Source organism: Macrobrachium rosenbergii, chromosome 56 (genome assembly GCF_040412425.1).
Source record: "Macrobrachium rosenbergii isolate ZJJX-2024 chromosome 56, ASM4041242v1, whole genome shotgun sequence".
NCBI lineage: Eukaryota > Metazoa > Arthropoda > Malacostraca > Decapoda > Palaemonidae > Macrobrachium > Macrobrachium rosenbergii.
In genome coordinates this window covers 21,835,422-21,979,600 of record NC_089796.1, presented here as the reverse complement: position 1 = coordinate 21,979,600, position 144,179 = coordinate 21,835,422, and the positions used below count along the sequence as shown (strand labels likewise).

The window sequence follows — 144,179 nt, the reverse complement described above, 5'->3', positions numbered from 1 at the left end:
CGATTCTCCGTCTCATACCAACTCGATCTTGAAGGAACGACGAGGCTGGAGGAAGACAGAAGACGCTTCTTTCCACTTCTTTCTTCCTCGCCAGCCAAGCATCCATCTTCTTAAGGCCTCTCTTGGAGAGACGGGACAGGACAAGTTTGGTAAAAGCCAAGAAGAAACAGAAGCCTTGTCCTCTTGTACTGGGACCCAGGGGGAGGAGGAGCAAGAGGCTAAACGAATCAGGGAAACCTCAACAAAGAACTTTCAAGAGCTTTTGAAAGAAGAGAGTTAGCGGAGACCTTCTCCTCCTTCACTGCTCCTCTAAGCCAGAGGAGTTCACAGAAACTGGGGATAAGTCCAGCTGGACAACGATTCATCCAAGTCTCCAACTGAGACTTGAGTTACCTTGGCGGGGCTGGAAGGCTAGTGACATTCTTGTCTTGTGTCGAAGGAGCCCTGTTGAGAGTTACGTCTGGAGGGCGCCAAAAGGAGGCGCCTGGTTGATACAGCAACCAAGGTGGTGCCTAAAGGCGAGGCGCCGTTTGGGTCCACAACGACAGGTGGCGTCCAACCTTAAGGTCGCAAGAGAACGGCGCTACCGAGCTGTGAAAGAGTAGTTCCTCAGGCTGGCGCTGAAATGATTGAGGTTTCAAAGGAGGCGCACATTTTCAGCGTTCGGTGGCGCCAACGAGGCGCAAAGCGAGGCGCCATCGCGACAGAACAAGAGTTTCCTGAGGTGGGCGCCCAGCCATCGTGGGAGGAGCTCTGAAGAAACTTATCTGCAGACTGAAAGACTTGCATCAGGAAAATCGTTGCAGTCCAAACGGGCGCTGATCTGCAATCACAAGTTGTTGAGGTCCATCAATGCTGGAGCAGGCGCCACAGAACAGGGAGTCACAGGAGTCGCGGCGTTGGAAATGAGCAGTTTCAGATGCAATCGGTCTTAGGAGGCATCAGCCGATAACGAATGAGACCGAGTCGACAAGAAAGCCTGCTTTTCACTGGAAACAATTGTCGACAGGAGGGTCTGGGCTGCTCAGAAGAGCCTTCTTCTTAGGAATCTGTCAAATGGACCGAAGGAAGTTTGACCTCTTCAAAGGTCTCGATAAAGTCGCCAGCGCCAACCTCTAGGCGGAAGGAACTCCAACTGGATCCACTGAAAACACTTTCCTCACCTTTCCTATGGTGAGGGCCAGCAACCTGGGAAGCGGCCAGGACTGCGCTCGGGGGGCAACTACTCGGGGCAGGTCCTCGCCTCCCCTTGATCTTTCGACATTCCTTCTCACAGGGTTGGTGAGCTTGAAGAGGCCTAGGACTGGAGCGTGAATGGACGAGGAAGCTACCCTCCACAACACTTACACAAGGCTCAACACTTGCATTATCACTGTCTGACTTAAACGCTGCAAATTGTCCCCATTTCTGCATGGAAGACATAAACGTCAAGGGATCACACACTCATCAGGATTTGGGAGAAACGGTGTCCGGGCAGGTAAAAACTTCTGGAACTCACCACAGGGGGAGCAGGGATAATAGGGTTTTACGAAACCCTGACTATCTCCTCCTGACCTCAAGACCTAGAAGAGGCCTTCTAATCCTATCTCTTTCTAGCTTCTTCATGTACTTCCCCAAAGCACTCCAGTCAGACAAAAAACAGTTCACACTCTACAAGTCAAATCAGCAGAACATTTTTTTGCCTCTGCATTTTAAAAAGCACGAGTGGGGATCTAACTAACTTAACAAGCTCTGGTTTCTGCAGCCTTTGTTGCAAAACCGATATCACTAGAACCAGAATCAGACATAATAGTCTAACTAAAATAACGCCAAGAAAAATCCAGCACCAGCAAAAATGTAACAAACCGAAAGTACAACAATAAGAAACAAATCCCGTTGGTGAAAATCCCAGCAGCAGAACCAAAAAGCGGCCGGCACGGCAAAATCTAATGACGTGTACTTCATTTTGTTCCCGCTCTGAGGCAGGGGTAAATACCAAATTCGGCCCAAGCGACAAATTTGAATACCGCCGACGCTAAAGACGGTTATAAGGCTACCAGGTAAGATGTGAAGTGAAAATGTGGAATGGTTCAACTACCCAGTAGTTAGGCTGATTCCCACACCAGTGGTGGACATAGATAGAACTATACTACAGTTGTGTTAATGATTTGAAATGTTGTAAGTTCTTACCTGTTAGGAGATCCATACTGATTCAGCCTCTAAATATGGAGCTAAACGTGTGGGTATCAACACTAGCCTCACCAAAAATTAAATTTAAAAACTAATGACTGAGAGGTACTCTAAACAAGACAGCACCATGTACGCCCAGACTTCCCAAAACTCCTCAAAACCTGAGTCAAGGAGGTGGACACTCAAGGAAGATGCACTTCCTTATCACCTTCACCTAATACTAGTTCACTGCAAAGGACCTGGGTGACAATTATCAATTTTTCTCTCCTATATCTCAGAGATACGTGGGAGGCTTCAAACTGACCTACCCTCCAAAAAGGTTGCTTGTATAACAAAGAAAGAGACAAATTGTTTCTGAAGGCCAGAGAGGCCATAAGTGCTCATTTCATGCGTTTAACTTTCAGTGTGCACTACCATCCAAATTGTCAAGAGCTCCACTAATAAATGAAAGTCCCGTTGCTAGGGGGTCAAGGTTCTTAATAGCGTAAAAATAAATCTAATAGACTTTGAACCAGCCCTTGAGAGCTCTTTAATCAGGGCATCAGTGGTCTCTTTCTGTCACTAGATATGCGTAAATTTTTCTTTCACCCAATACTGTGCCAGCCACAAAAGGACCTAGGGTACTTGGCAGTATAAACCCATATTTAAGTCTCCATATCTAGCAGAAATCTACTTTTTAATGAAGGCATGCACTTACTCCTCCAAAAGTTGTTGTTGTGTACAATGGTTCCCCAGACTCTGTTATGCCACAAAGCCTGCATCTGAGATGGACACCACGCTTACTGGTTGACCATAACTGTGTGTGGTAGTATGTTGTTATGAACATATGCTAAAAATCTACTAAGAGATCTGCATCATCCAGAAAACTTGGCAGAGTGACATATGTCTGTTTCTGAGAGTCTATGGGTGAGTAGGATTCTTGATAGATGCACCAGAGATGGTCGAGTTACCTCCAATCTTGAGAGCTGTGTGCTTGAATATAGAACTGGGGAGTGCTCTAACATTTTGTTGTTAAAGGTCTCTCCTCTTGTCTGCAACTAGATGCAGTTTGTGTGATGTTTGTGGATGGTCGAATTCAAGATATTTGTATAGTGCCTGGATGGTGTATTTCATTCTTGGGTCGTAAAGTTGAGGTGGTCGTAAAGGAATAGAATGGCGTTTTCATTTTATGACCGATGCCAAGAATTTTTATTTAAGGCCTTGCCTGATGGTGACCCTCTGGTTGCTGTGGCAGCTAAGGCTACTAAAATAGCATCTTTCGTCACCTCCCTTCAAGACGCTGTACTGAGAGGTTCAATCTATCACCCTAAATCCACTTCAGAACCACGTCCAAGCTCAGCTTATTAATCTTGGTCCGTCCGTCCTCTCCTTATCAAAAGACTTAATTAAATCTGACAAATCTTTGTCACCAGACAAATCTAACCACGGTGTCAAACACCAAGCCCAACATAGCCCTGTACCCATTAATGGTAGAGGTAGATAATAGTCTTCTTCATGTACAAAGAAAAATTGGCCAATTTGCGCTAAAGATGTCTTAGAAGAAGACTCTCTCTCCTGCAACAGTCTCTAAAAACGCTCCACTTGGCCTGGTATACTTCCGAAGATCTCCTTCTGCATTCCACGACAGCCTCTGAAGCTTGCTGAAAACCCATGTGTCTCTGAGGAGATGGTTGATAGTCTGAATGCAGTTAGCGCGAGATCTGACAGACCCTCATGGAACTTTCTTACATGAGCTGCCTGATTAGATCCTCTTCCTTTGAGGTAGAAGCCTTGGATAATCTGTCAGAGGTTCACCAGATCCAGGAATCATTCTCTCATTATGGCCAAAAATGGATATGAGAGTCATTCTGACCTTCTTGTATGTCCTGAGTTTGTTCAACACTTCCCCTGACTATCTTGAATGGCGGGAAGGTGTAACATCCAGATTCTCCTACCTGAACCCTGGCATCCGTAGCCCAAGCCTGATGGTCCGAATTGGAAACAAATTGAAGTCTGTTGTTCTTGGCTGTGGCAAAACAGGTCTACCAAAGAGTCCCCAAACACTTCCATATCTGCCGACACACCAAGGGTGGCAAAGCCCATTCAGTCGGATCACCGCTTTGCTTCGCGCGATTAAGTAAGTCTGCCCTTACATTTAGTTTCCCTTAAACAAACCTTGTCAATACTGGTGCTCCGATTTTGTTTCAGCCACAATAGCAGAATTCTCATCACCTGCCAAAGGGAGAAACGCAGTGAGTGCCTCTGTTTCGAATATATGACAGTTGCTTATTGTCCAAATGGACTACTACTACCACCTTCCTCTGATCTGTTCTGCAAATTCTGGGTCAACCCTAGATGAACCTTCTGAATTACTTTCATGTTGATATGCCCTTCTGTTGGCTTTTGCTCCAAACTCTGACGTCTCTCTGTCCCTAGAACCGCACCCATCCCTGGTCAGATGCATCTGAAAAGAACGTTAGGTCAGTTTAACAGAGTGACTAGAGATCTTCTTCCGCAATCTTTCTCTTGACAGCCACCAAACAAATCCTTCTTGATTTTCCTCAGAAATCTCAAAACAAAAGGAATCGGAAATTCCTTCCTCCCGCCACTTCACATAGATAAAATTGTAATGGCCTCATGTGGGCGCCCAGATCCACGAACATCTCTAGGATGACAACGTCCCCCAAGGCTCATCCATTTTGTTCGCAGAGCAAGTTCTGAGAGCAAGACATTTTAAACTTTTTTTAAAGGCAAAAGAACTGACCTCAGGCCAGTGGAGAAGCCCGAAAATTCATTGCATCTATCTGAATTCCCAAATACACTGTCTTCGAGAAGGGATCAGACATGACTTCTGATGGTTGATTAGAAGACCCAACTCCCCTACTAATCTTAATGTCACTTGAAGATCCTCTGCACTTCACTAGAGTTCCCAACCAAAGAAGCCAGTCAAGAGATAAGAATACATCCTGATCCCCTGTTGATGGAGCCACTTCAAAATATGGGGCTAGAATCCTGGTAAAAACTTGAGGTGCTGTCAAAAACGAAACAGAGAGCGAAACTGGAAAAACTTGGTTCCCGAATACAAAAGAGATACTTCGACTTCTTGATGTATCAGGACATGGAAATATGCATTCCACTGCATATCCACCGTTACCATCAATCTCCCTGTCTGATGGATGATAGAACCATGTTGTTGGTCTCCATTCAGAATTTTGTCCATTATACAAACTTGTTTAAAGTGCTGACTATCAACATGGGTCTCAACCCCCCAAGCTGCAGCTTTGTAGCCCTCGAGAGCCTGGACTACTGCTTCTGTAAAATCTAGGCTGACACCTGTAAGTTTCTTGAATCATCTGGCTCTGATCTTCCCTCTCAGAGTCTCACAACCCAGCTCTCTCTTTTCTAAAACTGTAGGAAGACTGTTCCTGCACCAGTGCACAGATCTTGTTGGCAGACTGGGACTTTTCTTCATTGATCGCCCTTTGTTCTTCCTCTAAGTAATCTGTCTATAACCTCCTCTACCTCAAAAGGGCATTCCACGCGATGAAGGGTTGAACCACAAAAAGAATTGAGAGTAACCCTTCTCAGAGTCTCCACAACAGCTCTCCAAGTTCATTACCCTCTGATCTCTGACCACCAACAACCTCTCAGTGTAAAAAAACAAAGTCTTGCTCCCACTGGTTTGGCACAGAGGATGGTGCTTCTACTTCTCTTGTTAAATTCACTAATGGCAACTTTTATAGACATGGGAGAACTTTTCAGTAATGCTGATCAAGGGGGACTACTGTTCTTCCCTCTAGAAATCTCATTTGTAAATTCTGTTGTTTTTTGCTAGAACCTCCTGTACCTCGAAAAAATTTGCAAAGAAATCTTAGAAAAAGTATGTAAAAGTAAAAAAAGATGAAGACGCTTATTGAATATTTTACAATAAGATTTGATACTGTTTTATTTCGGATCTTCTGCTTTGAACTGAGCGGCTAATAATTTTACAAAAGTCTTATTTATTAGAAAACTTGGTCTTTGGAGGATTGAGGCGGGTAAATCCTGCATAGAAGGTTTCTTCTGAATTTTTATTTAAACAGACCATTCACCCATTGATGTGATTATCTTCTTATTTTGGACACTAAAGAAAACATTATGCAATCAGTCGAAGGAAAATATGCAGTGTCAATAACTCCTGATCTAAAATGTTAAGATTTCCGATACATCCAAACGTCTCCTCATCCAAAGAAGAACATGCATAAGTCTTGTGGCCCCCATGCTCCAATGGGACTAGTCCAAAAACTGACCACTAAAAATACGAAAGATGTGCTTCAACAGGTGATTCAGTTCGAGTGTAGAAAACATAACCTTTGCTGAATTAAAAGCTGAACGCGTCCTCAAGCATCGATAAGCCCTGAGAAGTCTCCCAGGGAGGAGGCAGAAACTCCCAAAGAGAAGGCTTCCCGGTCTCGTAGCAGAGTTGTCTCCTCTAGACGTCAGTCTGAAGGAGAAAAACAGAAGATAGTCTTGCCCTGCCTCTCTTCTTAAGGAGCCAAGCATCGATCCTTTTAGTGCTTTCCGTAAAAAAGACAAAACAATTTCATAGTTGTTGCACTCACTTTCTTCCAATCCCTCTGAGAGAGAAGAGTCCGGAGAGGAAGGCGCTACATGAGAGAATGAATCCAGAAAAACCTCAACAAAGAATTTCAAAAGCTTATTGTAAATGGTGGAATTCTGACTCTCCCCATCTATTTCCTCATCATCTTCTTTCTGCCTGTTCCTCCAGAATGTTTAGGGGAAACCACTACCAGAGAACAAATCTTGTTCTGAGTGGGTTGCATAAACCCAAAATCTTATCCAACTTCTCACAATGAAAGGTCCTGAACTTCCTAATCAGAAACCATGTTGAGAACCTGAGCTGTTTGCAGACAAGAGGCGAAGCCAGCGCCAACGAATCCAGTCGAAGTTTCAGGAGCAAGAACAAGCGCTTTCCTGATACTGGCGCCACGCGCTACCTCTCTCTTCATCATCCAGTCGAACAACTGCTTTTGGCACCTCCACATCAAGTGAAAACTCATTCTCTTAGCAGAGGATAATCGGGTGCCTTGAGCCAGTCGTGCTCCCCACCGCCTCGGAAGGCAAACCTCTGAGCCTCCCCACCAACTATAACCAGGGGAGGGAGAAGCATGAACGAATAGTGTCGCATTTTTAGGCACTGCCTCAGGTGAAGACACCGCGAGATCTCTTGCCGGTGAGACTTGCCCAAGCAGACCATTGGCGTGGAAGGGTGAAGACTCTCCAAACTCAATAGGTTCTCGCAAACTCTTCTGAAACACCTTTCCAATGGTGCTCCCTAGTGGTCTGGGAGCTTCCACATCAGATCCACTCCGAGGGGGCAACTACCAGGAGCAGAGACCCTGCTCACCTCCCCTTTGGGCCTCCAGTATGCTTCTCCCAGGAGGGAAGTCTAGCAGGACCTTGCCTAGATACGAAGGGCCGAAAGAGCCACCTCCTCCACTTCACAAACACTAACATTCATCACTTTATCCTCCAAGGATTTTACAAAGGATCCCAACTTCTCTCAACAGCTGAAGCATTAACGCAAAATTTCACGCTCATACGGGCTTGAGGCTGGTCACAGCATCAGGTTCAGTGAACGAAACCAGGTGAAGGAACAGTTGATTAACAGAGAGTGTTAATGGGAGAAATGGGAAAATTCATGATCCTGATCATCTACTTCCAGAGTGAGGCTCTTAACTGCAGCTTTTTGCTTCCTATCAGAATCTAACTTTTTCATCCCACTTAATAAATCTTCCACTTCCCTTCATCCCAGAATCTCATCCTACATTCATCCACATGTCATCAATCTGGGGTTACAGTTCTGACCTCTCAAGCAAAGTGCAAACAGTATGTGCATCATAAATCTCTTTAGCTAACCTACTTTTTGCACCCTTTGCTGCAGACTCTAATTGCCCTGTTCTTACCTGAGCTCAAGTCTGACATACTGCAAAGAAAAGAGGGTAGCTAAAATAACACGAACTGGAACATTTCTTCTCGTCCTAGCCTAATCCATTGGAAACAAAACACTCAAATACACAAACTACCAATAACAGGAATATTCCTGAATCCTCCAGCAGCTGCTGCAAACAGGTGTGTACAGCAAAGCCAGCAGAAATGACTGGAAGTTTTGTGTTAAAGTAGTCACCTCACTCCTCCACCAGTGGCAGAGGGGCTATCTCCCAGCCGCCATATTGTTTTTTGTTTTGCTGGCACAAATTTTGGAATTTAGCCGCCATCTGCTAAATAGCATGTAACGCATTGTAAGTTACATACTTAAAATTTTCAAGTAATTTGTATTTTTCTTAACTATACAAACCTGGGGTCCTTTACAATAGGAATTACTTTCAGTGCAGCTGGAAATGGCCATTTAACTTTAAACAAGGTGATGGAGTACATAGTTAACTAACGACTATGGGTAAGAGTCCCGCCCACCCAGTCGGTATACACCCACTTTGCCTTTTGGCCCAGGAAGCTGAATGAGGGGCAGCTGAGGTGGGCATGTAACTTGTCAAGGACCTCAGGTTTGTATAGCTAGGAAAAATTACACTTTTGTAATAAAATAAAGTTTTATATATACTTACCAAGTACTGTAATTACATAGCTCTCAATTTCTAGTAACCGGGCAGCTAAAATTTGAAAATTTGCAGTAGCGATTCTTTTGTTTTGTTTTTGGTGCAAGTACCTAGCCTGCCCACTTTCAGGAAAGGAGAGGAACAACACAGCAGAGGCTCAATTTGTTTAAGCTGTAATGTTCATGTGAGGGGAGTAGGGAGGGCTCTACCCCAAAGTCTTTAAAAACACCACCACCCAACCATAAAAAACCTAGTGGGAATCCCAGTACAGAGTACCTCCAGACTCCCATAAGACTCGACACCAGTTTCCAAGGCAAAGAGTAAGGATGGATGGAATGCTTCCTATACTTCCTTCTCCAACACCACGCCAGCCACCAATAAAAGACCCAAGGTACTGCAATTGTTAAAAACTGTTTCAACATCACGTAAATGGTGCGACGAAAATACTGACTTACATTTCCAATATGTGGATTGGAGAATGGTAGAAAGAGAGAGATTATACTTGAATGCTAAAGACATCACCACGGCCCTAATCTCAGGAGCTCCCACTTTCAAAATGGGTTGAAGCTCTTCTACTTGGGAATGTGCCTCCTGAATGAATCTCTTAGAAAGAAAGGGAGGACATTCTTTGAAAGAGGTCACGATGGGTCCTTAACTGAATACCATAAGTTACTGGAAGGACCTCTTACATTGTCAGTCTTATGGAGGTAAAATTTGAGTGCCCTTACTGGACAAAGGAATCTCTCCTCATCTTCAGAACCTACTACTTATATTAGGTTCTTAATGCTAAAAGAATGAGGCCAAGGTTTCACCAGCTTCTCGTTCTTTGCGCAAAAACCGAGAGTTTAAGAACCTATCACATCTCTATTAGAGAAACCAATCCCTTTATCGACAGCACGAGTCTTGCTTACTCTCTTGGCTGTAGCTACGGCTACTAGGAAGATGGTCTTCTTGGTTACATCCCTTAAAGAAGCAGAGCCAAGAGGTTCAAAAGGTGGACTGGAAAGCCATTTAACAACCACGTCCAGGTTCCACAACATTTGTTCAATATCTTTCTGTTTCAAAGTATCGAACGATTTAATAAGATCAGATAAGTCTTGATTTGAAGAAAGATCCATGCCCCTATGTTTGAATACCGAGCTCAACATGGCTCTGTAGCCCTTAATCGCAGAATAGGATAAACCCCTAGAAGTTCTCAAAAACAACAAAATATGACATTTATTGGCAAGGGCGCCTACTGCCCAATCCAGGAAAGTGGCTACTTCAAAAACCTTTGAGGACATTCTTCAGCAAGTGGTCAAGTTCCACGGATGAAAACATATTCTTAGCTGCTGCAAAGACCAACCTGTGAGATGACTCAATGAGACCCAAGAAGTCCCCCTGGCCGGAGGCAGATACAGTACACCTAGGGAAGGAGCTTCTCCAGTAGCATAATAAGAGTATCTCCTTCGCAACAAACAAGAAGGAGGGTAGCAGAACGCAGCTTTCCCTGTTCTCTCCTGTCTGCTACCCATCACTCAACTTTGCTCACAGCCTTCCTAGCAGAAGTAGAGAGAACCAATTGAGGAAGCTTGGACGATTCCGACGGAAGACTACTCATCTGGAAGGCAGAAGCCAGAGAAGAAGGAGCCGCTGGTGAGAAGAAATCAGGAAAAGTTCGAAGCAGAAAACGCAAGAGAGCTGAATACGCCGCAGTAAGAGTTTCTTCCTCTGGATCCTGAGCTTCCTCTTCGGCCGATGAAACTGGAGACAAGGGCGCACCTACAGTGCTAGCGGGAGGAGGTTGAGGTTTCAAAAAACTCAAGATGTTGCCCAGTTGTTGTTGGATGGGAGCCAGAGCCAGATCTACAACAGCTGGCGCAACAATAGACAAAACTGTCGCCGAACAATGAAAAGAGGGAAGTTCTGGTGCCAATGGGCACTCGGGCGCCACTGGGAGCTCGGGTGCATCTGGGCGCTCAGAGCTTCTGGGCAATCGAAAGAAAAATAGCACTCTGGAGCACTGGGTACTTGGAAGCAACTGAAAGCTTGGATGCTACTGAATGATGTCCCAAAAGTTACATGTGGGTACAGCCTCCTTAACTCTCTTACAAGGCATCTGAGGGGTGCTAGACTCATTCACTGCAGACCTTTTCAATGGTCTGGATTCATCTTTAAAGTGCCATTGGTGCCTCCATTAGGACCTGACACTTCAGAACTGGAGGAAAGATGGTGAGCATCCAAAAAGACACCTTTCCAATGGCGTTCTGTCGTCACCTGGGATTCAGCTACAGGTGCGACTGAGGGACTGACTGCCTGTAGGCAAAACCCACCAACCTCCCTTGGGCCTCCGGTATGACTTCTCCCAGGTGCAGGGGAGTATGTCAGAGACCTTTACCTAGGAGACTTGGCAGGACAGACAACCAGCTCCTCCACTAACACTTCACTATGAGCACTTTTTTCACGGTCCATAAGCGCACGTACTGAATCACCTAACTGGACCATAGACTTCACCAACAATTCAAACTTACAATCAAATTTCGCTTCTAGGTGGCAAGGCATTAGGATCGAAGTATGAGACCTGGGTAGGGGAACAGGTGGAACAGCTGAAGGACTGGGAACTGGGGACATGGCAGAATAATAGGAACATCAGAGGAAGATTTCAAAGATTCCTGGCTAGCTAAAGACTTGTGACTCCTAGCAGTCACTTTCCTTTTCCTATCTCTTTCAAACTTGGAAAGGTGAGAAGTCAAAATTTTCCATTGTCTGGGGTCCTAGTCAACACATTCAGAACAGGTCAGATCTAAAGAGCACACTTGACCCTGCAACTCGTACACACTGAATGCAAACCATATTTAGCAAAAGTCAATCTCGTATTGCAGCCCTTGCTGCAATAACGAGTGCCAGACATACATGCGTTGGACATTGTCAAAAGCAAGTTGACTACGTCTCAAAAAGGGAAAATGAGTCAAAATTATGGAATTCATCTTAATTAAGTAATCCTGACTAAATAAATGCCAAAAGGCAACCAAGAGAATCCCAAATACTTCATCAATACTTCAGGAAAAACAACCAGTAAAGCCTATGAAAATCCAAAATTTAAGCTGCTTCTCACAACCTTTGTCAGGAGCCGGCAGAAATAAACTGAGCCTCTCTGCTGTGTTGTTCCTCTCCTTCCCTGAGAGTGGGTGGGCCATAGTTACACCACAAAAAAAAAAAAAAAAAAAAAAGAATCGCTACCACTTAATATGACATTTTATGATAAAATAAAGTTTTATATATACTTACCTACAATTACATAGGCTACTGGTTCCCTAACCTAAGGAAGTTTAGAAATCAAAATTTGTGCAGTGGCGCATTACATTAGTGTGTAGGTGACAAATGTCCCGCCACCATCTGGGACTCAAGGAAACAAACCAGCTGGACAGCCCAATTCGCTTTATGCCTTATGTTCATACAAGGGGAGGAGGGGTATGTCTGAACATGTAATTGTTTGGTAAGTATATATAAACTCTTATATCATAAAATGTAATTTTTATATATAACTTTACTAAGTAATTACATAGCTGATTCCACATTGTAAGGAGGTGGGAAGAGCATGGAGAGTTCTACCCAAAACATTAAGCTAATGATTTTGAACTAGAGGCTAGTCTTTAACATTGAATAAATGTTTGTTGTTTCCTTTACCTAAGTTGAGAGAGCTGTTGCAGGAAGATACTGCCTCTTGGTCGGTGCTTTCTCTCAACTTGTAGTGACGTATGGTATAGCCAAGGGTCGCTACTACATTAGTGGAAAACTTTGCAGTGAAGCCACCGATACTGACAAGTTTTTAAAAGATGCCCTTTGCTCTGGGCAAAGACCAGAATACAAAATGAAAACACTGTCACTCTACACCAGAATAACAAAACGAAAAAACTAACCATTATCAAAGATAAAGTACAACTGGTGGGTACTCCAGGTACACAGGTCCCAGGCTTCTAACGACTCAAAACCTTAAGTCAAGGCAGAGATAGCAAAGGAACAGATAGATTTCTCATGCTTTCTCCCAGCACCATGCCAGACATGGATAGAAGGTCCTAAAGTGCTACAATTTTCAAATACAGTTTCTATGTCTTGAAGTAGTGAGGTAAATATGGACTTGTGATCTCCAGAACGCCGACTGTAGGATTCAAGAAAGAGACAAGTTGTGTTTAAAAGCTGGTAAGTTGGCACGCCCCACTCTTGAGCCTTGAACCCAAGTGGAAAAGCTTCTTCCTGGATCTGAGAGTGGGCTTGATATTGATCTGCCAAAGAAAAGGATATGGCATTTTAAGTAAAGCAGGCGAACTGGGTTTACCAGAGCACCAGAGGCTGCCTCGTGTCCTTCTAATCTTTCTGGGCCCTCTGAAGATAGTACCTGAGGACCTCACTGCAGAGTGGAGTTCTTTCTTCCTAGGGTCTTGCATATCCATAAAGTTCTTGATGACGAAGGACTAGGCCAGGGTTTAGAAGGGTCCTCGTTTCTCTTGCAAGGAAAACTAAGAAAGAAAGAGAGCAGACTGAAGCCCTCCTTTGTGCAAAGCCTATTCTTCTTGACTATTGCTTTAAATCTCAATACGTTGGCAGAAGCAGAGCTGTTAAAAGAGTCTTTACAGATTCTGAGGAAAGAGAACGGTGAGCTTCGAATTATGACCCAAGAGCCACTTCATACAACATCTTGCTCAAGAGAGACGCCAAAGAACGCATTTTTCTGGACGTATTGAAGGATTTGATCAGGTCGGTGATATCTTGATTAGAAGACAGTTCCATTCCTCTGTGCTTAAAAACTGAGCTGAGCATCGACCTATACCCTTTGATGGTAGAGGTCGATAGCTTCCTGATGGAATATCAAAAAGTCAGCTATTTGGCTTCTAGATTTCTCAGAAGAGACGTTATGGCAGCTGCACCACCTTCTGAAGACTGTCCATCTTGATTGGTAGAACTTTGTAGAAGAAGCTCTTCTGCATTTCAAAATTGCCTCTGCAGCTTGTCTCGAAAACCCTTTTGCTCTGACAAGGTGCTTGACAGTCTGAAGCCTGTCAGGGCCAGAGCAGATAATCCTTGGTGGAATCTGAGAAAGTGGGGTTGTCTGAGCAGAGACCATTTTTGTGAAAGAAGTCTTGGTTAGTCTCCCAGGAGTCGAATCAAGTCTGGAAACCATTCCTTGTTCAGCCAAAATGGGTATACAAGGGTCATGGAGGTGTTCTGATACGTTGACAGCTTGTTGATTACTTCCCTGATCATTCCGAAAGGAGGGAAGGCGTACACATCTAAGTTTGTCCAATCCAAAAGCATGGCATACGTGCTCCATGCTCAAGGATCCAGGACTGGAAAGCAAAAGCGGGGCAGACTGTGGTTTCTCAATGTCACGAAAAGATCCAATGTGGGTTTGCCCCACAGTTTCCAAAGGTTGTCGCAGACTACAGGATTCAAGGTCCATTCGGTTGGAAGGACCTGTTTGAGGCGGCTTAATTCGTCCGCAATCATGTTCATCCTCCTTTGAATGAACCGGGTGACAAGAGAGACATGGTTCTCTTCCGCCCACAGAAGGAGATCCTCGCAGGGAGAAGGAATGAGTACCCCGTTTGCGAATATATGCAAGAGCTGTGGTTTTGTCCGCGTGTACTACAATCTTCTTGCCACGGACCAGATCCGAGAAGTATTGAAGGCCCAGGTGAATTGCTCTCAGCTCCTTTACACTGATTTGAGCATTCTGTTGTTCAGCAGTCCATGTTCCGGAGACTTCCCGACCTTCCAGAAGCGCACCCCAGCCTGGGTTGGAGGCATCTGAATAAAACTGAAGGTCTGGGTGCACTGGGAGAAGAGACTTCCCTTCCCGAAGTCTTTCTCTGCACAAGCCAGGTAAGCTACACAACTTGTTGATCAACCACCACAGGTCCCAAGGAAAAAGTGTCCAAGGACTTGTGGGCAATGTCCCAAAGGTAGAAAGGTGACAGTGGTCTGTTGAGACCACGCCCCGGCTTTCAATACCTGAGGAACCGACAGGTTCTTCCAGAATGCAAGGGTTGGACCAATGCCTCTGACTTCGTGAGCTCTGGGGCAGAAGGTGCAATGTCATCTTCGCCACCAGCAGAGTACGCTCTCCTGATTGTCTCACAAAGCAAGAAAGAAATCATGTTCTTGGACACTTCTTTCTTGGACAGCCAGTGCTAACAAAGAGTTATCAACACTCAGGCCAGAGATGACAAGGCCTCTTCAGATAGCGCTGCAGTTCTCTAACGGGACATAGTAGCTTCTTGTCTGTGTCATTATCTACGAAGTCCTCCAGGGAGGGGATCGTGAAGGACTCAAACCTAGTGTCAGGGTCCAATGTGCTCTAAGTCTTCACTACGAAATCCGGGACGAAATCAAGCGTAACTGATCCCCATCCCCTCGAGTGTTCAACATTGAAGGAAAGTCCATGCGGTTCTCCTACTCTCTTTGCCGATGCCAAGGCAAGCAGGAAGACAGTCTTGAGGGTCAGATCCCTGTCTGACAACTCTCGTAAAGGTTCGTACAGTACACGAGTCAGGCTCCTCAAAACAAGAGTCACATCCCTCGCAGGGAGCCCGAGGTCCCTAAGTGGGCAAGACCTTTCAAACTTCTCATCAGTAACGAAATCTCGAAGGAGGAAGAGATGTCTACTCTTTCCAGGCGCAAGACTAGACCGAGTGCGGCCCTACAGCCTTTTACAGCTGAAACAAAGAGAAGCTTCCCTCAGTGAAGAAAGACGAGGAAGTCTGCGACCTGCTGAATACAAGCTCCGACTGGCAAGAAACCCCATCTATGACACCAACCACAGAAGACGGCCCACTTTCTCTGGTATACCACTGCGGAGGACTGTCTGAGGTATCCAGCCATCCCTGTTGCTGCGTGGCGCGAAAAGTCTCTCGCTCACAAGAGATGCGGGATAACCGCCAGCCGTGAGGACACAGGGACTGCACTGCATGGTGGTACCACTCTACGTGAGGTTGACACAGAGGGTTGGGCCAAGGAGGAATCTCTCTCAGTGCCTCAGACAGCAGAGATAGCAGGTTGGGATAAAGGGAGCCACCAGAATCATCCTGAGATTCAGGGTGACCAACACTTGGCTGATCACCCTGCGAATCAGACAAAACGGAGGGAAGGTTTTAAACATCCAGGTTGTCCCACAAGTGCTGAAAGGCATCCTCCTCAGTGGCCCAGGGGTCTGGGACGACTGAACAGAAGACCTTAAGTTCTCTGTTGTGCTGGGTGGCAAACAGATCTCTGTTGTGCTGGGTGGCAAACAGATCTATGACTGGATGCCCCCACAGATCAAACCACCTTCTCTGTGATGTCCAAGTGAAGGGACCACTCTGTCCCTATCACATGATTCTGGCAGCAGAGCATGTCTGCCACTACATTCCTCTTGCCTGGAATGTATCTGGCTGACAGCTCTACCGACTGAGGTACTGCCCACTCGTGCACCTGCATCGTCAACTGGTAAAGCGGAAGGGATATGAAACCCCCTGCTTGTTGACATATGCCACTACCGTGGTATTGTCACTCATCAAAACCACAGAGTTCCCCATCACTCGATCCTGAAACTCTTGGAGAGCCAGGAAGGCCACTTTGAGTTCCAGGATGTTGATGTGAAGGTGCTTGTTGTCTCGGTTCCACACTCCCAAAGTCAGCAACTCCTCCAGGTGTGTGCCCCATCCCTCAGTCGATGCATCTGAGAACAGAGGCATGTCCAGAAGGAGAGTATGCAGGCATGTTCCTATGAAGGGGTTCCTGTCCTCCAATAGGTCTCGAGACTGGGACCAGTACTCCTTCAGTCTCCAATGAAGGGAACGAAGGTGAAGTCACCCATGAGGGACCAGCTTCTTTACCGACGACAGGTGACCAATGACGACTTGCCATTGCGGAGCTGGCTGCTCCCATTGAGACAAAAACAGCTGTGCTGCCTTCCTGAAACTGCTGATACAATAGTCTGAGGGCTCTTGCTGCCACCGTATCCATCAACATGCTCAGGTACTTTATCTCTGCTTGGGGGTGAGATCAGACTTCTCGAGATTTACCACAATCCCTAGATCATGGCAAAACTCGAGGAGTCAATCCCTGTCCCTGTCCAGGACAAGCCAATCGTCGAGATACCTCAACAGACATATCCCGTGCAAATGGGCCCAAGCTGACACCATGGTAAACACTCGTGCGAACACCCGAGGAGCGGTCGAGAGCCTGGGACAGAGAGCCCTGAAATGGAACACCGTCTCCCCAAGGATAAAGCGAAGGTACGGTACTTATGGGAGGATGGATGGATAGGTATTTGGAAATATGCATCCTTCAAGTCCACCATAAGCATGAAGTTGTTCTCCCTGATGGAGGCAAGCAAGGAGTGGGCCGTCTCCATCGTGAACTGTGTCTGGCGAACAAATCGGTTCAAGGGAGAGAGTTCTATGACCAGTCTCCAACCCCACAAAGCTTTCTCTACAAGAAAGACAAGGCTGTAAAAGCCTGGCGACCGATCCAACATGACTTCCACAGCACCCTTGCTCAGCATGGATTGCACTTCTTGCCTGAGTGCGAGATCCTTCAGCGAACTGGGAATGAAGGTAAGGAGATGGACCGGAGAGTTGTTGAGGGGTGGCCAAGACTCAAAGGGGAGTAAATATCTCTCCCAAAGGACATCCACTACCCAGGTCTCAGCTCTGTATCGCTGCCATGTTGCCCAATGGCTCGACAGGCACCCCCACTAATGGTAGCAGCTGGATGGGAACTCTGCCCCTAGTGTTTCCCCTTCTTCTTCTTCCCCTTGCCCCCTTCTCCGAACTGCAAAGCGGGCTGAAAGGGGCGCAATTGTGAGCCCTTTCCGGCAGAAGAAGAAGGCTGGGTGTTCCCATGGGCGCCATTCGAAGCCAGGGTCTTCTTAAGGGCTGAGGAAGTGCTAGCCAGACCCGAAGGTTGGGCTGCAGTGGCGTGTGAAGACCCGGAGGTCTTGGCCAATGCCTGATGGACAAGGCAGTCGCTGTCTTTGGCCTGACGCTTGTCCACTGCTGCAGCCACCAACTCCGTAGGGAAGAGAGAGGCAGAACCCAGCATCAGTGTGTTCCTTAGGGTCATTATCGACTTGGGACCAACAGACCTGGCGATCCTAGACAGGACAGCATCCCTTCTCTTCAGCACCAGGTTTGCCCACAGGTTTGCCGTCTGGTGGGCGAGGCAGGAAATGGCCATATCTTCAGACTGGCATAGTCTCCCAAAAGCGGAGTCCTCCCCAAGAACAATAGCACCTGAGCAGGCAGCCACCTTGGATACTGAGAACAACCACAGATCCAGCCAGGAGACTGCCTGGAGGGCTGCCAAGGCGTGAACCTCCAGGCTCACTGCCTCTTGCTGCGAAAGGGAGACCCCTTTCAAAACAAGGTGCTGCAGCGAGAGACCCAAACCTAGGCACACCATGTCCTGCAGGAGGAACAGAGGTTCGTGAGGATCAACCTCAACATAAGAGCGGAAGCTCCCACACCTATTGCCGCCAACCCCAGGGGACACCCGCTGGGGGATGACAGCCTTGCAAACAGGCTTGTCTGATTCGTGGGTTTGCATTATTTATAAATCACAAACAAAATATCCAACAAACAAACAAACACATATATCCAATAAACAAACAAACACATATATCCAACAAACAAAGATCCCACTGGGATAAAACAGCTCAACAACGGTCAGGGCAGAGAGTGAAGGAACACATGTCTGCACCACATGACGGACATAAGCAAATTGGAAAGTTTGCATCCGGGAAGGAGGGACTCCCGCCTACCGGACGGTAGTTAACTGCCTAACCACCTTGTTTGAAAGTTCACAGCTGTTTCCAGCTTCACTGAAGTAATTCATAACATAAAGGACCGATGGTTTGTGCAGTATATCGTATAGGAACAAACTTTAAATAAATTCTTAAGTAAATGGTCCATCTCCAAGGAAGAAAACATCACCTTAACAGAGGAGAAGACAGACCTGTGCGCCGAGTCAATGAGCCCGGAGAAGTCCCCTTGGGAGGAGGCAGCCATTCCCAAGGAAGGAGGTTCTCCCGTAGTGTATGACAGGTACCTTCTGCTTGAAAGACGAGAGGCGGAACTCTAAAGGAGGCCTTGCCCTACTGTCTTTTATCAGAAAACCAACCTTCCACTTCACACAAAGCCTTCTTCGAAGAGGACAATAAAACCATTTTCGGGGGTCTGGCTGAATCGGCTGGATGACTGGACACCATGAAGGATGAAGCCGGAGAAGCAGGAGCTGCTGGAGCGAAGAAATCAATAAAAGTTCAGCAACAAATACCTGAGTAAGGACGCATAGGCTGAAGGGACAGAGACTTGGCCTATATTTTCCTCACCCAAAGAGATTGGGGACAAGGAAGGGTCCATAGGGGTTTTAACTGACAACGAAGACTTCTGAAGGAGCCCCAAAATGCTGTCCAATTGACGATGGATAAGTGTTAATGAAGGGTCTAGCTCTCCTTAAGTTGGAAGATCCGTAACAGGACACAGACTAGGAGGAGCCAGGCCAGCTGGAGCTGGTGTCGGGCGCCTGGAAAAAGAAGTCAAACTAACAGGAACTGGCGCCAGGCAGTCAACTGCTGTTGGGTGCTCAACTGAAGAACTGAAGATGGGCACTTGGGTGCCAGAGGGGGTTTGGAGACTTCAAGGTGCTCAGATGCTAATAGGCGCTCGGGCACTACTGGGTGCTTGGCCGCTGCTGGGTGCTCGGACAAAGTCTGTGGGCACTCGCAAGAGGAAGGGCACTTGGAAGACGAAACAGAGCACTTAACCCTTTAACGCCGAAGCCCTATTTACAAAAATGTCTCCCGTTCGGTGAGTTAGCGCCGAAGCGGAAAAAAAGTTTTTTTCAAAAAATCACAGCACGCTTAGTTTTTAAGATTAAGAGTTCATTTTTGGCTCATTTTTTTTGTCATTGCCTGAAGTTTAGTATGCAACCATCAGAAATGGAAAAAAATATCATTATCATATATAAATATTGGAATATATGACAGCGAAAAAAAACTTGTATATAATTGTATACAAATCGCGCTGTAAGCAAAAACGTTAAAGCTAATGACTTAATTTTTTTAGTTGTATTGTACACTAAATTGCGATGATTTTGGTATATAACAAATTTTAAAACGATCAAAGCAACACAGAGAAAATATTATCACAAAATGATGCATGAATTTGTAATGCGCGGACGTAAAAAATTTTTTTTTTTTTCAAAAATTCACCATAAATCGAAATATTGTGCTAGAGACTTCCCGTGTGTTGAAAAATGAAGCTAATTGATTGAATATTACTAGACTGTAAGTGTTTTAGCTTACAATTGCAGTTTTAGACCATTTCGGTCGAGTTAAAGTTGACCGAAAGTCGAATTTTTTCTATTTATCGTGATTTATATGAAAATATTTCAAAACTGATAAAAGCTACAACCATGAGTTATTTTTTGTTGTATTGTAAATGAAATTGCTATAAAACTTTATGTAACGACTAATATAAAACGGTGCAAATATTACAACAACGAGACAAAAGAATTTCTGAGATGTTCGGCCGAGTTACCGAGCAGACGTAAGGAAAATGTTTTTTTAAAAAATTCACCATAAATCGAAATATTGTGCTAGAGACTTCCAATTTATTGCAAAATGAAGGTAAACAATTGAATATTACTAGAATGTAAGAGTTTTAGCTTACAACTGCGTTTTTTACCATTTCGGTCGAGTTAAAGTTGACTGAAGGTTGAAATTTTGGCAGTTATCGTGATTTATGTGAAAATATTTCAAAACTGATAAAAGCTACAACCATGAGCTAATTTCTGTTGTATTCTACATGAAATTGCACACATTTTCATATATAAAAGTTTATGTAACGACTAATGTAAAACGATGCAAACATTACGACAACATGTCGAAAGAATTTCTGAGATGTTCAGCCGAGTTACAGCGTGACGCATAAGCGTAAGGAAAAAATTTTTTTTCAGAAATTCACCATAAATCAAAATATTGTGCTAGAGACTTCCAGTTTGTTGCAAAATGAAGGTACATGATTGAATATTACTAGAATGTAAGAGTTTTAGCTTATAATTGCGTTTTTTACCATTTCGGTTGAGTTAAAGGTGACCAAAGCTTGAAATTTTGGCAGTTATCGTGATTTATATGAAAATATTTCAAAACTGATAAAAGCTACAACCATGAGTTATTTTCTGTTGTATTCTACATGAAATTGCGCACATTTCCATATATAAAACTTTATGTAACGACTAATATAAAACAGTGCAAACATTACGACAACGTGAAAAGAATTTCTGAGTTCAGGATGACGTAAGGAAAAAAGTTTTTTTCAAAAATTCACCATAAATCGAAATATTGTGCTAGAGACTTCCAATTGGTTGCAAAATGAAGGTAAATGATTGAATATTACTAGAATGTAAGAGTTTTAGCTTAAAATTGCATTTTTTTACCATTTCGGTCGAGTCAAAGTTGACCGAAGGTTGAAATTTTGGCAGTTATCGTGATTTATATGAAAATATTTCAAAACTGATAAAAGCTACAACCATGAGTTATTTTCTGTTGTATTGTACATGAAATTGCACACATTTTCATATATAAAACTTTATGTAACGGCTAATATAGAACAGTGCAAAAATTACGACAAAATCACAAAAGAATTTCTGAAATTTTGGCCGAGTTACTCGGGGCGTAAGAAAAAGTTTTTTTTCAAAAATTCACCATAAATCGAAATATTGTGCTAGAGACTTCCAATTTGTTGCAAAATGAAGGTACATGATTGAATATTACTAGAATGTAAGAGTTTTAGCTTACAATTGCGTTTTTCGACCATTTCAGTCGAATCAAAGTTGACCGAAGGTTGAAATTTTTTGTAGTCGACGATTGCTACGTCCACTCGGCATTCAACAGACAATTTTAGTCGACGCTTGCTACGTCCAACAGGCGTTTAAGGGTTAACAGATGAGTATGATGTCCTGGGAGCCAAATACTGGCACTCAGATGGAGTCGAGCATGCAGCTGGCTGGCAAGAGCTTGCGCTGTCCTCTGGACGCGCCCCAGTCTTCTTCTCGGGAAGACCGAGCAGGGGACCTCTTCTCTACCTCACCAGGTGTCCATACCCAAGGGACCGGCGCACCTTCCCGGGAACCTGGCTTGGCACTCGAACAAGTACCAGCAAGAAGAGTCGGGGCACCTGCATGCCCGGACTCTTTCTCCCGGCCTGTGCCCGAGCCCATACGGAGAGAGGTTTCTCCCGTACCGGACCAGGGTGCTCGGGTCTCCTTGGAGACCCGAGTACTCGGAGCGGCTCACGAACGAGGGTCCGACACGGTCCCGCTGGCCTTAGAAGCAGGCTTCTTCAACGCAGCAAGGGGAGTGCACACCATGGTTTGCATGCCCTCGGCTCCCAACATGACTGACCCAGGGGTCAACACATCGGTTCCCTGGTCTGTGGACCGGAAAGAGCCAACGAGAGATCCCACTGCCTTCCCTGTGGAGGGAGGCAGTCCCTTAGAAGTCTCGCTCACACTTCTGGGGGGGGGAGAAGCAGGCTGCTTCTGTGGCTGGCAAGCCTCGGAAGAAGAAGAGGTAGCAGATGGCGACGACGACACCTTGATCTCCTCTTTAACTTCATCATCTTCCTCAGGATGGCAGTCAGGTCCCCCATCCATGAAGGACCAGCAGAAGACACAGGGGGGGCCAGGGAAGCAGGCACAACCTAGGTAACAGAGACGGTGTTCAGGCCAGCAGCTACTGGGGCAAGTGCAGCATGGCGGGAGCCAGGAAAGCCAGTAGACGAAGCCAGGGTCGGGGGAATGGGTGGCGCATGGGAAGCCAGGCCAGGCCGAGAGTCAGGATACCCAGGATCCAGAACCATGGTCAGGAACAAGCGTGGGTCGGCAACAGGAGCAGGCATGGACATATATGGGACCGACGACATCACCATCTGTGAGGGGCCAGGCAGGGATAACGGGACCAGGAACTCAGGAGGAAGTGGCATGGAATGAAACGTGGCAAGCACAGCCAACACCTGGGTGTCCAGGTGTGAGGCCACCATCACAGGAAGCTTCCCAAATGATGACACGGTGACGGTCATGGTGGTGGATACGGTGGCTGCGTGGGTCGCCACTGGAGCTCCCGACAAATGGTGGGATACCAGGGCCTCCAGTGACGGAACACCAGGAAGATCCAGGTGCAGCCAGGCAGAGGCGAGATCAGGTACCTGGCTACCAACCGACACTTCCACACCCACGCCTAAGGACAAAGTTGGGATAAAGAGGGAAGCCTCTACTCGCTCCGGAAGAAAAAATTCTCCCCCAGAGCGAGGAGAGGCCCCAGAGAGGATGTCCTGAACGTCCGCTCCCCCGTGGCCTTCCACACCCGATGAAATGAATGAGGAAGGGGAAGGGGAGGCAGCAAGAAGGGGGAAGCTTACTGGGAAGGAGAAATGATCCAAACGGATCAGCTACCAAGGGAGTCGTCGGGGGCGCGTTGCCCTTGGACAACACCTTGGCGGCCTTCCTACGGTATCATCTCCTCCCCTCAAACTTCACCCACTGCTCGGCCGACCAGGAAAAACACTCCGAACAGGGAGAAGCGCGAGAACACACGTCCTCTGAAGGTGGGGCAGAGGGCGTGTGAGTTCAAATCAACACTAGATCTGAAAGTGTTACATTTCTTGCCTCCCACCCCAAGACACACACACACACACACTGGGGGAAGGAGGGCTTGAGTGATTTATCCACATTCATCATCAGTCAACAAAAAACAGAAAGATCCCACTGGGGAAAAAGCTCAAGGGCAGAGAGCGAGCAACACACGTCTGCAGCACACAACAGCCAAAAGCAAAAATGGAATGTTTACATCCAGGCAGGCGGTGCTCCCGCCTCCGGGACGGTAGTTAACTGCCTAACCACCTTGTTCGAAAGTTCAACGGCCGTTTCCAGCCTACGCTGAAAGTAATTTCTTAATGTAAAGGACCAATGGTTTGTATATTGTGCCGGAACAAATATATATTACGCTGTATGTAATATATATTAATATATAAAAAATAGGAAAACACAAATTTATAACCTTATTCTGGTGTTTACCTACCTAGTTATTTAAATGTTATCTAGCGCTCTGGCATCCCGAAAATTCGCTAGGGTTACCCGTCCAATCCCCAAAAACACCAGTGTTTACCAGTGATGACAAGGAAACGGTGTCAGAGTCTATGGGTACAAATATTTTGCAGATTTAACACAGGAAATGGGCAGTTTGTTTACACAAGTGACTCGGCAAATATCAAGATGGCGTCACTCATCCACTTTTAAAGTGTTTTAAGTTACAGTTTTGAGAGCGTCATAGCTGGTAAGTTAGCGCCGCACGTGGCTAAATCTTAACGAACCTCTGTTTAATCGGAAATATGCCATTACTTCGTAATTTGGGAGAAAACTGTTATTTTGATAGGAATGTAGAGGTCTCAGCGTGTTGTGTAGAGGGGGCACAAGTCTCACTGATGCTGATGGGGGCGCGTTTGAATGCATTTTCTGGAAGTGTCAAAACAGCGGAGGAATGTCGCAGTGTCTCACGGTCCGAGCATTTACCCTACTATAGGAATAATCAATTTCCAAAGTAATACCCCATGCGGAGCTATTGCTTAGCCTAGTTCTACCATTTTTGTATTAGCCTAGCCTGGGTACATTACGGCAGCACAGAAATTTGAATGCTGAGATGTGGTATGTGAAATAATACCCCAATGTAACCTATAATGAGTAAAGTACCAAGAGGAGAAAATGTAAGGAAATTTAACGGGGAGGAAGGGGGACTGGTGGTTCACCTTCAATCAGGTAACATGAATCTTGGAAGGGTTAGATTGGCTAGGATGTACCTTTGGGCCTAAAAGTATGCCCTTACCATCAATTTCATGGCTACCCTCCACATACCCTTGACACGAGACCATAGATTCGGATAAACCCAACCCACTTACCTCCAGTTACCAGGAAATAAGAGAGCAGTACAAAACTGAAGACGACCATAGGAGACGGCATCACTAGCCATGACGGCTTCTTTAATTTCAGTTTCGGCAACTCCAAAACAAAATACGGAAGACTGTAGAAAACGTCCAACATCTTGTAATGTTGAGGACCTCCAACGTTTGTTTAATAATGTTGAGCGTTCAATCTGAATTAATACTGGCACCCGGCAACAGACGACGAATTCATAACTCCAACCAGTACCGAATACCGATAGCGACAACACGATGACAGCTTCGATATGGCACCCTCTGTAATTCCTTGTACTCTGAATAATGAAGTGTTTCTCTTTTAATTTTGAAAAAAATATACAATGCTCCATTTATTATAACTGAAAGCAATGAAAATTACTATAGCTCTATTTTTATTCAAAATATGGAGAAAAATATTAAAATATTAAAAATATAGAAATATTCTTGAATTATTTTGAATTCATCTTCATATCCATCTATTAATAATAAAAATAAGTTCTTTTCGTATTGTAATAAAATAATTCTATACATAATATATAACCAGTGCAAAAGCTAACGACTTCCATCATTATGCGATCAGTAAATGTCGAAGAAACATTATTTCTTCCGACTCAACAAAGTTCTTATGGTGGTCTGAATACACAAAACTTGACAACAACAACACGTTACTAGGCATTCTATTGGTTACTATTCCGCCAATCAAGCAGCAAAACATGTGCAGCCTGAATATAGACACTCCTAGATTAAAAAGATTCTTTGAATTTACAGCAATTTAAAACACAAAAAAGACAAAATTTTAGTTTCAAGAATCATATATCGACTTTCTAAATAGACCCGTTATTTAGAACCGTGTAACACCTTTTCAAAATGCAAGTGTGAATCTTCTGAGATAAAAAAAAGTTTCCTTGCTGAAAATGAGTGGCAATCCTTAGGTGACTATTCCTATTTCCCCAAAATTTAATTGATGCGTCATCTTATCCTTTATAAAATAGGATGGCGCTTTCTGAGACAAGATTTTCCTTCTCACTTGATTCAATAGTTTATTTTTGGAAGACATCTGCCCTTTTCTATTTCATAGGTCGATCTCTTTTTGCTTGAGTGAAGTTTAGTGGTTTTCTGGGTGTTGTTCAGTCGTGTGTATGCATTTTTTCATTTTTCATCAATGAATGTGCCTGCAACCAATTATAGTCTTCTTAAGTGACAGATAATATCCAAGTAAATGGCGCGATAAGGGACTATTTTCTCCCAAATCAAATGCTGTTTTCACTTATCTACTAAGTCTTACAGTTTTGTTTTAATTACTTAATAGTAGATGAGATGGATAAATCTCCTTTGCTTTTCTTTTTTCAGCTGAATAACCAGTATGAATTGGTCATTTTTCGTAAATGTGTTTCGTCGGCATTGTAGCGTTTGTAAGAGCTGGTACAGTTATGCTTAAACCTGAAGCGACATGATTGTCTTTTTTTGTGTGTCGTACAAAATCTGACACAACGTAACGTTGCCAAGCAGTGTTAAACTTTTTTTTTCATTTCCAGTTTCATCCATGTCGACCAGTTTGTGAATTCACAGCTAGCACTATTTTCCCTATGGTTATATAAATACAATCCCTTTTATGCATTGTACTGTGAGAGGTGCTAAAGAAAGAGCAGGAAGACAAGTACTGCTGGTTGATTGATCAAGCGACCCGCTTATAAAGCGGCGTGCGAACATCTGCGTATACCAGAGACCGTCAGTACAAAATTTTACAGGTGACCCAAGGTCAAACTATTTCTCTACACAAAACAGGACAGGTACATATAGGAAACATGATGATTAGAAATAGCTGGTTGGACACAAAAATACTCTGACACATATACTTGGTACAAGGGCAAATGCACAGTAATAAATATGCAAATCACAATAATGATAATATTGTGTACGTACAACTCAGGTCGGCTGGGAAGGCACCGCAGAAAGCAGGATGTTCATCATACAGAACCCGTTAGGCAGGGACTTTACAATACTCCTCCCCCTCACCCAAGACGTGGTAACGTCTGACCAAAGCAGGTATCTGCTGGGGCGACGGAGGGGGCCCCGCCTTCTCGATGCCAGGTGGGGGGGGATGTTCAACTTCTTCAGTGCCCTGTGGATGGGTGTGTTGGGTTGCTCTTCTGCCCAGGTTTTCTTACGGATGGGGTGGGCTGAGGGGGTGCCACCGCCTGCAGGAGGCTTTGGGAAGTACCCCCGACGTCTTCCTCCAGGAATGCAGGCTTGAGGCGGTCTATCAATGCACCTGGCTTCCTTCCAGTGGATGGCCACCCGGAATGCCTTCTTGTTTCCTCAGACGGGAAAGGCCCCCGTAGGGCCTGGTTAAAAAGGTGGTTATACAGCATCGTTCTGACGAAGACATGGGTGGCGGAGGATAGACTGGGAGGCGAAGGGGGATTTTCTGTCAGTATATGTCCGCCAGCAGAGAAGAACTTCCAACCTGTCGTGGAGCCTCTGTGTTGTTGATAAATCGTCCCAGTCCTCTGTGATGAGTTTCCCCCCAGGACTACAGGTCTCCCAAAGACCTTTTCTGCTGCCGGACGGTCGCTGTTGGCTCTGGGAGTGGTCTTCCAGCCCGAGGAGGACCCAGGGCAGCTGGTGTAACAGTTCTCAGCAGTGCAAAGAGCCATGAGGGACGCCTTCAGGGACCTGGGGTGGAACTCTTTCCACCATTCACATTGGCTGCGGGGTTGTGGTGGTGGTGCTGTGGTGAGTGGTCCCCAGCAGCAGGCGTGCCAGGGCTTCCATAGCTCAGGAAGGCGGGGCCTGTTCGCCAGTTATATGGTCCGGGAAGCACTGAACCGGCTGATCCAGCTGGGAGAGGGAGGGCCTCTGCACACCCTTGCTGAGGTGGCTTTTCCTATGGCGTAGCTTTGGCCACCGGTGGAGCGGTCGATGACTGTCAGGAAGGTATCTGGCCCTCCCAGGTGTAAGAAGGACCCACTACGTCGACATGGATGCCAAAGACTCCCCCGGCTGAGGAAGTCGCCCACCCCCGATCTGGTGTACTGCCCCTACTCTGCTGGCCTGGCACTATATGCACTGCCTTGTCCAGGCCATTGCGTCCTCTGCATGTGCCAGATGAACTTCTTCGCCAGTAGCCTGGCCGTCATTCTACCAAACGACGGGAGGAGGTAAGCACCCAGTGGTGTGAGGTGGCCAGTGTATATCGCTCCAGCAGTGTTGGCCCTCCAGGGTGAGGCACGTCCTTCCCACTAGTGACGTGATGGCAGTGTGGTAGCTGGAATCTCTGGGGTCAGTGGCTTGTTCGTGGGCAAAGTCCCCGTAGTCGATCCTGAGCTGCACCGCGTCGATTTCCAATCCTCGAGAGGGCGTCGGCTACCGGGTCTTCCTGCTGGGGGAGATACTTGATGGCAGGTGAACTCCCGATGATGGTTGTGAGTGCCACTGCTGCCTGGAGGACCATGCACACTCCAGCTGTGAGAAGGAAGCTAGGACCAGCGGCTGGCTGTCTGTCCAACAGTGAAGGGCGCCCTCCAGGACAAACTTGAAGTGAGTGTACCACCTGGTACACCTGAAGGTTCCCTAATCGAAGCTGTGGCCGGACTCCAGTGGGGCTGAGCTTCCTGCTGAAGAGGTGATGATGCTGAGGCCTCCATTGACGACCTGTTCCAGGATGGCCCCACAGGCGACGTTGCTGGCGTCCATTGGTGGCAGGAGGCGCTGGGGTCCTGGCGGGCCAAAACTGTTGCCTTGGCGAGGGCAGCCTTCATCAAAGAGAAGGCCCGCTGCTGGTCGGGGCCCCACACTAAGGTCTTCGGATGGCCCTTGAGGATCTCCATCGGGGGGCCATGGTGTGTGCGACCCCTGGGATGAACCTCCTGTAGTAGTTGACCATCCAGAGGAATTCTTGCATAGCTTTGACAGAGGTAGGGGTGGGGAACCTGATGACAGCCTCGACTTTCGATGCAACTGGGCGGATGCCTCCCGGAATATCTCATGGCCCAAGAATTCCACCTTATCAACGCCGAAGGTGCACTTGTTGAATCTGACGACGAGGACATTCTCCTGCAGGTGCTTCAGAATCTTCCAGGTGTGCCGAAGATGTTCCTTGTGGGACCTGGAAAAAATTAGGATATCATCGACATACTGTCCATCAGTCTCTGAAAGGTCGCCCCTGCATTCTCAGGCCGAAGGTGGAGAAGACAAAGACTTGAAGAGCATGATGATGGTGGTTTTGGGGATGTCTTCGGGAACTACTGGTCACGATAAAACTCCCTCCTTTCTCGACAAAACGCCATCCTGGTTTCCAAGTGTGCATTTCCAAGTAAGATTACAGATGGGGAGACCAGGCGGACATAACCACGCATAAAGCTACCGGAGATGAGTTTTCAACAAAATCACCCCATGGTTGGACTCCACAGCTAGCAAAGTCAAGAACAGAGGCCCATACCATGATTGTCAGCAGATCATCCAAGGCCTATCTCATCAACATCTATGGGCGTGAGGACTGGGTTTCTGTCGACCGTAAACCAGCTTCCCCTATTAGATAAGCGGGAAACTTGGGAGGAAACCAGCAGTGGCCCCAAATTCCTCCACAAGCAAACGTGACCGTAGATGATCCTGTCGCCATCCCAAAAAAAATGTGGCAATGGGTTACAGTAACTGAAATAAAACGAGGTATCATTGCTTTCATTTGAATTCTACTTCTAGTGAGTTCTGACTTAAAAATTAGCAGGCTATTAGTGTGAAACCTGAGGTAAAACAAAACGGATTTGTCTTTTTGTATTCCTGCCCTGAATAGATGTAGATCTAACAAATGAGCTATAGACCAGTTTCATTATGGGATGACTTACATGGTGAATTATATGCAAAAGTAGAAACATTATGAATATCAAGAAAATGGAAGAGTTCAATGGAACCTTAGTCCCACCCAAGAACTGCTGTGAAGTGCGAGAAACCCTCCACAAAATAATAATAATAATAATGTAATAATAATAATAAAATTAATAAAATTATTGAGAATGATATGCAGTCAAAGGAACGATGACAAACTGCTCTCCATCATAGTTATTGCTGAAGCGTAGGATGGGTATTAGCCCTTTGTTGACCGAATCGATTGAGCTTCAGACTGTCACTCGATGGGCCAGAGTTCAATCCCGCGGCCGGCTGATGAAGAGTTAGAGGAATGTATTTCTGTGATAGAAATTCATTTCTCGCTATAATGGCTCGGATTCCACAAGCTGTAGGTTCCATTTGCTAAGTAACCAATTGGTTTCAGCCACGTAAAATAAGTCTAATCCTTCGGCCAGCCTAGGAGAGCTGTTAATCAGCTCAGTGGTCTGCAAAACCTAAAGTATACTTACTTTTTTTAGGATGGGTATTAATACCCAAGGCCAAGAGACGAGGTCTAACCAATTGGGTGGGTGCCAATGTGGTGATGACGTATCTTAGAGGTACCTGCTCATTACGGCAGTTCACCTGCTGGGGGCAATAAGAGGACAGTTCCACTTATATGGGGATTTAAGGGAAGTGAGAAGACCTTCCTTTCTCTTAACTTCCTAATATCAATTAGTAATATGTCGTCAGCAAGTAGGCAGAGTCACAGTGAAGAGACAAGTTTTCCCCATGGAAACTTCTCTTCACACCGTGGCCCTGAGCCATGACGTCATAAGTTAACATCTTCTTTGGTGTTTCAAAAACCTTACCTGCGATTTTGATGGCTCTGCATAGGAAACACTTTTACTCTGTTAAGTACAAAACTATTGAACTTAGGTACTAAATAAGCACTTTGCAAAGATTAGTAGGTTACAATATACACTACAACTTTCACTCATCCGATGCTTTGATAAAAGATATTGCCGAAAAACATGTTCATCATTCTGAATCTCCTAGTAGGTTATGATTTTCTGAAAATGTGTAAACTTTATATTACGACGTATCTTAAAAACAGGACTATTTTTTCGTACGTAACCAAATTCCTTAATACGAAAGGAATGCTCTTTCTGATATAGCCCCCATCCCCATTGCTTTGTCTGCACGAAAAAAGAAAATTAAGGTATTGATAGGAGTTTAAAATGACAGTACTTTACCGGTATATCGTGAAAAGATGGGATAAGCAATAATTGTCAATGATATTTGGTTCTTACACCTCGGAGTTGCGCCCATAAGTACAAATGCATATAACTTCCTGAAAATGCAAAAAAGAACTCCCATGCTACCACAGGGCCAGTTTAATCTCAGCATTCACCATCATTATCGTGCTAAATCAGTCCTGTATGGGTGTGGTCATAAATCGTCTTTATATTTTTACAAATACCCAGTACACATGAGGCTTAGAGGTTTAAATAGGCACTTATGCCTTGGGAGCCCCCTCAGTTGACAATCAATAGACTATCTGTATTTTTTTTTAAAGAAAATTCGGCTTATTCTTTGTTTGAGAGAATTTAATCTAATCGAATTAAGAGGTTCATTACCAAGGTTTGGTCAGCCTTACCTTGACGACATTGCAGATGTTAATTTGCTTTCTCAGGTACGATAAGCGTAAATATGCATGTAATCCTCTGCCTACGCGTACCGTTGCTATCTGTACACCTGTCACTTTCGGCAGGCAAACATATATAATTTCGGTACAGAGAGAAATGCATATGATAATGTCCAGTAGTGTTACAACGCCCTACTGGTTTCGATATGAATTACGTATGGCCATTTAACCACATTCAATACTCCAATAGGGTATTACACGCAACTTATCTACATACTACTAACGTAGCAGTGCTGCAGACCGATACTTTATATAATTAAATCATCAAGTAAAATGCCAAAGCAGACGTAGCCTACATTTCATATGGACATTTAAGGACAAAAACAAATGTACAGATTTAAGCAGGTATTCCAGCTTTGATAGTGCGAGTGTAGTGGAAATATCTGTTTCTGTTGCTCAGTTTTGCACAAATTTCAACAGGTCGCCATAATCTCTTGGAACGTACCTTGTTATCAAAACTCCATGGCTTGAGTTAGTTGAATAAATTTTCGTACGTTCAAGCGACAATCGATTTCATATGTTGGTATGAAACGTAATCTTGTTTTTAGTTTATAGTTATTTCTAATCGAGTCTATCGCTATTACTGATGCCACCGGGTGGATGCTGGTAAAAGGAAACAGGATAAAAAAAAAGGCACCTGTCAACTGACTTGAGGTCACCTACCGGTAGAAATGACAAGTAGTCTATGGCAAAATATCTCGTGAGTGTTTTTATTTTCAAATGAACAATATTACGCGAAAGGTCGTTAATTCGAATCCCTCCGTCGCTAGATAACTAGTTATTAACACAGCAACCAGTGAAAAAAAAATAACATCGTATATTGAGAGGACGATCCTTTTCACGTTCAGTCGAATCGTGCAGAGATAAAGTATTGCGCTTAAGAATAATGACAATAGTAGATTTCGCCTTTTACATTTTGTGATTCATTGTGACTAATAACTATATAGTGAGTCTGGCCAAGGGGAAAGCCTCATCAACGTGCCTGTGAGCGGGGGCTGTGACGTCACGATAATGCCCTTCGGTCCTCAAGGCAAACGTTATTTTATTATCCTAGAAACATTTTTATATGCATGATTTATTTTTCAGTTATTTGTTAAAGAATGTTATCTATAATTTCTCAAAATTTAATGGATATAGTTTCCAACGGACCTGAAAATTTACATAGTACGCTAGTATTTTTATTTGTGGTTAACACGAAGGCTCGCACGGAATACTGCTGAGTGACAATCTATTCTAGCAAAGTTTTTTGGTGATAATTTTGAATTGCCTGAATATCATCAGGCTGTAAGGAAATGTTACGTTTAAGTATTAAATAAGAAAATGCCATGATGCACAGTATTAACGTGAGTCCTTTATTTAAAAAAAGAAGCTTTGAGAATATCATGTACCAGAATTTTGTTACGGCAGTATTACGGAGTTCAGATGCGGATATGAAATTAATATACTCAGTTGAAAGTGAAAGACAGTGTAAATTATTCATATGAATGGATGAGAACAGGCGAATGGTGATCATTTAGGCGAGTCACTCGAGAGAACGACGATGTTGCCTCCATGAAACAAACAGCCTATGTAGAGAGGTCTACATGTTAGATAACAGATTCATGGCTATTAGAGTGACGGGGTTTCAAGGAAACTTCCTAAACTAAATTAATTCTCTCTCCTAATATATATGTATGTGTATTTGTAGAAAAAGAGAGAGAGAGAGCAGTGATAAGTCACAAAATTGCACCTGACATAGCCCAGATAACCACAGTAAAGGTGACAATTAAAGACTAGGCACCAAATGCTTTCGTTTACATCTTGGGGTGCAAAGATCAAAACCATTAATAACCAGAACATCATTACTATTTAAAAACAGTAGTTAAAAAATGTGTCATTACCATATAATAGTAAGATACTCTGCAAACACTTGACAGAATAGAACAGAATGCAGAATTTAGCTGCCCAAGGCCAAGCGCTTTAGCCTATGAGGTCATTCAGCTCTGCAATGTAAATTGTGAAAAGGATTGAAGGTGTACCCAGGAGGAAACCTCATGCAGCGTACACTATGAATCAAATGTTGAGGAGATGGGTGGAGAAGTGATGGAAGAAAGAGAATATGAACAGAGGGTACAGTAAAGGGTGAAAGGCCAGGTTGCACTAGGGGCCGAAGGACGCTGCGAAGAACCTTAATTAATGCCTACAATGCATCACATGAGGTGCACTGACGGCACTGCGGAGGCAAACACTTGAGCACTCTAACCGCAATTAGAGGAAAAATCGATAGCTAAAAGGTGACATAGCACCTCTGTAATTTTATAAACCATGTAACTACCTAGTTTAAAGAGACCAGAACTAAGATTCATAAGCTGATTATTAAATTTAGATTTTTTTTTTGAAAACAGATGCAATAATATTTCTTTGAATGGTATCATTATATAATATTAGCTCTCATGAGTTTTTTCATTCCATACAGTGGTTAAAAAAATTCCTGTACACACAACTATATATATATATATATATATATATATATATATATATATATATATATATATATATATATATATACTATCTTTGCACAAAGGGGAGGAAAGTTGATAGTGATGACTGAAAAAGTAAGACAGATTTACAGAAGAACAAGGATTGATAGAGAACAACGAGGCTGACATAGAGTATTGGACAGGGAAGAGGGTGGATGAATAGTGATTACTATGAAACAGTTATGTGAGAAGCTTTATAAAAGGGAACAAGAAATAGATTGTGATGAAAGTGATATTGATGCAATGTGGAGGGTGTTCATGATTTACGACGTAGAATATAATCTGCTGAGGGTTAAAAAATTCCTGATGAAAGTAAAGCTTGTGGAGGAATATGTGGACATGAGAGTGACTGGTTAGTTTTGAAAGTGAGTAATGTTTTTATGACCATTTATCATGTTTTCGGAGCCCTTTGTTGGACGAATCGCTTGAGCTTCAGACTGTCACTCGATGGGCCGGAGTTCAATTCCCGCGGCCGGCTGATGAAGAGTTAGAGGAATGTATTTCTGGTGATAGAAATTCATTTCTCGCTATAATGTGGTTCGGATTCCACAATAAGCTGTAGGTCCCGTTGCTAAGTAACCAATTGGTTCTTAGCCACGTAAAATAAGTCTAATCCTTCGGGCCAGCCCTAGGAGAGCTGTTAATCAGCTCAGTGGTCTGGTAAAACTAAGGTATACTTACATCATGTTTTCAGGGAGTGTGATGCACGAAGTGAGAGGAAGTACAACAGGTGAAGGTGCAACTTGGTAAAATAAGAGAATAGCCTGAAAATGGAGTGTAGAATGGGAGATGTATGTTTGCAGATGACACAGTATTGATTTAGAACAGGGAAAAAACCGGAGAAACTATCTAAAGAGAGAAGAAAGTTAAGAGTAAATGTTGGCAGGAGTAAATGGGGTAATAGAAAGCCATGAAAAAGAAGTAATGATTTTTTTATATATGTTTATAGAATGGTGTTGGAAGAATGTAAGTATATAGCTTTGAACTGGTAAACAGCTTCTTGGCAGACAAAGCAGGGGTGCTTCTTGATAGTTTGTTTGATCTGCTGAAAAACCTGAACTAAACATCAGACTGTCATCTTGATCCAAGTCATCACAACCAAGTAGCAACCACTTCAGTCAGAAAGAATGTCTTGTATCTGGAGTGCACCCTTGAGTACATTCTGTCAATGAGATAGGATCGGTTAATGAGGAGTATTTGCTTTCGCCTACCCCAAAGGCCTCTTGAAAATGCCCTTCCTTACAGGGTTCCGAAAAAAGACCTATCGGGTCTTGGCAGCATACCCCACGGTGTGAATTGGATCTTTTCCCGAAAGAAAGGCTGGCACACTAGTCTGCCTGGTGAATACTCTCAGAACGATGGAAACGAATGATCGGACCTAGCAGCACCAATTACTAAACCACAAGCAGAGGTTGGCTTTTGAACAGAACGAGCATGCTCTAATCTGTGGTCCACATTTCCTTGAACTTGCTTATGATTGGGCAAAACCCAACTAGAAAAGCCTAGACAAATGCTCATGCACTATACTGTGCTCATGCATGGCGGGAATCTTAGATGAACTGGGAACTCAAGCTCTAGGCGACAGTAGAAAGGTAGTGCTGGTTTAATAAGTGCAAAAGAAACGACCAGGATAAGGTTACTGCTACTTTATTCATGATCCAGGCAGTTTATATAGCGGCAGACTGGCATCGCGCCGCGGAATACAATGGAAACCTCAGTGACCTGAGGTCGATAATAAATAACAATAAATACAGCGAACCAGTACACTTTACAATGTAAGAACGCATAGAAATGGAATTGGATACAATCTTGATGCCTGTGAAAGAAGAAACATGTGATACATTTTGACAGCAGGTAAACAAAATATATACATATAGTTTAAATTAATGATTGAAGTTTGCGTGACCTGATGCATTAAGCGTGACTAATTGTAATCAAAGAAAATGGGACGTCACCACAGAAAACTTGCCCAGCAGAGACTTTACAATTAACACTTTTAGCAGAGACTTCACGAATGACTTTACAGATGACTTTACACTGGAAGTCTTAGATGTCTTATCTGTGGTCTTTGAAAGTCTATTTTTATTGGTAGGCGAGTCAACTCGGGTTTGCACACAGATCACTGACCTCTGCTTGTTGAACGAGTTCAAGTTGGAAGAAACTTGTTCTCTGTTGGAATCTGTCAGAGGGGGGCAACTACCGTACTTAATTTCGCAAGCTCTGAGGGATGTGCATTTTCAGATACCCATCCATCAGTCTCTCAGGAAGCACCTCTGCTGTTATATTTAAAGATAAAGTATAAGATATGCTGTATTCAGACTTTAGGAGTGAAACAGACTCAGTAGATAATTGTAATTAAGTGCGCCACTTGTTTGCAAAGCATATTTTGTCGGAACAATCAGTTTCTGCTTGGCCCTAATCAGTTTTGAGACTAAGGACATGTAACGATCCATGTCATATATTTTTAGGAAATGATGAGAAATGGTCTTCCCTCTCCTAACCTACGCTAAGTTAAAAAGTATACCTTAGTTTTACCAGACCACTGAGCTGATTAACAGCTCTCCTAGGGTTGGCCCGAAGGATTAGACTTATTTTACGTGGCTAAGAGCCAATTGGTTACTGAGCAATGGGACCTACAGCTTATTGTGGAATCTGAACCACATTATAGCGAGAAATGAATTTCTATCACCAGAAATAAATTCTCTAATTCTTCATTAGTCGGCCAGAGACTCGAACTTGGGCCTAGCGAGTGATAGCCCACGATTCTACAGACTTCCCCAATGAGGAACTGCTGTAAAGTCCTCGCTCAACGGGTTTTCTATGGTGAACCTCCCGTTTTCTATGGTGCCTTCACAGCTGACCCGAGGTTGCACCTACACAACCTTATTATCATTATTGTGATTTGTATATTTATTACCTGTTCATTTGTCCTTATACATAGTGTATGTGTCAGAGTATTTTTTGTGTCCAATCAGCTGTTGTTAAATATCATGTTGTCTGTATGTACCTGTCCTGTTTTGTGTAAAGAAATAGTTTGACCTCGGGTCACTTGTAAATTTTGTACTAAAATCTGCGTATACGCCGATGTCCGCATGCCGCTTTATAAGTGGGTCGCTTCATCAGTAAACTAGCAGTACTTGTCTTCCTGCTCTTTCTTTGCACCTCTCAAAGTGGTGACCCCAGAGTGATTCCAAGAGCCATTAACAGACCCAAACGGCAACTTAGTCTTGGCCCGATGAACCAACCCACGCCCCAACGGACCCCTTTCACGGCGCTCTAACAAAGCGTTGAGGCATTGACCATCGTCGCAAATCACCGGCGTCATGCCAAGACCAACACGCCTCCCAAGCGTGTATTGACGCAGTGTTCCCTCACACTCCAAGTGAGAGTGCGGAATGAGCATGGATGCAGACATTCCCAACCACATACAAATAACAGCCCGAACTTCGGAGGCAGATGTCTCCCACGCAGCCCTCTCCCGCCCTCCTCCACGCCCGAAACCCGCGCGCTCCTCCACCAGTAGCCACTCCCGCGCCATGCCCCTCCTGGACCAACCAGGCGGCCTCGGCATAAAGCTGCGCCGTTCACCCATCAGAACCTGGTGTCTTGGCTCTACAGGGTCGAGGGCAATTTAGGTGGCAGGCCTGACTGACGAGTTGAAGGCGACATCGCTACCAACACCCTACCGGAGAGAGATATACAGGAAGGTCGCCCCGTGGTGACGTCCAACCACGCGCGCTATACACCTTCCAGAAATTAAGGCCACTCTTCTTGAGACCTGCTCCCTGCCGGTCTCCGAGAGGGCTGCCCACGCCCTTGACCTCACCATCAACCCCCAGCAGGACATGAACCTCTTGGAGATGTGGAATGCCCTCCAGGACCTCCTCCTCCCCGAGACGGACAGCAGTGGCAGGCACAAAGAGATTAGCCTGTCGAGGGAGATCCTCCTGTGGCAGCTACTCCCAGAGGTCCGTGGACAGATTACGGAGCCCTACACCCTGCCGGTCGAGGACCTGATAAGGATGGCGCAGCAGCTGACTCACTCCACTAGGGCCGCGAAGCAGGCATCCACGTCCGCACACCCCATCAACTGCCTCCAGCCAGAGGAAGCCACAACAGAGTGCATCAACGTCGTCGCCAGGAGGCGGCCACCCCACCCCCAGAAGAAGGAAAGGCCAGGGCTTTGCTACTACCACCAGAGATTTGGTAAAGCTGCCCGGAATTGCGAAGCCCCCTGCCTTTTCGCCCATCCAAAAAATGGGGGATGTGGTGGCCACCCTCACAGGCCACCATGGCAGCAGCATCCAAAACACCCAGGAGCCCCACACCAGTAGGCTTCTACGTCCATGACACTGTCTCCGGCAGGATGATGCTGATCGACACAGGGGCAATGTGGTCAGTGTTCCTGCTTTCCAGAGAAGGCCGCAAGCACCCGCTGGACCTGGCTGCCTCCCTGACGGCCACCAACGGGAGGTACTTGATGGTGCAGGTGAACTCCACGATGGCTGCGAGGTGCCGCTGCTGCCTGGAGGACCTGCATCCCCAACTGTGCAGGGCGTGGACCAGCGGCTGTTGGTCCGTCCCAAACTGTGAAGGGCGCACCACTCCAGGAGGAACTCAAGTGGCGTACCCTGGTACACAACCAAGAGTTCCCATCGGGTGCTGTAGTGGGACTCGTGGGGCTGGAGCTTCCTGCTGAAGAAGCGATGGGCTGAGGGGCTCCGTTGATGACCTGTTCCAGGACGGCCCCACAGGCGACGTTGCTGGCACCCGTTGTTAGCTGGAGGGGGGTGCTGGGGTCCTGGTGGGCCAAAGCTGTTGCCTTGGCGAAGGAGGCCTTTGTCAGGGAGAAGGCCTGCTGCTGGTCGGGGCCCCACACTAAGGTCTTCGGAGAGCCCTTGAGGATCTCCATCAGGGGCTGCCATGGTGTGCTTGATCCCTGGGATGAACCTCCTATAGCAGTTGACCATCCTGAGGAATTCTTGTACGGCCTTGACGGAGGTAGGGGTGGGGAACCTTATGACGGCCTCGACTTTTGATGCAACTGGGCAGACGCCTCCTGGGGATATCTCGTGGCCCAGGAATTCCACCTTATCAACGCCGAAGGTGCGCTTGTCGAACCTGACGACGAGGCCATTCTCCTGCAGGCGCTGCAGGACTTTCTGGATGTGCCGAAGGTGCTCCTTGTGGGACCTGGAAAAAATTAGATATCATCAACATAGCAGACGCAGAAGTTCAGGTCCCCAGGATGCTGTCCATCAGTCTCTGAAAAGTCGCCCCTGTGATCCTCAGGCCGAAGTGGAGAAGGAGAAGGCAGGACCCAAGGAGCACCAATGATGGCAGTTTTGGGGATGTCTTCTAAACTACTGGTACCTGGAAATATGATTTTAAAGATCTGGTTTTGAGAATATTTTGGTCCCGTGGAAGGAGGTCGTTAGGTCTTGCATGTTTGGTAGAGGTAGTGGTCGGGTTCTTTAGTGAGGTTGGGCGCGTGTAGTCACACTTGGGAGTCTCAGGAGCCATCCATTTTCTGCACCATGTGAAGGGGGGAGGCCCATGGGCTGGGGGCCTTCCTGCATATGCCCATACACCCCATCTTGGCAAAGGCCTTCTTGGCCTCCTGAAAACGCTGTGGGGGAAGCCTCTGGAACTTTGCGTGTGTTGTGGGGCCCCGTGTCTTGATGTGATGATATATCCCATGTTTGGCAGGGGCCCCGGGCACCTGACGAAGCTCAGGTTTGAATACCTCCAGGAATTCCTTCAGGAGGGAGGCGTACTGGTGGGGAGCGACGGAACAGATTGTGGGCACTCTGGGGCCCAGCGACAGGGGCGGGGACTGGCAGGACTTGGTGTCCAGCAGGCGCTTGCGGCTGACGTTGACTGCTAGTCTGAAGTGGGCGAGGAAGTCTGCACCCAGGAGCGGGGTCCTAACGTCTGCGACGATGAAGTTCCACTTGTATCTCTGGCCCAGGATGGAGACCGACAGGAGCCTGGTGCCGTAGGGGAGGATGGGGGACCCGTTGGCGGCTGTCAGGGAGGCAGCCAGGTCCGGCGGGTGCCTGCGGTCCTCTCTGGAAGGCAGGAACACTGACCGCATGGCCCCAGTGTCGAACAGCATCATCCTGCCGGAGATAATGTCACGGACGAAAGCCTACCACGTGCGGGGCTCCTGGGTGTTTTTGATGCTGCTGCCATGGTGGCCTGTGAGGGTGGCCGCCGCCTCCCCGTGTTTTGGATGGGCAAAAGGCAGGGGCTTTGCAATTCCCTCAGTTTACCCAAATCTCTGGTGGTAGTAGCAAAGCCCGCCTTGCCTTCTTCTGGTGGTGGGGTGGCCGCCTCCTGTCGACGACGTTGATGCACTCCGTGGTGGGGTCCTCCTGCTGGAGGCAGTTGATGGGGTGTGAGGGCGTGGACGCCCATTCGCCACCCTAGTGGAGTCCGTCAGCTGCTGCACCACCCTTATCAAGTCCTCGACCGGCAGGGTGTATGGCTCCATGATCTGCCCACGGACCTCTGGGAGCAGCTGCCGCAGGAGGATCTCCCTCGACAGGCTAATCTCTTTGTGCCTGCTGCTGCTGTCAGTCTCGGGGAGGAGGAGGAGGTCCTGGAGGGCATGCCACGTTTCCAAGAGGTTTGTGTCCTGCTGGGGGTTGAAGGCGAGGTCGAGGGCGCGGGCAGTCCTCTCGGAGACCGGCAGGGAGCAGGTCTCGACGAGAGTGGCCTTTAATTCCTGGAAGGTGGCAGGGCTCATCGTTGACGTCACCCACGGGGCAACCTTCTTGTATATTCCTCAGGTAGGGCGTTGATGGCGATGTCCGCCTTCAACACTTCGTCGGTCAGGCCTGCCACCCTGAATTGCCCCTCGACCCTGTAGATCCAGGACGCTGGGTTCTGATGGGTGAACGGTGGCAGCTTTATGCTGAGGGCTGCCCTCGGTTGGTCTGTCAGGAGGGGCATCGCACGGGGAGCGGGCACCGACGTGGAGGAGCGCGTGGGTTTTGGGCGTGGAGGAGGGCGCGAAAGGAGGCTGCACAAGGGAGACATCTGCCTCCAAGAAGTTTGCGGTAATTTGTATGTGGTTGGGAATGTCTGCATCCATACTCCTTTCACACTCTCACTTGGAGTGTGAGGGAACACTCGCATCAATACACGCTTGGAAGCATGCTGTGTGGGTCTGCTAATGACGCCGGTGATTTGTCAACGAGGGTCGGTAACACCCGAACGCTTTGTTAGAGCGCCGTAGTTAGTCCGTTAGGGGCATGGGTTGGTTCATTGGGCCAAGACTGAGGTCAAACTATTTCTCTGCAAAACAGGACGGGTACATACAGAAAACATCATGATTAACAATAACTGGTTCAACATAAAAATACTCTGTCACACATACATGGCACAAGGGCGAATGAATACATAATAAATAAACAATTCACAATAATGATAATAAGGTTGCAACCGTTCGATCTTAGGTCGCATGTGAAGGCACTGTAGAAAACAGGATGTCTACCATAGAGAACCCGTTGAGCGGGGACTTTGCAATATTTCAAAATTTCATGCATCTACCCATCCAAATAGTACCATATGGTGGCGCTCTTCATCTAAGTACCAAAAGAAATACAGCACCTCCTTAGCCTAACCACCTTCATTAGCCCTGCATTTCGGTTGCCTAAAGGTTGTCAGCCGAGACCTAGCAGGCTGCATGGTGTAGAGTACTTCTTAACCTTCAGAGCCTGAAGTTCCACTTCCTATTGAGAGTTTGTTTGGGAAGCTTTTCATAATAAACAAAATGATTCTAAGGGTTATGAGTTTACAATAAAAACAAATTTTACTTTATGTATTGGAAAGTGTAAGGACTAAAGAAAAATAAGTCTTTTCATTAATAATGGATTACATTCTATTATGAATCTTAACACAGAGATAGAGGAGTAAAAAGTATATCACTAAAATGACAAATTTTTAAAGTAATTTGTATTTTTCATAACATACAAACCCTCAGTATTTACATGTGAGACTTCGCTTCTCATCCGGTCAGCGAAATTTAGCAACGACTGGGTCTGGTCAGTACTTGGATAGGTGGCCTTCTGGGAACATCGGATGCTGTTGACTTCTTGGAGACATCTTTCACATCCATGGTTAGAAACTACCTCCCGGGAACACTGGATGCTGTTGACGTCTTTTGCATCCATGGTTAGAAATGTTGGGACTAGTCAGTACTTGGATAAATGACCTAGGAACTTCAGGTGCTGTTGGTGTTGTAAAGACGTAGGACATCTGTTCGATTTTGCATCAATCACATCATGCATTGCATTTCTTAATATGTCAAGACTCTCATGTAAATATTCATGTGTACAAATTTCTGGCCTTTCCGCCAATATGTATTTCATCATTGTACATTTATTATGTCTCTCAAAATTGCCATTTGTTTGTCCGTCAACTAACAAATTGCTCAGAGTGTGGGTCACGGCGATCGGAGGTCGAGCACCACGTTTCTGTCCGCACTCTGCCATATATACCTGCGCTCAGGTAATAAATAAGTTAATACCCAGTTGACCATTCTTGTCCTCACAACTGGTGACCCGAGGAGTGATGGTAAACACAGCAGTTTTGGGTTCACCATTAACGGACTCACTACGGCCGCTTTACCTTCAGAGAGCCTTTAACGAAACCACACGGTGACAAAAGTCTAGGCCTCTGAAAGCTCCTTCCTCAGAGAACACCCACGCCACTAACGGACTAATTATGGCGTACCCCTTCAGGCACATTCTGGCGTGCTCAAACGGTTTGGCTCCATCATTTACGATTCATGTTGACCGTACTCAGAAGTCATTAACGGAACCACATGGCTACTTCTGATGAGCCCCAAACACCATTAATGGACTAAATATGGCACGTATTTTGCGTTTTGGTGTGAGGAAGAATATCAGACACTGAGGTAGAAAGTTATTCCGATGATGCACAGATCCTCTGCATCCCTTTCTCACCTTTGAAGGCAGCAATAAGCCAGGTGATAAAACTCCCTCCGTTCTCGTGGCAAAACACGCATCCTGGTTGCTGCCAGCAGATGTCCTATTTCCGGGTGGCAAAAATTACAGACGAGGAGACCTAGGCGGATGTACAAGACAACGCTACCGGAGGAGGTCTTCAACAAAATCACCCCATGGTTGGACTCGCAGCTAGGCAAAGTCAAGTACAGAGACCTGCGAGACAAGCTCATTGAAACATACTCCATGCCCATCCCAGAGAGACCCCAATGAGCCCTCAACCTGATGACCCAGCCCCTGGGCGACATATCACCCAGGGACGCCTGGGACAAACTCTGAGGTCTCCTGATGCTGCCGGGAGTCGAAGTGGACGGTCGGAGGAAGGAGATCAGCTTGTTACAAGAGATATTCCTGCAGTGACTTCCGCAGGAGGTGAGGGGGCAAATCACGGATGCGGATGCCCTTTCAATGGACGAATCGGTGAACGTCGCACACAAACTCCACGAGGCCACCAAAGCCTCCAAACACACTGCAACACCCGCAGCCTGTAACCTGGTAACAGAAAAAGACGAGGCAGAGGACATGAACGTGGTGTACAGGAGGAAGGCGCCGCCACAGCAGCAGAGGACATGGACAAGAGCCCCTGTTCTTTCACAAAAAAACGAGAAAAGCGGCCACAAGTAACAGCAGTGGCTACAAACCTTAAAGACTCCTGACCAGTAGGATTCTCCATCCACGATGCCATCTAAATGACAGATGCTGGTAGACACCGGGTATTAGGGATCTTTGGTTGTTTTATGGGCGGGTTGGTGGTTTGTTTATTTGATAATCCTCCCCTCCTCTTATTTTCACAGGAGTGTTTACGTTCTGGTGTTGGCGTGGCGCCAACCTTTAGTCAGGTTCAGGCAGTGTAACAGGTTGTCTGTTCTTGGGGAAGAGAACTTTGGAGTACCAGCAGCAGTTCGACTTTGAAGACGTTTCAAGGTCCGGTGTTTGGGGCCCAGGCTGGAGCAGCACCAATGAAGATGGTTATTTGTTGGTCGCAGGTGGAGACCCTGTCGGCAGTTTTGGCTTGGGTGCAGGGCCCCGTCCTTTGTATTTTACAGACGCAGCAGGACGTCGATATACGCCTGTTGTCGAAGTTGGTGGACTTCGCTGAGATGGCTTTTTTTGCATCGACTGCTGGTACTTCTTTGATATAAAGTAATATTGCTTTATTTTTTGTTTCGTGGGCCCGGACCTGGCTCATTTGTTATGGCTCTTTTTTTGTTTAAGATTTTTATTAACTTTAATATTAATAAATCTATTTTTATAGCAAACTCCTGTATTTTTGTTATTCCTCCTCCTTGTGTGTGAAGTTGTCGATTAGCCAGAGCAGCCCCAATAATATTTTCCATCTAGATCCTGTGTTTTTCTTATAATAAAACCTCGGGTTCGAACATTATGACTCACAGGATTGGCTCTGTTTGCTGTCGGAGTTTCACCTCATTGGAGGGGGAGGTTGTTGTTTTTGAAAAAAAAATTTGTAATTTTTTTTTTCTGTCGAGAGGGAAGGTATTAGACCTTTGGTTGTTTTATGGGCGGTCTGGTAGTTTGTTTATTTGGCTGATCCAAGTTAAAGTGCAACTTCAAGTACCTCTTGGACAAAGCACTCCTTATACCATCCTCACAGACCACAAGCCTTTAGTACATGCGTTCACAAAGGCGGTAGATGCATGGTCTGCGAGGCAGCAGCGGCACTTGGCCGCTATCTCCGAGTTCAGCTGCACCATTAGCTACGTCCCTGGTAGGAAGAACCCAGTAGCCAACGCCCTATCAAGGGTTGAGATAAATTCTGTCCACCTCGGCATAGACTACGAGGACCTGGCGAAGGAACTGGCCGCAGACCCGGAAACAGCAGCCTACTGCACATCACTCACCGCACTGAGATGGGAAGACGTGCCGATAGCAGGATCCAGTTCAACACTTTTCTGTGACACCAGCACTGGTCGCCCGCGCCCCCTGATCCCCGCTTCCAGGAGAAAGCAGATGTTCAATGTCATCCACGGCCTGTCCCATCCATCAGGACAAACAATGGTGCACCTGATGACAGAGAAGTTCGTGTGGCATGGTATCAGATAGGACATTTGGCAGTGGGCGAAGAACTGCATACCATGCCAAACAAGTAAAGTCACCCGGCACACGGAATCAAGCATCGGAGAATTCCCTCAACCACTTTGGCGCGCTCAGTGGTCACATCCATGTAGACGTCGTAGGTCCTTTGCCGCACTCGCCAGATACCTCCTGACAGTCATAGACCGTTCCACAAGGTGGCCAGAAGCATCAATGAAGCCTCGTGCAGAGGCCCTCCTGTTGAGTTGGATCGCCGCTTTGGTGTGCTCCGATACAAATTCATGGACAGGGGCCCCCATTTTGTCGGAAACTGGGTTCTGGCACGCCTGATGGGGACAACTTCACAGTAAGATGGCATATAGTCTACACCCAACAGCATGGTGGGAAAGGGGGCCACTGCTGGCACTTCTGATGGCATGCTATCGATTTACCAAAGACCAGCCCCAATCCTGTTAACTTGCAATCAGACTGAGGGCAGGCGGCGACGAATCTCCCACAGAGAAAGTCTACGGCGAAACACTAGCCATTCTGGGAGAGTTTTTCCCCACGGCGCCGGATGACACAGATACCTCCCTTCCAAGACTAAGGGAAGTGGCACAGAAGTTTGTAAGGATAGTATTGAGTGACATACTGGCTGGGTGTTGTCTAGTTTATTGGTGGTTCCTTACTGAGAGATGTACAGAATCTTCGAATTTGTTATTACGGAAAGTAGCTGCAAAGTAGTTTCTACACACAGACAGGGCAAACAGAGATTATGCCACATCTGTGCTTGTCGACAGACAAACAGATGGCGATTGTGAGAGATATAATAAACGTACAATGATAAAACATATATCAATGGAAAGGCCAGAAAATTCACATATGGACATTTGCATGAGATTCGAGACAGATTAATGAATACAATGCAGCATATGAAATGGCAAAGACATTTGACATCTCTCACAAACAGAAACATTCATACAGTTTGACACAGAAGATCTGAAACATTATGAGTACATGATTGGAATGTTTGCATGGCAATGCAAGTAGTGGTGATTGTACACAACGAGACAACAATGGTTAGAGAGAAACACAGAAATATATGGTAGAAGTTGCATTTCTTTGAGCAGTCCCCTCCAGGTGATGCACGGGAGGGAGAGAGAGAAAGCGGAATGCTTTGTCTTGCTTTCTCCAATGGATGATTCACACAAACACCTGCGCCTGTGGCGGTCTCTTACAGGTTCATGCCCTGCCGAAAGACTTTCACAGACAGGACCCACGTCTACAGCCCTGGGGGCCTGGATACCTGCACCCACATCTTCATCAGGATCGATGCCCACCCTTGACCAGACCATACAGGGATCCACACTGTGTCGTCAGCAGATCATCCAAGGCCTGTCTCATCAACATCCACGGGCTTGAAGACTGGGTTTCTGTCGACCGGCTGAAACCAGCTTTCCTGTTAGACAGCGAAACTCGTGAGGAAACTGGCAGGCACCCCAGAATTCCTCCACAAAAAGTGGCCGCAAATGATTCCGTCGCCATCCCGAAACGGGGTCGAGGACGTCCCAAGGGCTGCACTAAGGAAGTCATCCACTCGGCCAAGCTGCCGGGTGATTCAGCAGTCAAAGCCACCCCATGTCCACAAGTATCAAGAACTCAGGCCGGCCTCCTGCCCTGCCATTCCTGAGATTGATTTTTTCAGATGTCTTCCAATCATTACTTTTGTAAGTATTGTCTTGGGGGAGGGGAGTACTTGTAAAGACGTCAGACATCTGTTTGTTTTTGCATCAGTCACATCATGCATTGCATTTCTTAATATGCCAACTCTCAACGAACACAAATTGCTCAGAGTCACGGCAATCGGAGGTCGGGCACCACGTTTCTGTCCGCACTCTGCCATGTACAGTATACCTGCCCTCAGGTAATAAATAATTTAATGACCAGTTGACCTTTCTTGTCCTCTCAGTGTCTAGGAGACATCTTTTGCATCCATGATTCGTCTTGGGCTTACAACTTACTATCCTTCTGCCTCGTTCATTGCGAGATCAACTTTTTATGAGCATTCCGTTTCTAAGGACCCTATAAGCTACCAAGTGCCCGAAGGCCTTTTGCGTTACCACTTGGGACTTCACCTTCAAACTAAGAGCCAACAGCTTGTTTATGGTTCCGACACAGCCAAGAGTGGTGTCTAGGAGCTCCATTTCTTTTGACTTTATGTAGTTACACTTCCCCTGTGAGGAGTGGAAGATGTGGGCGTTTAAGTAGTGGCTGCTGCTGCTACTGCTGCTTCAATTACCTGCTGATCCACAACCCGAGAGGGAGAGAATGTTATGTGGATTATAAGTCAGTTTCAGGAGTCTCAGGGCTTGAATAGGAACTCCTTTGATAGCAACGGCATCAAGGTTACTCTACCCTCCTCCAGAGCTTTTTCATTCTTCAAAACATTGACCAGGCCAGCAGTCTCCTACACCTTTCTTGGTACTTAAGCACAGTTCTCTTTAGACTTTCAAGAGTACTACCAAGTAAGATTTGTTATTGACTGATTGATTATGAAATTTAGTTCTTGAAGACCAAGCGCCCGAACCCATCAAGATTATTCAGCGGCGTAGGTTTATTACAATTTATTACCTTTTCAACCAATCAAGGTAGGTTTCGGTGTGTTGTCACTCTTTTCGTCTGTTAATGGTGAGCACACCAATAAGGCTACCTTTTATTTCACAATTATCATTAAAGAAATTAGAACAATCCTTCTGCACTAAGAGGATATTTATGTGATTTTGCAATGGAAAGACCTGATCAATAAAACACTGGAACAGGTTGAATATTTATTTATCTATGAAAAATATAAGGCCAACGAAATAGGATACTTTTCTAACACAAAGAATAATAATCATAATAATTTTAAACTTACACTCTCAATATAAATTTCAAAAAACAAATAAAATTACTACAGTATTATCGCTTAAATGAATCTTGAAGTCAAATATATTGTGGTTTTCTACATTAAAAATATCTACCACTGTGTTATCAACAGTTCTGGTAACACAGAGACAAACTTCAAGGCTGGGACTAGCTGGAAAAGTTCCTTCAGAAGCTTGCACAGTACTTTCAAAGGAAAATGCCACATTTGCTCATGCTTTCGCATGCACAGGTATTGGACACTAAAACTTTGAAAATATACTGCAAAATGATTTTGTTGAGGCATCCCAGCCTTTATATACATATATATATACAAAATATGGTGAAAAAACAGAAATCCAAGAAATGAAGAGAGCAATATTATTTAAAGAAAATTTTAGTATTCACTGTGAATTGTCAGAAGAAAAAAGGACAAAGCTTAAAAACTCATGGACAGGTTCTGTTTGTCCGTAGACAGATAATAACAACTTGATTAAGGTAGACCTGAAGGTATAGTGTGGACTCCTAAGAGCAATTCTGCTAAAACAAAATGTGCCTTTAGAAAATTAGTCATAGTGATCATAAGTTCCATTGCCAAAAGTTAAGAGTAAAAAGTAAAATTCACTGGAAGAAACAGTTGTGTGGTGCTAATAACAGCTAATAACAGTACCTTCACCAGACCTCACACACAAAAATTCATGAGTTTTTAAAAAGGTCACAAGACAAAATACCAAGACCAAAATACAAATCTTATGAGTGCTAAAAGAAGTACTGGTGATGCAATCTAATTCAATAAAGTCAAGCAAACAAGGAAAATCCATTTCACTTTACTGAAGACCAGTTTAATAAAAATTACAAAACAAAAATCAAGACCTGTGTATATTTAACAAACTTGCACAACTGCTGCACTAACATAAATAATAATACAAAAAGAAACCATCATACATTTACTGTAGATTCACACACAATAAATAGCAAACTTTTAAGTCAACCAATCATGAAACCTAAAAAGGGTTAAAATCAGCTAAAACATTCAAAATATATATCACATAAAATAAAGACTGGTAAAGACAGACAAATAAGCACTAGTACTGATTGAAAAGGACACAATTGCATAATGTACTAATATGGAACTTCGTTGTGAAACTTGACGAAAGAAGTTCTGTCCATCACGAAACTTGCTAATAACTGGTTTAATGTCAATATTTCAATAAAATTAAAAAACACTAAAATACATTACGTAGTTATTACAGAATACAATAAAGCCAACAATTCCATATTTTTATGCAAACAAGAGTTAATATATATTGGGTTAGAATCAAAGCACTGAAATATCCAAACCATTACAAATAAAGTGCAGATATTGCATCACCCCTTGATATTAAAAATTGAAAATATACTACTGCATATGTAATGGCAGATATTTCTCTTATAATCTTATCAATGGTGTTCTAACATAAACTCCCACAACAGCAGTATGTCAACATCATTACTGACATAATTGTAAAACATCTCCAAAAAGGGTTCCATGATGAACCTTTACGTCACAGTAACAAAAGGAAACTGATTAAATGCTTATTGCACATAAAAAGGTTTTAAAAGTCGTTTTGTCACGCCATACTGACACCTGATAGGATACAAGATAATTACAATAGCTCACTGAGAAAAAAGCAGGAAAGCATATTGCTTTAAAAATGTTTCTACAGGATATCAAATCAACACTTCAGCAAAAGTATTCTGCAATAGATATATTACCTCCAAGCTCTAGCATTCTCTCCATTCTTTAGTTATCCCTCATTATTATTAACCTTTCTTTAAGGAGATGGGTCTAGTATTATTTTTCCCTTTCAAATTCTACATCATCTTTGGTCCTTGCAGGTGAAATTAGTTGTAACTCAAATGCTTACAGACTGCTCGAGAAAAGCAAATCTGCAAAACTTTTAAATCCTATTGTATTCTGAATATAGTATATTTGCGAAGTCACAAGATGTTTCAAGGTACAGAATCAGTCTTGTAATAGTTATGACCAATACCTCTAGCATTTGCAGCTGAATTGTAATGCCCTCATAAAGAGAAAAAATTAAAAGACCAAAGTGAGGTCAGATGACACTTTTCTGTGTCAGTCATAAAGACACAAGTTATCAGGTGTTACTAATTATAACTGAAGAGACTGAACTTTTCTGTCATCCTCTTTCTTTTTTAGTACACAGTACCATATTACCATATTCCACACTACAGTACTTTGCATGGCATTTGGTGGCTGCAAACTTGTTGTACACCAAAGAAACATGAAAATACATTTTTAATAGCACAATGGTTATACAGTACCTTAGTTATGGAAAGTAGAGAACTATAATATTAAGTACAGTATACTATAATATTAATAGGAGTATATAAACCTGGAAGAGAATGTTAGCTATAGAGATAATGAATAATAATACACATCAGTACTAAGCTTCTTTGTAAACTGTTCATTGTATTCTAAAAAATAAAAACTCCATTACTTGGCTATAACAGCTTCGAACAAAAAAAAAAAAATCCAAATATACCACACACTCAAAGAAAAAACAATTACCGGGTAGTCTAATTTTAAATATCAACACCACCAAAGTTTAAAATTTTGAAGTTCACCACAGATACCCTGGCTTCTCAGTGACAAATATTTATCTGTTAAAGCAAGATATGGTTGTCTGTGCAAAGACTGTATACAGAGAATATGTATGTGTATAAAAAAAATAAAGGCTTTTAAAATCTATCATGGGGTTACTTTTAAAGACAGGTGTTATCTCTATGAAGAAATATACACCATAAATAAGTTTCTTTTACTAGAAATGTACACCAAAATGACATTTTTCTTAGACAGAGTATCGTCATTCTTTTAAATGCTTTGTTTTGAAAAGGTCAGATGGAGGGGTAAAGCTTTAAGGCAATGTTCCTGTTTTTCCTGGCAGATAAAATAAATATTGTGGAGATCACTTGTGTAGCTTTATAGGATGTCCTTAAGACTTCCTAATGGATGTCTCATCACAAGTACCAGCACTCCAAAAAGTAAACTATTGACAAATTACACCAATCACAAAGTCTTACATAAAATACCTGTAACAATGATCAATAGTTTTCACACTATGTACAGTCGCTAATATTAATATTAATGATAATGATGACAATGGTGAAAACTCTTTTACATCTAATTGGCTTAAGCTTGATTTCAAACACTAAGGAATGAAACAAAAAGGCAATAAACAAAAGTGGCAATGAAACAACAAAGATGGCTATGAACACAAATAAAGCACAAACGAGAAAAATTACCCGTAAACCAACATTCACAAATTGTATTGAGCGTCAACATCTGCGCTAAAATGTGCAGACACGATATTAACATGATTGAAAATTTCTTAAAATTATAGTACTTAAAAAAAAAAAAAAAATAAAAAAAAAATAAAAAATTAATAGCAAGATACATGAGCTGACCAGAAGTTATGAATCTTTTACAACTCTTTCAAATATTTATCTAAGGCAAGAGGAAAACAGTTCTTGGAAAGACTTTAGTTTCACACTCAAGATGCCAGATACACTAGAGTATATCAACAATAAAAACTAAACACATAATAACACTCATGTAGTACTGTACTGCATAAACAACTTAAAGCTCAGTCATATCTGTATCCTTTAATATGCCACGGGAGTGTGCATCTGTGCAACAAAGCACATACTAAAGTCACCTTTAATAAGACTATGCTGCTGCTGATGTAACAAAAAAATAAGCATATACTTTTAGATGGACCAAATCAAAACTTCAGGTTACTTGCGCTCTTCCTTAGAATCAAAACTGAAGCAAAAAAAATGCGACAGCCACTCAATTTTCTCGAGTAATCCTTCTTTTCTGCATTTAGACAACTAAAGAGCAACAAGTTGTATGGAGTTCAGAAATAATCATTGGCGTATTAATTTGTGGAAACTAATCCAGCAGGCAGTCCAAATAACACTCCAAATATTTTTGTAGAAAGAATCTGCAATCCAAGAATTTAAATTCTGAAAAGTCTATTCATAAAATAAATGACAAAAATAAAATGTCTATGTAGCTTATACTTACTTAACCCCATGCAAAGTTTATCTTTTAACAGTACATTTAAAAAAAAAAATGTTAAAATCTGCGTAGCATAATAAAATATCAAAATTTCTTTGGTTTCCATTCATACCACACAGAAATATTTGAAATACTGTATAAATTATAACTAATAATCATCAAGATTTTCAGGAATTGTAGTGTGAAACTGTATGAATGGTATTGTAATATTGTACTTTGGGGTATCTTAATAATTGAACTGTAATAAAATGAAATTTAAAAATCTCATTAGAGCCTTATAAATGTCTTCACAATTTTCACAGGTGAAATGTAATTTTATAAACCACTGTACTGCCAAAATGCAATTCATTACCAATGAAGTAATGCCTGACTGTCTGAATTTGTGTTACCAGTTACCTGACTGCTATTTCCAGAGTACTTTAGAACTTACAAAACTATCTTTGTCTAAAAATCAATAATTTCACATAGCACACTTAAATACAACTATCCAATATGTGAAGATGACATATCAAGAGGAGATAGGTAACATAAAAGCAAAATTGTAGATATACCCTGTCACATTATACGTTTTTGTTGCACTTGTAAATAACCACTTGGTATTCACCAAATCCTGACTAAAAAGTGTTCTTAAAATTACACTATTGACCACTTACCTTCCGACTAGACAACCTAAAATATATAAATTCATGACAATTATAAAACTCTTGTACCTTTGGGGCAAATAAGAAGATAAATGGTGAACACAAAGAATAGCAGTATGGTTAACAATCAATCATGCCATCAAAATTGGCAAACTTAATGTATGTTCCCACCTCACTTTTAACCCATAAACTCATAAGAAAAAATAATAGAAATAAAAGAGGCTATTCTTTCCATATAAACCCAACTCCCAACACGATTTCTTTAGCAGGAGTGAGAATCAGTGGAAAATTTTGTATACTAATGACACAACATTTGTTAACTATTTCCCTGAGGTTTCCAGATAAATATTTATGATTGGATGATTACAATTATTCAACAATTCATCATAATTACTGAACCAAGCAGCAAAATTATAATTATGATACATAATGAAACATATCTGGGACAATACAAAAGCAAAGCATCACCAAAAAACACAAATTTTAAATATTTACCACTAAGCTAATGTTAAAGCAAGTACGTATGGTAAACATGCTTGGGTTTATGAGATCAAAATCAACTGACTAAAATCTGCTTTGAGTGAGTTGTTGTTGAAAGTTCATATAGTTTGTTAACTGGGAACAAGTACTGTATTCCAGTTACCCAAAAGAAAGACAAAGACTTGCAACTAAAGTATTTCCTGAACTGTTTTCCATGACATATGCACCCATGCACACACATACACCATCAAAATTTCAAGTCACAAAAAATCAATAGCTATCTTCTTCGGTATCCAACACATTAGCTAGACACTCCAAAATCGTTGTAACTCATATCTCCAATGATGATTTTCTGTCAAGCAAACTCCAGATCTCTTGCCACTGAATGGACAGCTTTGGAGTAGCTTATAAACAAACGCAAAGATCAAATTCACTTGAGGTCTATTTCCACTTCAAAAGACTTGTCTGTCAACCGCTACCTTGATCCAGCATATGAAAACTTGTTTCATCAGGTAGGCAACAATCGTTCATTCAAATTGTTGACAGAACTGTCTTCACAGTACTATCCACATACAAGTCTATCCATTGACATGCAGAAAGAAGATATACTTCTAATTACAATCAATATCATTCATGTTTTCAAAAGCACTGAATGGAAACTTACTTTTAGACTACATTGTCAATGCTGACAGTCACTAAAAGTTTTCCAATCAGTTCTAGCCAGGGATGCCTAGTGACATCCAACACACAAACAAATTATTCTATAATCAACAAAAATAGTAAAGAATCATCAATTGTTAATGACGATGTTAAAAAAGATAACTTAACTTTATAAGGTTCTACGTGGCTTTCAGTGTTTAAAACTAGCTGTTCCGTCCCTCAGCAATAGTTCTAGTAAGGAGAGAGAAAAAAGGGAATGAGGGTAGTAACAGCACCAATGCATATGATGGTGCAGAGGAGTCTGGCCAGTAGTTGCTCTCAGGAGAAAGTACCTTGGCCCAATGTAAAGTGAAGACACTGCAAGGCTAAGCTCATCTCAAGAAGTATTTTAAAATTTGCAAAACAAAACAGGAACACAGTACAGTAGACTACTACTTATGTTTAGTTTAAATCTTCATTTGTTAAAACTAGCTAAGGAAATGTGAATTTTTCAGATATTTATAATTGAAAGAAATCTAGAGAGAGATGGAGAAGAGCAATTCCTGAGAGCATAACTACACTTATAATCACAATGATATCCCAACAATGAACTGGGGATCTAAACGGGAAAAGTCAACTACTTAATAAAAGGTGACCTTTAAGTCTATATATAATCTATATAATGTGCTACCAGGAAATGCAAGTTTTTCCAACCACTGGAGAAGGAAACAATACACAAATTAACAACTAATGTGCCCACTAATTCGCATCATAACAACATTACTTCACATTATAAACATTAAAATAACCTAGTAAATATGTTGTTGGCGGTGAGCAACACATGCACTCCATGCCAGGCACAGCATCGTCAGCCCAGAGGTGCACTGGGTAAAGAAGGAACTGTGTCTAGCATTGTACTGGCTGAACCCACACGGCACAACCCTAGGGATGTGTCAATGTTATTTGGCAAAAAAGATTAGTTATTACAAAAGACAGTCCTCATGTAATGGACCGTATGGATTCAACCCGAATGAATTATCACTCGCCACATGTTCAGTATTGTACTACATAAAATTCCTGAGATAATTGGTAACCATGTCGGTACGAAGCTGCATTTGTACATACAGTGTTTTGACTTAATGGATAAAATCCTGAGCTAAATTACATTGGAAAAACTGCATACATTATGAACATTCATTTTTCCTGAGATGTATAACAAAATAATCCTGAGCAAAGTGGTAACATCCAAGTTGTACAATGTTTACATCTGAGGTAGATTAAAAATAGATTCTAAAATGACCAAAAAGATAGCAACCCCAAGGTATTCCAAGCAGGTTTTTCCATGAATGCTGCAATTACTCCACATTGAGACGAACTGTGAATCTAATTGAAAACTGTCTTGAGAGACAACCTGCAACTTAGAAATACCAAGACTGCATTCTTTCATCTAATAAAACAAAAATGATTCATAACAGGACAATGCAATAAAACCATATAAATAATGAAACAAGGGGACAACCACTAGACATGAGTTATAACTGGTGATATATATTTTTTCTATTAGTTTTGCCAGCAGCCACGACCAAAGTCCTTCCACAGGGCAATGTCTCTCCTCTATCATTTTTGTATTTTCAGCAGTCAATAAAACATCTCCCTATACCATTAACCTATGATTATATAGGGCAACAGCTATCTTAATCATTTCACCTACTCTTACATCATGCACACACTTCCTCAAACTCAAACCAACTCCTACAAATACCATAACATCAATAACCAGAGTCACGTCATAATGACAAAAAGACTCCTAAGCAGTTGATAATATACAGCTACAGCATCCTCCTCTCTAAAGCAAACCAAAATCCAACCACGATCAAGTGCTCTTTCTAATCTCTTCATGATACGTAAAAGCTAATCTCTAAGTCCGGGAGTGATTCAGAGCCCATCTACAAGCCCATACCATGCCTCTGTACACAATATTTCTCAGCTCAATGCTTAAAATTTCAAGTAATTTTTATGCCTGTTTACATCAAGTTCTGATAAAGGTATGCAAAACATGTAAACAACTTTCGACATAGTCATCTTAAGAATTAAACATGTACGTACATAATTTCAGAAACAGTAAACTTTGTGGAGGAAAAAAAGCCACACAGCACTGCTTGCAATACTGGAAATATATGACTACTCAAGTTACTCATATTCCTGTTAGTATCTAAACCCTATTCACACTTAGCCAATTAAAATGGGAGTAAGTGATTGCTTATCCCATTCACACCTAATTAACAAAGTGGAAGTCACATTCTAAATTTGGCATCACTGTAAATGAAGCTCGTTAGCATCTGTACCACTCCTAAAGGTACCTTCTCCACTATTTTGTAAATTCTCTAACGTATGATGCTGCTTGTGACAATTAGTAAATTCTAACAGAAGCATCAAACTACAGAACAATGGTTCTGCTACTGCCTTCCTTCTGATAAGGTAATTTTTATGAAAACTACTTTTAAGAAGCAAAGATTATGCCAATTTCTGTGCAATACAGAAGTCTGACAGATGTAAAGTACCCACCATACTTTAAATCCTCTAAATAATCCTAATTTTAAAGAGTTAAAAGATACCGTACAGTGAAGTAAACCACAATCTGTATTCCAGTATCCACCATAATCCTTTCATATGACTTCTGTCAAGAGAAAATCTTCATAGTCACCATGTACTATCTATAAATATTTCAGCCTTAAAAACTGCTAAAAGAACCACAGAACTCCATTTTTGGTAATCACTTTTCATTCACTCCCATTACCTGACAAAAGTGGAAGAAGAATCTCACACATAGGTGCAGACTGACAATGCATATATTTGGGTCACTCCCATGTTACCCGATTCTCTAATCCTGATAATGTAACCACAACAAGATATCAGATACAAACACAATGTTAGCATGTTTAAAATAAATTGGATATACTGTCTGTCTTTGGTGTTATAAAAATAATTTCCTTTCAGTGGCTAACACACTGGATACTAATACTGTATACCATATTTAGGAAGGAGACCCCTCTTTGACGCATGTCCTTTAAATGCTAAAGTTACATGAGCACTATTGATTTTATATGGAATATCCTGTATATGGTTCGTAATTTTTTTCTTTCCACCAGGAAGATGGTAATTTGTGGCATCCTTTAAGAATTTTCTCTAGCTCCTGCCTGCCACAGAGAAACAAATATAGATTCTACGTATAATATATGTACCAAGGGTTCAGTCATGGCAAAAATTGTTGCTGCAGCTACAGATCTTAAAAAGCATTCTGATGCTTGAGAAAACTACACAAACCAAAATGAGTTGCAAACTTGCTAAACCTGCAATACTCACATTCTTGCATCAGTTTACTCGGGGACAACAAAGGCAAAGACTTAAAATCCTTCCACTTGCCCAATTTCACCATTTACAATGCCATGTAAGGGATTTTTTAATAAAATAATGTACAGGCAGTCCCCAGTTAACGGCGGGCTCGGTTAATGGAGATCCGGTTTTATGGGGCTTGTCTAGCGACGAAAATCGGCAATTTTCGGCGCTGAAAATTGCTGATTTCTGCTTATCGGCACTGATACATACCTAACAGCAGCACCGATAACCGAAAATTGGCGCTTTTCGGCACCGATAAGTCTCGAAAATCGCTGAAAAAGCGCCGGAAATCACCGATTTTCAGTTATCATCATGTGCCCAGAACGGAACCCCCACCGACAACCAAGGACTGCCGGTAATGGTTTGTGATCTACTCTGCTTAGTTTTGAGGCCTGTTTAGCTCAGTAAGTAAAAAACATGAATCCTGCTTATTTAATGAACTAACTAGGTCTTCATCTATAAGACTGATTTTAAACTATTCTAATATGCATTACAATTTCCCACTATAAACTGGAAAAGAAAGTGCCCGATGGAAGACATAATTTTAAATGCAGTTTATGTAGTTGTAACTATTGAATTTCAAGGTTTGATACCAGCCTTATTTAGATATATAAAAAAACTGTTAAACTTACAACTATATCTCTTTAAAATTAGTCAGCTAGTTGTTCACAACTGACATGACTGCTAAATTTCTTGATTATTTTTCATATTTCCATCCATTCTCCTTTGCTCTATACTAAGTATTCCTATGGTGACACTAAAAAAAAGCTTAATGTGTACCACAGATTTGACTCATTAACACAATTACCTGTGTCTACAAGAAAGATATACTTTGGTATCACAAACACTTTTTTTTTTTTTTTTTACAAAGGGGAAGACATTGATTTTTTGACAACCTCAGATAGAGGCTTTTATCTATCTGGTGAAGCGTCATAAGTGTTACGTGAACTGTACGGTTATCAGTGTCATGATGAGGCCAGTCTAAGAGAGATGACAAACTGTATTGAGTGATCTGGTAAACTATATACCTGTGTTACCAGTTTCATATAGCAATCATTATTTGTAACAGAGCCTGCACTTTCTACATCTGAAAAACTATTCCTAATATTGTACTTCCAAAGTATGCAATATGTATATTCATCCTTCAAAAAATCAAAGGGCTGTTCCAAATGTCGCCTGTAACGATTTCCTAGACTTGATTAAGTGATGTAAATTACTTTTAATAATACTCACTGCTCCATTTACATCTTCCATTTTCAATCAAAGAAAATAAGCCATCCATAGCTTTAACCATTAACAAAATACATGAAAGCCTGATAAAATTAAGCAGCTGGAATGATTATCCTGAAGTCAGTGCCAATGTTACTGAAATACCCATCCACTTTTGTCATCACACACCGATAATTTCAAGTGCAAAACACCGGTATTTAAAACTCTTGGAGTTATCATCTGAAAACAATAATGAGCTCTATGGAAATAAAACCTTCAGTCACTCAAAATAATTTTTTCTCTAAATAAAGAAATTAATTTTTAAAACCAACTATAAATTGACTATTTAACAACTGTTCAATAAAACTCTCCCAGTCTGTCAAGATCACACAAACTTGATATACACTACTGAATACTACTTGGATGGAGCAAACTGAAATTAGAAAGCAGTCTGTAAAATATGAAGGTAAACATGCATCTACTCAACAAAAAAGTTTTATACTAACTGAAATTTATCCCAAAAAAGTTTTATACTAACTGAATGTTATCATTTAAGATATACTGTACCTAGTTTATAGCTAATTTTCTGTGATAAATGAGACAGTTCTACATTTACATATTAGTGCAATTACTTGCCAATAACTGAATATTTCATATGCACAAGCTTAATAACTGGTGACCTTGAAAATGATGAAAGTGGATTACCTCCCTGGGCTCAAATAAATGGCAAATGGTTTTAAAACAACAGCAAGTATTTCTAGTAAGTGTGACCCTTGACTTGGGTGATGCTCACTACTCTAAATATACATTTAAATTTAAAATTCACCACTTTCAACCCTTATGGACTGATAAATTACTTTTTTACAAAAAATAAAAAAAAAATCTGTTTATAACAGACCACTGCCAAAGCACAAATAAATCTCATATACTTTATAAGGAATGAAAAATAAAATGTTTTGCTTAAAGGTTTAAAACACTGCAATGTAGCTGAAGAAATAAATTTTTCAAAAACTGAATTAAATACTGCAGTGCAAGGTATAAATATGCAGTAATATACAGGAATTATAACAAATGAACCAACCATTTGTTTTGCACTTTTTATGACAATCTTCATGCAATAAACTCAGCAAATATTCACTTTCATTTATAATTTTGTGAAACTTTTTGTCACTACTATAAAAAACCTTTAAACAGATAACATGGTTGACTTCTTCAGATATCCCTAATTTCATGACTGCACTTGACTGATCCATCCACCTACCTAGCCAACTGATAAAACCTACACTTGCCAAACATCTATCCCAACCAACCAGCACCCATGTCTACAAAATGAGTAAGCAACAATTCTCATACCTGGGTCCTTACACTGACAAAAACAAAAATCCAAGTTCACTAAAAGGAATCTGAAAACATGATGTTTACCTAATGGCACATAGGCCTGCTTTCAATCTCCTATACCTTAATTTTAACCCTCAATAACAACACATTATGGCTAATAGTTAGGATAAAGGACAAACAAGATGATCCATTTTTGGATATTAAAAACTAATTTCACTACATTCATAAAGGAGGTTGGATACTTGCATGAGGCTGCTGGTGCTGGGAGGGAGGGGGACCTACCATCGACATCCCTGGGACTTGGGGCTGAGGCTGCTGTTGGTGTGGATTGTGATGATGATGATGATGGGCATGACTATGAGAATGAGGGTGATGAGGTGGGGGTTGGTGATGATGGGGTGGAGGTTGCTGTTGTGGCTGAGGCTGCTGCTGTTGCTGAGGATCCTGCTCAACTGGTTTACCCGTATGGTCATGAATGTCAGCTTCAGCTAAGAGCATTGGTCGAGGTGTGAAAGTGTCCCCATACATGTTTTCCCTTTTGTGCATGCGTCTCACATGTGAACGCAAATTGTCACGTCTGGCAGCTCGATATGGACAGAAAGGACATAAGTGGGGTTTCTCCCCTGTATGCATTCTTCTGTGCTGTATTAACTAGAAAAAAAGAAAAGAAGTTATTCAGGAAGCAAAGCAGAAAGACTCTGGTTATATACATGATAGAAGAAAATATAAATTGTAATTTCTTCACAAAATCAAAATGTCAAAATTCTCGAATTATACCTTTGCGAAGCTCGAGAAATTATAATTCTTTTAAACCTTCATGTTTCCCCAGTAACCTGGAAATTCTGAGGTTTTAAAAAGTGAAGTTAAATGTTTCACATCAACCCATCAATCATATAAAGCCTACATCTATGGTCACAAATATCCCTGGACTTATGGTCTTGTGTCTTCTAAGCAGAGGTGCAACTACTCGTTCCTGCACCACCTGGATCCACACATAAGAACCAACACCTCTTCACTGTTTGTTTGGGTTGAATGAAACATCAAAAAATCAAAGGAGCTGGGAGGTCAGAAATCAGTATATAAAAAATCTAATTTCACCACAATCCATCAATTATGCTGTGCCTGAAACACAGTTTTGGTGGAAGGTTCACAAGCTGACAGCCAAAATGACATATTTATTAATCAATTTGTATTTTTCATCTAACAAACCTGCAGTCTTAACTTATGGATAAGCACTAACACATACACAGCAGTCTATTACCCATTTCCCAGGGCCAACAGGCCGCGAGAAGTTGAAACTTGAAAAATTCCAAGGGCACTGATTGGGGCAGAACATAGATTAATATATCTGCATTTACACAACACTAACCGGCTTACGTGCCGAGTATTATGTAGAGGCACTATTATTGCATTGCCTTATATGAGAGGTATAATCACCAAGAACGAAAAACCCTTCTTTTTTGGTAAAAAACACAAGAGAGACCTCCAACACGTCCGCCCCAGACACACAAAATTATAAAAAAAAATCATCAGGAGAACGAGAAGAATGTCCAGGCCAGACGACAGGGCTCCTGGAATGCCGAATCTCAGAACATGAGAGCCAGACATCCTTAGGAGAACGTGGATTTTAAGGGTGATGTGGTGAAGGGGGGCGAAGGGGATACAGTCGTGTACCAGAAGAGCTCTCTTCATGGATGGAAACAGCAGGACGAGACTTCTTAACGGGAGCAAAATCATCCTTTCTTCAAACTTAGACACAGAGAGGAACAACTGTGAACTTTGGCAGTGGGAGGAACAACTGAAGACTTCTTCTTCAAACTGCGTAAATCCTCGACATCAGAAACACGGAGGTCAGGCGAGGGAGGAGCAACGGCTGTGGTCCTTCCTACGAACTTTGGCAGAGGGAGGAACAACCGCAGACTTCTTCAATTTGCATAAATCCTCAACATCAGAAACACAGACGTCAGGAGGGGGAGAAGCATGGCCGTGTTCCGAAGCAAACAAAGAAATGATAGGCCTAAGATGCTTCCTACTAGGGGAAGAGATGAAGTCTCAAATTTGCCACTGCTTGACGGGAACAGGGGAAGATGAAAAAGGAGTTGGTGTCCTACGACTTTTCACTTGTACAAAACCTCCATAACTCTTGCAAATTTGATCAACCACCACCTGAACCAATGAGTCGGAGGGGGGGGGGGGGCAGAGGTCGGAGCAGGATGAGGCGGGATGAGAGCAGAGAAGCCAGCTAGGAAGACAAAACAGCTGATGAACTGGACACAGGAGGTAAGGGAGCCACTGGGATGGGGGACTGATAAGGCAGCTAACCCAGGCCTGCGTGAATTCCAGTAGTCGGACAAAAGGCCATCAAAGGTTGGTAACCCTGATAGGCCTAGAGAAGCCCACAGACCAGCCATCTTCTATGCATCAGAATCTGAAAAGGTAGAACAAGATGAAGGCGCATCTGCTCGCAAGGGGGAAGATGATGTACCCCACCAAACAAAAAAGCAGAGGAAGCATTAATATGACCCCTCTCCCAAAACTTCCATAGACAAAGCTATAGAAGAGTGGAAAGGGGTCAAATATTCCACAGAAGATGTAGCAACTGGAAGATATGGCAAAGAGAGACAGAACAGGGAGGGGCATGTGACACACCCATTGAAGGAGGGAACCCCCTCCAAGATGGAGCCTCTGACTTCCTCCTATGCTGCCTCTTCTTGGCAAAAAACCTCCATTACAATCATTAGCTGTACACTGGCTATGCAAAAAATGTGGATCAGTTTCAGCAGATGCCAAAAAGCGAGAGCAAGGGTAACCAGCGATGCCAGGACACATTCTCTGATGCTTGGAAAGTCTGGCAGAAACTGGAGGCTGGGATGATTCTTGCAGATGCATGATCACACAAAAGCACACACACACGAAAACACAGAATCACCCACGCAAGCAACACAATCACAACAAATTCAGCAAAAAACACGGGCTTCGGAGAGACGAGCGAAAGCATGTCTTCCTAAGAGGGCAGTAAAGAAGAAACTGAGGCGTCATTTCCTTCCCTTACATGTGCAAAGGAAATTGACTGTTGCCAGCTAGGCCTATCTGCCTACCTCATTGCCACCAATTCCTTCTTGGTTATTTTTACTGGTTTCCAGCTGGCGCTAGAAGAATTATCCATAAGTTAAGACCCAGGTTTGTTCCACATATGAACAAGATTATTTTCAAGTGCCTAATGGATGGATGTAGGCACTTGGGGACTTGTATGAGTCAGGAAGTAAGGCTCAGGCAACTCCAAGGATTACTTTAAGTATCAGAAAACCCAAGAGAGTAGACCAAGGAATTTGTGCTGTTAAGATAACATATCTGGGAGCATGAACTCCCCATTCATATGAGCAGCAGATGCTTACAACACTAGCACACTACACTTGACTACATGAATAAAGGATGGAGATGAATTAAGAGAAAATGGAAGATAAGGATTAACTCAATCTCCAACCAAGGCTGCATATAGGACATACACATGCTACTCATAGATACTTAATGCAAAGTGGAGAAGGGAGACAAGCCCCAATCAGCAGTTCCTGTTGAGAAGTTTTAATGGTAAAATATTTTCTAACTGAATGCCCGCCTTTTACCCAAGAATGAAGAGCTACCTCATTATATGGTAGGTCCAAGAGTGAGGTACTTGATAATACTGTTGCTTTTATAGAAAACTTTTATTTTTGAGCTTAACTCTTTTTTTTTTACTAGATTTTACATACTTGTATTTTATTAAAGACCATTATGTATGTTTTTAAATTTTTTTCTATTTATAGTTTTGCATGAATTTTAGATAAATGTACTGTACAATATTAGATTCTAAGCACTGAATGCCTTAGTTGCCCCAGTTCTTGGCATGCATGCCTAAGATCTATAAATCATTCAACCAATCTCCAACCTCAAGGAAAATTTGGCCCACCACAACCATATGTCTCAACAACCACAAACTTATTCATTTACTATTTGTATCAGCCCTCAAATAAAAATTGGCAAATGTTGAACAACACCACCAAGTACCTGCATTTACAGCTTTAGTAATATCCATATTGTATTTAAAAACCAAAGAACTAGAAATGGCTGTAATCTTGTAAACTCTCCCTCTTACCTGTCCTCCAATACTTTATGTCAGCTAAAAGGGTGACCTGTCTCAATCGTGACTTGCTTCTTCAGTTGCAGATGGAGGGGAAAAGGCTGTAGTTATAGCCTCCTAAGATTGTTAGTCTCCCCCAAAGTAGTGATGAATACCTATCACACAACATTGGAGATCATCGTCAATTCTTATAGCCAATGAGAAGGCAGGACAGTAAGGCAGTTGTATGGTCTTGTCTACCAGTCAGCTGATTTTTCACCACCTCTGGCATGTGTAACTCTTGCTTAACCCTTAAGGGACAGGCTTATTACAGTAAACACCCCGTATTCGTGGGGGATGCATACCACACACACCCCAGCGAATAGCTAAAACCTGCAAATACTTAGATCCGTTCTAAAAACACTTAGAACTGCCTATTTTGATAGTTCAACCACAAAAAAAAAAAAAAAAAAAACTAAAAAGGCTTATACAGGTATTGACCTACTTACGATGGGGTTAGGTTCCAAAAAAACCCATCGTTGTTGAAAACGTATCTGAATATAGCTACAGCCTACACTAGGGTATTTGGTGCCATGTATATATATGGTAGCCTAGCCTGCACTATAAAGTATACTCTATACATACATGGTACAGTAATTACTAATATCAGCTAATTCTGGAGGTTCATGCAGAGTGACTTATGATAATTCAACACAAAGAGAAATTGAATAACAAACAAGAATTAGCTTAGCCTACACTATGGTATATTGTATACAAATACAGTAGCCTAGCCTACATTATACTGTACTCACATATCGTATTATATAAACATCAACTTAATGAATATGCATCTTTTTCATGGATCTTTTAAAATGTTACGTCTTAATTCACAGTATCCAATAATATTGTATATATTCTTACATTGGTTTTGCATTATAAATTGCGATCATAGCGATCAATGTTTTGGTTTGGAAATTGATTACACAGTAAGTTTATTTCGCTTTATTTAACTCAGTTCAGAGCACTTTTCTTGCTTCTAGTTAGCATATATGAATCTTTAGATACTTTATTTATATGGGGGAAGGTTATTTTTCGTTATACAAAGTGTTTTTAAGTCGAAATATAACTTAAATACGTCTCGTTGTGAAATTAACTTAGCTATTTTTTTTTTGTTAATAGATGACATTGGCCGTTTGGGGGAGTTTGTTGTGCAAAAAAATCAAGATTCCGTTCTCTATTTTCACTTGATTTCATTGTAATACAATCTTTATGTATTTATAATTTATCGGCATAAAAATAGCAGTAATGTGTTCTTTCATGCCCAGTACTTTTGATTAAATTACTTTCTCTCCAATTTTAATTATGGTCGAGTTTCATCCATGTTGCCAATGCACAATAATTTATAGTCATTAGCAGCTTGAACGTTGTTTTCTCAGCTTCAGCTACAACTTGCAGCTTAAATTTAGCAGTATATTCCCTTGCTGATCTTTTATCCATAACAAATAAGGGTATAATGTAAAAATCTATTCTACTCAACTTCATTTGTACTGTAACTATGGTAATTGTGTATTACTGTACGATGGTTGAAATACATGCAAAATGGCTGTTGTTATCCAATTCGGTGAGAAGCAAAGCAACAGTTCCTCGGTCGGTTGTTTATGGCTGCACACACTTACACAAGATTATAACATTACTAAGAATACTTTTATCATTCTCTTTTACTTTTTTAACTAGAAGATGGGATAAAGAGATGGAGGAAAAGAAGCTGGTCTACTGTAATTTGGTCTCTCTTGCTGCCTGATTGTACGCTGCTGCCTGCGCCCGCGCGAAATTTAAAAATATTTTATAAATGTTGTATTGGTATTAATTGCTTACCCCACTGCAAAGTCGAATTATCTTAAGGCGAATTATCATAACTCGAGCACTACCTGAGTACTTTAATTATTTTATCACAAAAAGTGCATTTAGTCATGAAAATAAGATGAAAATATAGTAATTAGTGAATATTTCTCAGTGAAAAATACATGAATAGGCAAATTTTCAGCGAATAGTGTGTATACATGTTCCATAGAGAAATCCACGAATAGGTATGTCCATGAATACAGGAGGTTTACTGTATATATAATGCACACTCCCAGACTGGGCAAACTTTAAGGTTGTCCAATTTAAGAAAAAACACATCAATGGAAAGAGGAGGATATGTATATACACATGGTGCAAGAAAAAATTTCTAAAACATTTTCCCTACCTTCCACGGGAAGTTGAAAGTGACTATTTACAACCCTGTGTGGGGCCCCTTTTAGAAAACACTCGTAAATTTTACCCAGTTTTACGTTTTTTTCTAATAATTTATTTTATTTTGTAAAATTATAATTACAGCTCACACAATGTCATAACAGATAAGAACTACAATCGGTAACAAATTCTGATCATATTTGTTGTAAAATATTTAAATAAATTTACCGAGATTGGGAACTGTAGTAACTTTTTTTCGATTTATACGTTTTTTTCTAATATTTCTTTGCAAAATTACAACTATAACTGACATTATATCATAAAAGATAAGAACTAAAACCAACAGTAATCCCTGGGTATATTTATGAGCAAATAAATAAAAAGACATCATAGCAGAGAGAGGAACAAGACAATACCCCTTCCAAGTCAAGAACAATAATGAAGTTCCCAAGATGCCCATGATCGAGCTGAGCTGAATTCTTTAGTTGCCACAATTCATTTATGGGCCTCTGAAGTACTGGAAACTCTTTCCCGCTCGGAACAGACTAATCATATGGTGCGTAATATTAATCCTCCTGAGAGAGGATCCATCCACCACCCAAAACCTGTTTTAGATCCTCTATTGAGGGGATCCATCCATTAAGGATTGATACTGCGACCAGAGAAGATGCAGGGACTATGAAAGGTCAAATAAAGGATGGAAGAGATTACTCCAGAATTTTCTTCTGAGTATGTGAAAATCAAAACCATGAACAGTGAGCATAGAAGTCAGGAACCATCACTACTAAAGCCAAAAATCAGTGGAGAAATAAGAATTATCAGTCTCATGGATACCTGGAACCTCCAGATCTGTCAACAATGCCTGAACTGGAAAATTTGCAAGACTCCTAGGCCATCCCCATACTAAAGTGCAACAACAGCAGCCCAAGCAGTTAAGAATAGCTACACAGAACAGAAACATGCAGACAAGATCAGCTAGGGTCTCCTTACTCATGCCTCAAGACTGCACACCTCTGAAGGAAGGAACTGGCAATAGAAAGATGCAGGATGAACCAAGGTATTAGTTCACATCTAATATTACACTGCAAGCAAGGAACTCAGTCATCAACAGGTAGAGATATCTGCTCTTACCCTTTCCTATTCATTACATCAAAAGTAGAGCAGTCATGCTTTTGACATTGACGGAATCACCAAGAACATGAGAAGCTTGGAAATGTCTGGGATCAAGAACTTACTTCAGCAGCTTACTTGGAATTACTATCTATAACAATCTAGAAGGCCACTGAGAGGAATCATGAGGACCTCAAAGAGGGAGCAACCACAAAGGTGATGGTGAAGTACTAGAAACCAAAGAGTACAGGAGTATCATAAACCTTCCCAACCCATGCAGAGCAAACCTCTAAAGGATGTTGAAGGCAACAGGCCCATTCCTCTGAAAGATGGGCCAACACTGGAGATGGAATCAGCACTAACACAGAAGGGGACGGGTTTAACTTCACCAACTAGCACTGTACCTAGCCAGGGATACAAAAAACAGTGAAAACCTCTTCAAAAGCCCCACAGAATGAAGCCAGTGAGTGACTAGTGAAATGCTGAGGGTAGCATGCAGACTATGGTAATGGGCACTGAACTGGAAACCACGGGCTCAGCAATGGATGAAACCCCATTAGGAGCTGGGCGATTGGGGCAAGCAAGCATGGATCTCAGAGGCCCAATGAAGTGAGGAAACCATACACCCTGATCCTCCTGATGACTGAAGAAACTCCAGTATGCCTCAGTGAACACCATCAGCAGCAAGACAAGGTAGAGATGAAACCTTCCCAAGAACTGGAGGACTGACCCATGCATCTCTAAATCCAAAAAAACAAGGTGGCCATGTACATCCATTTCCAGAACTCCAATCCAGCATCAAGAGTCATGTTCTCCAGAAAGGAAAGAAAAGAAGGTACTCTGTCATGACAAAGGGTGGGAACCTGCACTGAGAAACAGGATGAAGGCTATTGCAAGGAAACAAAAAGCCAAGACCCAATGTACCAAAAGACTAAAAGACATCTTAAATCCTCCAAACACAAAGCATGACTGGCATTAGAGAGGCTGAAAGGGACAGCAGGGAGAAAACTTCTCTGTGACTTCCACCTCCACATGATGAAAAAGACTGAACCTACAGACACAGTTGGGAGAATCCTACGAAGCTAGGGGAGCAGAAGAGGAAGACAACAGCAAGGCACCCAAGGGAGAAAGGGCAAAGCCATCAAGGAAACGCCAAATGAATGCAGATCTAGACAAGGGACTGTGAACAGGCAGCGGGATTAGCTTTACCCCAGATCTCGACCTTCCCAACCGCATGCACTCACCACACCTTGTCAGCTTTTTACACACTGAAAGCTACGGTCACACAACAAAATAAATTTTAAAAGTAGTTGTATTTTTTCTAGGCATACAAATCGGAGGCTGTTTGATAAAGAGTGCTGTATTCCTCAGCACAATCTGAGATGGTTGTTGTGCTTCATTTAAATGATGACTATAGGGGTGAGTAAGGGAATTCAGGTTGGAAAGCAGCTAAATCTGGCTAATACCAAGTAATGGGTCCAGAACATAGTTCTACCCATGCCACCATCCCCTTGTTAAATGGGAGAGTGGAGGAAAATGCATCTTAAAAACTATGCAAAGATTGGGTACTTGAAGTGAAGATACCTGTATCCAGCCTGACACCTCCAGCTGATACCTTGACCTAGAGGCTGCTCCAGAAGCCCAGAGTTATACTACATGCAAGTACTAAGGTGAGATACTTGTATGTCCAAACAGCGCTGGGTACCTACACAACTTGTTGAGCAACCACTGCAGGTCCCATGAAGGTATCTAGGGGCCTGTGGGAGATGTCCCTCAGGTGGAATGGGAAAAGGGATGTCCACTAACAATAAGAACTTGTCCTGATTGCCCAGAAAAACCAAAAAGTTCCTCTTAAAAGGCCCTGATTGCCCAGAAAAACCAAAAAGTTCCTCTTAAATGGCTAAGGATGGTCCTATGCACTAACCTCACAGGTTCTCTCACAAGTAAGGTGAGTGAGTCCACCTCATGAAGCCAGCAACTCTGGACTTCTTGAGAGAGAGAGAGAGAGAGAGAGAGAGAGAGAGAGAGAGAGAGAAGAGAGAGAGAGAGAGAGAGAGAGAGAGAGTCTTACAACTCATCTGGATAACCTACAAACAAAGAGAGCAGCTGGATCGCAAGAACTCTTATATCCATCAGAACTGAAAGTCCTGCAAAGGTCAGCTTGACACCAGAGAGAAACAAGTTACCATATGATCTCAGCAGAGCAAAACAAGTCCTCCTGTTGGGTTGCTCCATCCATCACTATGCCTTGTCAGATGGGTAATGGAGAAGCAGTACTGCTTCCATATGCTCCCTCTGGCCACACCAGAAATGGTATACAGGCCTACTATCCAAGGTAGCAGTTCCAAGAGTCTCCTCTCCTGAAAGGCCTACTATCCAAGGTGGCAACAGTTCCAAGAGTCGCCTCCCCAGAAAGAAGTTTCTCAAGCAGCTGTACTTCAACAAATCTCAAAGCAATCTGGACACTGTCCTAATAACTGAAGATTATCCAGAAGAGTAGATAACCTGCAGAATTTTAGCTAGCAGCCTCTGTCAAGCCAAGCAGTCTGTAGGTGATTTAGTAGGAGGGGCATTTACCTTCACTAAATCCTTAATTGCTAACTTTCTCCCCCTCTTAAGAAAAGTTAGTAGGTTGTCCATATCTGCCATCAACAGATATAAATTAGCCTTCTTCCAGTGGAGTTGAAGCTGCTTACATTTGCCTTTAGGTGCCTTATAAATTATCACAACTCTTCAGTTTCTTTACTTGACCTCACTCTGAAAATGGTCTTTCTACATACATTTACAGCTTGGAAATGAATCAGCAAGGTTCTCAAACTGTCTGAGGTTACACTTCCCCTAAGTTGCCTGTCCATGGATTGTCATTTGCTTCAACTTTACAGCAAAGACCCAGATGACTAGTTACCAAGGTTATTCCACAGTAACCCGTGTCATTCCTTCCTTGGCCTCCACCATCAATAATGATGAGGACCTCTTATTCTAACAAGTGAGGGCTTTCAGGCTTGAACTGTATAGGACCAGGCACTTCAGGTGAAACCCCAAGACTGGTCCTCCCCAATGAGAGAAAAGAAGCACTCTTACTGGATAAAGCAAGAGCTCTACAGTAATATGATGACTATCTAAGCTGAACAAACATGAGTGAATGTCCAATAATTCACAGAGCTCTCTTTTTAGGCATTCACAATATGCCATGTTACCTGTGGAGGAAGAGGTTGCAGACTCATCTCTCATTCACAAAACTGTTCAGACATAGATAACCTGCTGAGGATCTAAAATACGCTTCTCGATGCTACAGACATGCAAAAACACACTGGTTCATTAAACTTTGCCTGCCTGCTAAAAGCATTTCAGACATGTACTTAATGTACTTTCCATATAAACCCACTGACCATAATGAATGCCTACCCCGCAGCCCCTCATATATTGTTGAAACACAAAGTGTTTACACATACATCTGAGGCTGAGGTAGTAATTGGCTGGGCCATACTTGAGGATCCACATGGCTCAAGTGCAGTGACACTTCTTCATCTGTGACACAAACAAAAGGCTGGTGAACCCAGGAAGACTGAGGATATCAATATAGGCATAGACAAGATTTACAGGTTTGTATGAAGAACTTCCATAGTGTCATAAAAATACAGTGTTGTGGCTGGTGTAACTGATCAAAAATCAATTTCTTGTCTCAGAGAGGAGTGTTTGACACCATAAAGACTGAATTTTATTTAAAAGTTTCCCTTACCCTTTTACAAATTCAGATTCCATGACATTTAATAAACTATGTCTAACATGAACTTTGCTTGTATCCCTGTAGGAATAAATGTGCAATTGAATCCTTATTTCCAACTACAATTTATTTGATAGGTTACATCTAATCTCTATAACAAACTATTTTATCCATATACAATATTCCCATTACTAGTTCCATTAGCAACTGAGTTTTTCTATACAACATATTCATTATATGAATACTCGCTATCTGCACTAAATTGTATGCTGTCTTGGGATAAATGTATAATCCATCATATATAGCTTTAAAATTTTTCATTAATGTTTTTATATTAAATTTTTCCTTCATGCATTTTCTGATTTAATTCCCATCTGGCTTATAAGTCTTTATCTATGCCACTTCTCCATGAATTAGAAGGACTTCCTACTAATCACTGTCCTGCTAATTTCTTATCTAATACTCTTCTGACAAACCGCTTCTCTCCCATTCCCTTTCAATGTACATAAAATATCAATCTTTGATACCTCAGTCTATTTTCCAGCTTCTGGATGCCATATCTCTGAGCAAAATTCTCATTCATAATTTGATTTTACCAATGTACTCCAGGTTTTCATAATTACTGAAAATACTCATATACAGTACAAATTCCCCAAGTAATTTACTTCATATATACAATTTTCAGATTTTCTAATTACACTCACACCAAACTATGTGGGTAGAGGTCTGGTTAAACAAATCATTTATAACTAAGTTTATAAGTTAAAAGTTCATTCTTTGTTTGTTTTACACCAGCCTTGTGCTGGCATGGGTACTTCCTCCTGGCCAGCCCCAATCTGTTAAAGACATTGGACAGTACCCAGCAATATACTGTACAGTAAATTACATGGTGATCTCAATATGCATGCTAAATAGTTAATAGATCCTTTATATCAGTTCACTATAGATAGTCCTTTTTTTTATTATGCAATCCTTTGATTATCTGGATACTAGGAGCAAAATGCATTGGATAATAGTGAAATCCAGATAAAGGTGAGTGAGTAAAAAATCTATGGGTGTTCAAGGGCAACTCTGTGCCCTTCCTCACATAACCTTGTCAATTCCACATAACTGTAAACACTCAATATGCATAAGAACAACAACCATCACAATCTGATCTGAAAACTTTATGCAAAAGGCAATTATCTACCTTTTATCCCAATATTTGTAACAAATTACTAATTTTGAATGTTGCTTGAATCTAAATTTTACTTTATTCTTTTTACCTTTCCAATATCAAAAGTAATTCCTTATAATACTGAATGATTTAAAATAATACATACTAAAAATAGAAAATCGGTATTCATCACAGACTGAGTTAAATCGGGAAGAAAGAAATAAATAGGAATATTTCACGAGTATGAACAAATTTTCCCGTGATTGTAAATACATGGCATTCAATCTAAGAATACTTTGGGATAATTAGAGGCAAAGAATAGGTTCTTTCTTCCTAATGTTATTCTGTTCTTTCCAAACATTCTTACTGGCAGAATAGGCACCCAGAGCAAAATCTGAATGTACACATCAACAAAAATTATGCTCTACAAGTTAAAAAGCAACTTATGAACGAATCAAGATACGAACGGCCGTAGGGGTAGTGTCTGTATACCCTTTGCACATGATTGCATTTATCTTTTTGGTTGTAAAAATAAAGAGAGAAAATTTAGTAAAAGTGTAAATGAGAAGAGCGTAAATCTCCTCTTCTTCCTTTTTTTTTGCTTTGTTATAGTACAGTACTGTATACAGTACAATACAGGCAGTCCCCGGTTTACGACGGGTCCAGCTTACGACGCTTTTCAAATATATTCATCAGAAATTATTCGATTTCGATGTTCCGAGGTTCTGGCATCGTACATGATCCGACGGAAGAAATATAGCTCCAAAGCGGCAGAATAATAAAAATTTAGAGTTTTTATGAAAACTCACAAAATGAGCTTACATCGTTTCCAGGCTACACCAATGCAAAAGGTTTCTTAAGTTTTTGACGATTTTAGCGATTTTTCAGTTCTGTACGCTGGCGTAAAAACGGAACCCCCGTCATAAACCGGGGACTGCCTGTATATCTTTTAATAAAATGTGGAAAATCATAAGCAGAAACACAAAACAAAACAAGTTGTAGCAAGTCAGACATCTATCTAGCCCTCTTCACTATCGAACATTGCATCCCCATCCTTTCCCAGTTTGGGAAACTGCTCCTCAGTTCCACTCACTTTCCAAAACAAGTACCAGGGTAGGTAAAAAACCATTGAGAGGAGGTGGCATTAGGGAACTCAGAGCCAGCACCCCACGGTTGGCAGGAGAGGATTTTCAGAGGCTACCTGGCTGCAGCCTACTTTAAAATCCCACTCCAGGAACCCAACACCAGGTTCCACGATTTCTGTGGGACAGCCGGCTGATCTCTACCTACCCAGTCCCTAGCTAAGACCTTTTCACCTTGTTCGTGTCAAAAGTTTTTTGGGTGTAAATAATTTTTTTTTTTCAGGGTGCTTCTTTCAGGCATTACTAAGTGCTTCTCCGTGCCTGTTTTTATCTTGGAAACTGGTTTTTTCTACACTTTTAGGGCTCCTGGTAAAGATGGTGAAGTTTTATTTTTGTTGGCCACATGTTCTTTGTCCCTTGTTTGTACTCCTCCCGGGCCCCACTTGCGCCATTCCTCATTTCCCCTCACTGTTGGGGCACCAGGAACTTTCTCCCTCCCTGCCCTGTTACCCCCGACCCTTTCAGCCATTCCCTCCTGTTGGCCAATGGCTCTCTGGCATTTTCCCCCCTCCAAGGGGGGCCTCCTCAACGTAAACATGTCCGCTCTGTTCATGTGTTCTCTCCCACCCAAAACCCCTAATTCCCACAGTCCCCCTCTACTGTTGAGTAGAGTTAAGGCCCAAATAACAGTTGGCTGACAACAAACAAACTCACCGCCATTATCAGCAGCCCTAAAAGTGTAGAAAAAACCAGTTTCCAAGGTAAAAACAGGCGCCGAGCTAGTACTTAGAATTACCGATCCAACTTCACCATTTTTGAAAAGAAATACAAGCTCAATGTCAAATACTTCTACAAAATCAACTGACAGTGAAGTGCCTTCTTGCCCTAAGGTCCTCCAACGGATTGACAAATTTGTTCACAAAACAACAGAAGCAGAAAAGAAACTTCTAGATCTACAGTTTGCTACAACACCTTATGCAAACAATATTCCTTTCAATGTGGCAGATAATTATTTAAAGAAAAAACTGATGACAATGCTCAGGGAGGTTCATACAAGCACCCTGATAGACATAATCTTGGTGGATACTTGCTCTACATGGTGAATGAGGAATGTGAGAAGGAATTTATTCAAGATGGCTGGTCAAACATACATAATCAACCGATCATTGCAACGTCTTCACACAGGTACTAAAGCTTTCTTCATACACTCAGTGGATACAAGTTCTGAAAACCGCTGAGTGCTGCAGTACCACTGCAGAAAAAGAGATTGATTTTTGCGATGAAACCTATAAATGCAAGATGAGATAATCAACTATATTTTTATGTGGAATTACTATTCTACAATACTTCCTTGTAGAAGTATTTAAATTGTGACCAATATGCTGAATTTTCACTAAAATCCAAATGCACTGTGTGATTTGTGTCGCATTGAATTACGTCAATGAAAATCAACACTTGTCAAGTTAGTGCCTTGCCAGGTTACAAGACATCATGCTGTCTGGTAGAGTGTTGAGGAAATCTGTTTAGATCAGCAGAAAAAAAAAAAAACAGTTGGCGATGGTAACAAATAAATTGTATATTTCATAAAAACTTGGATTTTAATAGATATTACATAAACTGAGAATCATTAATTAATGTTTGATCATTTATTGATACTGTATATATCAAAGTTCAAAATTCTTTATATGCTGCTGCATTTGCAACATTTTCTTAAAAAAAACAAAAAAAAATTGGTAGGACTACAACTACCGTTTGAAACGTGTTCACTAGAATGAATTTCACTTTATTTCAATAAAACTGATTTTAAAAAAAATATTTATTATTGTGACATCTTTTTTCTGCTAACTTAACAGATTCTCATGGTGCTGCGCAAGAGAGCGTTTGTAACATTGCTATTACATAGTATGATAATGACTAACCACTGTGCTTTTACTTACCATGTGTGACTGATATAGAAAATGGGCCCAGACCTATCTGTAACTCAATGGGACACTGACTTGAACGGACTCGACACATCCCATGCAAACGGTTTTTCCAAAGATTTAAGATACAAAAATTATTGTTAACTATAATAATAACTCGGGGTTGTGATTCAAGGCATGTCAAGACTTGTGTTGACTTGACGAGACTCAACACATTTGTTGTAAACATAGCATTATAATACTATACTGTACTCTAATGTACTGTATTTTGTAAATTCATTATTACACTGTTACTTCATATAGATTACACTTTAATTAACACTGCTGGACAGTGTCATTATATTAAAATTATAATTCATAGTCGCTAGCTTACACTGCAGTACTGCTTTTTGATAAAAGTAAATATACAATACAGTACCACATTCACAGTATCCATACTGTATTACTGCTTTTTGATAAAAGTGAATGTACAGTACAGTATCACATTCACAGTATCCAAATCTTTCTTTATAATTTCCGGTAATTGCATTTTGTTCTGACCGTGAAAAAAAGATGTTAAGTGCAAGAAACAGACTGAAAAAGATATTTGAAGATAGAAGAGACCAAGGTGCAGATGGAGGGCATGTGCTTTATGTCTATGGGTATGCGGCACATTATTTGAATCTGGTGGAAAAAGAAGTATCCCCTAGAACTGTGCTTTCAAAAGTAAAGGGGGAATTAAGCCCACAGATCCCCAATGATACAAGGTGGAACAGCCAAGAAGCATGCACAGACACTTTCCTTAAGAACTATCAGAAATATTTTGAGACAAGCTGTGAACATCCTGATGAGATTGATAAAAATGTTCTATCCACTGTAAGAAATGCCAGCATTCAAATGGAAACACTGAACCTCATCCAGCAACTGAAATTAGTGTCTATTGCCTTAAACACATTTCAGAGTGACCATTGTACTTTGGGTGAGTCTGTGAAAGTGTGGCTAGACCTTCAGGAAGCTCCTGTTCTTCAACCTTTCAGTGAATTAATCAAAAAACGATTTCAACAGTGTGTGACCTCCATTCACTTTGTTGCCTACCCGGCTCATCCCAAACATAAAAGAAAAAAATTATCCATTGATTAAGATGTGGCAACTGCATGGCTATCCTCAATCAATGCAGATTCTGTAGCACCTTTGATGGCTTTGTCTATTGAAGATGAAGCAGCCTATCCCAAATCAATGTTGGCAGCCAAAGTAACTGAAACTTTCTCGCCATCCAAGTGGTAGAAAATAATGGAAGCAAAAGCAGAAAAAATAAGTGGTCCGGTTACAACGGAATGTTGCAAGTTTATGCAAGAAATAAGTTCCCTGACAGCTTCTTCAGCATCAGTTGAAAGAACTTTTTCCACTTTTGGTCAAATTCACACTAAATTAAGAAACAGACTAGCCAACGAGAAGACTGCAAAGCTAGTGAAGTGCAACAGAATGCTCAAGGGAGAACCAGCAGATTGGTAGTTGCGAAATAATGTATACAGTGCTGACCTGTAGGAATGTAAAGTGCCTACAGGTCCTACAAGGGTATAAGCCTAATTCATTGTATTTTACTTGCCATACATAAAATTAAAAAAAACTAATGATTGCTTTACATCAGTAGGCAAAAGTAAGATACCATACTTTATGTTTTGTTTTGTCAACAGGTACCTTTTTGTTTCTTACCAAATTACTTAAAGTGCAGTGGTCTATTGAATTACTGTACTGTACTAGCTCTTTGCTTAAATGCATCTTTACTATTTTTCCTTGAATAGGCCTATGAAAGCTTAAGTTCTTGTACTACCCAAACCAATGCCAAGTCTGTTTGTCTTTAGGCCTAAAGTATTAAATGTAGCTAGTTTTTCATAATTACATTACTTTTCAATATAAAGTCATAACAAATACTGGATTTTCTTTTATTCCTGATATTTCATAATGTATGTGCATACTGTATACTGTAACTGTACGGTACAGTAATGCCCTGTTGCAGTCAGAAAGTTGAGACTTCAGTTTACTTAGTAGGCCTACGCTAAATCTCAAGTACCTTATGTGCCTGGTCTGACCATAAATCTGACTTAAGAACAGATCTGATTACAGCAGGTCTCAGAAACTGATCTCGCAGTAGGAGACTTGCTGTACTGTAAATTGTAATGAACTATGTCTTTCAAAATCAAAAAAGGGGTTTCAAGGTACAGTATACTGTTTTACTCTTCTATGTATCACAATAAAATTTATACAACAGTACCATAATAATGTATTATAGAAGCAGAAAACAGCTAAAAAAAGGTAAAAAAACCCACCTGGTTTTTTCTTTTTTACATTAGAAAACTATTCTATCTTCCATAATTTAAAAAAAAGAGGGTTGTAAATATATTTGTTCTACTTTAAATTATGTATCAAACCTAAAGTTACACAACAGAAAAATGATAATGGATTATAGAAGCAGAAAACAGCTGAAAACTTAAAAAACCTCCTGGGTTTTCTAGATTTAAAAAATCCGGCCCGGGAGGGCAAGCAGGTAGGTCCCCATGCCAACCATAAAAACAACCCCTTCTTTAAGCAAGTTCCTCTACACAGCCTTACTGCCCCTCCTCTCCAACGGTGCCCAGCCATCCAACACCCCCCTACCTTGAGAATTTCTCCAGGCCTCCCCCACCCCCCACATCCTTTCTCAGTCTGTTCATGAGTGTAAGCAGTGTTACCAGCATTCTCATGAGGCCTCGCAGCATTACCAACCATCAGAGTTGTTTTTTCAAATATTTTTAATTTTGTACATACCATATATCTTTGGGCCTTGCTCACTGGTCTGGATATGTTGGGTAATGGCAATCCAGATAACCGAAGACTTACTGTATTTTCAACAGTCTAGCAAGGAAATTCCAACTAGTGTTTTTCTACAAAATTACTTGGAAATAATGACAGGTTTTTAAAAACATACCTTCTTAAGCTGAACTGTCTGAAATTTGCAGATGTCACAACGATAGTACTTTCCTAGCCGGTGCTTCTTTGTATGCTTTTTCAACTCGCTCTCAGTTGGTCTGTCTTTTCCTGTTGTATGAAAATACAATTCTTGAAACATCAAAATCAAGGATATTTCTGTGTAATATATTGCAACACAATGAAAAAAATTAAATCCAAATATTTAATAGCCGAAATAAAGAATACATTTTGTAATGTTAAAATATATTGTACTGTTATGTGGATGTCAACAGTATGGAAAACTAAATATCTTCACCAATTAAGTAGTAAGGGATAAAGGAAAACAGGAGTGTGGATATAATTCCCAAGCACTCAATAGAAAGGAAAAAGTATACTGAACAAGGAACGAAATACATAATCACTGTTTGTGATATATATGGAGCTGAAACTTCATGTAAAGCATGCAGCTTTTACAAGTTACTTAGAGACTGACTGCTTCATTATGTGCTAAAGTAAATTCAAGTACTGTACCCAAAGTGCAAACCATGAATGGCATTTAACCCTAAATGCAAACAGCTTAAGAAAAATCATAATAATTGTGTGACAAAAGGGCACAGACAAACAAGACACAAGAAAATAAATTTACAAAAATTTCCTATGCTCATAATTATTTAATCTGACAGTTTCAGATTAGGAGCCCTTTGCATGAATGGTATGTGTATTAAATAAATCATACATTGTAACTTACCACATATACAGCATGAAAATTTTGACAGATTTCGTTGACCAGATTCATGAGATTTCAGGTGTCTTCTAAATGACTTCTCCACTGTGCAGGAATATTCACACATTGGGCATGCGAGTTCCTCCTTGTTGTACCTGAAGTATCATCAAGCTCAAATTTAACCTCTATTATAATATTCACCATCAGCTTCTCTAAATATAAGAATGTCAAACTCATGAAACCTGAGAACAGAGTGGACAGAATAATAAGACTCCATAAAACCCATACAACTTGTCACTGCACACATGATCTATAAGCATAAGTAATAATATGTACACAAAACACCTACTTGACTTGAAAATAACTACAAAATGTGTACTCCCCAAAACACGTTTTATACCTGTGCCTCTGCAGGGGATTCTTGTTGTGTCGTTTCTTCCCAGTGGGAGTCCATCCATCTGCTATGTGACTGGCAATGTGGAGATCATAAGTATCTCTCTTAATGGTACTGAAGTTGCAGAGTGGCATTGTGCAAGTATATTGCTTGGGAATAGTCTCTGCTGGCTCAGGTTCATCGGGCTGATGTTCTGTTGCCAAGTGTTTTCGTAATCCACCTCTTGTGCGACAGACCATCCCACACTCGCCACATTCATATCCTTCACCTGAAACACTGCTGCCAAGAGAGGAAGGCATTACATACGTGCCTGAGCTTATCATGGGAGTACAGTAGTTAAAAGTCAATAGCATTTAAGCAAACTCCACAATAATTAAAGTGGGATACTCCTACAACACAAAACAAAACTGAAATTCTGCTTCACAAGTTTTCATTAGGTCCTTCAATTTATCGATATATATGAAGAATATAAAAAATATACAATAAACAATTCCAAATATGGACTGCTATTGGGTTGTAGCAATTCTATGCTATCTTTGATTTTAGTACTTGTATACTACATTACCACATGGGGAACTAACTACATGCATTGTGGCCTTATATGATAAGTGTAACCACTTATATTTAGAAATATACTGCAAAATAATACAATGAAAATTAGTAAAACTAACTTTGTTAAAATATTAAAATTTTCATTATCTATATATTATATATATATATATATATATATATATATATATATATATATATATATATATATATATATATATATATATATATATATATATATATATATATATATATATATATTATATTAACTTTATCATATACATAATGCAATTGTTCTGTTGACAGTGTATTATAAATATATATATATATATATATATATATATATATATATATATATATATATATATTATAGAGAGTTAATGTATATATATATATATATAATATATATATATATATAGTATGTGTGAAAATAAGATATATATATATATATATATATGACTTGTATATATATATTTTGTATATATATACAATGTATTCATTGGAAAAATAAGAGACTAAGAGTTTCATTATTTCCAAGCCATTGAAATATAAGAGTATTAGTCAAAATATATATACTACAGCACTGACTTAACATACATACCTAAATGTGTTAGAGGCTGCATATCCACCCACAGGCCGGTGGCCACAGTAGGAGTGGCCTTTAAAACTCATTTGGCTTAAAAGTCACACATACTTCATGGACAATATTGATAAAATATTTCTCTACATCTCTACTGCCTACCTTTAAAATTTAAACAGTTAATAAATTTCCTTTTGGTATTAGAGGATCAAGTTTATACATCCCTTTGACTGATATTCATATTATGGTAAAAATTTCTTTTTATAGAGCCAGATCTCACAATATTCCTTTCCAGCACAAGCTACTAGAACATACAATCCTTTTGCCCTTCCCAGTTGACAGCATGATTGTTCTCCACTAACATGTACAAAATACTGTTTCTGGGTGCATATTCCTCACACATACTTATGCTTGTTCTATTCTCTTTCCAGTGCTTTAACCATTTGGCCAATATAAAAGTTGTCACAAGATTTCCATAAGGAATTTTATATACTCAAATTTTAGTATTGTCAGAGTTCTTGATATACATGTTTCATTGTTTTATTGTTCTTAAATGCCATATTAGTACCAAAATTTTTAAAAAGATGGGGATATTTCTTCATATTATTATTATAGTTGTTAGTACAAGAAAATTTTTGTGTTTTTTAAAAAGTTCTTTTTGGTTTTGATATATTTTTTTTTTTTTTTGCTACTAAAGGCACCAGATATTTCAATTTCTGGCTCATTTGCATTCCTAATCTTATCTATTTCATCAATATATTCAGGCTATATACACGTAATGCTTTAAAAAACATAGATGAAACACTGATTTTTTGAACCTTAATAGTTTGTCCAGAATAGAAAATGACATACAGGGAAGAAACATTAGTGGTGTTTTCTATACACACTTATATTTAAACCCATTACTATTTCTTCTATATGACATCCAAAAAGGGTGTAAGCACCTCATTATTTCATTTCCATAGTAGATTTAATTGATGGTACTAATTGATTTAACTTGCAAAAACGATATTTATACTTCATTCCAATATACATTGGAAATTACGTCATTAACATACCTTAAACCATGTTACATTGCATGGAATTATGTTGTTTAGTATTTTCTTTTCAAAAAATTCCATATATAAGTTAATTAACACTGGGAATAGAGGGTTTCCCATTGCCAATCCAAAATTTTGTGAGTAAAATTTACCATTAAATTGAAATTTACATTCTTTCCCACATAATTTAATCAGTGCTTTTAGGAAATGGGATATCTAGCTTGATCCTTCAATATCAAAAGAAATTTGTAAACTGTTTAAATTTTAAGGTAGGGTAGAGATGTATGAAAATAAGATTATCATATTTGTTAACACAGTGGGGGGCAGCAGTGCTAATGACGCGAGTTCCAAAACTCCGCTTCCCTGACACACACTGTCAGGTGTGGATCTGATGCGTCGTGGTTGGCATGTCATTGGGGCATTGTACCTTGAGAGTATATTGTAATTTTTAGCCTGAACAGGAGTTTTAAGGCCACTCACCTGAATACCGCCTGTGGGTGGATATATAGTCTCTAATGGTTGCATATGTTCATCAGCACCTGCAACCCGCCTTTCTTATTTTTCACCTGTAATGCGTGATAAAATGAATCACGCATAAAGTGATTATAATCATATATTTACAGGCAGTCCGTTATCGCAGCGCTTCGTTTGAGGGTATGATGATAACCAAAATTGCAGATTTAAGCGCTTTTTCAATATCATTCCGGTGTCGCTGATTCTCGGTTATTGGCACTTGCTAGGCATGTGTATCGGTGCTAATACCTAAATTATCGGCGCTGGCAAGTGGAATTGCACTTTCGCACCTAAAATTGCCGGATTACAAGGACAAGCCCTCATAAAATGTAATCGCCACAATCGGGATTGCCTGTATATTATTATATATATATATATATATATATATATATATATATATATATATATATATATATATATATATATATATATATATATGTTATATAATCTCTATATTTATGGAATATGATTATTTCTAGTGGCTGTTTGTATTTTAAACTGCCACCTGCATTTACCCTATGGGTAATATAAATAGATGCAATAAAGGATCTTGCTTGAACAATGTAGATATATATATGCACCTCGTATACATTTTTGTTCTCTCATTGTCTCTAATTTGTTTCAATCTATACATACTATAATTTGTGTAAAAAAAACTTAGAAATCACACGTAATTCATATATTAGTGATGGTTCTTTGCAGTTAAAAACATGTCTTAAACTACAACCTGGTCCAAAGTCCAGAAGCACAGTATGTCCCCTGAAATCACTGGGGTTAGGGACCACAACCATCCACATTAAGCAAAAATCCGTGTTAAATTAGTATCCCCCTCCAAACTGCCAATTTATATTTACATTTTATGCATCAAAATTCATGCAATACAGTCCCATATAAGATAGATATAAAAACGCACGTAAATGTACAGGGGATCTATTATCATTCAATAAGAGACATATTATTCAACATTAATTTTGTTTATCCCAAAATTACTATTTTATGTATCCCAAAATACTAAAGTTTTTAATAATAATAATGACCTTTTCTTAGTTTAAGTTATTAAGTTTATAAATAAAGTTTATGGTAAACAAAGAGATTTTAATTTTGAACTTCAGTACTAGGTCTGCCTGCTTTTTACTTGAATACTGTATACCACTTGCAATGATATGACCAACGGTGTCATATACTCACAATATTCTAGATTTGCAAATACAGTATTTGTATATTAACAGACAAATAAAATTGTTATTTATGTTTTAGTAAGCTGATTACAGTAATGATAAATTTCCAATATGGGCAATTTACTAATTAATAAATCTGAATGTAAGAAATCTAGTATCAACAGTATACAGTATATAATGGTGTCTGATTCATTATTCCAATATATAACATTTAATTATTCTGTTCTCTTGCATATATGGTAAATGCATATATTGTATGTAAATTATTATTTTTATTGTACAAATACCTAACCTTTGATTATCACATATATCATAACAGTATACAAGAGAATACAGTATCTTTTATCATTGTTGACAATTCATCTCTAATCACATTAAAAATATTCAAAATCATAAAGAATACATTTTTCTTATGTAGGCAAGAAAAACCAAACAGGCTGTAGAAACTTCACTGATGGCATGGAATGAGTAGGTGCACTACATAGCATATGCACACGATTGCATTTATTTTTTGGCTTGAAAAAATAAAAAATGAGAAAATACAGTACACATATACTGTAAATGAGAACACTGAGGTATAAAATATAAGGTAAAGGAGTGTGTTACTGTACTTAGGCTTTGATGTGAACATATCTCAGCTATTGTTCTCTTTCCCTCTCTCCACACTGCCTCTCCTCTCCTCTCCCATGGTGCCTAGCCATTGACCCACCCATCGCCCACCTTGGAAACTTCCCGAGGCCTCCCCCCATCCCCCAAAACCCTTTCTGAGTCTGTCTGAGTGTAAACAGTATTACCAACATTTTCATAAGGCTGTGCAGCATTGCCAACTATCAGAGGGCATTTTTTTTAAGTTTTTAAAATTTATATATATTGTATATATATTTTTGGGGCCTTGGTCTGGGAATGTCGGATACTGGCAATCCGGGTAAGTGAGGGATTACATTTATATATGTAGAGACAGTCTGTATCCTGAAGCTTGAAATATATGGTGGATATAAAAGAGGTAATTATGTATATATATATTTTTTTTTTAATTTTAATTTACTTATAATTGCACACATATATTACTGTATATAAAATAAATTTAACTGAAAAATACTTTATTTTTAAGATCGCAGCACAACTTAGCGCAGGCAACAACGTCTTAAACCAGGTGTATGAGAATCTGTATATGTGGGGTACATATATGTATATGTACACACACATACTGTATATATAATATATATATATATATATATATATATATATATATATATATATATATATATATATATATATATATATATATATCTATATCTATATCTATATATATATATATATATATATATATATATATATATATATATATATATATATATATATGTGTGTGTGTGTGTTTGGTCTTTCACTGCCTCTAATTGTCCTTTTTATCATTCTGTACCTCCTATAATCTCTGTAAAAATGTATAAAACCACATGCAATGCAAGTATTACTGATGGTTGTTTACAGTTAAAAATAAATTAAAAATAAAATTTGTATTTTTCCTACCATACGAACCTACACCTTCATTTGTAGGAGATTCCTGTATACTTCATATGACTCAGCTGACTGTAGACTTGTTTTATTGAAAACACTAGCTTTCTGTGTGCCCTGATCTGGCCTGGTCTGAACCTACCCAAGCTTCCCTAATTGTTTCCCTGCTGACAATGTGATATGAAGTACAGTACTACTTTGTCTCTCTGCGGCTTGTAGCCTTGCGTTCAAATCTGTACAATTATCGTAGGTTTATTCGTTACCAATTCCTATTTACTGAACTTTTGTCGCCTGTCTTGATGAAACTTAAGTGGTTTTTTCTTGCTTCCAGATTCAGACTTTATCTTTTTGAGGGATATCCATTTTGACTTGATCTCATGATCAAGAGTGAGAGTGGGTATGCTTGTTCAGTCTTGCTAAGTTCGTGTGGGTGTGCTTGTTCAGTCTTGCAAAGTTCAAGTGTACATGCTATGTGCATGGCTTAGATATTTTGTTGTTTATAATTTGCCGTGCCTATTTGTGATTTTATGATTTTTGTGCTACCTTCAGCTTATTTTACCTCAATAATTTTTCATTTGTTGAAATGGAATAGATCAGTGAAAATTATAGGAAAGTCATGCAAAGTAAGTACCTATTATGTAGAAAAGGACAGCTAGATGAGCAATTAAGTAAGATAGCTGGGTGAATAATTAAGGAAGTATAGTAAACTAAATGTAACACAAGTTATAAAACAATAGCACGAACAAAACTATAAGCACAAAAGCATATAAGCCACACACACTGCATGTTCATGTGGACTTTGAACCAGGCCAGTTTAAAGTATGTTTCTGAGCTCGTCCCTGTGTCAGCTGGTGAAATATCCATCCAGCACATATTTCTAGGTAAATACTTTGCTAAATATACCAGAGAAAAAAGCTATCAGGAATGCTGGGATTACTACCCCCAGATCGATCATCTATAATAAAATAGACGTTAAGTATAGGTAAAATAAAATGATTGTTGTCACTGCCACAGGACCGCACTCTGAAGATATCCCAATGACAAAACCCATTTCTTATATTGTTGAACATCCAGCCAAGCCCATGCTCACCCGCCCGCCAGCCGGAGACCCCAGCCCAATCTGAACTCATTCCAGGCTAGCACCCCCACAAGCTTGGTATGCCTATTCGGGAGGGAAACCTGTGATCTGGGGGTCACCAGGTGACACAGGGCCTCCCTCAGAAATAGATTTTCCTTTGTCAAAATCCCTTTTCTGAGCTTCCTCGTCCCTGTGTCAGCATTTGAAATCATAACAGAGAATCATACCAAGTCTTGGTGAAAGTCTAAAAGTGATAAAGATTTAGGTGATCATGTATAAAAACACCATTATTAAAAATAATTTTTAATTATCCCCAAAAATATAATTAAATACTATAGGTATAGCAGAAAAACTGAGTTATGACTAGGGATATAATTTATACTATAATAAAGGACATGAGAATCAACTATATACAACATTAATACTATAGTGGATGGATATTTCACCTTTGACACAGGGCCTCCTCAGAAATAGATTTTTCCTTTGTCAAAATCCCTTTTTTAAGTGTATATTAACAATCACTAGTATATGCATCATGTGATGTTTTGTAGTTTCTTACAGCAATTACCAAGGGTAAAGAGTGTAAAAAATTACGCGGTACGGACCAGATTCTACCCCTTATTTTTCTGATTTTCTTGTTAAAATTCTTTTATACTGAAAATTATAGGAATCTGCATTGAATCTGCAAAATTAGCTGGTATTAATAGAAAGGACCATATATGTATAGAATATACCGTGAGGCTACCAAGTTTAGATACGATTACCATACTGTACGCTTATCCTAACTTGGTTAAATTAAATGGTTATACCGAATTATCATAAGTCAATCTGCATTGAACAAAATTAGCTGACACAAAAGCATATTGTATATGATAGAGTAATGGTAGTGTAGTATGTGACTTTGAACATGGCCAGATTTAAAGTAGGCTAGGCCATGTTTTTAAGTGTACAACAAACGATGGGCTTTTTGTATATGTACCCCATCGTAACTGAGCACTTTCTGTAATCTCGCAGCAGGACTGAGGAGTCAACTGAAATCTTGGCGTAAACCATCAAATCTCAGAGGCGCAGAAAATCTAAAAAGTAAATGCATAAGAGGTGCATTTTACTTTCTGACTTAATCTAAAAGTGTTTAAGGCCTGAGGATTCAACTGAAATCTATATAAATATAGACAATGGATTACATTCTTCTTCATTATTCTTCCAGCTTTTATTCTCCTAACTCCAAGTAACTATATATAATCAAAGTTATATATATATATATATACCCATCAGGTACTGGTAAAACTATATCTATAGTATATATTAAAAAGTCCTTTCAATATTGTCATTTTTCATATGATTATGGACTATATGTCAATATTTTCCAATCAATAAAGAGATTAAATTACACCTAAAGTATGAGTCATGCAACCTCTTCCTCAACAGAAAATCAAAACATTTAGGCTAGAACACATGAGTAAGACTGACAAACTCCACAGTTCATCATCTAAAACTGTCCTAAAATAATCATTTCCTGCTCTGAAGAGACACTATATTACAGCAAGAGACCTGAATATGTGCATAACCCTCCGAGTCATATTATCAAATATCAAGATGAAGTGAGTACCAGGAATGGAATGGAATATAAGATTTAGCTTTATATTTCGGGACCTTGAGATTAATGCTGAGAGGAATGAGGGAATAAATTTTGAAAGGCACAACAGGAGCAAAACCTTTAACTTGCACTAGGAAACAATATTTTTGGAGAAAGTACTACAGAAAGTGAATATGAACAGAGTGAGAAAGGCAGCTAGGATGATGGGCTGCTGCAACCAATCTTACTGCTAGACAGACCAACTGAGGTGCACTAATGGCACTAAAACTTCTTTCTTCCCATATACAGCAAACTATGTTCTAGGAGTTAGAGCCTTACAATAGAAAACTATCTTTTCTTCAAATCTAAATCTCCATCTAACAAAACACTGTACAGAATGATGAAAGTATTGTTAGTAAGTTATACTGATGAACACGACAGGAGGACAATGAACGGAAACTTTGTTTTCCTCTTCCCAACCAAAATAACAAAGGTGGAAGATCCATTTAAATATACAAGACATACAAAAATAAATTGAAGTCTAGTGAATGAACATCACCATTGATTCATTATAATATAAAACAACAAAAATCTATTTTTACACTTTAATGATTCGCATTTGGAGAAAGATTAGGGAAACATACTGCTTCAGAACTTAAAGCTGAAGATCCTCACTCCTTTGAAAGAAAACAATTTCAGAGTTGAAAATCACTAAAATTATCATAAACAATCTAAAAATACCTGAAACTCGAGAAATGAACAGTGAGAGAATGTATTTCACAATGCAAAACCTGAAACAGACTGAAAAGACTTTCAAGAACCTAGATCCAGCTTTAACCAGATAAAAGATGAATACAAGATTCCTCTATTATGATGAAATCAAAGAAACACCTGAGCCATTCTCTCATACGATTTTTTCAGCAAAGAGCAAACATGCTACCAAACGCCTTAATGTGATCATTGAACGCTGTTACCATTAAAAAATAGCCTTTCAAGTAATCCACAACAAACCATATTTAAATTAGTTCTTTATGCTTAAAATCACAAATCGATAGACTCAGAAACAGTTACAGAAACCTAATAAATAAAGGCTGGTCCCCATATTCACACGTCCAACTAGAAGTTTCTTCAGATATATTCGCCGAACTTAGGTCAAGCCATTTACGCTTGTTTCGAAGTAAACACCGCAATACTGAAAGCCCGTTTACAAAACATTGATCGCATATTTATAAAAACTGTTTTGCCAACAGCAATCATCAAAATCAGTTTTAAAAGATCCAAAAGATGCAACGCTTTGTTGGTGATGATGTTTCTCGGTAATACTGCTTGTAAGCCGAACTAGAGTTCAGTTTAAGCAGGCTAGGGCTACCAGTTATGTAACTGCAGGGACACTGAGCCACACAACCACCTTCCAAGTCGAGCAATTAGCGCCGCAGAAATTAAAATACCAAACAACCCTTCACTTCTAATGAATTTGCCTTACAGATTGTTAGGTACTGATTGCCGTGATTGTTGTTTTCTTAGCTGCATTCATTATGTCTACTGTGCCTTCACCATGGCTCCAAACGGCAGAGTTCATCATCTGACTGCTAGTGAATCCAATAAAAATTATTGAATGTCAGCATCACCATGGAAGTTTTGTACCATAATAATCAAGTCTTCGGAGAAGGAGAACACTGAGATTAGGCACGGCCTTGGGCCTGGATGTGAATTGTTACCATAACCAAGGACAAGACATGATTTCGAAACGTGCAAGACGCTAACAATGAAGGCACCAGTGATTAACGTGAGCTGTGCTGACAGCCAGAACGAGGGAGATGGAAATGGTTGACTATGGCTGAAGACCAGAACCAACGGCGGTTCCAGTGGAGCCTGAGGTGATTCAAGAGAAGGCACTAGGAGCTGCATGCCAGTTGGTTCATAAACTCAGTACTTTACAGTTGAAGAATTTTCCGCCAGTAGGGGTTGGTTTAACCGATACATTCCAGGAGAGAAATTTGCTGACAATGTAGTTGCCGTAGGTGCCTGGCTGCTGTCTGATGACGAGTAGCAGAAAGTTTCCCAGTGGCAGTAGCTGAGATAATTAGTGTATCTGTTACACTGCACCAGGTATTTAATTTTTTTTGATGAGAAATTTGCTTTGAAAAGAATGCCATTTGTAAATAGATTTTCAAGGAGGGAGAGGCTCTTCACCAGGCCATAATACTGGTCAGGATGAGTACACTTACCTTGGGGCAAATGCTAGTGGCGATTAAAGCTAAGCCCTTGCTTGTACTTAGGATGGTTGGAAGAACTATGTCTTACTGGCATTCAAGAGTCAATGGAAAGTTACATTCTCAAGTCCAACAAGAACAGCCATTCTGTTCACTGGTCTTCTGTGGTATTTGGTGTAAATAATTTTACCTTTTGTAAAATTCATTTTCATACACTTATATCTTGTTCATATCAGTTTCAATGTTTCCCTTGCTTGTGCAAGTAGGTTTGCACTAACCTGTCCTTAGAGTCCTGTAATTTTTCTTATTGTCTATTATTCATGGTCTTAGATTTCAGAAAGATTTCTTTTTATCTCAATATGTATTACATTTGTTCTTACTTGCTTAGTACCATTACTAGGTTTCATATCGTTGCTTTTCCCTTACTAAAGACAGTTCAACATATTTTTTGGGGTTAACTATTCTACTGTATATGATGCCACACATGCAATGGTGTGCCTAGCAAGCAGCACTAGAGCTTTACACCTTTTCAAGAGAAAACCTCCCATTTACTATGTACATAGTGCTTGCTGGGGTTATGTTTGTACACATGAGAGCTTGCTTGTGATATTTGTCTAACAATAGTTAGAGGTACCTTAAGCATTAAGCTGCTGGCATCCCATGGATGGGAATTGTCATCGGAGGACCTCATTGAGCTGGAGAAGCAGATTGAATGGCAGAGGCTTCCAAACCAAAGGTCAAGAGAATTAAAAATCAACCTTTTACACTTGGTTTTGCTCACACTGGAGAAATGTTTAAAGAATCTGAGGGTCTGGGATGGCCTAACATTGCCAGGTTTGAGAAGAACTTTGGAATGCTGATTCTTGCCAGGTTAGGTGTATCTCCGACTTAGAAGAATTAAGAAGAAAGACAGTCTAGGCTAGACTCTTTCTGTGGAAGAAGTCTTCAACCACCAGATTTAGTCTAGGTAATCTCATTTTCTTCAAAATTTTTATTAAGAGCCTGTCAATCAATTGTTATAACTTGTAATAATATTTATTAAAATGTTACTGCAACCCTATATTTAGGTACTGTAGATACACAGCATAACTTTTCCAAAAATTTTATCATTTATTTCATTGCAGAAGTGACTCCTATATCCAGATTCCCAAACCTTTAGCTGGCTAATGAATCAGAACCTGAGCCCAACATGCACTGCGCAAAAAACCCCCTGTATCTATGTCCAGCACCAGGCAAGGACTCACCTATTTAATTTTATATGAACATGAAATCATTTGTATATACAGTAATGGTAAATCTGCCCATTCATGGTGGTACAAATTTTATGAGAAACTATCGCATAACCTAATGTATTTCATTATGTGCCATGACAGATCTCTTTGGTAGTGATAAACAGTCCTGACTTCTGGAATAACTTGAGTTATGAAGTTACGGACCTCCTGATAATTTGATTTTCAATCACCAGGTAAGCAATTAATAATGTTTTTTTTAATATTTATATAAATATTTTATAAATGTTACAAAAAAAGAGTACTGCACTTCACCAAGAGAGTACATCATTGCTTTAGTATTGCTGTAACTTTCTCCATCTCATTATCCTATTCCAGATCCAAATGTTACAGAGCCTCCTCCCAGCCCAACTCAGCTGACCTTATCCCCTCTTGTATCCCATCAGGTAAACAATTGAACTATGACTTTTTTTTTCTTTTCAAATCATTCATAAAACAACAGTGGCCAGTTTTATTGCATACAACTGCTGTGGTAACAATACTATCTTTTATCATTCCACAAATAACAGGTGTCCCCTGAGTCAACTAAATTTCCTACCAGTAGCACCTTTACTTTTTCATGTCCACCAAAGATCCATTCTTCACTTTTAGATTTTATTAGATACATTGTTTTAAATTAGAGTACAGTGATATACAGCTAGGCTACCGTACAGTACTGCTGTGTACAGGGTATCATTTCTGTTTGTTATTCAGTTTCTCAAGCACCTGCAGATTACACACCATCACCCTCTGCATGAACCTCCAGAAGTAGCTGATCCCAGTAAGCAAGCCAACCACTAGAATGATAAGAACACTTTCTGTTTTATAAATTGTTAATGGTTTGAAACATTAGTGTACTGTTTATGAAAATCCAATAGATACATTTTATTCTAACAAAATGATGGTTTATCATTCAGACCGACATGCACCTTAACCTGACCTCTCTACTGGAACTGTACAAAACCTTCTTATGTAGCTTGACATCTTTCAAATCACTCAAGGTATTGAATTCTTCACTGTTTTTAATGTTATAAAATGGTCATATGCATGTGCACGATCCCTCTATAAATATAAAGTAACGTCTTACTCTGGCAGACCGAGCCCAGCACCTTTACTTAGACGCCTCATCTCGCCTCCATCTTTCTAAAAATCACTGAAATTCATCTAATGAATTCATATTTTTATTTTTGCTGGTTATGGAATCCGAGAGGAAATACCTGAACTGATACTTTGATGTAACACATACAGTACAAACTCTGCAGCAATTTTATCTCAATCATTGCAGGCTACCAAGTAGCATTTTCCTGCATCTCCCACCCTTCCTGCGGTGTAACAGCTGACAATCACAAATGAGGTAGGAAACCTAACTCTATACTTTTTATAGATTTATTATTCTTACTGTAAAAGAGTGTGTGTTCTGGGAGTTATACAGTATGTAAAAACCATACTTGTTGCATGCAGGACTACTGTAAAGGATTATATGTACACTACTTTAAATTTTTATATCTGACTGAGGCTGAGTCAATGACTAAACTAATTTTTCCAGGGTTAAGAAGCCAAACAATAAAAGTAAGGAAATTTACTTTTTTTATCAGAAGAAACTATAACAAAAAAATTGTGACAGTACAGTGTACTGATACCTGGTGTCACTGTATAACATGATTATCTCATCTTTGTGCAGTATATGACAGTACTCCTATAAGCTTTACTGCATACAGTCATTTTCTGTACTTTAGGAAATTGTAAATTTTTACATTCCAGAACCATGATTTTTGGAAAGGGAAATACATTGAAAATGTAGGTAAAACATCAAAAACAACATGCAGTATACCCAAAGGATTGCAAACCTTTTCATGGAACTTTTGTTTCAAATTTTTATAATTTTTCATGACTGGTAAACACCGAGATGTGTGTACAAACTGTACGGTTTACAAGTCTGACAAAAGATGTGTAACCAGAGCGTCGAAAGCGGGGACTGCCTGTACAATTACCTTAAGCTATACCTGAAAAGTTGGTATGTTAATTGGTACACATATGAGATCAGTAAAGACGAGGCACGGTTGTCAACTTGAGATATGAGAGGAAAATGGCTCCTAGGATGTTAGTGTTGTTGAGAGACAGATCGTTTACTAGCCCTCAAATTAATATTGAAAAAAAGCAGAGGAAGGTGTACTGGCTGCTAACAAGGCAAATGTTATCAAAAATGAAAATGCATCCTGGATAAATACTGATGGAAGAGAAACTCAGAGTTAAGCATTGTATGGGGGAACAGCACAGGGTGGAAAGCATGGTGGGTAAGCATTCACCAGACTGGCGCCCATCCTTGGGATGTTGCATTAATTGACTGACTGATTATCAGTCTCTGGCTAATCATCTGAACCGGTACAAATGTTCACCAAATATGAGGTACTGTGCAACAGCTGTAGGAATTACGAACTACATCACATCCCCTGACACAGCCAAGATATAGAGGGGAGAGTTTTGGTTTCAAACTCTAAAGTCATGAAAACCACATCTTGAACTTCCTCCTTAGGGATTGGGGACCATAAACTGGTTCACTCTAATATGAATTCTGACTCACTTGTATATAACCAAGAGTATTTTGAGCGCCAGGCATCTGAATTAGGATCAGGATTATTCATAAAAATTTACTAATATATTTTAGCAAAATTTGGCTCAAACTGTCAAGCAGTAGTCTCTCCAATGCCAGGCAGGGAAGGGAACTTCTTCAATGAATTGGAGTACAGGAACAAAGAAAGGCAAGAACTTGAGAATAATGTCGAGTACTGTACTGTTAATACAAAAGTTCAATTAATAATGGATGGAGAGGCTGAATGACAAAATTTTTGATAGTGCAGACCACATAAGAAAAATGACATTTTTATGATAAAATGATGTTTCATTATACTTACCAAAACAATGTAAAAGCTTTTATCTCTTAAAAATCGACACGTCCGAGATATAAATTTTCAAACTTTGTTTGGAACGCTGATATAATTGGCGGGAGACCCAACCCCACCGGATGTCGGTGAGGGTGGTGTGGAAGGCGACATACCCATGAACCCAGGTCAGTTTCATTCTCGGCATACACAATTAGTGAAAACCTGAGATAACGTCCTTTCGCGGGAGGAGGAGGTTTTACAGCAAGTGTTTTGGGTAAGTATAATGAAACATCATTTTATCATAAAAATGTCATTTTCATTATAATGACTTACCAAACACTGTAAAAGCTGATTCCACATTTAAGTGTGAAGGGCAGGGGATGAGGTATCAGTTATTGAAAGGTTACACATTAAAAAAAAAAAAAGAAAGGGACAAATCTAACTATGGGCATCTTAAGATCCCTACCCACAAAAAGGTAGAGTCACCTACCTGGTAGATGGGCTTTTGCAGGAGGTACTGCTGCTGGTTGAAGCTCCATTACCTGCAGAGGCATTGGGCGGCACTGCTAGCCACTCTGCTCCATAACAACCCAAGTAGTCAGGGAAGTACACCGCTGACTAAGACAAGGGGTGACTTTCCCTTTGCTCTTGCCCTGAGCAATTGGAAAGCAACCAGACTGAAAAACGGGTCACCACTGCAACCTAAAAACTCAGCAAATACATCCCCTTCCCTATACCCTCAGCAACTCAACTAGAATGGAGGGTACTCCAGGTGAACTGAGCACCCCAGCTTCCCATTAACTCAGCAAATAAAAACCACAGGGGAAGGAAGGATAAAGAACTCACCCCCAGTGTGTTCCCCTAAAAACCAAGCCAGCTACCTGATACGGGACCTAACACAAACAGGTCCTGATACGCACCTCGACCTCCCTAAGGTAGTGAGACGCAAACACTGATTTCACCCTCCAGAAGGTGCTCTGTGTGATCTGGCGAGAGTGACTTATTATGACGGAAAGCCACTGAAGTTGCATTGAGCGCACTTCATGAATGTGAGACTTGACTAGGCGTGCGCCCTGATGTTGATGTGTCTGTGCGCCTCTAAAATGAGTTCCTTGACGAAGAAAGCCAGGCATTCTGGATAAAGGTTTGCTGATCTTTCACTGAACACCACAGTTTAGAGTGAAACGTCCTCTGATGCTGGCTGCTCTGGCTAAGTAAGTGTTGATAGCTCAATAGGCACAAAGAAGCCTCCACCCTTGGAGGGCCAGCCACTTCGGGAGAGGTTCTGAATGGTAAAGGACTGAGGCCACGGTTGGAAGGAGACTCTGCTTCTGGCCAGAAAATTCAAGGTGAACGAGCAAACAGCATTACTCTGTGAAACCCACTTCCTGTCAATGGCCTGTATTTCACTAACCCTCTTTGCCGTTGCTAAAGTAACCAGAAAAAGGGATTTTAGTGAGGTCTCTAAGAGAAAGACCTTCTAGGTTGTTCGTACTTGGAGACATCAACCACCTCAAAACTATATCTAAATTCCAGGCAAGGGCAGGTTTTGTCTTAGCTGTGTCTAAGGACTTGAGGAGGTCTGTTGGTCTCGGTTATTTGATAGGGTCTAACCCTCTATGGTAGAAGACGGAGGACAGCATAGCTCTGTAACCTCTGATGGTTGATGGCACTGAATTTTCTTGAATCCTTCAAGTAAAATGAAAAAATCGGTAAGTTGAGTTATAAGACGTCGAAGAGGAGGAGATATGATATTTATAATAAAATAAAGTTTGTTCATACTGGATTGGCAGATAATATATATAGCTGTATTCTCCTGCACCTCCGACAGCCTTTCAGCTTCTCTGAAAACCCCACCGGGTCAGGTGGTTAGTACACAGTCCCGCCGCTGTCAGGCATCAGGAACCATTCCCATTTTCTAACTTTAGATTAACGCCACTGTCTCCTGAGGGGAGGAGGGAGGGCAAGTATGAATATAGGAGATCTCGCAGGTCCGGGAACAAACTTTATTTTATTATAAAAATATCATTTGTTCATGAGACTTACCTGCCAGAATATATATAGCTGAATACCACCTTTGAGGGGGTAGAGAGCTAAGAATAATGGAAAACAATTTAGAGATAAAATATTTTGCCCTACCAATAGCATAGCTGACTGAGTGGTTGAGCAGAGCCTGCTTCTGCTTTACTGAGACCCCAGCAAGGTAGTGACTATAAAGCTGGCGAGTGCCCTTGATGATCTGTCAACGGGGCGTGACCACAATGTGACTAGACCAGGGTCATAATACCAGGGGAAACGAGTATACAACCACCTAACCAGCACTTTAAGATATATGAAAAGATTGGGACAAACCTGACTCATCAATCGACCCACCAACCATAAAAACCAACAAACACAATTAAAAACCTCCTAAACAGGATTAAAGGGGATAGGAACAGAGTACCTCTGACCTCAAGGTTGTAGCAGCAGCAACGGTTGGTCCCAGAGAATAGCAATTTTCGCTTGCTACCTGACATCTCTAAAAGTGTGAGAGCGAAACCGATTCACCTCCAAAAGTGGCACTGATAATATCACTGAGCGCTTGTTTCTGGAAAAACTCCATGGAGGTTGCTAGATGTGCTCTCTAACTTCATGGCGCATTTGAAACAACTGTAGGGAGTCGTCGCAACAAGAATGTGCCTCCTTTTCCGGCACTTCCTAATGCAGAGAAGATGTTCTTCTGACATGGGATTAACAGGAATGTTGAACACCGTAAATTGTCCGAGGGACTCCTTCTGGTCCTGAGTCTCCTAAGGAAAACTGTAGAGCCCTAACAGGGCAAAGAACTATAAATTGCTGTCCAGCAAAGTTCCCAAGAGCCATTTAATTTCAAAAGATCGAGCAACTGTCCAGGAGAAGAAATCTTCACCGCCTGAAGGCAGGAGAGACCCCTTTGGGAGACAGAAAGCCTTTGAAAAGCTAGATTGTCCAGAGTCATCCCTTGAAGAATTACAAGGAACTGAAAGCTCACTTTTCTCAGAATCCTTACAGAGCAATGAGGAAGACTGGGTCCTTCTAGCAGCATCCCTTGAGATGCGGAATGAATTGGCCAGGTACAAGGATATCCGAAACTTGAGGTGTACATCCAAACCTTCGCAAGTAGAATCCTGGGAACATTTGGGGCTGCTTTCAAAAGATCTCAAGAGATCCCGGAACTGGTAAAACTCTGTCCTTGAAAACAAGATAAATACCTCCTGGAGTCCTGATGTACTGGAAAACAGAGGAAAGCATGCTCGAGGGTCACCATCCATAGTTGGGACTGCTAACTTGAGCTTTTCTCAAAAAAAGAGAGAAATCAGCTTATTTGGCTCAAAGAGGTCGAACTAAGAGAAACCCCCTTCTTCTGCACCAACCCTCTGAAGGCTGAACTTCGCTTGATACACTTTGAACAGAGGTGGCTCTTCTGGTCTAGCGATGGGCCCGTGCCAGGTAGGCCAGAAACCCCTCTGCCCGGACCAATTTCTCGCTTGTCTGAATGCAGTCAGATTCAGAGGTAAGGGAGGTTTTGATGGTATTCATTGCTGGGGGGGTTGTTTGATAGATCTGAAAAATCAGGTAGTTTAAACCTGGGAACGTTCCACAATAAGAGAATCTCCGAGAACCATTGGAGACTCACTGATTGGAGGAGCGCTATCCTTGTTCCTGAGAACTGTCGAGAACTTTGAAGCACTTCTCCCAGAATTTTGAACGGAGGAAAGGCAGGAAAAGACCCGTCCAATCCCAGAAAGATCGGTTGTAATCGCCACTGCTCCTGGGTCCAGAACAGGGGAGCAGTAGATGGAAAGCCTCGTTCTTGAGGTCGGAAGAGATCCACGAGAGGACGCAAATACAAAGATTCCAGAGGTCTCTCCTCCTGCTGATGAAGGAGGGGTCCACCTGGCCGGAAGAACCTGGTGGCGCTGAAATAGAACGGTCCGCCGTTAACATTCTACCCCCAGCAACAAATCTTGTCCGAGGATTGTAATGTCAGAGCTTGAGCCCAGGGGAGAAAGAAGAGAGCCGTCACAGGGAACTCCAGAGTCCCCATCACAGCCTGTTTTTTGAGGCGGATGCAATCCTGTCCTGTTAGGGAGCTTGTCCGGGAACAACTTGAATGAGCAGCCACCACAGAGACTCAAGAAAAGGAGTCTAGGAAGATGTGTGCCAATCCTGCTTGATGCTGATGCCAGGAAATCTGTTGCCCTTTCCAGGTTCCTGACACTTCCTTTTTCCCAGTGTTGCTCCCCAACCTGCCAATGATGCGTCGGAAAACAACACTAGGTCGGGGGCTCAGAAGCTTGAGAGATCCTTCCCCAACTTCACAGGATCGAGCCACCACTTGAGGGAGTCTTTATGAAGGAAGGATCTCAATTTTCTTCCAAGTCTTCCTTGTTCTTCCAGTTCTCCAGCAGAAAGAACTGAAGATGTCTGAGATGTAGCCTCCCAGAGAAAAACAAACTTCTCCCAGCGAGAAATGGTCCCCAGCAGACTCCCATCCATTCCTCACCGAGCATGTTTTTCTCCAAGAAGACCATGACTTTTTCAACAATGAATTTGCCTTTCTAGCGACGGAGACGCTAGAAAGCCGCTGACCCATCTGAACTCCCAGATAAACGATGACTGGGAGGATCAGATGCGATTTCTCACGTTGATCAGGAAGTCCCAGGACTTGCGTGAGATCCAGAGTAAAATGAAGGTCCTCCAGACACCTCAAAGGAAGAAGAAACGGATCAACCAATCGTCCAGGTAGAGAGATCCTGACTCCCGAGAGGCAACCACATCGCCATATTCTTCAAGAGAAGAGTAAACACCCCGGGCTGTGCAGAGTCCAAAGCAGAGAGCCCTGAATTGGTAAGTCTTGCCCCCAAGACAAAGTTTTGAGATACTCATCGAGGGATGAATCGGGGACGGAAGTACGTGATCTTGAAGGGGTCTGAAAAGACACCACCATCCAATCCGGGACGAAGAGCTCCTAAAATTGACTGAGACGTTTCCATCTTGAACTTGTCCTTCTGGACAAAGACGCTCAGCCTTGGACGTCCAAGACAGGTCTCCAACTCTGGATGTTTCGGAACCAGAACAGTCTGTTGTAAAACTTCGGGGATTTTGTGTCAAGACTCATCTCCACTGCCTCTTCCTCGAGCATTTGATCGAGAAGGTCGAACAGCATCTTCTGCTTGGCAGGGTGGTACTTGGGAGATAACCCTGGGGGTCGAAGACAAAGTGAAGAGTCAGAAAGAATTAGGTAGCCTCTCTACTACTTGGAGGGACCAAGAGTCTGCCCTCTCTCTCTCCAGGCTTGAGCAAAATGAAGAAGCCTGGCTCCTACTGGTATCTGAGGAGAAACGAGTGGCCCTCAGTGGGGACGACCTTGCCTCTGGGAGGGAAAACCTCTGCTCGAGGTGGTTTAGAAACTTCCTGTGGAAGATCCTCCACGAAAGGGCTGCTTCTTCAGCTTGCTGAGGCAAAGAAGACGACGAAGAAGGCGCTGAGGGACGCTTAGAGTGACCTGGAAAGGAGGTCTTGGGGCCTTCTCCTGAAGGCTGGAAGCGATATCCTTAACTAAGGTCTGGGAAGATGCTGAGAGTAGCAAAGGAATTGAAGCTCTCCTCTGAGATGGAGAAACAGGATTCAAGCAAAAGGAGCAGAAATAATGCTTTCTTTTAAAAGAGCTGGACGAAAACTGCGAAGTCAGATCTTCAGAGCCATTCTGACGGCCTTGTCCATGCACCTGCACGCTGGACAGTACGACTGGAGAACAGGCTCCCCAGAACGCCCAGAACCAACTAAATTAGCAAAGACCAGACACAAATCCAAAAAAGTTAAAGACTTGAAAGTCCTTTGAGGTGGTGGTCTGTTTCAGTGAGAGTCCAGGAAAACCCTAGAAGAGGACAAGTGGGATTCTCAGAGGCGTCCACAAGACTAGTAAAGTCCCTTTAGAAGTAGAGGGAACTGTCAAACCATATCTTCTCCTGTGTCGTACCAAATCTGGATTTACCTGACAACCGAGAAGGAGGCAAAGCAAAGAAGTCTTCCCTGATTCTTTCTAGTCGACATCCAGTCTTGAACTTTCTTAAAAGCCTCTTAGTAGAGAAGTGATTTCTTCATTTAAGAAAGCTAGAGATTTCTCGCCTGAGAGACGAAGCCAATTGCGACGGGGAGCGAGGAGCTGAAGCTTGAAAGGTTTCAGGAAATAAATCCTTAAACAGACAAGTCAGGTCTGATAATCGAAGAAGCAGAAGGAACAAGTTTTCTCATTCCGAGGGTTCTGACGGAAGAGGTTCTCTCAACTGGAGGGTCAGGAGAGCAAGGGAGGAAGGGAGTCCGAATCGCTAATACGCCAGCGGGACCTAATGTGCTTGGAGGTAGTGGCTACATCCTGAATAGCCTGAACAGAAGAAACGGGAAGTTGATCATCCAGAAAAATTGCAGGCGTAAAGCAACATCCAAAAGGATGAGAAGAGAGAACACGAGAGAGCGGAGTGAGCGCCCTGGCGGGAAGGCGCGCGCAGCCCGAACTGGCACGGAAGGGGATCGATGGAGCCGCGAAGTGTCCCAGGAAGCGCCGAGACACAGGGCAGGCGCGCGAGAAGGTGAGGAGCGCTAAGCGCTTAGAAACTGAACATGGCGCGATCGGGGAGAGACGTCAAAATCTTCAAAGAGAGAAGGAATTTTTTTAAACCTTCCTTAGGCGAAGACGAGAAGCTTCAGGAGAAGCAGCAGACCAAGACGACGGCCGGGGAGTGGGAAGGTCAATTTCTTCACAGGCAGATGCAAATTCACGACGCGGCCTGGCCTTCTACGATCCATAAGAGAATCCAGCTGTTGCATGCCTAACAAAATCTGCGTAGGGGACACAGCTCTCTTAGAAGACGGACTGAATTATGAGAAGGCGAGCGGTGAGAAGTCTTTTCTTTCTTCTTTCCAATGGGGAAAAGCTCTCCTGTCTTAGCGAGCAGCTAACCTCCGTAGAACGAAACTCTTCCGATGAGGGACTTCTCGAAACTTTCAGGTGACGAGCGTAAAACGTCCAGAGTGAAGAGACGTGAAGCGTCCTCTCCTCTCAGGCTTCGAGGAGGTCGAGAGTCCAACTGAAGGCCTCCTTCCAACCTCGACAAGGAGGACATGTCGGAGGACCCAGGAAGCATGGCCTTGCGGATGCGTGTCTGAGCACGATCCCTGCAGCCTGGGTGGAGTCAACAGGATTCGCCAAGGACGCCAGATCGGAGGGGAGTCCCCGTGAACCTGGCGCGGCTTTCACATGCCCTCTCCCCGGTCTGGGAGTTCGCAGAGGTCCAGGCCTAGAAGCACTATAGGTCGATCTGACGCCCCTCCACAACACTTAGGGGATTAACACACACTACACTTTGCGCTTGCAGGGCATTCACTTTATTTTCAAGAGCGAATAGACCAAGAACTAGAGTCAGAGCATTACTGCAACAACCTCAGGGGCCCGAAGGGGCAACACTCAGCGGGTTAGGACTTCCAAGACTGGCACAGGGTTACTAACGTGAGAAACTCCCCCTGGAAACCGAGATCCACAGAAACATGCTGAGGGAAGACCTCCCTCACCCTATCACGCCCACCCTACGCGCATAGGGATCTGTAGCTTCTTCCATTCTCCTCAGATAATCCCTCACATTCATTACAAACCCTGGATTGTCCACAGAACATTCCATAGCTCTTATGTTTCATACATAAAGTGTGAGGGCTCACCAAGCCTCTGGGAGTAGCCTCACTGCTCCAACCACCCAAGCTACAAACAGACTAGCTAGAGGAAGACATTATATAAAGAAAAGTCAAAGGCAAAAATCAAAAACGTCCAGAAAAGCGAGCAATCTTACAGATCCAAGTCGATACCAAAACAACCAAAATATGCTCAAGTGACAAAATATTGAAACTAAATGCGGAGGAACTGACAACCCAAGGTGCTGAAGTCCGGCGAACAGAGAAAATCTGAATAGAAAATGGGAATGGTCCAAATGTCCGCCCCAGCTCTGGAATGAAGTACACCATCCTGAATCCTGGCCGATGGAGGTCTGTCCAAATTTGAAATTCTGTCGGACCTTCGAGAAGGGAAGATGCAGAGACATAGAAATCTGGCAGATAAGTCTCATGAACAAAACTATTTTTTCTACACCAGTTCCTGAAGACTGTCCACTTGGATTGGTACAATTTGCAGGAGGAGTCCCTTCTGCAACTCGAACAGCTCCTGGGTAGCCTTTGCTTTGAAAAACCTCGACTCCATGACACCAACACAGTCAGAAGCCTGATCAGGCCAGCCGAGAGTGGAGCAATCCCTGGTGGAACTTCATTAGGTGGGTTGTCTGAGAAGAACATCACCTGAGGAAGAAGCCTGGGAAGTCTATCAGGAGATCTAGTGATCCGGGAACCAAACTCCTTCAGCTGGCCAGAACAGGGCAACGGAGGATCAGTTGACATTCTGATGGAATTTCACTTTGTTTATCACTTGCCTGATGAGCCTGAAAGGTTCGGAAGGCAGGAGCTAACAGGTTCGTCCAGTCTAAGAGCATGGCGACCACCAAGTGAGCGTCAGTGGGTCTGGAACTGGCAGAGCAGAACACTGGGAGACGATGGTTCTGGAGGTAGTGAAGAGATCTATTATGGAGAAGCCCCACGATTCCACAGATCTATGCAGGAGCACTTGCTGTTCGTGCAGGGTCCACCAGAGAGTCTAGTTCACGGCATGAGTTGGTCCACCAGGGCGTTCAGCTTTCCTGCACAAACCGAGAGAATAGCCCAAACTGCTGCTGACCTGCCCACAGAAGAACAGTCCCTGTAGCTAGAACAGATAGAAGGAAGCATTGCACTCATGTTTCCGGATGCAGGCTAGAGATCCGAACCAGTTGTCGGCGGAACAGCCACTGCTTGGCCTGAGATCGATCCTCGAAAAAGTCCTGGAGAGCGAGGGGTATGTCCACAGTTCTTGACGTTGATGGTCGGAGCCTGTTCGTTCAACCAAACTCACGTCCTGAGGTTGGCTAGGATGTGCTATCCAACGCAACTACTGGAGAAACATCTGCAGAGCTGGTTGTCTTGGGAAGAGATCGACCCTCCGATCCGAAAGCCTTTCCGCCATTTCCACCAGAGAAGAGCCTCTCTGACGTCAGGGAATGTTGAAGACCGTGGAGTCTGTTTGGGTCCTTCGTGTCCCAAGAGCGAAGAGGAAACACTGAAGGCCCAATGTGCAGAAAAAGGCCTAACTTTACAAATTGCGCCGCTGATTTACAGAGTTCCCAGGAGAGCCATCTACTGACGGGGAGGAGCAACTGTCTAGCGCAGGAGAAACACTCCATCGCTGAAGGCAGGAAGAGACCCTTTGATGGACAGGAAAAAGCCCAAAAGCTAGGGACTGTCCAGAGTCATCCCCAAACAAAGAATCCTCTGGAAGGAATTAAAGCTTGACAAACTAATCCCCGAGTTATCAGAATCCCAAAGGGCTGCTGGAGCTAATCTTAGGGTTCTGTGAAGGTCAGCCCATGCAGGCTGTCCCTTGATGATGAAATGGACGGCTTAGTCGTTGAGGTACAAGGGATCCGAACCTCCAGGTGAGCCATGACCTCAGGGCGAAAGATCCCACCGTAACACCTTAACGACAGTCAGCAGAGGCCTGAACTGGTAAACGGCTGTCCTGAAAACAAACCGAAGATACCTCCTGGCAGCCTTGATGTACTGGAATAGTGGGAACCACCTTCTTCCAGAGTTTAACGGGGGTCACCATCTAACGCCTGAGCATGCCCTGAAGGACGGAGCGGTTTGTATATTGTGGAAAACTTGGTTTTCACTTGGGCACATATTGAGCACTTACGTCGAGAACTGGCCTCCAACCCCTGATGACTTGGGGACTGGCAAACAGACGGTTGTAGAAAACCCAAGGATGACGTCCTGTACTTCCGATGACCGTTTTCCTAAGAGACTGGACTTGTCTCTAGGGCTTGAAAACTTGACTGAGCCTCCTGGAGTATGCTGTCAAGGAAATGGGAGAATTGGAGAGAGGAGGAGGTTGGGCGAACGGAAGGGTGGTAGCCTAGCTGAGCACTTGCACCACCCACTGATCCGCACCCTCTGTCTCTCCATTCCTCCCAAAGAGGCTGAGTCTGGCCCCACTGGCGCATGGAGGACAGGGTTCCACTTACTGGCATGACGACCTTGGTGGCTTTGAGGAGAACTTGACCCTGGAGTTGGAGCGGACCTCGAGTAAGGTTTGGGCCTGGAGTTAATAAACGGATGCCTGTTAAGCGGAGATACCATCTTGGTCAAAGGAGCGGGAGCAGGCCTGGTTTGTGGGAAGACATAGACAGATAGGATGTGACGACGCCTCTTATCCATGGCTGAAAGGACGCCTTTCACTACTGCTTGGGAAAAGGCCTCCTGTCAAAGGGTGCGAACATCAACGCCGCCTCTCGAAGACGTCACAGCCTTAGATAAGAAAGAGCACCAAGTTTCTCTCTCAGAGTGGCCATGGCGAAAAGGGAGGAAAGTTCGTCTGCTGCATCAAGCGGATAGCAATATCGCGCAGGAAAGGGAACCTGTGATTCTCCCAAGACGTCTTCTGCGACATTTGCCTGCTCCACCTGTTGAAACAGCTCCCATTGACCAATCGATAAAGCTGACAATCTCTAGGAGCTTGTAGAGGTTCCTGGAAAATGCTCCACATCTAGGGTCGAGAAAAGGTCTTGGCTGCCACGAATGAAATGCGTCTGAGGGGTCCACAAGGAGCCGAAGTCCCCTGTGCTGAAATTGCAGAGCCCAGTGAAGGGAGGGAAGTCTGTGCTGTAATAATTTTGCCTGCTTTTCGACAGCTTAAGAGGGCACGCAAACGACGATTTACCTGAGGACCTCTTAGCCTTCCAACCACGCCTCTACCTCCTTTAATGCTTTTTGAGGAGGTGGAGAGTACCAACTTGGGAAGGAAGAGGCAGGACCTTGTTTTCCCAGATGCAACGTGAAGTCGGAGAAGAGGGGCCGTCGGCTGAAAATGTTGAGGTACGACTGCAGCAGAAAGCTGAGTAGAGAAGCGTAATGGGGAAGAAGGCCCCCGAATCACTGAATCTTCCTCTTCACCAGAAAGAATCGTTCCGTACAAGATCGTCCAGGAGTTGAGGAGGAATGACTTCTGACCCCCAGGAATACCAAGGACTTTGGTGGACTACCTTTTCTAGCTTCCCTTCCAAAGAATAGACTGCTGGGAAGGCGGATGTAGCCAGCGACAGAGACACTTCCTGGGTGTAGGAGGAGGAGGAAGAGGCCTGGGCACTTGAGGCCGGAACTTCCTGGAGAGGGCTAGGCATCTGACTGCCCTAGGTGACCTGGGAGGAAGCCGCCTGAAATGTATCTTCTTGATCGGACCCCACACTGAGCAACCAGGTATAGGGGGCTGGCTGTCCTTTTCTTGAAGAGTTTAGTAACCCTAGGCAGGAATTATCCGAAGATTGCCTTTTAAGGGCCGAGGGTCTGATCCCACTTGCGATGACTTAGGAAGGGGGATCCAAGAGCTGGAATATGAAGACTGGAAAGATGAACTGCTGCCACTCACCTGAGGGAACTTAACCTCTAGGGTAGTGCCACTGACTGCGACCATCCTGAGGATGCTTAGACACCATCCTGGCGAATGTCGGCGATAGAGAAGATCGACGCGTCGATGGAAACACTCACGCCAACTTGCGCCCACTCAACCTCCTCCCGCCTCCCTGAAGCTTTTCGGACGCTTTGAAGGTGAGTCGAGTCGTTACTACTTTCAGCACCAGGCTAAGGCTTTCCCAGTGCCTTCGAGGCGAGCCTGCTCAGGGGCATTTTTGACCTTTTCGCCAGCGCCGACCGTCTTCTAGCCTCAGAAGGAGCGAGGACAGCCATTGCCTTTGCTCAAAAGATTCAGAAAACGAGACCGCCTGAAACACGATCGCGAACAACCACATTGTTATCACCAACACCAACACTGACGTCATCACCGACGCCAACGCCCGGACTACGGTGCGAGAACGCACTAAACTTAAGACCGACCATGAAACCGTTCATTTGCGCTTCCATTTGATTTCTGAAAAAGAACGGTTTTGATTTATCAGCCTCGGGAGGCTGGCTTTAGGAAACATACTGGGAAGGTGGTGAAGAAGAGGGGAATATGAGGGTGAAAGAGCAGTTAGAGGAGGGGTAGGAGAGGAGAAGGAACAGCCGGTAGTGGAGGTGACGCCAATGCCACCATCAAAGAAGATAGCCTAGCTTCTTTACGCTTTAAAGGCTTTCCTATCCCTATCCCTAACCAGCTTTACCTGATGGGAACTGTATGTTTGCTAAAACTCTGACTCCATCCCATACACTCACTGCATGTGTTCTCCTGGGAACACTCTGACCCCTACATGCTGTACACAAAGAATGACGGTCGTATTTAGCTTAATCCAGTTTGATGGAGCACAAATTCCCCTGCAAGAAACTCCTGGATCCCGAGGAGCTGAACTGACATAGCTACAATTCAGAGCTTAGCTAGATTGATAAATAAACAGGAAATTGAGTACTTCACCAAGGAGAGACCACAACCAAGTGCAACGCAGACAAAGGACACCAAACAGTTTGAGACAGACGGACGCGCGAGATGCGTCCCAAACGCCTGAGAATGAAACTGACCTGTCTATGGGTATGTCGCCTTCCACACCACCCTCACCGACATCCGGTGGGTTGGTCCCGCCAATTATATCAGCGTTCCAAACAAAGTTTTGAAAAATTTATATCTCGACGTGTCGATTTTAAAGAGATAAAAGCTTTTACAGTGTTTTGGTAAGTCATTATAATGAAACTAAAGTTTATGAATCTAAGGATGAAAAGTACTATATATTTATTTTTTATCTGCCTATTTAAATCAATGCTTCATATTTAATTCTTTTCATAACAGATTCTTTACAGCTGATCACCACTGAGAAATATTCAATTTCTCATCACAGTTTTAACATTGCTATACTGCTCATATTACTGTACAAAGTAATTTCATAATGAATACAAATACACTTTCCAACAAAATACTTTAAGCGTAACAAGATTTACTTGCATTCTTCAAATGCTAATTAAGTTTGTTTTGGTAACTAGTACATAGGCCTATAACCATACAATAAAGTAATCAAGAGTCCTAGGGACACTTTTTAACATTGTTCACTGATATAACCTTACAATCCCATTCATTACCCATTATTTACTTTTATCAAATTCAGCATTATCTTTTTAAAAAGTCATCCCTCACATCTCTCAATAGGTACAACTGAGCTAGTAACTACTCTTAATGAATACACTTTAATATGAGTGATCATGGCACACTTAAAAATCCTGAACTGAGGTTTCTGCTAATACACTGAAATTTACGAGACACTTTCTCAAGCAACTTCAGTACACAAAGAATGACATAAATAGCAGAAATCTCAGTGAGTTCCAATGTAAATCCAACACATTTCTGCTTAATAGCTCGAAAGTCTTTCAAACTACATAGCATAATACTTCAACCAAGCAATACTAACCAGTCTAGCCAAACTTGAAATACCATATTTTACAGAACAAACTCACATATAACGCTTAGGTAATTCACAAAACAAAGAAGAATATCAATAAACTTACATGGTCTTGATGGTAGTAACTTGGAGTACCATGGTGATGCTGGGAGGGAGGGGGTGGAGGGAGCCCCTGAGGTTGTGTGGGTGGATTTCGTGGATGAATGTGGTGGTGATGTGGATGCTGTTGGAGAGGATGTGAATGAAGATGCTGAGGTGGGGGAGGTGGAGGGGGATGGTGGTGATGTTGAGGATGCTGCTGATGTGTTAACAATAATGGCGTTGGCAAGGGATGCTGATGACCCGTTAGCTCAACCACACTGCTGCCTCCTCTGTCCGGAGGAGTCGGTGAGTGTGTTGTGTAGGCCGCCGATGAGGTAGAATAGACTGAAGGAGCTGTGGTCGAATGGGAAGACACAATAGTGTAGGATGATGAAGGGGGAGATGGTCTTGAGGCCGAAGAAGGGGTGGTGGTGGTGGAGGAGGCATTGGAGAATGTGTTGGAGAATGCAACAGAGAGAGCTTCATCATCATCTCCAACAAAACCCATCATGACACTTGCTGCGTCGTTCTGTAGCATTGATGCCTCAACCATACTCAGATCCTCACTCCCCTAGAATAAAAGTGCATGGAACTCATTACAAGAAGGTAAAATAACTTTAACATGAATGACCACACATCGAGGGACTGAAACTCTGAGCCTAATAATCAATTTTCATAGTAAAATGTCCAACAACTAATGACGTTGAAAAAAGCACTTAATTGCTAACCTCATCTATAAAACCTATGAATAAAAATAAATAATGAATGTTAAATATACATAATGTAATTCATATCTGATTAATCCGAGCTAAGCTATACAGGCAGTCCCAGGATCGGCGGGGGTTCTCTTCCGACAGTGTGATGATAAGTGAAAATCGCCGATAACAGAAAATCGGTGATTTTCGGCACTTATCAGTGCCAATTTTCGGTTATCGGCGCCTCTGTTAGGTATTCATCAGTGCTAATACCCAATTATTGGCACCGATAAGCAGAAATTTGTGTATATCGATTTGGAAAATCACTGATTTTTGTTGCTAGACAAGCACTGAAAACTAGATCACAGATAACTGGAGACTGCCTGTATATATATATATATATATATATATATATATATATATATATATATATATATATATATATATATATATATATATATATATATATATATATCGGAGATAACTAGAGACTGCCTGTGTGTGTGTGTGTGTATATATATATATATATATATATATATATATATATATATATATATATATATATATATATATATATATATATATATATATATATATATATATATATATATATATATATATATATATATATATATATATATATATATATATATATATATATATATATATATATATATATATATATATATATATATATATATATATATATACATACATACATACATACATACATATATATATATACATACATACATACATATATATATATATATATTAACTTTATCACATACACAATTGTTCTGTGCATTAGTAGAATTACTAAAAGGACCTCATTCAAACTGGATGGTATTTAATGGAGTTTTTATTCAAAAGTTACAAGCTTTCTTGGACAAACAGTCCACATTATCAAATATCCGCATACAATGAGCAAACGCATAGTCCGGCTGTATTTATATCTGTGTGCTGGGTACTTTTAATCCTATAATCGCCTAGCTCTTCCTGTGTGACCTCCACCTCTCTTGACCTTGGTCTTTCTCTGATCCCTGGTTCCAGATGTCCGTTTTCCGTGCGTTCTCTTGCGTTTTTTCTGTTTCCTTGCTACTGTGGGGTATACGATTTTTCTAGATATGCTGTCTTCAAAGCCGTTTTCGGTGTTCCCTGCCATCGTGTTGTTGGCGCAAGTTATGAAGGCGTTCTCTACAACCAGTCTAGATGTTTTGTTGGTGTTCCTGTACAGAAAACTCATATTTTCCCAGTCTATTCTGTGATCATTTTCCCAACAGTGTTTGGCAACTGCCGACGTCTGATTATAATGCCTTATGTTCTGCAGATGTTGTTTGCTTCGCTCTTTACATGATTTGCCAGTTTCGCCAAAGTACCCTTCTTCACAGTCTAGACACGCTGCCATATAAACCCCCTCTAATCTCTTCCCCCTCTACCGACTTTTGTTTCTAACTATTTTATTCCTAATGGTGTTTTTGTAGCTGCCTATCAATTTGAAATTATTTAGCTTCCTGTTGATGGGTGCAATAGAGTTGTTGTCCGGACTGTAATTATTTTCTTTCCTACCAAATGTTCCTTTTCAATCCTTTCCCTCTCCCAAAATAGTTTTCCTTGCTTTGATATGTGCCTACTCCCACCAATACTTAGGGTAGCCTAATCTCCTAAAACTCTCCCTCAGGTAATTCAACTCTTCGTCTAAAAATTCAGGACTGCAAATCCTATAAGCCCTGATGGCCAACCCTGTCATTAATCCTATTTTTATTTCTTTCCTATGACTGGAGAACCTATGTATGTATGAATTGGTGTGTGTCTTCTTCCTATATACCTTGAATTTTAAATTCTCCCCTACCCTCTTGACCAGGACATCCAAGAAAGGAATTTCTCCTTCCTTCTCTTCTTCTAATGTGAACTTGATGAACACATCAAGTTCAACATCTGCAGAACATAAGGCATTATAATCAGACGTCGGCAGTTGCCAAACACTGTTGGGAAAATGATCACAGAATAGACTGGGAAAATATGAGTTTTCTGTACAGGAACACCAACAAAACATCTAGACTGGTTGTAGAGAACGCCTTCATAACTTGCGCCAACAACACGATGGCAGGGAACACCGGAAACGGCTTTGAAGACAGCATATCTAGAAAAATCATATACTCCACAGTAGCAAGGAAACGAAGAAAAACGCAAGAGAACGCACGGAAAACGGACATCTGGAACCAGGGATCAGAGAAAGACCAAGGTCAAGAGAGGGTGGAGGTCACACAGGAAGAGCTAGGCGATTATAGGATTAAAAGTACCCAGCACACAGATATAAATACAGCCGGACTATGCGTTTGCTCATTGTACGGATATTTCTGATAATGTGGACTGTTTGTCCAAGAAAGCTTGTAACTTTTTGAATAAAAACTCCATTAAATACCATCCAGTTTGAATGAGGTCCTTTTAGTAATATATATATATATGCATATATATATATATATATATATATATATATATATATATATATATATATATATATATATATATATGTATGTATGTATATATATATATATATATATATATATATATATATATATATATAGTATATATATATATATATATATATATATAGTATATATATATATATATATATATATATATATATATATATATATAATATATATATATATATATATATGTATATATATATATATATATATATATATATATATATATATATATATATATATATATATATATATATATATATATATATATATATATATATATATATATATATATATATATGTATGTATATATATATATAGTATATATATATATATATATATATATATATAATATATATATATATATATATATATATATATATATATATATATATATATATATATATATATATATATATATATATATATATATATATATGTATATATATATATATATATATATATATATATATATATATTATTATAAAGAATTATAACACTTACAATAAGGCCAATGATCTGTGACTCTCCCTCCAGCACCCCTCCATCAGGCAATGCCTCCATGACCACACCTGAAATAGAAAATAATATTAAATTCAGCTCTTTGTCATAGTAAAAAGAAACCGAGATTTTCCAGTGTCAGCACTGCAGTTTTGAAACACACAATCCACTGTTACAAAATAATCTTAAATTCCAACTGGGGCTTAATTAAACAGAATTTTTGTTGATTGGGACTCGCAATAGTCATTCTAAGACAGATGAACATCAGTAAAATGACTTGAAATAACCAAATCTTTTGTGGTTTACTCTAGCTATTACCAAGCTTCACACATGATACTGTACTAAAGTAAATAGGAAGCAGTCACCCTCAATTTTGCTTCAACTGTAGCGAATCAGTCCTTGGTATGAGATATACTTAAAACTATGAAAAACTTGCTAAGTAATTTCTGATGATCTTATTCACGTATATCAACACCCAGATTGCCTTGATGATAGTGGTTTGTGGTATTTTGTGAATTTTTTTAAGGTATTTCTTTAGTACTGTATATCTTTTGGACCTGAGGCATCCTTTGCCATACGTCATTACTGTGAGTACTGTTTTCCCTTGGTCTTGTTTTTCTGTATGTGATTTCAATTTCCTAGTTGGCTTTTAATCTGGGAACTGCTTTTTTGGGCGTTCATATTGAACTTACTTGTGTCATTGGCATTTAATGAAATTATTTTCTATAATGATTTTTAATCCTTGTAATTCTTGTTGTTATGCATTTGTCTTTCTAGCTTGATTCACAATAATGGGTTATCTTCAGTTCTCTCTTTTATGGTCTCAAGTTTCGTTTTCTGCAGAGACTCATTTATGTTTATTTTCATGCCCTAGTCAAGTTTTTTTTCTTTTGGCTTTACTGATTTACTGCTCTGTAAGTTCTTTTGATCCTTTGTTACTAGAGCTTGTCTGTATGTAAGGATTTTCATTAATGCTAGTGCCTATTTTGTCACAGACAGCAGTGTGGATTTACCCAGTATGTGTGAATAGGTCTACATTTACAGGTTTGCTTTCTCCTGTTTATAATGATCCTCTTCTCTTGGGTCTGCAGTACTTTTTCGACATGTGAAAGTTCTATCCTAAGGAAGCTTGCACATCAAGTTAATGGTCTTGTCCATTTCTTCCCTTTTATTTTTGGAATTAAATTAGGAATAAAACAGCACCTGTACTAGTCCTGTCATCTTCTAAAAATTTCTTCTACGAAAATTTTGAAGGCACCAAACCTTTATACCTTCATAAGCAAGAATCATAGAGCAATTTCTGGTGTTAGACCTCACCAACAGTGTTCTATACCTGTTTTATCTCAAAACAAGTCTTTCTTTAATAAATGTTTGGCTTTGAGAGATTTAAAGTTTCTAACTTGTGAGACCCTAGAATCAAACTGCAGCCACAAAGTATTACTGATTCAAACTCAATACAAGTGTTACTTCAATGGAAAATGTCACTCCACTGAAGTCAGCACAATGTAAAACACTTACAGAAAATGGCAACCAAAGGCAAATCTATGTTTTTATATGCAGATAAAAACACAACAAGACACAATCATCCATAATTAGAATCTCAAATCTCAATTCCTGTAATACGTAACTCACAATGACTCGGGTGATTTGGATTTATCAGAAGGAAAAAAAAAAATCTCCACTACCTTGAAAAGCTAAAAATAATGTATATACCATACAAAGGAACCCTGCATACAGACAGGGCCATAAAGTGAATCCCACTGATTAATGTGCCAGATTGTACAGCACAGTTACTTTTCAGATGAAATAGACTTGCTTGTTGTACTGTAAAATTGGATTCAGGCGCCTCTACAGGTACTGCAATGGCCATGGCCTATGTTTTGGGTAAGGTTGAAACTTTTTGTCTATTGCATTCAAATATATATATTTTAATTCCTAAGACTTGGCATTCTTATTTGTCTTAGAATAAAATTTGTATAAGAACTATATTGCACTTTATGCTGATTTACTCTAAAATAAAAAATTTTTCTAACATGAAAAAATCTCTTGACAAAACTGTATGATGTGATCTGCATACTGGTCACTCAGCATTTTTTTTTTTAACTTTAAATTAACCTGAAGATTACGTATTTTATTCCATGCACTGTAAAAAGTAAAAAATTTTATTTCACCTGAGCAGCAGGTAGTCTGAAAAGCAATATTTTATAAACAGTATTCTGTACAAATCTTCCATACACTGCATTGCACTAGATTTTACGTGAAATGTTGAAAGATGCCTTAAAGTACAAAGCTACACAACAGAACAACTTGATATTTACCTTGGAAGAAAATAAAGTTGAAAAATAAGACTGTTCAACACTGAAAAAGATTCACCTAACATTCTGGCTACTTCATTGGTCATTTAAAATGGCACACGAAAAATTCTGAAACATTAGTTCTAACATGGCAAGGTACTAAAACGCTGTATTACTTTAAAACTATTAAGGTGTTTTTATGCTTACCTATTTAAGAGACAGAGCTTTAGCAGTCAATGTTCACCACAGTAGCTGTCCTAAGGACTTCACCATTTTTTTCTCCTCATCACCACTACACTCCGTCATTTCTTTCCTTTATCTTTTGTCAAAGAGCTCACTAATGACCAGGAGAGATTCCACTTAGTCTCATTACCATACTGGGAAGAAATGAGTTACTGAATAATGGGCTAAGGCTCAGCAACTCGTTATGCTACAACGCACGAACACAACGAAGAAACTTATTTCATTCATAACCGAGTTGCTACGCTACCATACTGACAAACTGTCATTTTATACTGCCTTACTGGCCTGCCATAGATGGTGAAATGTCCTCTGAGGTTGATTTACGCGCAAAGTGCCAAACTTTAACTGTATTACATGCCAATTCTGCTATTGTTAGTAACCACAAAGGAATAATAAAACTGAAATGATCACGGTCCTGAAACATTAAAATGAAAAATTTTGTGTACTTGACCTACATTATATATAAAGTAAGACTTTCAAGATTAGCTTTAATTATTTCAAAAATATAATACTGCAAGTCAAACAATGAAGGCAGGTCTTGAAACAATACTCAAGAGACTGATGAATTAATTTTTCTGGATAACACACGTGGTGAAAAACTTACATTAAGCGGACAGGTGCTACTGGGCGTGGCATGTGCTTGCTTGGCAAGCACTAGAAAAATCTTGAAGAGATATCATTACTGGCACTATTAACACCATGGACATATTAACCTACAGGTGGTGGTTCCATAGCTGTAATAAATGCATTATAGGTCTGAAACCAGATTGCTGTTATGACTTAAAAATGCAACTGGAGGCTATATGAAAATTAATTAGCCCACCAATTTAAAGTTTTCCCTGATTTTGCAAAAAATGAGGCCTAGGGCATCATTCATCCTCGTCATATTCAGTACATGATGAAATACGACAGGAATTTGCCGTAAAACATTAAATTTAATAAACTGATGGAAAGGTCATTGAGTACTTTGACCATGTTCCACCAGTATAAACGTCTGAAAGCATTCAAAACAAACGTAAACCTTGACTTTCAAGGTAAATAATGCAGGTATTTCAGCTGGAAGTCAATAAATGCAACCGGGGGTGAGAAAAAAGGGTGTGCGAAATAAGCCTACTGCGAAAGGTACCGCCCCATAGGCCTACTCTGCCTAGCAACAGCACTTCGCCATAATGGCGACACCGCATAGGCCTACAACTTCCCTTCCGATATTCCTCATTTCCGACAGATGCCCTTGTTTTAACTTTGTTTTCGCTCCACCAGCCTCATTTTATCGCTCCAGTCGAGTTGAAATCGGCAGACATCGCCTCTTATTAGTAATGATCAGAGCTGAAGTGGTTGAAATGATATATGATGTTTATAGGATGCATTAAGCCTAACATTCTTAGTAATTTAGGCCTAACAGTTTTTGGCAGCAGAATTAACTCTTTTCAGGAGCAATGTCACACTCACCTCCCTCCTTCAGATGTTAATGCACTCTCCCTTTGCAGTATTAAACACTTTACACCGTAACGTAGACATTAATAAGACTAAAAAATCCCGACGTATTCCCTATGGCGTTCTAAGCCTAACGATTTTCGCCCCACAATGCATTATGCGGCGGTAGGTTTAAATGGCCGTGGGTCGCGTTTTCCCTTCCTCCGCTTCATATCATATTCAGTTTATGTTTTTTGTTATTTAGCATGCCGTGACCCCATGCGCAATAAACGGGGGAGACCAATCAATAAAGAACTGCATGCATTGACAAATGGTTGGGTTTGATGATCACCTTACGATAATATTCGAGGTAATTTCCATATTTTCTACCCGATGTCCGAGAAATTTCCCATCCCATCCACGCGACTGCCCTTTCCTGAAAAGGGGTATCAGTCCATAAAAAATGGGATTTATACAACAATAGCAAAAGAATTGTAAAAGTAAGACCGTAAGTTATACAAAAGGTACTGAATTATAAATTTACTATTTGACCGGTACGTAACTCCCAACAAGTGACTGTGGGTCAAATATGTCAGAAATCAAACATCGTACGTTGCAACATAGGAAAGATTCTCACCTAATTTTTTCATTAATTATGTTAATATTTGTTACGAATATTTCAACACATATCCATATTATTACCCCTAAGTAAATAATATTGAGTACATGGAAATGCCTGCATTTAATGTGTTATAAGGTCTGTAGTTCGGAAAACAGATTTTTTTATTATTAAATAGACATATTTTTCGTTTAATATAAAATGCACTCTCCCAAATTTTGAAATGCAGTTGGGAATTTGAATATTAGTTATTAGCGTGTATGAATCTAAAAAGAAATGATTAAACAAACGATTTTTCGTTGCTCTAGTTTTTTTTATTCGCTAATACGAATTTTCTTAAAAATGACAGCTCTTTGATTTATTGTGCATTCACGCTCGTTTTTTGTCTACCTGGCTACTACAGATAGTTTTACTCCTTAATTCGGATAAAATGAATTACTATTGGGTCTGAAGTGAGCCAAAATTAAATTAAGATTGTGGCTTTTTATCGCAGTTGGTAAAATATAAAGTTCCGGGCTGAGCGCTAACTCACATCGGTAGAATGCATTTCACCAACATAGGCCTATGATGACGATTTCGAAAAGTACGGCGAAAGATGAGATTTTTCACTAAATTTTTCTTATAGATTTTAATTTTGAATCCAGATCACTAGTAATAATCTTTTGCTATAATTTATAAAATTTTATTTACATCAAAACCCCAAAGGAACCATCGGATAAGCAAACAGTCCTCCCCCACAATTTTTTCTTCTTCCTCCCCGGGGGGGACTTTCGCTCTCTATGACCCCAGAATAGCGAGCGTTTGGGTGATATTGGTGTTTGTTCATTAGACTGAGAGGTTTAATATTATTTTATATTTACGTTCAACGTAAAATAATTAAATATTATACTTTTATATTTTTATTATTCGTGATTTAATAACTAAAATAATACCAACTCTCGTTAGAATGTAAATTGTTGACGAAATACCCGAATAATCCATGAAGACCAGTTTCTTGGCGTTCCAATATGGTTCGTGAGCCTAGAAACTCGCACATCAATGCCATAATGCAGCTTTAACCTTCAAGGTCATATGACGCCCATTGAAAACATTTGTTTATTTGTGTACTTGTTTTCTCGTGGAGTCTTCATGAAGTAAAATTTCACATTTCTGTAATAAGTCCGTAAATCCTAAAGGAATATTAGACTTTTTTCATATCAAACAGTCCAGTTATTGAAAGTACTGTAGATATTTCAAATAAAGCCTTCCCGATGATGTCAAATGCTCTTCCGTCGTTGTCCTGTGAATGTGGAAAGCGGATGTTTTGCTTGGTAAGTTGTGTGTGCCACACACGTTCCATCAGTTCCGTTTGCAAGTGTAGCATTTTTCGGAAGAACACTACATTTATTACAAACTTACGTGCAAAATAGTAAATTATTTTTTAATTTGTTATTATGGTAATTAATAGGACAAAAAATTTGCTATTTTTAATTACAACTTTAGTTCCTGTCGTGGGTAAATCTGAAAAAGTTTAGGTCAGGTAATTGTAACGTTATTCAAAAGACATACCCACTAGTGTCCTACTTTTAATGTCCATAAATATATCGATTTACTCGTTTGATCTGCTTCTTGACCTCAGTGTGTCTTCTCTTGGATCTGCTTTGGTATTTCGTATTAAACATCTTAAGTTCCCCACACACCATGAGAGTAGTATGATCGACAGCAACAGTGGCATCGTAGGAGCATTAAGGCATTCTTCTTGTGGCAAAATAATATTTCCGTTTCTGGGTCATTAACCCTGACGCTGAAAAGATGATGAGCGAGAGAGAGAGAGGGAAAAATTCCTCATGCTTTGTGTTCAGCCGCTGCACGATAACATGCACCACACTTTAGCTTCAAGCTTAATTTTTTTCCATTGGTCAACCATAAGGAAATCGTTGCTAAACTTATGACCTGCTAACTTCCCGTGTTCGATGAACTCGTTTCTTCACATTCTGTTGTGTTTTGCTCGGTATTTCCTTCGTCTAATGTGAAGTTGTCATTATTGTTATTATTATAATATTATTTAGATGAACACTATTCATAAGGAACAAGCCCTACAAGAACCACTGACTTGAAAGCCAAGCTTCCGAAAGTGGAGGTCAGTTATTAGAAAAGGAAAAAAAATTAACAAATCAATGAATAAATACATAAAAATGTAAGTAAATTGTTAAAATACAAGGAGAATTGTTTTAGGGTAGTAATGCTTCAGTACAAACTGATTTGTGAATGCAAGATATTTTGCCAGTTCATTTATTCTGTTCTGTTGGTTGCCCTTTGTTTATTTGTATATTTGTGTTGTTTGCGTAAATTTTGCTTAACTGATTACAGTCTGTTGCACATTCCAAAGGAAACTTTCATACGTGGCTAAAGCGCGAATAGCTCAAGCAATATTACATAGTAGGAAATTTTGTTAGAACGCGACTGCCAACTTCAATTATTTTTTCCATATTGATTTTACTCATCAGTCTTCTTTTTTTCTGTTACTCTTTTTTTTCACAGACAAAACATTTTTCTTTTCTCTTGACATAGATACTGGATAGTTCTAACCGTAAATAAGAATTGCAACGTATTCTTCTATGTAAATCATTTTATAATCAGAAACTCGTCATATTCATGGAAGAAGTCTTTCCACGGAGCTGAAAACAATACAACAAACCCGCAAGTTCGAGTGGAAAAGTATGATTCATAGACTGTTTCGAGGCATCTCTACTATTCAGCGTGGACAATGCACTGAGGATCCCGTAACTGGTTATAATATAGTGCCGTCACCTCACCTCGCGCTGTCTACTATGTGTATTACTTAAGTTCTTTGCGGCGTCCCCTTGGGTCCTAGCTGCAGCCTCTTTCATTCCTTTTACTATAACTCCATTCTTATTCTCTTTCTTCTGTCTTACTTTCCACCCTCTCCTAACAATTGTTTCATAGTGCAGCTGCGAGGTTTTCCTCCCGATGCACCTTTAAAACGTTTTGTCTAAATTTCCCTTTCACCACCGAATGACCTCATAGGGCCCAGCGCTTGGTCTTTGGCTTAACTTTTAGATTCTATTACAATACAATGAGGAGGAGACCAAGGATCTTGAAACTCTGTAAATCATACGTCTCCAACTCAATAAAGTAGTTGTTCATCATATTTGTTACTGGAAAGTATATTTCTCTTTTGCCTAAATTGACCATTTAAATTTACTAGTGGGTCCTTTATTGGTGTCTGCGTGCTTGAATTCTTGTAAAAATGGAATTTACATTTGTTCATCTAAAGACAAAAGTTGGTTTCAACGTCAGAGGTATTATGAACTGTTTGGACGCACAGGTATACAAGAAACGTATTTTTTTGTCATGTTTCAGATACTGTATAGTTAATCGCATTCTGCTTATATTTAGAAAGTGAAATACGGGCATTTCTTTTCTGATCATTATCATTTTGGAATTACAGTAAGCCGCTCTTGTACAAATTTATAATCTTATCTTACTATGACCCCGTTAGTTTTTTTCTTTCTTTCTTTAAACAAACAACTACAGAGCGAAAAACGCCTGAATCTCTCCCTGATCTTGGTATTGTTAGGGTAGCTGGCTGTCAAGATCATGACAAGATGCTCTAGTTTTGCTGGGGGTACTGCCAGATGAACAACTTTTTGCCGCATGGAAAAAAAAGGGAAAGAAGAAGAAGAAAGCTGGTAGCCAGTTCATCGATGGGTCGTTGACATAAGCGATGAATGATTTGTAATATTGTTTGCAAGTAGCTTCAAGCATATGGGACGCGAGTAAATATTGCTAGGGGGCCGAATATTATTCTGTTATTAAGTTTTCGGTCACTTTCACATTCTTGTGTGCTACATAAAAAGTTGTTTACAACGGGATCCATCCATTCTGCTGTAGAGTCGTTGATAATATTGTTTGTAAGTAGCTCCAAGCGTCTTGGATGGGAGTTGAAACGAGACCACCGAGAGACACGCTCAAGAATTATTCTTTGATTGCCAGTTACATTAACTCACACATACCTGCATACATACTATACATATACATTTTAAGACACAAACATCATCCAATATCCAGTTCACTTTGCCTCGGGCATAACTTACTCCCAAGGGGAAGTTTAATGAGTAAGTGCTTTGTCGCTAGTGGTATTAAAATGGCTGCCTAGTTTAGAAACGATGTGCAGTGACTGACTGCTGAGCCATCCTGATGACTTAGTGAATTGGCTTTTGAATGATATTTGAGGCTTCATATTTGCGAATGTAAAAATTTATACGGCATGAAAGGTATATATATATATATATATATATATATATATATATATATATATATAAACTGGATATATAATATTTTTATAAAAAAAGTATATATATATAGATATATATAGTATATATTCTACTAATGGCACAAAACAATTGTGTATGTGATAAAGTTAATATATATATATATATATATATATATATATATATATATATATATGTGTGTGTGTGTGTGTGTGTGTGTGTGTGTGTGTGTGTGTGTGTGTGTGTATATATATATATATATATATATATATATATATATATATATATATATATATATTGTCACGAATGTTCAATACCTGGTTATTACACTACAAACCATAGAATTCAAAAATTTACTTCACTTCAGCCAGATACCTGAACTCTCTTAACAATAAAATTACGACTGAGTACTCTACAGGCAACAGTGATCCCTTAAAAGCTTACTAATCTTGTGAGAAATCAGACTAAGTTTATCAAAACAAGCGTGAGGTTTCAACATTTAAACAAGAAATCTACTAAAGTAAAAGGGCACCACTCCATCAAACAACTTTAACTGTCTCCCTGGTCTCTATTCACTTCAGCAAAACTAAAGGAACAAAACATGTTTATCACTATGCCTTATGCACACAATTATTCCTACCACTGGAGGTCAACAAATGAAACACTGTTATAAAAATTTTAAATAAAAAAATTTATTTTTAGTTCAAAATTAATAAATCAAAATTCACAATTTTAATTTTGAAGCAAAAAAAGTTAGAAATATACCTTAGTTTTTACTAGACCACTGAGCTGATTAACAGCTCTCCTAGGGCTGGCCCCGAAGGATTAGACTTATTTTACATGGCTAAGAACCAATTGGTTACTTAGCAACGGACCTACAGCTATTGTGGAATCAGAATCACATCATAGCGAAAATCAATTTCTATCACCAGAAATAAATTCATCTCTAACTCTTCATCAGCCAGCCGGGGAATTGAACTCCGGCCCATCGAGTGACAGTCTGAAGCTCAACCGACTCAGCCAACGAAGGGCTTATTTTGAAGCAAAAATTTACTATTACTTGAAAGCAACAGGAAATTTAATTAATTGTTGAATTAAATCACAAATGTTAATTTATCAAGAAATTGAATTAATTAAGCAAAATTTAAACTATTAAGAAATCCTTAAGATTTGAAAAGAAAATCTAAGTAAATGAAAATTAAATCAAGTATGCAATGTTCAACCATTAAGAAACACTTAAGATGCTAAGTAAATAAATGTTAAACCACCATTATATAAAATGTAAAAACTAATAGATTACAAATACACAAGCATCAAATTCAAAAAGAATTAAATCATTCAAATGACATTAAGAAAACACAAATTTACAAAACATGGAAATGAAATGCAATGTAAACTCACTAAAGCATAAATTCGTTATTATATTGACCTATATTATACCATGGTATAAATAAGTAAAATTCACGTTACCTTACACAAGCTTGTGACAACTTTCACAAAATTACCCCAATTGCAGCTGCTTGAGATTTACTAAACACTTTCCTGATGGGCCTGTTACCAATACATACACTAATTACTACAGTTATCAGATCTCAAAAGCTAAGATTAATATCAATGACTAAAATAAACTTACTTCACATTAAAAACTTCTCTTTCTTGAAGAGAGAGAGAGAGAGAGAGAGAGAGAGAGAGAGAGAGAAGAGAGAGAGAGAGAGAGAGAGAGAGAACCAGCACAACTGGTCTCTAAAATCAGGATGAACAATTTTTTAGGATTCCAGCTAGAAGCAAGACAACTAGATGACATCGTTATTAAGGTAAAACATTTTGGGGCCAAGATCCAAAAGAACATTCTAGACTTTTGGTCACGTGAGACAAGATCAGAACAATATGTGACTTTAAGGAAAGAAGCGTTGGACCAGATCTCAAAGCAATCGATACAACATGCACGTGGCTAATTATATGACTGGCGTGTTTATAATCAGACGAAGAGCACGGGTCTCCCTACTGTCAATGCACTTATTGCCCGTGATGACATCTAAAGAAACACAAAAGCGATCGTGTTGATATCTCTTCAAGACAACTTCAGAACACATGGGCTGGGTGACAAAACTCTCCTTTCTCGCTATTACGTTATCTAAGTGATTTTAAATTATGCTGTAAAGTTTTGTGAGATCTGACATTACAAAGACATTTTTACATAAATATTACCATTACACAGAATACACTACACAAATGATACTTCAATAATTATTATAATATTCTAGAAAATCATACTTTATACATTTTACAAGAGAATATATATATATATATATATATATATATATATATATATATATATATATATATATATATATATATATATATATATGTAGAACAACACAAATTTGTTACAAAATATATAAATATATATGTATATATATACATAATGTAGAACAACACACACATTGTTATAAAATATATATATATAAATATATATATATATATATATATATATATATATATATATATATATATATATGATTGTAATGTAATATATTATATATATAATATTTTTTTATTCCAGATTATAATATATATACTATATATATTTATTTAAAGTATATAATTGACAACACACTTTATCTAAGAGCTGGATTACCTATGTATATATATATACAATGGAAGCATATATATATAAAGGGGGATAAGTGACAGTATTTATCATAAAATTATATATGATTTATTACACAGTTTAAACATTAACAGGTCCCCGAATAACTGCATAAAGTGACAGAAAAACTCATTCGCCGACAATGCACAGTCACTACCTTCAATCACCTCATTCACTCTAATCCACCAACCTATCTTACGATAGATAAAGGAACAGGTAAGAGAAAAAGGTAGAAACGAATCTGTCACACTATGACGTAATTCTCTCACATTCAACAGGAAGAGACACAGGAGGGGAAGAGAGAACCTTAATCCTACTATTTACAAACTTGAACACTTAACAGATTTACAACTGGGCTAAAGCAATTTTTCTTTGCTTAAGTGACTACACATATTTCCAACATTGATAACCTTAGATGAATACAGCACTTGGGTAGCAGCATAAGACTGCCTTATCAATCATTAAGATACGAGCTTGTTGGCGTGCACTACGTGCACTGGAACCCAGCGCTGATGTATCCCCTACTCTCCTGAACCCTACCTACCTCACCCCACCCAGGACTGGCATACAGGTTTGAGGAGGAGGGTGGATGTCTCCCCTACCCTCCTGTTCCCCTATCTACCACGGGGTGGACAAAGAGGTTTGAAGGGGGTGGGTGGCAGTCATGTCTCCCTTACTGTTACAGGCACTGAAAGACTTGACACGGCAGGGATGAGAGCCTCAGTGGGTAGAGAGGCATTACAGCAGAGAGGCAGTGCAGTAGGAGATAGAGAGGCAGTACAGCAGAGGGCAGGATGGCCCTCACCAACACCCGCAGGAGATGTACTGTATGTATCTTTATATCACCAAAGAAAATAGGATGGCTTCTCGTGATATCTTCACAAAGAGCCACCAGCAGCAACAAGGCATCCAATGACATGCCCCCTAAACCTCCACCACAACAGCAAACACCAGGCTGTCGAGTGCCAATCTCTGTAAACACAACCCACTGTCCGCAAAACACCTTCGTTGGGAGAAAATGAAGATGCTAAACAGCCCAGTGCTCGTACATGCAAAGAAAGAGACAAACTTCATGGGCAAGGTATCAGTTACAAACAAATAAACCCTTGATGGAAGGAAAAAGACCCCATCAGCTATTCGAGGCTTGAAAGGAAACAAATAAATGAAAACTTGGTAAGAACTGACCAAAACATTTACATTAATAAGAGCCACAAACAAAAATTAAAACAGCTTAATGTACTATATATATATATATATATATATATATATATATATATATATATATATATATATATATATATATATATATATTTGTAAAGAAAGTCTTCTTACCCATTAATTACGATCATGTATTGCATCTATCAACGCAGCAAGAATCTCATGTATACATTTGTATGCAGAATTTCCTGGCCCTTTCGCCAATATATATTTCATCACTGTATGTACATTATGTCTCTTATTATTGTTATTTGATAGACTGTTAACGAACACAAATTGCTCTCACTCAGCGTGTGGGTCATGGAGACCCGGGGTTGAGCACCACATTTCCATCCGTATGCTGCTATGTATACCTTATGCCCAGGTAATAAATCAATCGGTACCCAGTTCTGTCTTCTTTGACCTCACAACTGGTGACCCAAGGAGCGACGGTAAACACAGCAGTTTTGGCTTTGCTATTAAATGACTCACTATGGCTGCTTTACCTCTCAGAGTGCCTTTAACGGAACCATACGGCAACAGAGTCTAAACCTCTGTAAGCTCCTTCCTCGGAGAACACCCACGCCACTAACAGACTAATTACGGCGTACCTTCTTCAGGTACGTTCTGGCGTTCTAGAACGGTATGATTCACGTCGATCGTATTCAGAAGTCATTAACGCAACCACACGGCATATAGTTTTGATTTCTGACGAGCCCCAAACACCATTAATGGACTAAATATAGCGCTTATTTCGCGTTTTGGCGTGAGTCAAAATGTCAGACACTGAGGTAGAAAATCGTTCCAAGGACACACAGATCCTCTGCATCCCCCTCTTGCCTTTGAGGGCAGCAATAACCCAGGCGATGAAACTGCCAATGTTCTCGTGGCAAAATACCACATCCTGGTTCTTGCGAGCAGACGTCCATTTCCATGTAGCTAAAATCAATGGACGAGGAAACCAAAGTGGACGTCACCATGACAACGCTACCGGAGGAGGTCTTCAACAGAATCACCCCATGGTTGGACTTGCAGCCAGGCAAAGTCAAGTACGAAGAACTTCGAAAGAAACTCATTGACATGTACTCCATGCCTGTCCCAGAGAGAGCCCAACATGCCTTTGACCTGATGAACCAGCCCCTGGGGGCACACACCCAGGGACACCTGGGACGAACTACGAGGTCTCCTGATGCTGCTGGGCTTCGACTCAGACGGACGGAGGAGGGAGGTCAGCCTGTCGCGGGAAATATTCCTGCTGCGCCTTCCGCAAGAGGTGAGGGCACAAACCATGGAAGCGATGCACTCTTGATGGACGAATTGATGAGCCTCACACACAAACTCCATGAGGCCACCAAGGCCTCCAAGCACGCCACAACACCTGCAGCCTGCAGCCTGGTAGCAGAAGAAGCGGAAGAGGGGGACACGAACACAGTATACAGGAAGAAGGCGCTGCCTTAGCAGCAGAAGACGAAGACAAATCCAGCCTGGTGTTACTTCTATCGGAGGTTCGGAAAGGACGCCAAGAATTGCAGAGTCCCCTGTTCTTTCACAAAAAACTAGGAAGGCGGCCACCCATAGTAGCAGTGGCTGCAAACCTTAGAGAATCCCAGCCAGTAGGATTCTTCCTCCACTACGTCATATCGCGACGACGGATGCTGATAGACATGGGGGCTATGTAGTCGGTATTTCCGCTGCCGTCGGGAGACGCGACATCGCCGACGCCCGCACCACAGCCGCACTAGTGGCCGCAAAATGGAAGCCCCATCCACTGCTCACGAACTCAGACCACAGAATATCCATCCTGGACCATAAATGCGGAATGGCCCTTCATTAGTGCAGATGTCAAGTTTCACATACTGGGCGCCTGATTTCCTCTCATAACATGGACTGCTGGAAGATGTCGGCCGAAACGCCTGCTGGATACTGGAACCTGCCGCTCCCGACCACTCTCTGCCAGACCCGAATGCCCACCACGCATGCTCCATCTCATTGAACAAATACAGCGCCCTCCTGCACGAATTCCCAGATATCTTCAAGCCAGAACTGCATCAGGTGCCAGGTATCCAGGCCAGGCACGGCATCCAACACCATCACCACACAGGCCCGCTGACACATGACAAGTTCTGTCACCTGCGCCCAAGAAACTCAGGATGCTAAAATGAGCATTCTCCAAGATGGAAAAGGATGAGTATCTGCAAGGGCATCCGGGAGTCCATTGGCGTCCCCACTCCACATGAAGAGGCCCTGTGGGACGCAGCATGGTCAGCTGAACCTAGTGACAACACCAGACCTATCCCCTGCCAAACATGCAGGAACTAGCAGGGCCCTGCACGGGGCCAGATATTCACAAAAATGGATTTGCTCAAGTGCTATTTTCAGGTGCCAGTACATCCCAATGACGTTCTGAAGACAGCCATCATTATGCTGCTCGGGACATATACATTCTCCAACTCCACCTTCTGCCTCAGGAACACTGGGGCCACATTCCAACGCCTGATGGACAGCATTTTGGGGCAAAGAAACGCCTTCAGGAGAATGGATTGGTCGTCATATTTGACAAATGTACCTTCAGAGTGGAGAAGGTAGACTTGTAGGTGCCAAAAAAACGAGCAGGGTAAAGAGAACTGCTACTTTATTCAAGATCCAGGCAAATTATATGGTGTGACTATTTACATGCCAAAGACAGATCGTGAGTGACCTGAGGTCGATAATAATTAACAATAAATACAGAATGAGTACACTTTACAATGTAAAAACAGACAGAACTCAGAAATGGATATAATCTTGATGCCTGTAATGAAGAAAATACAAGATATACAATTGACAACAGGTGAACAAATATATACATAGTTTAAATGATTGAATTCGTGTGGCCTGGCAATGTTAGGCATGACCAATTCTATATGCGAAGAAAATGGGGGCGTCTACAGAAAACTTGCTCAGCGGAGACTTGTGAATGACGTTCAGTGGAGACTTAAGGGACGGCTCTGTAGGTGACTTTACAGACTTCCTGGGACATGAGGTCTCTCCGACAGGTGTCCAGCATGGCCTCAAAGGTGGATACAGTGAGTATTTCCAACACCAAAACTATCAAGTCCTGCAGGAGTTCATCGGCATGGTCGCTTACTGTCAACGATTCATGCCAGACATTGCCCACATCATGTGTCCCCTAAACTGAGTGCTGAAGGGGAACCAAAAGCACTGACTTGAGGAAGCCCGCGGCAAGGTTTTCGAACAGATGAAAGAGGCTCGCCACCAGCCATCACCACCTTAACATATCAAGACCCCCCCCCTCCTGAGACTTACCACCGACGCCAGCAATGTAAACTGCGGAGCTATGCTGGAAGCAAATAGTGATGGTTCCCCTCACCGCGCTTGCATTTATTAGCCCCAAGATTAAAGCCACGGAGACCCGCTACAGTGCATTTAACAGGGAACTGCTGGCAATCTACTGCTTTACGGCACTTCAAGTACCTCTTGGATGGCAGCCATTCACTATCCTGACAGACCACAAGCCGTTGGTACATGTGTTCGGAATGGAGAGACACATGGTCAGCAAGATGCAACAACACCTGGCTGCTATCTGTGAATTCGGCTGCACCATCAGTTACATCCCCAGCAAGACAAACCCGGTAGCCAACGCCCTATCAAGGATTGAAATCAATTCAGTCCACCTGGGCATATACTACGAAGACCTGGCAAAGGAACAGGCCGCAGACCTGGAAACGGCAGCTCACCACACAGCACTTACCTCACTGAAGTGCGAAGACGTGCCAATAGGTGAATCCGGATCGACACTTCTCTGCAACACCAGCACAGGCCACCCACGCCACCTGATACCCGCGTCATGAAGAAAGCAGGTGTTCGACATCATCCACGGGCTGTCCCATCCATCAGGACAAACAACAACGCGCCTAATGAGAGAGAAATTTGTGTAGCATGGGATCAGGAAGGACGTACGAGAATGAGCGAAGAACTGCATACCGTGCCAGACAAGTAGGATCACAAGGCACACGGAATCAGGCATTGGAGACTTCCCTCAACCTCGACAGTGTTTCAGGCACATCCATGTAGACGTCGTTGGACCTCTGCCGCAATCAGGGGACGCCAGATACCTCCTGACAGTCATGATCTGTTCCACAAGATGGCGGAAGCAACCCCAATGGTAGAAGCATCAACAAGCGCTGCCTGAAGCCCTACTATCCAAGTTGGATAAGCCATTTCGGTGAGCGGACGATATAACTACAGACAGAGGCCCGGCATTCTGTTTGAACTCTGGGTCTCTGGTATGCCTTGATGGGGACAACACTCCACAGCACGCATGGCATACACCCATGCCAACGGTATGGGTGGAAAGGACCTACCATTCATTGGAAAGCAGCTCTGATGGCATGTTGTACCGATGAGCACTGGTCGCAGTTGCCCTGTCCCGCTGGGTTCCGCAGACTGCACCAAGGGCGCAACGGCGAGGAATCTCCCACAGGAAAAGTCTACGGTGAAACACTGGCCGTACCTGGAGAATTCTTACCCATGGAGCCGGACGACCCGGATACACCCCTTCCAAGACTAAGAGAAATTGCAAAGTTCGTGTCCTGCCGAAAGATTTTCGCGGACAGGACCCATAATCCATCAGCCCAGAAGGCCTGAAAACCTGTACACACGTCTTCATGAGGAACGACGCCCACCACCCACCCTTGACCAGACCATACAGAGGACCATACCGAGTCATCAGTAGAACATCCAAGGCCTACCTCATGAACATCTATGGGCGGGAAGACTGGATATCTATCGACAGGTTAAAGCCAGCCTTCCTAATGGACAGCGAAACCCAGGAGGAAACCAGCAGATTTCCCAGAATTCCTCCACAAAACAAGACCTTGGATGAAAAGATCGGCATCCCAAAACGAGGCCGAGGATGTCCCAGGGCCGCACTAAAGGATGTCATCCACCTCGCAAAACTGCTGGATGACTCAGCAGTCAAAACCGCCCCACAACCAGAGGTATCAAGAACTCAGGGTTGACTCCTGCTCCCAAGAAGGTACTGTGATTAACATTCAACAGATCTTCCAATCATTATTTCATAAAAATTGTGTTGTCGGGGGAGTACTTATAAAGACGTCAGACATCTTCTTTTCCCCATTAATCACGATCATGTATCACATCTATCAACGCAGCAAGAATCTCATGTATATATTTGTATGTAGAAGATTTCCTGGCCTTTTCGCCAATATATATTTTATCACTGTATGTACATTATGTCTCTTGTTATTGTTATTTGATAGACTGTTAACAAACACAAATTGCTCTCACTCAGTGTGCAGGTCATGGAGACCTGGGGTTGGGCACCATGTTTCCGTCCGCACGTTGCTATGTATACCTTATGTCCAGGTAATAAATCAATCAGTACCCAGTTCTGTCTTCTTTGACCTCACAAGCATAAAGATACGTGTCCATACGAGCCATCATTAAAAATCTCGGTAGTGATAATGTTAGAATAAAAACAAACATTGTAAATAGTGAATGGCAAAATATAAAATTAGTCATTTTTAAATTATAATTATTAAATTATTATTAAATTATTATTATTAAATTAGCTTGTTATTTTTTGTTGGTCTGTCACAGTCATCCTGATTCCAGTGAATAGGCCATACTGGTTTTTATAGTGTGGGGTTCCAGGTTGATCCTGCCTCCATATGGGTCCTCCATCACTTTTCTCACTAAGTGCGCTTGTTTCTAGTAGTAGCACACCGTCACGATCCAAGAATCATTCCAGGTTCTTTCAAATTCTAAACAATGATGTTTCAACACTAGCAACTGAAATATGGACAATGAATATAAAAAGAAGCTCTCACAACACTACAACACATTTATTCACAACCTTTTTTACAAAAAAATGAAATTTTGCTTCCCCTTTGCTCCCATTCAGTGTAACACTAAACAAAATAAATCTAATCAGTTATAGATATGGGGAACAGGTTGCAAAGGTAGAGCAATCTTAATACTTAAATGGTGAGTTGGTGAGTTATCCTTCGTGGCTGGGGGTTCAGCTTGAAGACACCACAGAAAGGCGGCTGGGAACTCAGCAGAGACGTTGCTGGTACGATGACCACGGGTTCATAGAACATCACAAAGTCATCCCAATTGTCTTCAGGATGAGGCAAAATGCTGTTTCTCCAAGAATCTGGAGATTGTGCAAAACCAAGGAAATATGGTGAAAATGTCCTCGCTTGTAGGCAGGAAGGGTCGACTAATTTCTCCTTGTCAAGGCAGGAAGGGCTTAGCGACTTTGTAAGAGAATTTTTTTACAGTCTATGGGAGCACGTGTGTTTATCATCCATCGGAGGAAACAATGTTCAAACATCCTTTTTTCTCTTTTCAAGGAACGCAACCATCCTTAAATGATTTCCGTCTGTTTCTCCCTAACCATTGTTGTCCTGATTTATGTAATCCTTCTGGCAGCCCACTAGAGTTGCATTGCCATGCAAGCATTCCAATCATGTACTCAATAATAATCCATAATGGAAAAATTTTAGATCTTCAAATCAAACTGTATGTATGTTTCTGTTTGTGAAGACGCCAAACGTCTCAAACATTTTAAATATATTAAGCTACTGCATTGTATTCTTAATCTGTCTCGAAAATGAAACCATATGTGGAATTTCATGGCCTTTCCACTGATATGTGTTTTATCATTGAAGAGTTTACTATGTCTCTTGAACAATCGCTATCTGTTTGTCTGTCCACAAGAAATGATAAGATGTCCGAAACATAATTTGCCACTGTTTTGACCTGTCTTATGTAGAAACTTTACAGCAGCTTATACCAGCCACTTGTTTGATGAACTTCGCAAGATTCTGTATACGCATTCAGTAAGGAACCACCAATAAACTGTGACAACACCCAGCCAGTATGTTACTCAATCTGATCATTACAACTTCTCCTCCACACAAGCAGGAAGGGCTGACTTATTTTTCTTCGTCACTGGTATGAAATTAAATTTTAACTCCTTCACCTTGTCTCAAACATGGAGAGCTTAGATTTTCTCATCACAAGAAGGCAGGGCTGGCTGCTTCTCTTTCAATTGAGGCAAGAACAAGATTTTTATGGAGAAGAGTAAAAGTTGACATCTGAAGGGGATACTCCCTTCAGAACCTTGCTTGTCCTACCTCTGATTGCCCTCTCTGTCTCTATCTGTTTCTATCTCTGTCTTGTGAAGTCTCTTCTGGAAGCTTATATACCACTGTATGGGTGGAGCTAATGATGACAGACAATCGTCATTCCCATATAAGGGGTTTTTCTATTTTCTACTTGCTGATTGGTTTCTTAATTGCCTGACCACCTCCCAGTCACGCAACCATCAGAAATGAAAGAACAAATTTATCTGATGCAATGTGGATCGAATATTGCAGCCATGTTACAAATGCATGGCATGAGATACCAATGGTGTCGTTTCCACAAGAAAGGGTTTTCATTTGAATCGCTAATTGTCCATGATTTTAGGCGTATGACAAATTGTAATTGATTGGCAACACAGAGAAAATTCGATCACAAACATGATGCATGAATTAATGTCTTGGATAAGAGATATTTCTTTTTCAATATATTTCTTCAACATTATTGCATCTACCCATGACACACTCTTTTGCATGAGTCCTGGAGCTACTTTGGCATCTAGTTTTTCCAGATTCCTTTTCAGGGATCTTGGGATTGTGCCTGGTGTTCCTATGATTACGGGTACAATCTCCACTGGCATATCCCATATCTTTCTTATTTCGATTTTCAGGTCTTCTTACTTATCAGTTTTTTCTCTTTCTTTCTCTTCTACTCTGGTGCTCCATGGTATTGCGACATCAATGAGTGATACTTTGTTTTTGATTTTGTCAATCAACATCACGTCTGGTCTGTTGGCACATATCACCCTATCTGTTCTACCATAGCCCCAGAGGATCTTTGCCTTTTTTTTCATCACCCCTCAGGTTGGTGTTCATACCACCACTTATTACTTGCAAGCTAGCTGGTGTTTCTTGCACAAACTCCAGTGGAGGGCTTTTGCTACTGAATCATGCCTCTTTTTGTACTGGTTTTGTGCAAGCGCCGGACATTTGCTCGCTGTGGTTTATGGTTTCGTCTTTCATATTGCACTTCCTGCATATAGGCGAGATGTTATTTCCATCTATTGTTCTTAGAACATATCTGGTTCTTAGGGCCTGATCTTGTGCCGCTGTTAGTATGCCTTCTTTTCCTTCTTGAGTTCTCCTCTCTGTAGCCATTACCATGTTTCATTGCTGGCCAGTTCTTTAGTCTGTCTCATGTACTGTCCGTGCACTGGTTTGTTGTGCCATTCATTTTTCATTCTCCTGTCTCTGTATATTTCTGGGTCTCCGTCTACTTTTATCAGTCCTTCCCATGCACTCCTTAGCCGCTGGTTTTCAGATAATGCCTCAGTGCTCTCGATGTTGACGCAATCCTCTATGCTTAGTAGCCCTCTCTCCACTTCCTCTCATGTTATGTATAGTCTGTCTGTATTTGCTCTTGGTGTAGTGCTTTGTGCATTGTCATGTGTTTTCTAGTTTTCTGGTCTATGCTGCGGAGTTCAGCCTTTGTCTACTCCACTACTCCTGTGCTGTATCTGATTACTGGTACTGCGACTTGAGTATCACCTTAAGCCTCAGCATATATTCTTTCCTGATCGTGTCCTTCATCTCTTGGTGTTTTATACCCTCTCCTTCTATTATTCCCACGTATTTGTATCCTGTCTCATCTATATGTTTGATGCTATTCCCGTCTGGTACTTTATCCCTTCAGTCCTTGTTACTTTGCCTTTTTGTATGTTGACTAAGGCAAATTTTTCAGTTTCAAACTCCATCCTGATGTCCCCAGATACGATCCTTACAGTCTGGATTAGGGTATCTATTTCCTTGATGCTGACCATGTAGTTTGATGTCGTCCATGAACATCAGATGGTTAATTCTGTCGCCTCCTTTCTTGAGTTGGTACCCAGCATCCATCTTCTGCAGTACTTTTGTCATGGGAATCATGGCTACCACAAAGAGTAGTAGGGACAGTGAGTCACCTTGAAAGATCCCTCTCCTGATGTTAACCTTTGCTAGCCTTATCCCAGAGCTTATAAATAGGCTACTCTATTCCAGTTGCGCATTATATTTTTTAGGAAGCTGATGGTGTTTTCCTCTGCCTCATATACTTTGAGGTATCAAGTCGAAGACTTTCTTGTAATCAATCCATGCCATGCTTAGGTTGGTTCTCCTTCCAACAGTGAAATTATACTATTCTTCATTACCATTTTGTCTGGTCTTTTGTAGTCAATCCATTGCCATGCTAGTTGTATAGCCTTTGATTCTACCTCTTACAATTCTTCATTATTTGTCTACAGGTGATAGGCTGGTCTTTTTGTATCCTTTATTCTTGTCTCCAGCCTTTCTGTTGGTGGGGGGATCCACTTATAAATGTGTTTGTGATTCAATCTGGGTAGTTGTGATGTAGGGCCTTGAGCCTTTCACTGATTTTACCTGAAGTGAAAGACTGATCCTTCACATTATTGGTGTTTATAATGCGGAAAGGTGGAAAGGTAGCCCTGAGATTAAGCCCCCCCTTCAAGTGCTGATACAGAAATTGTTTGTTAACAGTTCTTGTCATTCTGTACAAAGGATAATCTCCATGTAAAAGTCATATATAATCGGTGGAAATGGCAGTACATGGCATGGTTTGTGATACAAAAGCTGGAATTGTTCTGCATGTTTAAAATGGGTGTATGGGCCAAGAATGGAGAGTTTTGACCAGTTATCCATCCATGGACTTCATCGGGACCTGGGGCTTTCCAGTTGGGCATTTTCTTTAGTTGGTGTCTGAATGTGTCTGTCGTGATCTCGGTGAATCTTTGTTTTATTCTCCCCATTTCTTCTGCCTTGATTTCCTGGAGCCATGTTGCATGTTTGTTGTGTGATACCGGATTGCTCCATATGTTTTCCCAGAGTCTCTTACTTGGTTCGGCTTCAGGAATTTCCTGGTGGTTGTCTTCCCCTCTTAGTTGGCTGTATAGTCTTTTCTGGTTGGTTCTGAAGAGTTTGTTCTGTTGGTATCCTTTATTCCTGTTCATGTACCGTTGGATCTTATGTGCTTTGGCTTTAAGCCTCTGTTTTATATCCTCTATTGTGTTGTTTAGTCCCTTCTCCTATACTTTGTATTTCTCATTCATTCCTCTCTTGTTTTCTTGCTTCTTAGCCTCTTTTCTGCCATCTCTTTCAGTTTACTCAAGTCAGATCTCATCGTCATGATTTGTTTTTCCAGGCGCCTTTTCCAAAGCGGTTGCCGTTTGGTTTCTGTTGGGCTGGTTGTGATGATGGTGTTGGTGTTTGTATCCCCACGAATTCTACTACTAGTCTTGCTCTTACATATACCAGGTTATTTGTTTCTGTGATACTGGTGGTGTGTATTAGTCTCATTATTTCATTAACTTCACTGTTTTCCACCTTAGTTTCTTTGTGTTGTAGGCTTTAATGGAGGGGATCTTTGTTCTTTCTGTATCTGGCTTCATCCATTTCTGATCTTTTCCGCCCATTCCGACCATTCTGTTACATCGTCGGTGTTTCCTCGTGTGTCGTTGTTTGATAGCTCATCATTCCTGTTGTTTTCTGTCATCGCCTCTTAGTTCGTCTTCTTGTCCTTCGTTGCTGGGTGTTATTTCTCTTTCCAGTTCCTCTCTTTCTGTTGTTGAGAGCCAGTTCTTTTCCTTTATGTTCCTTACTTGGTCTGCCAATTGTTCTCTCTCATTCCAGATGTTGACCAGTCTTTCTGTAAATCCTATTGTAACAGGTTGCTTCTGATGTAGCATTTCCATATTTCCTTCTCTTGTCCATTTCTTCTTCAGGTGTGCCTCTGTAGCTCCAGTCTCTGGTTGCTGGTTACTGTCGTTGTGTTGGTCCGTTGCTGGATGACGACCTCCAAGTACCTGACCGCCCTCCTCGTCGATTGGGCTGTATACCTGCCTGCCGGACGAAGCTTCTCTGTTGCCAGTGGTTCCATTTACGTCGTTGCCGTTTATTCTTTCATTTTTTCATCATTGCTGAGTTTTGCTGGACCCTGCCTTATCGGAAATAGGTACTCATTTGCAGCTGAGTAGACTGAGGAAATTGTGGTGAAAATCCTTGACACAAATCATCAAAACCCTGAGCGGTCACCCACCCAACGACTGACCAGCCCCAATGTTGCTTAAACCAGTCCATCGATAGCTTTTGCCAGGCGTCCATATTATTATTATTATTATTATTATTATTATTATTATTATTATTATTATTATTATTATTATTATTACCAACCGAACGAATTTAAACCACGTTAATCATAATTGTTTAGAGGTAAGCGCACTCATAGGAAAGATTTACGATACTGGTCCATTTAGAATATAAAACAAAATTATAGAAACAGATTAAACATATCGAGGTTACTTACTTACCGTGATATTTTTGTTGCCACTGATGTCACCCCGAACGTCAAGCGGCGTGGTTGGTAACACTGCTCACATAGTAAACAATCGTCAAGGCAACTTAAATACAAACGAGACTAAGGACTTAAAGAAGCAACTGAATTGATAGTTGAGCTGCGCAGATGTTGATATCGATTAATTTTATGTAGAATGAGGTAAGAATAAAGAAGGAGGAGGAATAGGCTCTGGAAGTGGTTGAAAGGCAGGAAAAGGAGGGCCTGTTCTCAGATCCATTGTGAAATGACAAGGCGAAAGGCAGGAGAATCTGTAACCTGCTTGACAACTGCAAAATGAAATGCCCAAATGCACGAGACAAATGAAGGTATCATGCCCTAAAATGAGATGCGGTTTCATTAAAGAGCCGGCGGAAGATATTTCGCAAAGAAACGAATCACGAGCCTATTGTTGCGACTTGGTGTCCACTTTCCAAAGAGATTTCGAGCCTGTTTAGTGCACAGTCCCTCGGAAATACCTACTACAGGAATGACAACAAGGTCTACAGGAGCCGTGCCCTCTCACTCGGCAGTTGCTCCGTGATTTTACCGTTAGGCTAGTTTTGATTCAAACCGAACTTTACATTTTTCAGATTGCGGCAGAACTGAGCAATAGCCCCGCAGGGGGTATTACTTTGGAAATTGATTTTTACTATAGTATTTTGGTTCCTTATCAAGAATTTACCGTTATTTTTATCGGTTGACACTGTAATTAACGTGTAATTAAGATCAGAAGTTGTATGCTGGCCATCTTGGAATGCTATCATGCATGCGCAGTGTTATGGGGCAGCTTTTGATAAAAAAGGTCAAGTTTTCTTCACAGTAGCATAACTTGTCTGGAGGGTCTGGCGACAACCCCAGCACAGGCCAGAAACATGGCCTGCTAGATTAGGTAGGTGGGTTAGGTTACAGGTATGTTAGGTTAACAGTCTAGTTCCTTTTATAATAGGTTTCCCTTAGCCAATCCCTTCAAAAAGCATATGGGGTAGAACTAATATTTAGTAGCCTGCTCTCCAATGGGAACTACCTTCTAAAGACTTTTTTCTATTGCAGTTCCAAAATTATGCCATGCGCTAATTATGGATTTGCCTTCAATTTTGTCGGACGAATGCAATTAACCTGTAATTAACCCAACATCCATCCAACAAGGGTTTCCATATATGACACCTCTTCACAAGACACAGCACGTGCTCACGTCTGTTTCAAGGCATGGTTCATATCCCATCCAGCAAGTGCAATAGCTTGTTAGTGTATGGGTAACCTCACCCCCTTGGCCAGTACTAAACACGGCAAAGGGATATTCCATTAGGCCGATAACAAACAAACCCACCGCCAGTATCAGAAGCCCTAAAAATGTAGAAAAAACCAGTTGTTCCGACACAATATACAAACCCTCGCTCCTTTACATTAGGGATTACTTTCAGGCTTAGGCTGGAAACGGCCATTGAACTTCAAACAAGGTGGTTATGCAGTTAACTACTGTCCGGGAGGTGGGAGTACAGCCTGCCCGGATGTAAACATTCCAATTTGCTTTCGGCCGTCGTAGCACTCGGACGTTGTTCTTCGTCACTCTCTGCCGGACAGCTATACTTCTTCTCATTTGGTGGGAAATTCTTTCTTTGTCTTTCATTATCATGGAGAAATCAGCCAAACCCTCCTATCCCCAGTGTGTGTGTCCCGGGATAGGGGGTAAGAAATGTAATTCATTTAGATCTCGAGTCGACGTGGACCCACACGCCCTCTGTACATCTTGCAGGGGACGTGTGTGTTCACGCGACGATCCCTGTAGTGAGTGTTGTTCGTGGTCCTCCGAGCAATGGGGCAAGTTCGAAGGGAGGAGACGTTACCGTCGTAAGCCTACCAAGGAGTCGTCCGAGGGAAATACGCCCCCGACGACTCCATTGGTGGCGAATGTGTCGGGCTCGTCCCTCCCAGCGAACTTCCTCTGCTTGCTCCCTCTCTCTCGGGTGAGGACTCCCCCTCCCCTTCCTCTTACGTTTCATTGTTTGTGGAAGGGTGCGGGGGAGAGTTGGACCTTAACATCCTCTCTGAAGTCTCTTCCCGTTCCGGAGGGGAGTTTTTTCCACCAGAGTGAGTAGAGGCTTCGTGTACTGACCCGACTTTTGCTTCTGGTTCCGGACTGGATAGCCAGACAGATTCCAAGCTCATCCTGGCTACACCTGGGCCTACCTGGCTCATCACTGGAGGGATTGGCTCCCCTGCCCCCCGCTCCAGTCACGACCCACTCTGCAACGACAGTCACCACTACATCCGTCACCTTTTCGAGGTTTGCCCAAATGCCGGTGTCAGTTGTATCGCATCTGGACACCCAAGTGTCGGCGTCACCTGCGATGCAGCACGCTGTTCCGCTGCCTCCCTGCTTCCTGGCTCCATTCACGCGTGCTGGCCCCGCCTACATGGTGACGTCATCATATCCTTATGTGACTATCGCTGCCCCTGTTGCTGACCCTGGCCTGTCTTCGAATGCTGTTCCTCGTCTGACTTTCCAGTCTGGCCCTTCGTCTGCTTCCGTCCCCATTCCATCGACCCTGGCACGGCCAGACTTGAATCTTCACGTGGGAGGGGCGGCACCTGCATTCCCGGCCCTGCCCACTTTTGTTCCTGGCCGATGCGCGGCTCTCTCTACCCAGGCAAATGCTGGCTCGAGCTCCGCGGTCGTTGCCCGGGATGTGCCTTCTGCTGCAGCCCCTCCTGCTGTTCCTGAGTCTGCGGCCTCGCTTTCCTGGCTTGGGGACTTGACGGCGTTCCTGAAGCAGATGGTGAAGAAGAAGAAGAAGAAGAGGTCTAGGAAGTGTTGTCGTCTTTGTCATCATCATCGTCTTCGTCTGCTGCTTCTTCTGCTTCTCCTTCCGAGGCTTCACAGCCGAGGAAGAAGAGGTCTGCCTCTCCCCCCCCTAAGAAATCTCGCATTGAGACTTCTAAGGTCTGCCTCCTTCCACAGGGAAGGCAGTGGGATCTCTCGTCGGCTCTGCCCGATCCTTGGATCAGGGGCACTGGGAGCCAAGGGCATACAGACCAAGGTCAGCACTCCCCCCGCTGCGCCTAAGAAATTTCCTGCATCTAAGGCCAGCGAGTCCGTGTCGGACACTCGTTCGCGAGTTGCTCCGAGTACCCGGGTCCCCAAGGAGACCCAGGTACCCCAGTCTGATACGGGAGAAACTTCTCGCCGTACAGACCAGGGCGTGGGGCGAGAGAAAGAGCCGGGGCATGCAGGTGCTCCGTCTCTTCCTGCTGGCACTCCTTCAGGTGCCAAGTCAGGTTCCCGGGATAGTGCTTCAGCCCCGCGGGGCCGAACGCAAGGAGAGGTAGGGAAGAAGTCCCCTACTCAGTCTTCCCGAGAGGCTCCTGCCTCGAAGAAGACTGGGGCGTGTCCAGAGGACAGCGCAAGCTCACGCCAGTCAGCCGTGCGTTCGACTCCTCCCAGTCCCCGGCCACGTCCGCGCGGCCAGCCTGGCTCGGGGGAGGCGAGTGCGCGGCTCGGCTCTCGCGAGCCGCTCCGCTCTCCTCGGGAGATCGCTTCACCTGGGCTGAAGCAGTCTCCTCGACCCGGGGGCTCGTCATCACCGCGGGTTGGTGACCGCTCTCGGCCCACTGCCTCTGCTGGTTCTGCCAGTAAAGCCAGTGGGAGCGCCCGATCTTCCTCGCCTGTCCCCTCCGCCCCTTCGGTTTCTTCCAGGGGGCGCGAGTCGGAGAGGAGGAGCTCTGGGGAGTGTTCTCCTCAGAGTTCTACTGCGTGGGGCTCGACCAGGTCCTACGCCCGCGTAGTTCAGGAAGATCCACAGGGGTCTGCCGAGGTTCTCCCTCCTGCGGGGAGAGTAGTTCGGGAGGACCGCACTCTGGAGGGACTCAAGGGTCCTCTGCCCCAGGATGCAGACACCCCCGAAATACAGAGGACTTTTGCGGAGGTTATCGCGCTGATTCGTCAGCACAATGACCTCGGGGAAGGGACCACGGCCTCGTCTGTGGATCGTCTGTCGCGCCTCGAATCCTTCTGGGGACCCAAGAAGGAACCCAAGGCTTCGGTGGGGCTGCCGTGGTCCGCGCTTGCTGAGGGGGTACTCGACCAGGTGAACAGTCTTGTGTCTGGGCAAGACAGTTCACTTCGTTCGAACCGCTTGGACAAGCTTCTTCCTCCTCCTCTGCCTCGCCAGAAGCGTTTCTACGCTCCAGTGGAAGGGGCATTGCTGACCAAACAGGTTGACCCGGACCTGACTCGTTTGGATCCAGGTCTGTCGTTGCAGCAATTGACTGCAGAGAGCATATCCCTCTCTCAGCAAGAAGCTGCAACCCTGGAAGCCACCGCCATGGCGGCCTTCCAAGCAGTCTCCTGGCTCAATCTGTGGTCATTCACAGTATCGAAGGTAGCTGCTTCCTCAGGTGCTATTGTACCTGGGGAGGACTCCGCCTTTGGGAGACTGTGCCAGTCTGGGGGTAGGGCTATTTCCTACCTCGCCCACCAGACTGCAAACCTGTGGGCGAACCTTGTGCTAAAGCAGAGGGATGCCGTTCTCTCTCGCTTTGCCAGGTCTTTAGGTCCTGAGTCAGCTATCGCCCTTCGGAATGGACCGTTGCTGGGTTCCTCCTCTCTCTTCCCTAGAGAGTTGGTGGACGCCACAGTGGACAAGCGCTGTGCCGATGACAGCGACTGGCTTGTTCACCAGGCAGTGGCCAAGACCTCCGGGTCTTCGCACCCCACTGCGGCCAGGTCTTCGGGCCAGGCTGGCACTTCCTCGGCCCCTAAGAAGTCCCAGTCTTCGAAGGGGTCCCGAGGAAACACCCAGCCTTTCTTCTGCCCCCGAGAAGGGGGGGTCCCTCCCGCCCTTTTCAGCCCACTTTCCAAGCCGGTAAAGGGGGCAAGGGTAAGAGGAAGAAGGGGAAACGCTAGGGGTGGCGTTCCCCCCCAAAAGCTGCTGAAGGTTGGGAGGTGCCTGTTGAGCCATTGGGCAACTTGGCAGCGACACGGAGCCGAGACCTGGATAGTGGATGTCCTTCGGGAGGGATATCTACTACCCTTCGAGTCTCGGCCTCCCCTCACCTACTCTCCGGTCCATCTCCAAACATATCTTCCAGGTTCGTCGAAGCACATCGCAGTACAGCAAGAAGTGCAAGCCATGCTGAGCAAGGGTGCTGTAGAAGTCGTGTCGGACCAGTCTCCAGGCTTTTACAGCCGCGTCTTTCTCGTAGAGAAAGCCTCAGGGGGATGGAGACCGGTCATAGACCTCTCTCCCTTGAACCGTTTCGTTCGCCAGACTCGGTTCACGATGGAAACAGCGCAAACTGTGCTGGCCTCCATCAGGGAGAACGACTTCATGCTTACGGTGGACTTGAAGGATGTGTATTTCCAGATACCCATCCATCCGTCCTCTCGCAAGTACCTCCGCTTTGTCCTCGGGGAGTCAGTCTTCCAATTCAGGGCACTTTGCTTCGGGCTCTCGACCGCTCCCCAGGTGTTCACGAGAGTATTCTCTCTCGTGTCAGCTTGGGCCCACTCGCACGGGATACGTCTTCTGAGGTATCTTGACGACTGGCTAGTCCTGGCGAGCTCTCGCTCGCAGTTGCTACAGGACAGGGATTGTCTCCTCGAGTTTTGCCGGGATCTGGGGATCATGGTAAATCTGGAGAAGTCAGATCTCACCCCCAAGCAGAGGACAAAGTACCTGGGCATGCTGATAGATACGGTGGCAGCGAAAGTCTTTCCCTTGGACTCTCGTATCAGCAAGTTCAGGCAGGCAGCACAGCTGTTCCTGTCACGGCAGGAGCAACCAGCTCGGCAATGGCAAGTCGTCATCGGTCACCTGTCATCTTTGGAGAAACTAGTACCTCACGTGCGCCTTCACCTGCGGTCTCTCCAGTGGAGACTAAAGGAGTATTGGTCCCAGTCCCAAGACCCCCAGTCCTTCCTCATTCCTCTTTCCGAGGAGGTGAGAAAGGACCTTCACTGGTGGTTAGACGACAGGAACCTCTTGATAGGAGTATCCTTGCATACTCCCTCTCCTGACATGCTTCTGTTCTCGGACGCATCGACCGAGGGATGGGGCGCACACCTGGAGGAGTTGCTGACTTCAGGAGTGTGGCACCGAGACGACGAGCACCTTCACATCAACATCCTAGAACTCAAGGCGGCCTTCCTGGCCCTCCAAGAGTTCCGGGATCGAGTGATGGGACACTCCGTGGTACTGATGAGCGACAATACCACGGTAGTAGCATACGTCAACAAGCAGTGGGGACTGGTGTCCCACCAGCTTCACCAGTTGACGATGCAGGTGCACGAGTGGGCCGTGGCTCACTCGGTAAAGCTGTCAGCCAGGTACATTCCAGGCAAGAGGAATGTCGTGGCAGACAAGCTCAGCCGCCAGAGCCAGGTGGTAGGGACCGAATGGTCCCTCCATCAGGAAGTAGCGGAAAGGCTGTTTGACCTGTGGGGCGTCCAGCCATCGATCTGTTCGCCACCCGGCACAACAGAAAGCTCCAGGTCTTCTGTTCTGTCGTGCTGGACCCATGGGCCGCTGCGGAGGACGCGTTCCAACACCCGTGGGACAATCTCGACGCTTACGCCTTTCCCCCATTCTGTCTGATTCGCCGAGTGATCAGCCGAGTGATGATCACCCCGAATCTCAGAATGACTCTGGTGGCACCCAAATGGCCCCAGGCCGTTTGGTACCCGGACCTGCTAGCTCTCCTCTCCGAGGCACCGAGAGAGATCCCCCCCCTGGCCCAACCTTCTGCGTCAACCTCACGCAGAGCGGTTCCACCTGGCAGTGCATCCCTGTGTCTTCACGGCTGGAGGTTATCCACCATCTCTTGCGAGCGAGAGGCTTTTCACGCCGCACAGCAACAGACATGGCAGGATACCTCAGAAGATCCTCTGCAGTGGTGTACCAGGGAAAGTGGTCCGTCTTCTGTGGTTGGTGTCGTCGAAGGGGTATCTCTCCGGTCGGAGCTACTGTTCAGCAGGTCACGGACTTCCTCGTCTTCCTTCGCCGAGAGAAGCTTTTCTCTGTTTCAGCTGTAAAAGGCTACCGCGCCGCACTCGGCCTAGTCTTACGGCTGAAAGGAGTAGACATCTCCTCCTCCTTCGAGATTTCTCTACTCATGAGAAGCTTCAAACGGTCTTGCCCACCCAGGGATCTCAGGCCCCCTGCGTGGGATGTGACTCTTGTCTTAAGGAGCCTGACTTGTGCACCGTACTAGCCTTTACGAGAGTCGTCAGACAGGAATCTGACCCTCAAGACCGTCTTCTTGCTTGCCCTGGCATCGGCAAAGAGAGTTGGTGAGCTTCACGGACTTTCCTTTGATGTTAAACACTCGAGGGGATGGGGATCAGTTTTGCTCGATTTCATCCCGGATTTCGTAGCGAAGACTCAGAACCCTTCGGTCCCTGACGCACGGTTCGAGTCCTTCACGATCCCCTCCCTAGAGGACTTTGTAGGTAATGAACCAGACGAGATGCTACTGTGTCCTGTTAGAGTGCTGCGGCGCTATCTGAAGAGGACTCGGCACCTCCGGCCTGAGTGTCGACGACTCTTCGTTAGCACTGGCTCGACCAAGAAAGAAGTGCCCAAGAACACCATCTCTTTCTGGCTTCGTGAGACGATAAGGAGAGCGTACTCTGCTGCAGGAGAAGACGACACTGGTACGCTTCGTCTGAGAGGTCACGAGGTCCGCAGCATTGGTCCGTCCCTCGCATTCCGGAAGAATATGTCGGTATCACAGGTGCTGAAGGCAGGTGTGTGGTCCCAACAGACTACCTTCACCTCCTTCTACCGCCAAGATGTTGCACACAAGTCCTTGGACACTTTTTCCTTGGGTCCTGTGGTGGCTGCTCAGCAAGTTGTGTAGCTTATCCAGCTCCTCTAACAGGACAGGTTGCATCTCGCCTATGTTGTACAGTTGTGGTTGGGAGAATGAATGTCGAGTGACTGGCCTCTCTTCTTTCTCCCCATCCTGGCTTTTTTCCCAGGGGCAGGAGCGGACGTGCCATTACAAGCTGGATCTGGCGATCGATGCAGGTAAGCACATAACGGAGCTCCCGTTCTATTTCCGTTCAGGTTAATAGAAGCAACCCCACTCCTTCCTCTTGCAAGGGGGAGGAAGGAGACCATGACTATGAGACAAACCCAATGCTTGTATTTGCCTTATTGTGATCCAACGTCAAATTCTTCCTAGCCTACTTTGCGAACTGATTCTCTTTCATGCAAAGGGACCCAGAAGTCTGACAACTGATCCCGCGCTTACAACCCGATCTTTTGTCAGAGGCAGTTTTTTCCTTCCTCGCTCTCATGACCAGGAAGGGAAGACAAGGTGGTGAACTCCAGTCAGTTCAGAGAGACTTTATCAGATTCCTCCCTCCAATCAGTGAGTCTCCTAATGTAAAGGACTGAGGGTTTGTATATTGTGTCGAACAAATAAATTTTTAAAAGTAAATTGTATTTCTCCTAACTATACAAACCCGAGGTCCTTTACACTTTATGCCCACCTCATGCCACCCCTCAATCTGTACCTGGGCCGAAAGGCAAATTGGAATGTTTACATCCGGGTAGGCGGTACTCCCGCCTCCTGGACAGTAGTTAACTGCCTAACCACCTTGTTTGAAGTTCAACGGCCATTTCCAGCCTACGCCTGAAAGTAATCCCTAATGTAAAGGACCTCGGGTTTGTATAGTTAGGAAAAATACAATTTACTTTTAAAAATTGTTATTTTTCTATCATTTCGGTCGAGTCAAAGTTGACCGAAGGTTGAAATTTTGGCACTTATCGTGATTTATATGAAAATATTTCAAAATTGATAAAAGCTACAACCAGGGTTGTTTTTTGTTGTATTTTACATGAAATTGCGCACATTTTCATATATAAAACTTTATGTAACGGCTAATATAAAATGGTGCAAAAATTATGACAAAATGACGAAAGAATTTCTGAAATTTTCGCCGAGTTACCGTCAATGTAGGACGTAAAGAAAATTTTTTCAAAATTCACCATAAATCGAAATATTGTGCTAGAGACTTCCAATTTGTTGCAAAATGAAGGTAAATGATTGAATATTACTAGAATGTAAGAGTTTTAGCTTACAATTGCATTTTTCGACCGACCATTTCGGTTGAGTCAAAGTTGACCGAAGGTTGAAATTTTTTGTAGTCAGCGTACGGTACGTCCACTCGGCACCCGACAGACAATTTTAGTCAACGTATGATACGTCCAGTTGGCGTTTAAGGGTTAATAATATCATTTCAAAGATTAATACAGTACAGTAATAGGATAATACTTTAAGGTATATTTGATGTAGGATGCTAGTTTAAGGTATACCTTTGGTATTTAAATTTTCAAGATAGGCAGTTATAAGCATTTTTAGAGGGGGTTGTTAACTG

The 144,179-nt window shown here is 41.9% G+C and overlaps 2 protein-coding genes across 5 annotated transcripts in view; one reads left to right on the top strand and one right to left on the bottom strand.

Annotated features, from left to right (window-relative positions):
• Positions 1-47,683: 47,683 nt before the first annotated feature.
• LOC136836117 (zinc finger protein 652-B-like) lies at positions 47,684-114,878 on the bottom strand. Its single transcript, XM_067100109.1, has 7 exons — positions 114,598-114,878; positions 110,615-110,682; positions 106,920-107,494; positions 78,934-79,281; positions 78,558-78,688; positions 77,829-77,938; positions 47,684-60,210 (listed from the first exon to the last, which is right to left on the bottom strand). Exons 2-7 carry the CDS (start codon positions 110,672-110,674, stop codon positions 59,782-59,784), a joined length of 1,653 nt encoding a protein of 550 aa, XP_066956210.1. The 5' UTR covers positions 110,675-110,682; positions 114,598-114,878; the 3' UTR covers positions 47,684-59,781.
• A 19,896-nt stretch (positions 114,879-134,774) lies between these two features.
• Positions 134,775-144,179, top strand: part of LOC136836426 (zinc finger protein OZF-like) — a 12,673-nt gene continuing 3,268 nt past the window's right edge. The window contains exon 1 of one of the 4 annotated variants that reach the window (XM_067100650.1): positions 134,775-134,956. The gene's annotated coding sequence lies outside the window, so the exon portion shown is untranslated. Of the gene's footprint in view, positions 134,957-135,054; positions 135,124-144,179 lie in introns of those variants that run through there. The other 3 variants (XM_067100651.1, XM_067100652.1, XM_067100653.1) reach the window with 3 other exon arrangements.

Excerpts from the sequence above, each read along its gene's own strand:
- LOC136836117 (XM_067100109.1), bottom strand. The coding sequence starts at position 110,674 with ATGGAGGCATTGCCTGATGGAGGGGTGCTGGAGGGAGAGTCACAGATC. Across the intron at positions 107,495-110,614 it reads CACAGATCATTGGCCTTATT|GGGAGTGAGGATCTGAGTAT; the intron begins GTAAGTGTTATA and ends CTTTTATTCTAG. Across the intron at positions 79,282-106,919 it reads TTGATATTCTTCTTTGTTTT|AATGCTATTGACTTTTAACT; the intron begins GTGAATTACCTA and ends GGAGTTTGCTTA.